Raw genomic sequence first — 132,608 nt, forward strand, 5'->3', positions numbered from 1 at the left:
GAGCCGAAGGGTGCCTTGCGTTTTTCTCGTCAAGATGATTGAAAGTGGCGGAACTGGCCTTCATGCAGACGGGCTGTACTCCAAAAAATTTCACACTCGGGTGAACCACAAATTGTTTACTCGTGTTGCACAAAATATAGTCCGTCAAGGAGCAGGCCACTTCATTTTGATGAAGAACTAAACATTTCGTTGTTCTCGAAAATCCGCACTCCTCCAATGACCGCAAGGGGTTTTTTCATGGCATACAATTTTAGACCACATCTGTCATCTTGTCCGAGTGTTCGGGACACTAGCTTTGAGGCTCATGTTCCTTTCAGAAACGTTTGATTTGGTATACAGAAGAAAATATTCTCCCATACATCTTGTGGACTGATGAATCCAAGTTCACTACAAATTCTCAATCGGTGGGCACAGGAAAAATCCCGAATCGAGTATCCATGTTTGTTGTTCTGTCTTAGATATAAAATGATGAAGAGACTATTTGACAATAGATCTAGATTGACATTACGTAACAAAAACCTATACACTACACAATCGCTCCAATTTGGATTTGAACTTTGCCAAGCGTTCCAATCTTAAAACCCTCCAATCCAAAATGTATACATACCCGATAGTTGCTCCTTTCTACGTTACCAATCATACTATCCTCTACGATCTCAACATATCCTATGTCCTCTGGTCCTCTCCGGCTAAAATTCACTCTAAACTATCCTATCAGAAACCCATTAATTCGCACACTTTCTAGCTCAACCCTAAAACCATGTGTAACTGAAATGTACATAATGCTTTGTTAGCATCCCTTTTAGTTTATCGACGAGTCCTTTATGCCATATCTTGTCAAAAACCTATTTGACATCAAGGAAAATAGAAAAGTTTTTCTTCGATTGACTTTTCTATTATGTCTTACCTCGGTTAATTTGGGTTATTGTTGAATGCCTTGTTCGAAATCAAAATTAATGATTAGGGATGATTTTCTATTTTCTTCAATGGGTTTTATTCGTTTTAGTAATAAATTTTCGCAAAGCTGTTAATGATTTGACAATGTTCGGCGGTTGCCCAGGTTTTTGTATCATGATTTCTGCGATTTTCCAGATGCTAGAAAAATATTTTAGTCTGATTGCAGCATTAAATATGTGTTTGTTTACTATGCCTCTTTTTTTGCAATGTTTTTACATTTCTCCAGTCATATGCTGGAGTCTTTTTGAAAGGTGAATTTTTAATTTAGTGTGCTATTTCTTTAGGTGTAACTAGCTTTATATTTTCTTCTTGTGTAGTGGTGTTCCATCAAGTAAGCTGTCACTGATATTTTCATTTTGTTTGAAAATTTTCCCGCGTTTATGATACCTTATTTTAAATGCACTTTTTTACTTCCTTTTTTAAAATATTTCTCACTTCTATTTAATGTATGTCATACTTCACAAGAATTCTTCATTTTTTCACTAACAAATCTTTTTTTCTCTCTTCTTTCTGCACAAAATCCGTGAGTTCGATTACAACTAACCGGCAGTAGAGTGTTGAGTGTAGATTGTAGAGTGTCAGCGTATCATTTTCCCGCGTTTGCGATACCGTATTTTAAATGAAAACATGCACTTTTTACTTCACTCTTAAAATCTTTTACGCTTATATATAAAAGTTTGTCCATACTCACAAGAATTCTTCGCCAATAAAACTCTTTTTAAAGTTATGTTTCTCTTCTTTCTGCACAAAATAAGTCACGAATCCATGAGTTTGATAACAGCCAGCAGGCGGTGCCTGTAGAGCGTTGAGTGTAGACTGTAGAGTAGAGCGTCAGAGGATCATTTTCCCGCGTTTGTGATACCCGTATCACTATTGAAAACAGAAAACATTAACAGACGATTCATTAGTGCAGACTGCAGGCTGAAATTTGGATCTTAATTTACATAAATTTCTTTTATGATGACAATTGGACATTTCGAACCCGCCTACTTTCTTAGATGTCATTCAAAAAACAAAGACAGCGCAGATGTTCAGACTCAGGTTCGTTAAATAAAACTATCCACAACCTCTTTTACGATGTAAATATCTATGAAATACATAATATTAAAAATAAAATAAAGAAATTATCGCTTATACTCAAACAAGAGCCGCCTTTAAACAAAACTGAGATAATTTTAGATGTGGTTCAGGGATGTGGTTTATTCTGCCTGGTTTAATGTGGTTTTAACAAGAATTAACTACTGATCGATAAATATATCTTTACTAAAATTAAAATACGCCTAATGCTTTTTTTCGTATTTTAAAATAGTGCATATATTTATTTATCTTAATGGTGCAAACTGGCTTTAAGCACCTTTACATATACATATCTTAAAAATAAATTTACTTTTGTAAACCTATTAAAATAATAATAATATAATAATAATAATCCTACCATAGTTTAGTCGTGGTTTGCAGATATGGCGCTCCGATAAATATATTTCCTGTTTAATCGGTGTCTTGAAAAGGACGCAAGGATCTTTTAAGACAGCACCTAGCACAAAGGCCATATCGATCATCCCTGTGCAAACTGTTGTTAACAAAACATATTGTTTCACAAGAAAGGAGACAACTCGCTTCCGCCTACGATGTGGCATTCAATACCGTAGATTTTCAGAGCCTTTAAACAGGTTTCTTCCCACTTGGCTCCTACAGGGCTGAGTTGGCATACTGCCCAACCAGCATCGTGGTCAAAGCTTCTCACATTGGCAGTTCTATCGAAACCCCAAGTGAAGGCGCATCTCTAGTAGGTACTTCTGACTGGCAGGTCGACCTCGGTTGTTTTATTTAAGTTGCATACTACCACCACCTAGGGAGTAAACTCTCAAGACTACCCTCCAGGAGTCTCATCACATACCACTACAAATCCATACCCAATATCAAGGTATAGGCCTGGAACCTGCTCTTCCCTTTACTAACATGCTGCCGTCCACGAAGTGTGACTGATCGCACACCCAACAGTTAAAGATATGGTACAGGGGGATGAGTAAAAAGATTAGCAATAATAATAAAACCTAGGGATAAAAGAAGTTGCCACAAGGCCTTCTTCACCGCAACCTGAGTAGATCTATTGTGCTCCTCTAATTTTATAAATCACTAGCAAGCTTCAGTTATTAATCAACCTCCATAGTCTGGTAGTCTCCTCTTCTTCCTGGCAGTATCTGCACAGTGCTTCTTCTGTCTGTAGTAATATCTGGCCCATGTGTCTTTTTGTGCGGCAGTGCCCTGTCAGGAGTCCTACCAGAATCCTTGTTCATTGCAGTTACCCTCCAGTAATTATTTTATAAGTCTTGCAGAAGGCCCTTCTATTTCTTTGCGTGATTTATGCTTGAGGGTATTATTCCATCAGAAACTTTTTTGTGACAAGATGCTAGACCACAGTAGGGTTCAGGGCCTGGAGAATTCATATATTGGTTTCTTTTTTGTCCAATATGTCCACTTTCTCATTGTCTCGATGTCCTGAATTTCCAGGGACCCATGCCAGAGTCAGATCATTGGTGTCACTGACTTCTGCCAGGGCATCCGTACAATTCCATTCATTTTCAGATGGGAAAACAGTAGCGTATTTACCTAAGTTTAAAATCTGTTCTTTCTTCCCAACTCCAACTATTGTTATGCCAGTAGGACATAATAAAATATACAAAACAATGGAAATAATATATTCTTTAATTTTAATTATTTATAATTAAATGATGAAACCACATTAAGCAAGAAAAACAGAAAGAGAAAGAAGATAAAAGGAATGAGGAAGAGTGGTACCACCGCAAGGCTTTAACAATCTTGAAGGGTGCTTATGTACTGATCTATTGTTCCATCTATAATTTTCAATTTCCCTACATTTAATTATTTACTAATTTCCGTAGAAGATGTTCTGCTTTGTGATTAAATATGTTTAGTTAAAATGAAGTTAAAGTGTCTCTAAGTGATCCATCCATAACCATCACTCTGATGGTGGCCATTTAAATAGTTTGACGCTAACGATATTTATTTATGATTAAAAAAATTGTAGGTGTGGCACTGTTCGTTTGAGCCTTCAGTTGACTCCATCTCTTCTCGAGTCGCAACCTGTGGCGGCAACAGTGTCTGTGTGATCGACTGCAATTCTGGATCTGTTCTATCAAAATTCTATACCAAGACAGAGTAATAGAATTATTATTTCAAGTACTTCACTGTTTTAACTTTTTATTTTTTGTTATAGAAATATACTATTTGCGCTAGCATGGGGCACAATCTGCATCAACAGGAGGCCTTCGAATGTGATAATGTGTGGAGGAGCTAAGGCAACAATTTACACACTTGACCCAACATCAAACAAATGCCTGCTTGTACACTCATTTGTACAAAATAGAAATAAAATATCTTTGAATTCACTCGTGTTTCACCCAAGGGAAAAAAGTATTTTTTTCTGTAAGTCAATAAAAGATGAAAGCGTAGAATTTTTAATTTAAACTGACTGAAGAATCCAAAAAAATAAAAACATTCAATTTTGATATTATTTTAATGAAAATGCTCGTTTGTAACAAACAAAAAAAATTAAGTTTTTAGCAATTAAAGGTTAATTTTACATAGTGATAACTGACTGAGAAATTAAGTACGTGCTTTCAGCTCATTACTATGGACAAGTTTTCTGTAAGAGCACTATCTGTCAGTATTTACAAAACCAAGGAAATCATACTTAAATTTTATGCAATAAGTTTACAAACTTAAAAGTTCATATTCTAAAAAATGATTATTCGGAAATCTTGAGATGTGGTCTGGTGTGATATACAGAAAAACATTTTCTTTATCGTGCCAACGTTTCAATCTTTACTGAGATCAACTTCAGGGCCTGGGATTTACAAATATTGTTTAACTTTAACAAATACATGTAGGATGTGGAAAAAAGTGAATTTATACAATGCAAAAAAATATTTTTTATATTCAATCAAAGTATTTCTACTCACTCAAAGTGTTTGTTTTCTGCGTAATTGTGCTATTCTTGTATGTCGTGTTGAGAGTGCCAGTCACACCAGACTGCATCTCACGATTTCCGAATAATCATAGACTAATGGTCACTAATCACCACACATTCTAAATAATCTTGTATTTTGTCTGTTTAAGGGTACAATTTAAAAATAATAATAATAAACTCATAGGATTTTTAATGGTTCGGTCCATTGATCCATTCTGTCCATGGTTCTGTCAATTTACAGTGGGATTAATATTTTTCAGATACAGGGTTTATGGAAAAAGTTGTGAAAGATTGATATAACATGAAAAGTAAAACATCTCAAACACAATGATTTTACTGATTTATACAAGCTCAACTCTGCACACACATGTACAAAGTTGAGCATATCACTCACAGTAAACTGAAAACTCCAGCTTTTTTGTAATTTACAATAAATTGCCAACAGCCCCTAGTGCAATCGGTTCTTAAAACCAAACCGAATAGAATTGGGAATCAGACATTGGACAAGAGGGACTTTCAAGTTGTCATAACCTCTTAACTAATGATGTTTGTTCGCAGGACACCCTTTATAATCCTGTTTTTATCAAATCTGATCAAAGAGGGTCCTGCTATAAATTATTATAAAAATTTATTTTTATAGGTGCATTGAGTGATGGTGAAATTAAATGCTGTGAAGTGCTTGAAGATGAAAATAGACAATTTTTTCTAACGGTATATAACGAGTTGTCAACCAGTAGTGAAATTTTTGACCTCTCTTTTTGTATAGAAACACAGTCTCTCTTTGCTTCATTTGATCAGGGTCTCCACCTTTTTCATTTTAAAGATGGGATTTCTTTTAAATGCAAGAACAGGTTTGTTTGAGTGTCTTTAAAATTAAATTGATCCTCCCTATTCATAGATTTTTTTTCCAGGCCTGAGCACAAAATTCTCAATTTGCCCAAAAACCCCAACAGTGTTCACTCTCAAACTGACACTAAACTTGTTGATTCCGTTGAATCATTAAATGATGGTTTTTTTGCATGCAAATGTGCCCTTCATGGTAAAATTTACATTTGCGATACAAAACCGATTATAAAAACTAATTCAAACATAGTGGACATCACTCCTGTTAAAATTTTAAACTGGAGCCTTACAGATAATTACTTCATGTACATGGGTGTTAGTCCTGGTAAATGTTTCAATCATTTGTATTATCTACCATATAACATAATAAACAGTACATCTAATTCAATATTCAAAATTTCCAGATAAAACAATCCTAGGCTGTGGCGACGACAAGGGTGCTCTGTGGCTGTATGATTTATGCAACGAAACATCTATTAAAGATGCTGATATTATTATTCCCTGGCCTAGCCTCATAGACCACTATAACGATAAGAAAAGAAAACTTGCTCTTCAAACGTACGATATTGTAGTTGACAAAATTGCAATTTCATTTGATAAAAAATATATTGTTGCTGTCACAAACAATAATTTTGTATGTATTTGGAAAAATACAGAACTATAGCATTTATAATAAACGTTTTTATCTCAATCAAGACCTTACATAAAAAGACTAATTAATTGAAAGAAGTAACGGTCAGTTGACCACTAAAACATAAATGGATTAATATTTAATAAGTAAAAGAAGTATCACTTCACTAACAGCTCCCCGTGGCCACTTCATAAATCACTGAGAATCAAATCCTGATTACACGACATTTGAAAATGGCAAAAATAGGGAAAATTTGAACAGTTGTAGGTTGAGATGGAGAGTTGGGGTCCGAGAGGATCGAAGTCATGATAGCGCAAGTGGTAGAGCAGTGGCATATTTAACCGAAGGTCATGGGTTCGAATCCCACTCATGATACTGACTTTTTCATCTCAACCAAGACCTTATATAAAAAGAATAATTAATTGAAAGAAGTAACTTGGTTAATTGACCACTAAAACATAAATGGATTAATATTTATAATAAAAGTAAAACTTAAAAATTCCCTCTAGAATTCTCCTTAAAATACATGAATGTACAACATACAATTGCATACTTTATAAGAGAGGCCTAATTTTGTCTGATTTTATTCATGTTTGGTATAGTTTGTGAATTATACAACCTACTTTTTTATATAAAAGATAATTTTCTCAATTTCAGTACAAAAGCACATCAAAGTGAACATTGTATCATAATTGTTTTCTCACTGTGCTGTAACAAATTTACAAAATTTAGCATTGAGTGAATGAATTAATGCTACTAAAATGAAAATATTGTATGTAATTTCATGAACTATTTGATAAAGTAAAAATTTTATGGTTTTATTAACAATGTTTTTTTTTTTTTTTTGGACTTACAAATAGTTTACATTGCATACATAATCTGCCAATAATGAAATTATAATAAATAATATTAATAAAAATTTGAGATAAAGGAATGTACATACTAAAATAATATAGAAGTGAAAATTTATTTTTGGGGACTGCGGTAGCCAAGTGAAGTGCTTGAAAGATTCTCATCTTGTAGACCTCGTGGATTCAATTCATCGCCTCTGGCCTTTTTTTCACGTTACCCTCCCCCCAATACACATACACATAATAATCGTCTCCTTGGTTAATCCATCATAAGGCCATTAAAAAAAATATATTTTTGAAGTTTTTGATAAAACAATAGTACAGGAATCTTCTATAAATCACAGCCATACCTTGAAAGTTTTACGTTTTTTACTTGATTTTTATTTATTTATTTCATTTTATTTTTGTATTTATTTTATTTATTTATTTATTTTTTTTAGGTTGGGGGTTGAATAAGGATTTTAAAAATCCTTTCCTCCTTAGGAGTGACTTATACAGATCTATAGGAATCCCCTATAAATTGTAGATATACCTTGAAAATTTTACCTTTTTTACTTTATTTTTATTTTAATTAATTTATTTTTTTGTTTTACCTTACCAAAGTGGAAGTACCATAATGGGGTAATGCTACACATTCACTAAACCGATGTCTCTGGTTCCTCCTGAAGAGTCAGCATTTTCCGTTGCCCATCTTCTTTAGGTGATAGTTAAGAGGGCAGTGGCCAGCATACAGAACCATTTGAGAGCCTTCTAAATCTCTTAGCCTCTTTCGTTTTTCTTTCTTTACCCATTTTTCCACTTTTGACTTTAGCATACTCTCTGATGCCCCTAGTTGTTCTGATCCCATGGGTGAGAGGGCTGCTCCTTCTTTTGGCTATTTGGTCAGCCAATCCATTTCCTTCTGTGCATTCATGTCCAGGGCCTACTTTAAGGTAATGTTTTGTTTTCTTAGAGCCGTTAGGCAATTTAGGCGCTCCCAGACAAGTTTGGAGTTGAAAGCATATGCGTAGTGTCTTCACAGTTGCCTGGCTGTTTTACAGTATGTAGATCTGTGCACCTTTCATAATTTTCTTTATTAATTCCTGTACACAGAGTTGTATTCCTATAGTACAGTTCTGGTATTCGGACCATGGGAGTGTTATTACAAAGAACTGTCATAAAAAAGAAACCATTTGTTAACATTTGTATAAACTGTACATATGATGGTTACTTAGAATATAGAATTCTAGACATTTGTGTTTGCATCCCTTTTTTTATTGATTTATAGCACACTTCTTAGATCCTGACTCATCTATAAATTTTATTACTTTTGACAGTTGTTTAGGTCTCATAACATCCTTTAAATCTACAGGCGGACAGTATAAGTTTCACGTTGTATCAACATTTTGATGTTTCCTTAATATTATTTTTCCTGAAATTACAGTTTTTCCAACATCATCAATTGCTATATTAATTCCATCCGCAAGCTTAGCAATGTCTAGTTATAAAACATTGTCCTGCTGTTATGAAAATTTGTTGAAACTGTCACCGTAAGCAGGATGATTCAATTCAAAAATGATATGTACATAAGTAATAAACTCTTCCAGCCAACTCACTACATAATATTACAATTTCTGTCGATTAAATCATATGTAATAATTAAACAAATAAATATTTATTATAATGTATTTGTTAAAATGGTTAAACAAACTGGGAAAAGGAAAGCTTATTCAGCTGGATTACACCTTTTATCAACTTTGAATACATTTTGATTATTTTGTTTTTATTGGTACATTTTATTAATATGGCACTGAAATTAATTCAAAACATTTAATATGAGCTACAAACACATGATTCAATTGATATCCTTTTAAAAATAAGTCACCCACTACTGTGGAACTTTACACCAAAATTTGCACATACAAAATTTAAATGTTGTGACATTTTTTATTTAAAATATTTAAAAAAAATTTAAAAATATAAAGGGAAATCAACAAATCTAGCAACATGGCAATTCAATTTCTCAGGCCCAGAAATTTTGTTAGATTATTCCAGCAAAGACGTTCGCTTAACTGCTTAGGAGACTCAACAGAGTTAACAGGGGTTGTGCTAGGTGTAAGTATATCTGTATTTCAATTTTTAAAGTTTTATGATTTTTTTTAAGTCTCGTTTTAAACGTATGTACACATATATCAATAATGTTTTCTTAAATATACAAGTTGTATTTTAGATTGTATAAGGATTAATATTTAAAGAATAGACGTACAAGTCTTTTTAACCTTCAGAATTGGTCATCAGTTCAGATTTATATGAAATAAAAATTGTCAAATATGGCATATAACATGTACTAAAAAAAACCCTCAAATATGCTAAATTATATGCTGCTTTTGGTTTTTGTTTCTCTTTCCACAATTTGAGACAAACAAAAACAACTATTTGACTTCACTCCACATCATCAAATACTTCAAAGATGTACCAACTGCATCAAAAAACCTTTAAATAAGCCATATAATTTGCACTAAAAATATTTAAATATGCAAGAATGTCAGAGACATCACCCGACTATTGCTTAACTTTTTTGTTTCATATAGATTTTTTTTGGTCTAGTTCAACCTATTCATTTTGAAAGGAAGTAGAACAAAAAAAAATTCATTCATTGCACAAAAAATCATATAATTTAAAATATTTTACAGTATTAAGGTTAAGTTCATGAGCTGACTTAAAATTGGCAGTTATATACCTTTCAATGTCAGTTTCTGTAAAACTCAGTGTATATCGCCCAAAAAATACTTGTATCTCGAAAAAAAATTTACAATGTCAACAGAGGTGATGGGGGCATACATGTAGGAACTTAAAATAATTGGATCAGCAATTTTCTGTACAACTTAATTGATTCCATTTAAAATTTCATTAATCTACCCAAATTCAATCATCTTTTTTTTTTGTCAAGAATGTTTGTTAATTTGTTTTGTAATGTATTATTAGGGATTTTCCCTTTGCTTTGAAAGGAAAACTCCAGCCTTCTAGTTCCCACTTTTGAATTTGTTTTTAGGTTTTCTAAGCAGGAAATACGAATGAGGACTTACTATTTTAGTGTTTAAAATGAGGCCGCTATTTCTTTCCACAACCCAACTACTTCAGAAAAATTAATTTTTTTGGAGAGGCAAAATCTACACACAAAATTTTTGTAAATGGGAGCTTCAAATAAGATGCAGATTATTTCTAGAGAATTTTTGTCTTTCTTTCTGTAAAATTAACTGAAATCCAAATAAAATTTTAGGTTTTTCTCCTTTTCACGTTCTTAGTTGTTTAGTTTATTTTTATTTATCTACATAATCAAAAATGCTTCAAATTTTTGATATTCTTCAAAGATGCTGAATAAAATTTGAACCTGTACCATGGAGATATGATTCATATCTGATCACCATGACTGTAACGGTTCACAATAAGAATATGGATTTGCAGATCCGAGCTCAACTCATAAATATTAAAAATGCTTCAGAAATCAGTTTTAAAGGAGATTCACTGGGATATAAAATTATGAATCATTAATAAACTTTTTTAAATATGTAATAAGTTAAATGCACCATCACTTGAGATTATTTCTTCCTTTAGACTTATCGTGAAAAAGAGGATATGCTGGGACAACAAAGGACATATACCCCTACGACTAGGAGGTTCGATGACGCATTAGAAGGAAGACTTACTGAACTGATTCAAATATCCGGTGGTTTGCCTCACATGGGTGAAGTGAGGATATTTTATGGCCTGAATAACAAATTTGCCGCAACAGCAGTCACAGGGCTAGGACCAGAGTGCAATGGATATAATGAAATGGAAGAGGTCGATGAAGGTAAAGAGAGCATTCGAATGGCAGCCGGCTTTGGTGTGCAGGCGCTGCAAGCTCAAAGAATGAGAACACTATTCGTTGATTCTATGACCCATGCAGAATCAGCAGCAGAAGGTAAAACAATAAGTTATTTTTTAATATAAATAGAAAGGGTTATTATTTTAATACTGGATCAGGTGCTGCAATGGGTATCTGGCTCTATCAGGAACTGAAAAACAGTGGTGAACAAAAACTCATTCCAAGGGTCGAACTGTTCGACGATTGTGATTATACTGGTTGGCAGATTGGGCTCCAAAAAGCTGCTGCACAAAACTTAGCTAGGCAGCTTGCAGAAACCCCTGGAAATTTGTTAACACCAATCGCTTTCGCTCTGGCGGCAGTGGAAGTTCTATGCAGAGCAGGAGTCAGCGTTGAAGTCAAGGTTATTTTATAATCGATTTATACCATATGAAGTACAATTAGCAATAAGATCAAAAATCAAATTTGCGATCAGACTAGTTCAAATTACAGCTTTGACAAAGTAAAATCCTACATAGAAACTTATCTATATTTGTTAGTCCCATTTTAGTGAGTATATACTATTTTTATATTGTTTAGGTGAGGAATTGGTCAAAAATAATGAAGATGGAAGCCTTCCTAATGTCTGCAAGGGGATCATGTGAACCTCCAATATTTCTTGAGACAAGTTACTACGGGTGTGAACCAGATGTAGCCCCGGTAGTATTAGTCGGGAAAGGCATCACTTTCGACAGTGGTGGCCTCTGTTTAAAAACGTGCCCTGATATGAAGCACATGAGAGGAGAAATGTCAGGAGCTGCAGTTGTAGTGGCCGTCTGTCGAGCAGCTGCTGCGCTTCAGCTGCCTATAAATATAAGAGGTCTTATACCCTTGTATGAAAATCTACCGGGTAATTGTGCCTTGAAACCTGGAGATATCATAAGATCGATGAACGGGAAGACAATCGTAGTAGAGCATACAGATTTTGACGGAAGACTTGCACTAGCCGATGCTCTCAGCTACTCAGGGAATTATAATCCCAGATTTATACTTGATGTTGGTTCATTGAGCAATGAAGTCGTTCAACTGCTTGGGACAGGTGCAACTGCAGTGTTCTCAAACAATGACCAGCTGTTTGAAAACATGAGAATAGCAGGAATACACACAGGAGATCGAATATGGCGTTTGCCCTTGTGGGACCACTACACCGAGAAAGTTACAGCAATCCCATTTGGAGATGTTTTTGACAAGTACAGAATGACAGGCAACACCCCAGCAACAGCAGCTTTTCTGAACCAGTTTACTCCAAGAGTCGATTGGATCCACTTGGACACATACGGTGTGACAAGAACAAGTGGTGAAAGTTGGTCGTATTTGAGAGAAGGCATGAGCGGAAGGCCAACGAGAACACTCATAGAATTCTTGGCTCAGTTGGCATGCGAGGTCAGTGAGCATTCTTTAGGGAATCAAGAACCAGTTAAAGGAACAGCATGTGTGGGTATAGAATAACGCCCCACCACATGAGTTTCAATGTTTGTCCCTTGTTTGCAATTGACACTGCCTTATCTGTCTCTACAATACACATATAAAATTTAAAAGAATGGGTTTTTATTAATAATTAAGAATATTATGTTAAATGTAGTACATGGAAAACATACTTTTTAAGGATTAATCATAATTTATGCACCATCCAATATAAACCAATGAACAAATTATAATTTAGAACGTTTACATTTTGATTTCACCTCCATGACTAAGTTCAATGTTGTCTGTGATTATCACAGAAAAACAACTGTTTGTTAATATTGAAAATTCAACAGTAAAATTTTTTTGAAAATTTCTGTTATAATTTAGTCTTAGTGTTGACCCGTTACGACTGCTTCCAATTGTATAATTTAAAACAAAATGACTTGTGCATTTAATTTGAATTAAATGCAATTGTTGTAAGTCCATATTCAAAGGAAAAAAATATTTTAAATTATACTGCTCCACAAAAAAAGTGATATAAAACTGAAATGTTATTTTTTAATTTGACATATTTTTTGTTTTATTACTTTAAAAATGATTTAATGTCTAATTTTTTTGTTATTATTGACATTATTAATGATTTAATAATTTGTTTTTGTCACCGATTGTGAGGCAAAGCCACTTAATGGGAATTATATATACAATAATTTGATTTAAAATCTCCACAATGTAAATCGTCAAATGCCCATTATCATCGAGCAAGTTCCCTATGACATTGGACTCATTTAAGCTGGAAAAAAGCGTTATGCTGCAATTGTTTTTGATTTGCCAAATACAATGGTTGTTAAGCATTCAGCAGTTCCAGCAGACTGCAATGATCGGAGACGAGGATAAGGATGCCTAAGAGCCAGAGGACCAGCTGATTGCACACTCTGAGACATCGCTTTTCCACTGCTTATGAAACATTTCGCAGACTTTAAACTGTACCTAACCCTAATCCTTAAGCAACTGTGCGGAACATGTCCATTAGCGCTGACATAAATGATCTACACCTAAAAGGTCAGCAACGAGTCCAGGCTTACCAGAGACCATCACCACTTGAGTTTGAAAGGTTCACTGACAACGGACAGAAACTGTAATGAAGGAATGTTATGTTTTCAGACAAGTCCCAGTTTTCTCTCTATACACCAGTTGGGCATCTTCAAGTTTATTGAGTAACTGTAGAGCTCTGCATTGCCGGAAGAGGTTCGGTTATGGTGTGGAGTAGCATTTATTTTGAGGCAAAAATAGATTTACGCATTTTTAATAGGTCGTAATGAAGAAATCTTGAGGAATATGTGGTGTCATTTGCTTCTGTTAATGGTGAGCAATTTTTGTTTATGCAATATATTGCAAAACCAACTGTCACTGTGTTATGCAGTATCTGCGCAATGTCAATATTTGCACTCTAAGGTCAGCCCATATCCATGATTTGAACCCCACTGAGTTTTGTGACGAGCTCAGATGTTGGGTAAAACGAAGAAATAACCCTCCCACAACCTTAGCTGGACTGAAAGTTACGTTGAGATTTGGGATTAATTTTCGCAAGAATTGGTTAAAGGCTTAATTATGAGCATGCTGAGAAGATTAGTGTGTAATAAGAGCAAGGGGTGTTAAATACACCCTATTAAAAAAAAGAGAGAATTTTTATTTCCACACGAACCAAATTTTTTAATAAATACCATTTACAAAAAATATCGGTGTTATATTACTAAAAGAGCAAGTATGTGAAAAAATAATGAAGTTTCCAAGTGCGCCACTTTTTTTGTGGAGCAGTGTAGTTACAATGTAAGTCAAAAAGGAGAAAGAAATATAACAAAACTATATCAAAAATAAATTATTTTTTAAATGAAAAAAAAATTTTTTTTGGATACACAGGCTGACTTTTAATTATTTTATTTAGCCTACATATTTCAAGTCTTGGACATATCATCTGGCCCTTCTAAAAACTGAGCATAAACGTCTCGCCAACATTCTCCCTTTGAGTTGTACATGAATTTGTAGTAGCTTCCATCAGCGCATATCACTGAAATATAAATGCACATGAAAACATTTAATTAAATCAAAGCCTTGAAAACTTTTCTTACCTATTATGGAATTATTTTCAGCACCAAAAGCACATATACATCGGGGGCCGTCAGGCACTTGAAATTTACAAAAACTCCACCTTGAGCTGAAGTATTTCGGAAGGAAAGTGGCTGATGCTAAACTACAATTACAAAAAAAAAATCAAACCTTTGTAAAAAATAATCTAATGGTAAATATTCAGTGAAAGATTTAAACCTTAAGAAAAGTGTTATTGCCCATAACAGAAAAATAGTAAAGGGAAAATCCACTCACAAAAAATGGTGTGGTGTAGTTTTCACACATCAGAAATGCTTCCAAACTATTGTAAGCCATATTTAAATAAATTATTACCTAGATTGTTTATTTAATTTTTGATCTTCAACTGAAAATATGTGCACTGTGCCATGATCGCTTGCTATACACAACCAGGTCGAATCTTGGTTGAAATTCATACTGTAATAAAAATCATTATTTATTAAAGAATTATCAAAGCACAAGTTAGTAAAAACAATAACAAAAAAAAGACCTACCAATAAATTTCTGCTGTGTGGGCTCCTCGACGAAGTTCCATTAATTTTTCTCCACTCGAGGTATCAAAAATCCTTATAAGCGTTCCCTGTAAGTTTTAATTTATTTGATTAATTTCATCTACGTTAAATTGATTCTCCAAAGCACATACCATACTAATATCATTGTTCAAAATGTGTGTTAATATCTAAATATTAAATAAATATAAAGATATGCTGTTTTTCCTACCAAATAGGATTCTAAGCTCTGATTACATTATCATGTTTTATTTTATTTTATTTTTTTTTAATTTTAAAAGTTTAAGAGTTCGAAATGAATTAATGAAATGAGTACAGGAAAGACGCTGTCAAACCAGATATTCGGAGTATTATGAGAATTATGCCGACTCCTGTTCTGGAGATTTTATTAAACCTTCTACCTCTACACATTTTCCTCCAGGGTGAAGTCAGATCGGTGCAGAATTATGCAAAGAAGGCTCCTAATCCTATAAGCCTCCTTCATGATACAAAACAATTAAAACTAAGATAGGAACTTCAAAAATAATGGGTATCTGTAGATGCCATTATTGAAATATTTTTATAAAAGAAAAGCATGCGAGAAAAGACTACCAGTCTCTATTTGGTGAACGGATGGCTCAAAAACCAAATGGTAATCAGGAATAAGTAAAAATACCACTTTCCCTTGGAAAACTTACCATGGTTTGTAAGGTAGAATCTGTGGCAATACACAAGAAATAAAAAGGCTGGGAATAGAAGGCAAGAAATATATTGCTACCTATTCTGACAATCAAACTTGCTTAAGGCATTAGCTTCAGTAGAACCCTTCTATAAATAAAAACATTGCTAATTGGTTCATGTTAAAAACTCATACCTGATGGAACATCCCTGGACAGCAACAGACAAAAGACTTTGTTAAAAAAAAGTCTAGCCTAAACTTACAATTCTGCTGAACAGGTTCCTTCCAGTTTTCTAATTGGACATTACCAACTCAATAGGTATAATTTTAAAATATTGGGAGTTGCAGAAAACAGACAGTGTCTGCCAAGAAGAAGAGAAAACATACATATTATATGCTACAATGAATACCTGACAAAGAAAAGGTTTGTACTCATGGGAAAAGTAATGCAAATTACAGAAAATATAACTGAAGAGACACTTGAGACTGTAGAGGCTAATAAAAAATAAAAAAAATATGGACACAGTGCAGACTTCATACAGACTTACCTGCTTACCTGATTTAACTATATTTAACTATATTATTAGTTTCTCATGTTTAACCTTATAACAAAACAGAGGTGATATAACAAGATAACAATTCGAGTTGCTCTTACCACCAAAGTTATGATTCACTAATTATGTAATGTACAAATTAAATATAAGCTATAAATAGTTCGCTTTTGAATAAGCAAATATATAAAATTTCAACAATATGCTTTATTATTTATTTAAAATAATAATTTTAAATAGGACAGTAGTTGCTTCAAAGGAGTCCGGTCGTTAAATATAATTCAATTCATTCAGAAAAAGGCTCATCCACACAATGACAATCACTTAGTGGATGTTGATGGGATGACTGAGTTTTCCCACAGCAGTAGATTTCTGCGACCTTTCAATTGCCCCCATCATCAACACCAGTGTGTAGCTAAACTTAAATGATCCTAAATAGCCTAGGGTCTGGATGATTATCACTATGATGGGCCATTGTGAAGAGGGGCCATTAACCATATTTATTAATATAAATATTTTTAAATGGTTGATATTTTATGACAAATATTTTTATTAATTGCACACATGCTTTTGCTTGTAGTAGTGAGTTCTACTAAAAATTAGTTTAAAATCAATATTAAATACATTCCTTATGATGACATGAATTTAAAACAACAAATCATATGTAACTTTTAAAAAATTATTTTTCTTTTTAAATTACTGAGCGGTGCATGCAATGATATCAAGTGAACATTTATATGTACTTTATTAGATGCGGTTGCTAGCCTTGTCCCTTGAAGGTTCAAAGCTATGCAAGCAAGGCCAGTTTCGTGGGCTGCAACTTCTAGGTGTCTCCGTTCGGTATCGGCCAAGTCTACAAGGTGCACCTCCCCAGTCCTCCTCCCAGGATAGGCCAATACAGAGTTTGTACTATTCGGGCACAACACACACAGGCCTGAGAAAATAAATTTTTCATGTTCAAAATCTGTTAGTTCGATAGACGCTTTCTACTTATACCTTTTTCATTTGCGTTTGTTTCAAAAACATGCAGCTGCTGAGGTGCTTGTGTAAACGTAAACACTTTGATAACCCCTTCTAAAACTACAACTATTCTATCCCTTCTCAGTCTGACACCTTTAACTGGGGCAGAAAATTCTAAAGAAATTGCTTCCTGCTTTCTCATATCATCCCAAATCATAACTGGATGTAAAAAATACTACATTGAAACAATCTGCCTACAGAAAGCAAGGGATGATAATTTGTTTTGTGTTCACCTTTGTTCCTTTTATATTTAGGATTGTTCCCACCACCAACAAGGGCTAAGTAGTTACATCTAAATAACATTTCGACATGGGCAAGTCCTCCCTCACTAAAATCTTGTCTTTCCTTCTCCTTTAGGGGGTCACAGTTGTACACCCGGAATCCATCATCCATACCACAGGCAAAGCAACCTTTAAAAAATCATTGTGATATGATAATTAATATTATTGTATAGTAGTTTCCAAATTTTTACTTGACATTACTCCAGTTGAACTTTCTGAGAGAAAAAATGTGAATGAAATGTTTCTCTTATATACTAAAAAAAAGTCAAAAAACCAACCAGTCATACTTTGTTTTTATTTCAACCAATATGTATTTTTATTATTACATTAATTACTACACACTTATTTTAATGTAAACCAAATTAAACAAGATCAGACATTCATGAGTTTCATTATGATGGTTCAAAAGAAAACTTGCCAAAACACTGAAAAATTATTTAGTGAATTAAAATTTACTAACAAATTTATTACCTGGTTTTACTTTTAATAACGCATATACCTCCTCTGACCTCACAGAGGGACTTAATTATCCTAGGCACCTTGTAAATAAGATTGGATTTTGTCTTGTGAAACAGAATTTGATTCTTTAACAAGAACAATTTGCAGCTATTCAACACTTGTTGGAGGAGGCAAACGATGTCTAACTCGTCTCCTTATCAAGCCCCACAGGTGTAGTATGAGATTTATGACAGGAGAACATGCTGGCCAATTCATTGTAACTTTAAAAAGGCTGTGACGCATGTAACATGCAGCAAAGCGTTCTCTATATCTTCCACAGACACAATCCTCGTCATTTGATTGCAACAAACCAAACCGGACTCATCTGTGAAGGGAACAGCCCCCTGTTTAAGTGTCCAAGCGAGATGCTGATTTGTGAATAGTTGCATTTCTATTCAATGCCTGTCCAGTAATAGACAATCTGTAATAGATGTCTAAGGACTAGGCTATTCTCATGATGCTTTCTGATGACTGTTTGAGAGCTCACCCTTACATTATGTAAGGAATCGACTATCAAGGAAATTAAATGACGATTCCATATTGCAGTAAAGCAATAAATGATCGTCTCTAGCCATCATACTTAGCTGAAATACATATTTAATTGAGACTTCCATGGCCTTAATTTTCTGTAGACCATCATACATTACTGCACACCCAAGACTTATGCTGTATCCGCGTTGGCCAAAGCATCTGCCCAGGCAAGACTCGCCTCAAAACCATGCTTTTAAGAAAAAAAAATTAATGTTTTATTCAAATTTATTGTTTCATTCAACAATTTAACAAACCCCTCACTCGAAAAGTTGGCTCTGGAAAGGATGAAAATGAACTAATTTTTGTTATTTTTAATCTAAAGAGTGTAAAAAGGATTAGTAACTCTATATAGTTATTGATGTTGAGTTTACGTTTTAAGTCAACTAATAATTCCGATTAACGATAGCTCAACTATAGCGGCGTATCAAGCCGAAGGTCGTGGGTTCGAACCCCGCTCGTGATGCTGACTTTTCTATCTCGACTAAAAACGTTAATTAATTGAATCAACTAATAATCTTTATATCAAGAAAATTTTTTTGGGGGGTCATGTCCCTGATCCCTCTCCATAGCTCACTAGCTAAATGGAACTCCTGGAACGGGGGACCAGGTACGTTGCCCAAAATTAATTAATTAAACTATATGGCATAACAATAAAAGTTATGTTTAGTTGAAAAAAAAAAATTAATAATAAACAACGTTCTAGATTTAAAATATTTTTACCACCAAATCAAAGTAAAATTAATAAAAATATGTTAAAAAAATAACATTTGACTAATCTTTATGCCTACTTATTATGAAAAATAAACAAATCCCGGCACCTTTTACAACATGATGTACTGAAACTGTATGAAGATTTTTTTTACTAACTGTATCAATTTAAATGTTGAATTTAACTAATTCTATACAAAAGATTAATTAACCAATTAGACAGAGGGCTCATTTGTTCGGCAAATTTCTTAATTGTATCAAGAAATGATTTATAATGTGGTGATTAGTGACCGTTAATCGATAATTATTTTATTTGATAATGCCGATGATATTGAACATTTTGTGCTCCAAATCCAGCTCGCTGCGAAAAACCAGTTTGTGAGTCAACTATCGAGCACTATATTTTTTACAACGCTTGGAAATATTATAGTTTTGGTATATTTCATGGAAAAGGTCAAAACAACTAATAAAAAAATAATAAACTGTATGCAGACTTTTTTCCTAAGTATATACCAATGATGTTGAGTATTGAATGCTCAAAATCTGGATCACTGGGAAAAACCAGTTTGTGAGTCAAACCATCTTGTTCAACTATCAAGCACTATATTTTTTACAACGCTTGATGTTATAGTTTTGGTATATCAAAGAAAAGGTCAAAATAACTTATAAAAAATAACAAAAACTATATGCAGATTTTTTTCACTAAATGTACACCAATGATGTTGAGCATTGAATGCACAAAATCTGGATCACTTGGAAAAACCAGTTTGTGATTCGAACCATCATACTGAACTATTGAGCAGTATATTTATCAATTCATTTGAAAATGTTAGTTTTTTAACTAGTCATTAGTATATTTCAAGGAAAATGTCCAAAACAACTGATAAAAGCTAACAAATAAGAAATAGATAGAATCAATGATAAAGGCTGAAACAAATCACCTTGGTCTTGGTTGAAAGCGGCGAATAAAAGTCCATTTCCATATGGATTGACACCTTCGAGATTCATTTTCCAATCAGGGATTTACTCTAATTTTACGGGCAACATCGAAATTTCCCGAGATGTCTCGTCTAGTGTCATCAATAGATGAATTTCCGTTTTATTTACAAGAGAAATGTAACTGCGTGATAACTGAGTGACTAGACGTTTTCGTACTGAGTCACTTGCGGCCTTTTTTCAAATGTACTCTCGTTCATTTTAAACGATAATAATTACTCTTTTAATTAATCGCTGTGAAAAACCAGTTGATAAAGATCAATAGGACACTCAAATTTACTTCTATCAAATTTCTAGCCGTCAAGTTATACACGCCAACAACAACTAACAAGATGTTTAACGTACACCACCACAACAACAGCTGGCAGAGTGCAGACTGAACAGTGTACCACTACTCAGATCACCTCTGACGATTTTTCTTGAAAATGGTTAATTTATTTCAATTTACGAACAAAATATAAATATAAAAAGAATAATAAACAGATATACATCAGAAGTGAACTAATTGACACGTTTGGATATTAGAAATTAATTGCGACAATTTAAAACAATAATCAGTACAAATTAGTTGATCAGCTTATGGGTTTAAAAGTTAATTTGAGCTCTAAAAATAATAAAATATGTTAATGATATAACAAGGATTATAAACATAAACAGACTAATTACTGATTTATATAAACTCAAATCTGCATGTGTACATATGTGTCCCAGAGATAGTGCAAAAAATTGTTATAGTAGTAGTAGTAGTACACCCTGTTTGCAACTACTCCCAATTAGTTAAAGTTTGGTTTTTAAGAAACTGTATAATTATGTATGCTCTTATGTTTAATCATAGAGGTTGTTAAACTTCAGGAAAAATTCATTATTTGATAAGCTTCCAAACAGTACAAGAATATCCATAACCCCTCCTGACTTTAGTGCACTTACTGCATATCACTTGTTGAAAAACTTACTTGAGATCAACGATCATGGCTCAGGTGTTATATATAATAAAACTGTTTAGTTTTCATGTTTTATAATTTTATCCACAATAAATTATTGAAGGTTTTACAAAAGCAGTAGACACTGCAAATTGTTTTTTAAAATGATGACCACGCTGTCTGATGCATAACTTTGTAGTATGTTTCAAATTCGAACGTTTATTAAGGTTCTTAATTGAAAATTATTTCAGTTGCAAACAGTATAAGTTTAATGCCACCACCAAAACTGTGGCAGCCCTGATGAGTTTTTCTCAAGTAAGGCATTTCTATTGAAAAATTAGCAAAAAATCATAACTTGTAGGGACTATATGTTGGAAGTAGTTGAAAATAGGGTGTATTATCACCCAATTTTTTTTTTTTTTGTACTATCTCTGTGCGACCCCGTATGCAGGCGTGTATAGAGTTGAGCCTATCACTTCTCATAATCCACCAGCTCCATCTTTTGTATAATTTTCAATAAATTACTGGCAGGTGTCAAGAATCCCCGGGGGTTGTAGTACAGGGTCAGACCTTGGACTTATCCGTCTAGCCGCAGAGGTTAGGCTCCAGGAGCCTATACTAGATCATTTCACCCCTCAACTCCAAAACCATTCTCATTCACTTTAAATTCCTTCTTTCTTATAAACATATTCAACTCAGAGTAGTAGAGTATCGATATTTCTCCATCACTCTTTACACATTAATTATAACAAACCTAATTGAGGGTCGATGAGGTACTCAATATTCCACTATCAGGTGGCATTCCTACATGCTCTCTATATGGAGCCAAGGAATTGCATCCATCAATTAGGTAAGACACATCTAGCAACCTTTCTCTACACGCCGTACAGTGTCTGTGTGCCATACTTCACATGGCATATTCTTAACTGGGTTAACATACAGCTTGTATTGTGTTAATTGTATTCTAATGGCTTTAGTAACGTTTATTCTTAATTTTGACATTATACGTATCAACATGATGGTGATCAATGAATTCAATAATTTTTAGAGTGATATATTTGATTTTAAAAATACTGTATTATCAAAATTTTTCATCCTCTGTTTTCTGTGACACACAGCTTCACCTTTAGTAACATTTCTTTTAAATCCCTTTTTAAATGTGGTCCTGCAAATTGATATTTGTGCTTGTGAATGATTACAACTTATAAGATCATGTAAATATATATTTAGTATAAAATATGTACTGTTTAAAAGAAAATGTGAAAAGTGAAATGAAAAATTGTGAAATGTATGTGCAAGTTGATGAACCATGTTGAAAATGACAAAATTGCTGAAATGCATATTGATGAACCAAAGCAGCAACTTTAAGCAGACTTGTCTGATAGAAATTGATAATGTTATAACTTGAACTAAGCTCAGGCTGAGCTGGCATTGGGTCACTTGTTGGGTCCATTTCACTTGCAGGTTAGTTAAAATACTAAAACATATTTTCGCAGTGAATCCTCACAGATTTACAATGCCAATTCGCAATGCAACCCAATGCCAGCTCAGCATGAGATCACTGACTTGCAGACCATCACTACATCAACTCTAAATTGTTCATATTTTTTGCACACATATTTAAACACAACCATATCCTTACCTTTATTTAACTGTCACTTGGTCAGATTTTATAAAACACAATTTAGGTGACTTTGGTCAGCACATGAGGTTTGGTTAACTTGACACAATTATCGCTAAACCAAAAACAAAGAATAAAAAAAAGATCATTGTATAAAATAAAATTTCTAATTTTCTCCCGTACCCTGCCATTCTTCTTTCTCTTCTCAAGACACTTCTTCATTATCTTTAATCTTGATTCAGCAGAAATATAAGTGTGGCATGGTTTGTGAACTGTAGTTAAACAAAATTAAAACATCAAAATTTTAAGTACTAAGTTTTTTTTAAATTATCTAGTTTTTACTTATATTTTTGTACAACTACTTTATTTAATGCAACAGCCCAAACTGCACTACTTTATAATTCGGAGATGTAGGATCTATATACTATAACCAGCTTGAGTCAGCAAAGATTCTCAAGGAGTCGCCTAGAAAAGCAGATGTCCATATGACCAGGATCATCAATGCAGCCTTCAGACTTAATTGTACCAAAAACTTGGAAGATCGCTGAGGTCATCATGACACTGAGGTTGCAACATAAGTTCACATCATACTGGCTTTCTTTACTACCAGTGTTTTCCAAATTATGTTATGATTTTACTGTATCAACAGGTCCTCAAGCCTATGTGGACATAGAGCATCTATGAGGCTGTGCCAGCATTACGAATCATCAAATCATACAGATTTCAGAATACAGTTATGCTTATGATATGCATAGTCAATGCACCCTGGTACATCAGAAATAAAGACCTCTACCATGACCTCACATAAAGCAACTAGCTCTATAAAGCAACTTTAGCCCACCAAGGCTTAAAGGACATAGAAGAAGCAGTCCACCTGTAGACACCTAGTCAGACGACTCAAATACAACCAAGCCACGCCCACAATTTATTGCTGGTGCAGTGATGTAGTGAAACAGCAATTTAAGAACTTTCGAAGATAACTTACTAGCTATTATATTTCGTGGTCTACTGACCAATACTTCTTTCAATTAATTAATCATTTCATGTAAGGTTTTGGTTGAAATAAAAACCTGTTAGCTATGTTAATAGCTAGATTGTGGTATTAATAAAGACTCTTCACCTCTGAGGATTGGAGGGACAAAATAAGGGCAGGGGGTGGCTGCAACGGTTAGAACAATGATGTGGCCACTTGCAGGTTCAATTTTAGGACTATGAAATAGTACTTAGTCCCCCCCCCCAAAAAAAAAAACACAAACCCCCTCATAATCTACTATTTTGAACCCTTGTACAAAAAGAAAATGTAAATAAGTATTTCAAAAATATTGCAGCATTTGTCCACCAAATGTTTAAAAATAAAGGGAAGGGCCTTTATCAAATTATTATAAATCAACATACTTTTATTTATTCCTTAATATATATACATTATTTATAATTGCAGGCTTTTGACATACATAAATTACCTTTTTCCTTCTTTCAATTCTAAAATCTTACAAAACTAGATTTAACATTATCTATTATTCAATATCATTTCATTTAGGTTAAAAGTTCAACAATTTCTAATTTTAAAAATTGCATTAAAGTTTTTTTCTTAACAAATACCTAATTTATTTACAGTGATTTTCCTAAAGAAACAAATAAATGTAATATTGAATATTTAAAAATTTTAAAAATAAACTGATAAATAATAAATTTATCTTTTATGCAAAAGTTACGGGGATTTACTTAGCAAGCTCCTTCATCCTGTTAAGGGCACTACCAGCTTGAAACCATTCAATTTGCTGTCCATTTAGTGAGTGATTAAGCATCAATTCATCAGTAGAACCATCCGCATGTTTAAGAATACATTTCACTTGCTGTAAAAAATTAAGAATTATAACCATCAGCAAATCATTCAGATAGATAAAACTTGTTACATTTAAACAGTTATTATTTATAAAGATAATTAAATTTTTGTTTAAAATGATACAGTGTTTTCTATTCTATCAAGTAAATTAAGGCTTTGTTTAAATGCTTAAGTGACTTGTAATAGGTAGACAAGTTGTCAGCAATATACGTGGCTCGTAGAGAAATTTCAATGTAGACATGGGTTCACAAGGATGGTGCAGGACTATCACAACCAGGTAGAGTTTAAGAGGATAAAATATATCATCAGGATTGAAAATATTTCCTTAAACGGAATGGCCTCTTGGATAGACTGATAGAAATATAATTGAATAAAATAATGTTACATTTTCCAAGTTTTGTTGAGTAAGAATGTAGCTGCACATGAATTGTCTATACACGTAAGAGGTAAAAAAGTATAACAAAAAAAAAATAAATAAATAAAAAAATATATATACAAAGTCTCAAAAAAATGGTAGTAGTAGTAGTTGTTTGGGTACGCCGATACATCGGCCTGGAGGGCAATGGACATGCGGATGCCCTCCAGACTTTATTATTGTGGATAAAAAAAACAAGCAATAAAGAAAAGGTGTAAGTAGACACAGTCGTCCAAGTCGTTCTTGCACATAGATCGTACTAAGCCGACTCTGAATTAGCCATACATGGTGGACACATGGAAGTTTTGGGGTCAGAGCCTATATGTGTCATACTCAGTGAAGAAAAAGGATGCTCAATGCGTCCCACCTAACTGAAGGTGTCATCTTGAAGCCATACAGAAAGCAAGTAAGAATGCTACCCGATATGAAAATTGTACTTGAGTACGGCAGTGATTCTTTTGGTCTTCTGTATTTTTTTTTTTTTTTTTTTTTTGACTAGTAAAAGTTTGGTAGATAGACATATTTGTATTAACTATTTCATAAGAATATAAGCATGAATGTGTAAAGAAAAAAAAATACAACTGTGTAATTAAAAATTTACCTTCCCAGGAGAAAGATCATTGAGGTTAACAAGTGAGACTTTATCTTCAGGCTTAACTTTGTCATAGTCAGCAGGGTTGGAGAAGGTGAGTGGAAGGAGACCCTGCTTTTTCAAGTTTGTTTCGTGGATTCGCGCAAACGACTTCACAATGATAGCCCTACCGCCAAGATGTCTTGGCTCAAGAGCGGCATGTTCTCGTGAGCTGCCCTCACCATAATTCTCATCACCAAAAGCAACCCATTTGACACCTTTAGCCTTGTAAGCGCGAGCAACATCTGGCACAGTACCCCACTCTCCTGTCAGCCTGTTCTTCACCTTATTCATCTCTCCATTCTCAGCATTTGTTGCTCTAAAAAATTGCCAGGTTTCACCACGGTCTTGGTTTTTAATCAATAATGTACTCACGTAAGGAAAAGATTGTTGGAAATGTTGTCAAGATGGCCTCTGTATTTCAACCACGGTCCAGCTGCAGAGATATGATCAGTTGTACACTTTCCTTTTACCTGAAAATAATATATATTTAATTGTATTTGCGTAGTTTGAATGAATCAATTTTTTTAACCTTAATGAGTATAGTCATATTTTCTAAATCCTGCCCATCCCATTTGTCAAATGGTTCAAGGAGTTGAAGACGATTACTTTTTGGATCAACACTGACAGTGACAGTACTGCCATCGGATGGAGGTGCTTGATAAGTGTCAACACCAGGGTCGAAACCTTTGGCAGGAAGTTCTGGTCCAAACGGGTCGGACAGTTTGAATTCCTTGCCTTAATTTAAAATATAATTAATCCATTAATCTAAAAAATATATAAAAAATAAAAATATGAAAATCACGTTACCATCTTTTCCTGTCAGAGTTTCAGTCATTGGATCGAAGTCCAAAGTTCCTTTGAGTGAAAGTGCTGTGACAAGTTCAGGAGATGTGACAAATGCATGGGTTGCCGGATTGGCATCATTACGACCAGTGAAATTCCTGTTGTAAGAGTTGACAATGGTATTCTTTTCACCCTTCTTGACATCCTTCCTGTCCCATTGACCTATGCACGGCCCACAGGCATTTGCAAGTACAGTACCACCAAAATCGCGAAAAACTTGTGCCTGAAATTAAGAATTAAACTGAGAAATGACCAGTCCAGATTATATATGAAAGTACCTACAATGCCATCCCTCTCAATAGTAGCCCTGACTTGCTCTGAACCAGGAGTCACGTTGAATGGTATTTTTGATTTGATGCCATGTGCCAATGCTTCTTTGGCGATAGAAGCACACCTAGCCATATCTTCATAACTTGAGTTTGTGCATGAGCCAATCAAACCTAACAATTTCAAAATAAAGTAAGCAATAAATATTATTTCTACTAAAAACAAAATATGTATTGTTACATACCTACTCTAATATCCAAAGGCCAGCCTGCTTTTTTAGCATTTTCACCTAATTTTGAAATGGGATGGGCCAAATCAGGAGTGAATGGACCATTTACATGTGGTTGCAATGTAGAAAGATCAAGTTCAATTAACTACCATAAAGAAAACTTTTTATAAACATATTTCACAATAGACCTAATTTTGATAATATTTTCGAACTTACTTGATCATAAGGAGCATCATCATCAGGTGTAAGTAAGCTTGTGTGTTTCTTAGCTTGATCGGCAATTTCTTTTCTCCCAGTGGCTTCTAAGTAGCTGACCATCCTATCGTTGAATGGGAAAAGAGAAGTAGTTGCTCCAATTTCAGCACCCATGTTGCAAATTGTACCCATTCCTAAGGCAGATATACCAATATTCTTATTAAAAACTTGAATGTAACCAATAATCAAAAATTATTTTGAATTTAATGCAGGGAAAAGCAAAACATGAATTTTTATTGAGATTTGTTGAAAAACTTCTCTTATCTCAGGTCAATAAACCAATAAGATAATATCTAAAGAAGTTTATTACTGTCTAATCTGATTTTTTTTTAAATTGCAGAATAAATTTATCAATTGGTCAAGCAGACCACGAAAACTAGTGAAAGTAGAAATTAAATTTTTTGTACCTGTACAAGAAATATTATCAACTCCAGGTCCATGGTACTCAATGATAGCACCAGTGCCACCTTTGACGGTGAGAATACCCGCCACTTTAAGGATAACATCTTTAGGCGAGGTCCATCCTTTCAAACAACCAGTGAGTTTTACACCAATAACTTTTGGACATTTCAGTTCCCAAGGAATGTCAGCCATTACATCCACAGCATCAGCACCACCAACACCAATGCAAAGGCCACCCAGCCCACCGCCATTGGGCGTGTGAGAATCAGTTCCAATCATGAGGAGTCCAGGAAAACAGTAATTTTCTAGGAGTATCTAAAAACAAAAATGACAATGAACATAATAGCATAAATGCAACTGGTTATTTGTGTTGTTACCTGATGGATGATGCCTGAACCAGGATGCCAGAAGCCAACTCCATATTTGGCACCGGCAGTCTTGAGGAATGTATAAACTTCCTCATTTTGGTCTTTGGCCCTTTTTAAGTCCTCCTCTCCTCCCACTTGCGCCTCAATCAAATGATCACAATGGATTGTTGAAGGTACAGCAACTTTAGGAAGTCCAGAAGAAATGAACTGCAACATTGCCATTTGGGCCGTGGCATCTTGCATAGCCACCCTATCGGGCCTAAGTCGCAAGTAAGATTCACCTATATAACATACATTCACTTTACAATTCTGAATGGTTGCACAAAAGGAACAACCTCTTATTATTATTAAATACAATTTAATTTTTTTTTTTTTGCAAATTTAAAGATAGTTAATCTAGTGATACATTATCTATTGGGTTAAATTAAAAAAATAAAATATTTCAAGTTAAAAAAAACCTCTCTTAATCTCCTGATTTTTCGGATCATCGAGATGAGAGTACAAAACCTTTTCTGATAGGGTTAAAGGTCGATTCAACCTAAAAAGAATAATAAACGTTATATTATGTGAAAAAAAAATTAACAGATTGTAATATGCGTGTAAACCTTTTTCGTACAACATCCAGTTTTTGTTCCAGTTTGTTATAAGGAAGCTCTGCTACATCGAACTTGCTCATTGCAGCAGTGTTGACTACGAGCGTTTGGTGTATGCATCTTGTCTGAATGCCTACAACTAACGGGCCCTAGAAAGAAATCAAATGCAAATGATAATAGGCAACGGATCTTTCGTCATTAATAATAATAATAATAATAATCATACAATTAATTAAGGTTTTAAGTTGAGATAAAACCGTAATAATTGGTCAAGCGGACCACGAAAAATAGTGAAAATAATAACAATAATAAAGAAATTATTTGTGCATGCAAGAGTGTTTTTGTATATTTCTCAAAACAGAAATTTTGGTTAGTTATAAATTATGCAAAAATTCAATTTAGATAAAATGTGAATACATAGAAATCAAATAATCCCAAGCAATTATTTGTGTATGTAAATTGTATGTTATATTTAATATGTTATATTTAACTGAAATAAATATTGCCTATCACTAAAAAAACTATTTTTCATGAATAATTTATATTGTTTGTTGACACTCTATTTACTATAAACAGTGATATTAAAACTGAGGAGATTATGACCCCAGATTTTCATTTATACGCTTCCCAATTTCAATTAGGTGGACGAAGTAATTTTTTTCAAGGAGTTTTCTTATATAAGGCATTTTACATAACTCACATGATAAACACATATGAATGACAGAATTTTTATTAATTTCAACATAAAAGGTTGTTCTAACACTGTTAAAACAGAATCACACATTTCGTAATATTATCTCTACTTCTACATTTATTTCTGATACTAATAAGTCAAAATATACTATCAAATTGTTTCTGGCATATGGTTTTTACTATGCTCTAAAATATTTGCCTTGAATAATTTTGTTGTTATTAAATAATCAATATTATTACGAAAAAGGGCCAGGGGTAATGTGGGAATCGAACCCATGACCATCACACTAACCACTACTGCGGCAGTTCTCCCATCTATACTTTGCACTACCAGTGAATTGGCTTTTCTCACATAAACAATTATAACAAATTGTGCGTGATGCAGCAATCTGATTAGCTTATATAATTTCTTTTTAAACAGTAATAACACAAAACAAGTAAAACGATCTCGTTTCTTCTTGAGAATTTGTCACGTTTTTGAGCCACCACACATTGGTTATTAGACAATTTCCAAACAAAACTGCCATTAATTTCATCCCAGATTCCGAAGGCAATTGTGTGAAATGATTAAGCCAACAATCTAAGGGATTTCTACATTTATATTTAGGTCAACCCGGTCCTGGCTTTTTAGCATGAAGTCCTGTTTTTCTGAAGCGCCAAAGTAATTTTAATAACAGTCTCCCGGTGACATCGCGCTGGCTGTACCTTTCCTCAAATAATGTTATGACCCTGACACTGACATATTCATTCAAATGCCTGTCTGGAACCATTGAAAAAAATTTAAGAATAACATCCAATGAAATAAACAAAGGAAAAAGATTAACTGAACGTGATCTTTAGGCATAGCAGAATGGAATCAGGGCAAAAGTAAATAAAGCATTATTTACTGTTTATTTTGACTACAATAGCTCTTAATAAGCTGTAGCTAATGTAGAAAGATAATTGATTTAATTTTAAATAAATAAATTGAGTAGTGCAATAAATTATCCATAAGTGTATATTTAATGGTTTTATGTTGGTGGGATCGGGCCTATTATCGGGTCTACCTTCACTTGTGGGTTTGTTTAGACTACTCATGCGTGTTTCAGCATAGAGCTATCTTCAGCGAGGAACTGTTGAATGTGTCCTAATGCTGGTTCATCATGAGTTCACTTACTCGCCGACCAACAACCGTTATCAACTTCATGTTTGTGTTTGTTCTTTTTAAAGGGTCACACGTTTTCTCATTAGTTTAGAGGTTGAGATCCACCCAAAAACATACTTTTCCAAATAGTCACTGGTTCATTTTAATTCTGAATTTGTGAAGTGTGTGTTTACTACACTTTCAGATTTCATATAGTAACGATAACTCAAGTGGTTAGAACAGCGACGTATTGAGCCGAAGGTCATGGGTTCGAATCCCACTCGTGACACTAACTTTTTCATCTCAACCAAGATTTTAGATAAAATGTATAATTATTTGCACCCTTGTTATATTTTAGAAGAGATTAGGGATCCCCTCCCAGCGCACTCACCTCTGTCTACTGGCATCTCTGGCATATCTAAACAAGGTATCGTTTGTAAAAAAATTTAATGTAGATAAAGTTATCATTTTTACTATATTATCTGACAATCATTCCGAACAAATGATAATCTGTTATTGTTTGATTGGGAATGCCCAATGATTTACAAAAACTCACTTGTTTTGTCACTTGGAAGAAAAAGGTGACAAGGTAAAGTTAAAATTATATTTTGGCTAATTTTGTTAGTACTAGTACATATTTCTCATCGCTGGAACTTGTTGAAAAACGTGTCAATTATAACCTTGGCTTGTTATCAAAATGAGAAAATAAACCCCTTTTATGTAATTGGACAGGAATAGCATAATTATATAGGTCGGATTTATAAATTATATTGTCTTCAATTTATATCAATCATTAATAAGGTGATAAAATTGCCGGCTGGTTAAACACCCAAATAGCTCAAATATCAGATTTAATATTTCAAAATTGTAAGCCGTGTATAAAAAATAATTGTTAAGGTCAATCGTGTGGTATTTTTGACCAAGTGGAATTAAAAAGTAAGAAAAAAAGAGGAACAAATAGAGCTAAAAAAAGAAGCGGGGATCCTTAATCTTTAAGGGCAATTTTATATAGAGGGATGAATTGTTAAAAAATATATAATAAATAAATAAAATTATTTAAAAAATATGGAATTTTACGTACTTTTCTTTGAATCAGCTTGAGACAGCTGGCCATTTCGTACTGCGGACTTTACACGATTCAATTTTCAGGGAAAACCGGCCCAAAAGAACTGGCAGACTGAACGAGGTACGAACTGGATCCTGATCAACCAGATCTTGCCCACTTGCACTGCGAACTGGTGGAATAAACCGCTACCTGGTACCGGCAAATACAAATAAAACTAAATCTCCCACTGGATTTTCAAACGGAATTAAATAATTTAGTCATATGCTTTTTTACCCTAGATTTATTACAAAATTGAACTGGCTGAAAAAAAGCTAATGACTGGAATGTAGTTGAAGAAACAGAAAATATCATTACTGTGATCTTTGTTCAATTGTAAAAACTACAAATCAGTTTCAACATTAAAAACACTCATATCTTGCATTGATTCAATTTTATTAAAACATACAAAACTTTTTACTTTATACATATAATTATTTGGATATCGTGTGTGCAGTCTGGTTCAGAAAAATGTATTCTTTATCGTACCAACGTTTCGATCTTTAATGAGAACATCTTCAGGGCCTGGGGTTTATAAACATTGTTTAAATTATACAAATACATGTATGATGTGAAAAAAATGAATTTATGCAATGATAGAAATTTTAGACTAAATCAAAGTATCTGTACTCACTCAGTGTTTGTTTTCTGTGTAGATGTGTCACAAAACACAGTAATGACACATCTACACAAAAAACATACTTTGAGTGAATAAAAATACTTTGAGTCTAAAATTTCTATCATTGTATAAATTCATTACTAACATACTTTAAATGAATACATGTATGATGTGAAAAAATGAAATTATGCAATGATAGAAATTTTAGACTAAATCAAAGTATCTGCACTCACTCAAAGTGTTTGTTTTCTGTGTAGATGTGCCACGAAACACAGTAATGACACATCTACACAAAAAACATAATTTGAGTGAATAAAATACTTTGAGTCTAAAATTTCCATCATTGTATAAATTCATTTTTTTTGTATCATACATGTATTTGTATAATTTAAACAATGTTTATAAATCCCAGGTTTTGAAGATCAAATAAAGATAAAGAAAATGTTTTTCTGAAGTCACACCAGACCCCATCACATGATCTCCAAAAAATCATTAATTAACAGTCACTAAACACCACACATTTATACATATAGTCCAGAATAGAACAGAATTTTATTTACAAATATAAACATTATATACAATGGTAAAGGTGGAGTTTCTGTCTAGCAACACTTACCTCCAGCTAGTTACAATATAACAAAATTTTTATTATTTTACCTATCAAGGGAAAAATATTATTAAATTAAAAATATATTATTACATATAGTCCATTACAATAATAGACATTATTTATTATTTCATGTCCATATGATATGACACATGTTAATTTCTTATTGAGGTCATTTGTATGGTTCCTTTTAATCTAATTCTAAAATCCCTAACCATCCCTAAAATCTAAGCATACAATTTTAATTATATTAATAACATATTCAAATTACAATTAAAAAATCCTTATAAAGTAAATGTTATACCTATATTATATAAAATATCATAAATAAGTAATTAAGAGAGATGAATAAGAGAGAGAGTGACTGGCAGAAAAAGGGTGTGAGATTGAGAATGAGAAAAAGAGCGATATAAAAAAAAACAGAGAGAGATTGAGAGAGGGAGAAAGAAAGAGAGAGGGAGCTGTCCTTTGTATGTTTATTTGTATTTATTTATTTTTTTTATATATTTTTTTTAATTTTATTTTTTTAACGAAAGACCGCAACAGCAGAGGTTATATCCACCCTCGAGGTGCTGGTGTTTTTGAAAAAAAGTCCATTTGTAAGTATGTCAGGTTGGAAAGCAGGGCAGCTGGATTCGAATCCGGGACCGTTGCCTTACAGGGATGAGCGCCGTGTCAACACCTAAACCATTGTGGCCATATCTGTTGTATATTTATTGTTTTTGTATATTATACATATCATAATAATGTTAGTTTAACATGATTGCAGGCTACATATACAGATTTAGTAATAACAAATAATTAACATGCTTATAAATAAATCAACCAGCAACAAACTATACTTTATATAAAGAGAGAAGGTGTGACAATAAGAATTGAGAAAGACAGGGATAGAGGGCTGGATGGAAAAAGAGAGAGAGTGGGTGAGTGTCAGAGAGAAGATGTGACAGTAAGAAGTTAGAAAGAGAGAGGTAGAAACGAAAAGAGAGAATGAGTGACTGGCAGAGAGAGGGTTTTTTTAAATTAAATAAAGTACCTTCTTCCAAACATGATTGTGAGCTACAAATACATGAATAGATTTAGCAATAACAAATAATTGACATGCTTATAAATAAGTCAACCAGCAACAAATGTATAAAGAGAGAGGGTGTGACAGTAAGAATTGAGAAGGACAGGGATAGAGGAATAGAGAGAATAGGAAAGAGAGGGGGTGAGTAGCAGAGAATGTGTGACAGTAAGAAGCTAGAAAGAGAAGAATAGAAAAAAAAGAGAGAGCTGTTCTTTGTATGTTCATTGTTGTACATTGTACATTAATATCGTAATACCATTAGTTTAACATGATTAATCCAGTGGCATTTCTGAAAACCAGAGCTTTACATATAATTAAAAAGGAAAGTTTGCAGTATTGTATTAACTATCTGGCTGTTAGTAAAAATATGCAAATTTTTTAATTTTGGACAAATGGCCCCAAAATGATACATGTCCTCCTTCCTCTGTATCAACTGTATTAATGATACTTATTGATGTTTTATGACATTTTGAAGCAATTTAAAACGTGTTAATGTAACATATTTTTTATATTTTGTGGTAAATTCATATTTTACAATGTACATGTTTTACATATTTTCTTCATTTTACACATTTTTCTCAGAAATTTCACTTTATTACAGAATTTTTACCATTGATTTAACATTTAACATTATAATTGGTGATTTGAATAAAAGTAAGGTATTAATATAAAAAAGTTTAAAAAAAACCAGTTTTTAATTTTTACTTTAAAAACAGCCAATCTAAGTTTCTAGAAATTCAGCTACAAACACTGTTAAAAGTAAAAAGCAGTAAAATAAATATTAAAAAAAAGAAGTACCAAAGCTGTGCAAAAATCCTTAAAGAAACCTATCCAAATTTGTGTGTCTTCCTCCTCAGCTTGATGTTAAGAGATAGTATACGTAATCAGAGGCAGCGGAATATTACTGTGAGAATTTCTACAAAATAAAGGATGTATCAAAACTTGATGTGGTTTCTCTTACATCAATGTAAAAGGAAAAAATCTAAAGGAAAAAAATACACTCACCCATAATTTTGCATTCTTTCAGTTTTTAATATCATGTGTATTGCACATGCTACAAAAAATGAAACCCAAAACTGTCTTTATTGAGATTAGTTGAATCAACTATAAAAAAAATAGAAGCAGCTGGAGAAGAATTCTGTAATAAAATAAAAAAATGTGGAAGATGGGCTGTTTAAAAATCCTGAATTATTTATCTTTAATCTTATTGTAATATTGAGTACTACATTCAATTTAAGCTTCTATACATAGTTCATTTGACATTAACATCCATTAAGATCTGAAAATCCGTCAGTAAAGTTGCAAAGATGACAAAAACCAGACTGTTCTCACCTGAAGTCAAATATCTAATCAGTTGTCAAGAAACAAGTTTCAATTTCGAGGATTTATTTTATTCATTGTATAATTTTTCAAATCAGTGGAGTACTTTTTTTCCTTTTTTGGAAAGGGAGAGCAGTTTATGTAAACCAGTAAAGTCAAAACATTTCAAATATTTATTAACCAAACAGCAATGTGACATATACATTCCAATGTTAATCTTAAATACAATTTTGTATTAATCCTTTTCATATATAAACAATTAGTAAGGCACTAAACAGTTCAAGCATACACTAAATCACTTCAACAATTTAATTAAATACTTAAAAAACCACGATTAACTAGAGCCACTAATTGCATATAATACTTATCTTTGCATTCTATGGGGATTTAATTTTGCATACTGATGAGGTAGAAATGTAACATTAAAAGTTTTTGTAGGAAAAATAAATTTAATTTATTCTTGTTGATATTTTTCTCATACATTTTTCATTTAAATTATAAAATCAACAAAATTTTACAAAATTTATAGAAATAGTTGTACCAATAGAGAGGACTGGAATTTAAAAAATTACCCTTTTTTCGCTCTAAAAAGGTGAGGACAGACAAAAATGATATTTCATAATCGCATATGCATGTTTGAGCAGAATACATACATTTGGTAACTCAATGAATAAATATTAATAAAAAAAAAAGCTTAGCATAGGGTCCTTTACAATTATAGCACCAGAACATCACTCAAGAAACTGTCATTACTTAATTAATAAATATAAAGGAGGAAACTTCACTTCAATACAAAATTAATTAACATGTTTTGTTATTAAAAACATGATTGGAGCATTTGTCAGGGTGACGGCCAGAGAATGTACAACTCAGCAGTTCATGATTTGCAGACATTTTTCATTTTCGCAATTTCCATATCCTAAATGTTTTGCCTGATGAAGGACTAAGTCCAAAACGGTGCCAAAAATTAAAAAAGTCACGAATTGATGAGTTGTTCATTCTCTGGCTGCCACACTGACAAATTCTACAATCATGTATCTGACATCCAGCCGACAAGAAACACCAACTATAGTTACTAAAAACATTGGCAAAATCTATCAGTCTCCTGGCAAAGCACCTTTGACAATAATTTAAAAATAAGTGTTAAAGGTATCGACAATTTAAACCTTCATAAATATAAAGTCATTAGCGAGCCAGTCATGATGTGTGACCTCAGAGTGGACGATATAACCCTGAGAGAACATAAAATCTGATATAGCGTCCTTACCACCAGGAACATGGATAAATTCGACAGAAAGTGTCTGAAAAGTTAAAAGTGATTATTTTATTCTGATGGGCTAAAAAAATTAATTTAATTTTAAATTACTTTTTGTTTATAATAAAGTGAATACATATCGTTCATACATGAGTTGAAAAAAAAGAGTAAATATTAAGAACAATATATCTAAGTTTATATTTTGTAAAGAGAATAAGTAACTCTGCATCCATCCATCTTTGTATAAAATTTACCATTATGACTTGTCATAGCAGCCACAATAATTATTATTAATATGATTATTTCAGTGTTTGGCAGTATGGGGACAGACATCAATTTCGTCTGTCCAGCTGTGAAAGTTAATCTCCGAGGGCTTTGAACAAGGTCATTTCAGCCCCCAACTCATCCAATATTTAAACCAAGACCGGCTACACACTCACTCATTCTTAAATACATTATTTCATCCAACCATACCTATCATCCAACCCACCACTCTCAAATTTTATTATTTGGAGATCGTGATATGTGGTCTTGCGTGAAGTAGGTTTAGAAAAACATTTTCTTTATTGTGCCAATGTTTCGATCTTTATTTAGATCATCTTCAGGGCCTGGGTTTTACATTGTTTCGATTATAATGTTTGGAAATCCCAGGCCCTGAAGATGATCTAAATAAAGTTCACTAAACAGCTACTGGCCTGGGGATTCTGCCCAGGTTGCAAGTGGGTAAAGTAACTAGGGTGTATATTATTGGTGTCAGTGAGAGAATTTTGTGTGCTATGCATGTTTTACTTAGAAAAAAGAAAAAAACTATAATAGCCTTCAAAAACTAAAACTATTCGCAATATCTACAATTAAAGATCCCACACCAGTAACAAATAAGTTTAACGTAATTTAAATATTCTAAAATCATTTTATTTTTTCATCAATTAATAATCTAAATTAAAGCTCATTAAATACTACACACTTTTATGTTCTGTTACAACCTAATCTAAAATAAAAATACTTATTTTAAAAAAATCAAATTTAATTCATTTTGATAAAGAAAAGTAAAATAAAAAAAATAATAAATATATTTTCGTTTTGACTTATTTTAAAGTAAAATTACACTTTTATCAAAACTGTTAAATCAAGTTTTTTTTTAAATAAAAATATGTCTTTAGTTGCAACCTTTTTTAAAATTAACATATTTTTATTTTGAGGTCAAAATTTAACTGACTCACTTCATTTGTGTGCACACCTATTATTTTATTTTACAAAACAGCTCCTCACCCAATGGAGGACAGAAAGGGAATTGCCCTTTTCTAGTCCCTACTCCTTTGGTCATAGCAACATGCGTGTCGAAGGGCAGGCAGTACATTTAAATCCAAACATGACATATGTATTGGGACAATTATAATTTTATTTAACTGTATTTTGATCTAACCTGAATGTCAAGTGCCTGGAAAGGAATAGTTTTGAGAACGGCAAGCTCTGCACCTTCAACATCAAGGCTGAAGTAATCAATTCGGGTCCTGTTGAGAGCTAAAAGGTACGAATACAAGGGAAAACATTGAACATCGACAGTACTTGTGCTCTCTTTTTTGTCATTATTAACCCCTGTTCCTACAATTTTGCCCATATTTTTGTTTTGTTCGAATTGAACCTGGAAGTCCAAACATTATAAATCAATAAAACAAATTGATTTTTTATGTATAAAAAATGAAAAAGGAAGTGAAAACGTTTACTGACAATTTCTGGGTATGGATTAATGCTCACACAGCAGGGTGAGAGCCAAGCTCTTCTGTTTTTCCGTAACATTTCAGCAAAATTAAGCGGATCGGGTTCAATCAAAAGGCCTGTCCAATTTAGGTATCGTTCGAAATAAAGAGTATTAGATCTTGTTTCTCCATCAAGAGCTCCAACTTCGATGAAAAACCCATTTGTCTAAAATAATCATCAAAATTGTTTGTGATATCATTTGGACATTTCAATAAAAAAACCAACTTTGTTGTCCAGTATGCTCTTGACTTTATCGCTCTGGCCCATTGATGGATCTTTGACATTTGCATGACTCAGGCTGTAAGGATGGTTAGCTGGGTCTACTGGTGGTATTAAAAAGTGTTTTGTGATCTTATTTAATAGCTGCGGGTTGTCCATGGCGACCGCTGGCCCATTCAATGAATCTACAAGAATAAAAAATAAGACTAATTTTCCAGAAATAAATAATGTGTCAATCAATTACCTGGTGTATAATTGTACCATCTTGCTAAAACTTCATCTGCAACAGAATTGAAAATATAAAAATAAATAAATGTAATATATAAATATAATACATTTCTTTATTTAATGCAAATAATTCATATCTTTTTATAAAAATGTAATATGTAAATAATTGTGAAAATAATGTGAATAATACAAAAATGCAGCTTTAATTAATAATACATGATCATAATTCATAACCACAAAAACCAACAATAAATGCATTTTTACACTATCTTTAACAAATAATTAAATATGCTATTGTTGAGCGATTTTTAAGGAAAACCTCATAAATTCACAATCGAACTATGTACATTTCTTTTTAGTGTATAACACAATAAATTTAATCTAACAAAATAATTTTTAAAAAATATATTTTTTTAAATATATGTATTGAAGTTTTTAAACGAACTAAATTAATATATATTATATGCATATACACAGGGTGAGTTTAACTTCTGTTCCCCTATTTTTTTGGGATGTTTTTCCAACACATTAAACTTCATTTTTTGTCTGCTTTCCCAAGAACACTATTTCTAACTATATAGGATAGCGGGATACAAACAGCATACTATTTCAAACAGCAAGATATTGATCAATTAATCTTTTTATGTAAGGTTTTGGTTGATGTGAAAAAGCTAGTGTCAGGAGCGGGATTCGAACCCAACCTTCGGCTTGAACCAGGGTTCAAATCCTGCCCGTGACGCTAGCTTTTTCATTTCAGCCAAAACCTTATGCAAAAAGATTAATTAATTGAAAGAAGTAATTTGGTCAATAGATTACTAAATATAATGGATACTCATCAATGTACATTGTTTGAACTTTTTTTTTTGCACTGAGTGCAACATTGCAAACATATTTAATTTGGAGCAACTTTTTAAAGGAATAAATTATTTAATTAATTAATTTAATTTATTGTTACATACAACTTTTGGCCAGTTTTGGTCAGGCACCAACAAATTCTTTCTCGGTACTGTCGTACTCTTGAAAGGATATCTGGAGAAATTTCATGGCAGGTAGCTATTATTCTGTATTAGTCTGTTCATTCTTGTATGTCCTGAGGTAGGAACCCAATTGCCATTTCTGTTTCTTTTATTATATTAGGTTCTGTAGTTTATATGTTATGTTTCGGTCCTTTTTGTAAGTTTTGTTTCGGTGATGTTGAATTTTGTTTGTGTAAATTTAAGAATATATTGTCCTTCTCATTCTCTCTCCTTGTCATTATCTAGGCCCTGAATCCTATTGTAGCCAAGGATCTTGCCATAAAAAAAAGATTCATCCAAAAATGGATCCTTAATGTGTGCAAAACCTGGTGGAATACGCAGGCATGAGAATGCAAAGAGTTCATAGAAGAGCCATCCACAATATTTACAAAGGAATGGAAAATAACCATAACCGAACCAGAATCGAGGCTCTGCCATACAAGAAGTCACATGGAATGAATAGGAGACCTGACTGAAGAAACATGTGAAGATATTACCAGGAATAAGGCAGAGACCGCAGAACACATTTTATGTTTTTGTGAGGGTCTGTGCACATGCAGATTCTTGCAACTAGGAGAGGAAAAGCGGCAAGCAAGATTCTCCACTAAGGAGCGACTGGCAAGGCTATGGAGGTATATTAACATTCTGAAGCTAGCTAGTGAGTAGTAAAATTAGAAGAGCACAATAGATCTACTCAGGTCGAGGTGCAGAAGATCTTGTGGCCACCTCTTTTATCCCTGCCCCTATCCCTATGTGTATGATACATATTTGTTTTTACAAGTGTTTTTGGCTTTATAATGGCAGTCATTGTGGTGAATGGCTTTTAGTTTAAGTTTAGCATAAGCCTGGGTTAAAATTGTTAATAAGGCATTGTTTGTTAAACGAAATGTTAGCAACAGTCCATTATATTTAGTGGTCTGATTGATCAAATTACTTTGTTCAATTAATTAATCTTTTTATGTAAGGTCTTGGTTGAAATGAAAAAGGTAGTGTCTCTTGGAAGCAGGATTCAAACTCACAACCTTGGGCTTTTGGACCTTGGGTTCGAATCCCGCTCGTGACACTAACTTTTTCATTTCAACCAAGACCTTACATAAAAAGATTAATTAATTGAAAGTTAGCAATAGTGTTGTATAGTAGTTTTATACACATATCTTCTAAGTAACAGCCTGACTGGCTGCTTTAAAAGTCGATGTTGGGTGTTGGTCTGACAGTACATTCAGCATGAGTTAACAGATTTGCAGGCCAATGCCCAACATCAAAACTATAAGCTAAAACTACTTTTAGTACACAAATGTTTTGTTTCGAAAAGTTACTTAATTTTTACAGTGTAAGGTTTTAAAACTATACAGTACCAAGTAGTGATTTAACAGCAATAAATGACATTTTAAATTGCATTGCAAGCCTGAAAAGGCAAATTTCTTTTCGTTAAGACACCGCCCATTTTTTTTTTTTTTTTTTTCAGGAAAAGAAATAAGCAAGTAATAATTACTTGAATCTATATTGGAAAAGTCCGATCTGGAATAATAGTAGTACAGAAGTTCGATGGTGATAAATGCGGTCGCGATGTATAGAAATATTTTCGTCCTCTTCTTGCATCTGAACATTTTGGGTGAGAATCAGAGTGAAGTGTGTACATGAGCAACGGCGGGAACCTGGTCGGACTTAATCGAACACTTTAAAGTAGAAAATACATAGTGCAAACTTAGTTTGCCAGTGCCGATAACACGGATGAATACGAAGTTAAGAAGGAACAAAGTGCCGATAACAGTATAACACACTCTGCTACCTTCGTTCGAGAGGCGACCCGGCCTCTGACTCTGTGGCACCTGAACGGGCAAGGCCGAAGGCAGTTTCGTTACCTGCACCGTTAGTAGTTTTGGACGGATAATTTACTCTTCCCAAGTATCTATTTACTTAAAAAAAGTATTCCACTGTATCTTTAACATTAATGTTTCTTTTTGATATATCTCTAAATTTTTGTTCTATAAAGAAAAATGGTCCTTCTGATATAGGTTAGGATTAGCTTAGGTGTAGGGTAGGGGGAAGTCGGGTTCAGGTTAGAGTTAGGTTAGGATCGGTTAGAGTCTTAAAATGTCTCTACAAATGTGATGCGTTTAAACATGAATTTAGTTCATCAGATGGTGTCGAACATAGAATAACAGGTATCTGTTGAAAATCACATGCCAATTATAACCAAATGGCCATTCGCTTCCACATAAATCTTGCAATGTTCGATCCAATGCTTCCAATGATTTTTTTTATGCGCCGTTGTGCATTCATCCAGTATAATTATCTTACATTGCGGGAGTACTTCACTTATTTCTGGTGATTTTGAAATGTTGCAAGCTGGCGTTTCACGGTTTTGTATATTCAATGGCAATTTAAGTGCGATTCGGCATTATTCAAAAGATATTTTGTGAACGTATACCACAATAAAAGTTTTTTTTCTCGTTGTGTCGTAGTTTGTATTATTTTTGTGACTCTTTGTCACTGGTGTAGTTTTTTTCGAACTATGACCATCTTTTTTTTCCTGAATTGGATTTGGATTTATATAAGCCCGATCTGCATACATATATAACATGTGCACAGTTGAGTTGAGTGATAGCACTTCTCACAGCCCAACGGCAATTCTAGCTTTTGTCATTTACAATAAGTTACCGGCAGGCTTACCTTTCACTCAATTAGGGTAGTAGACTACACCTATTATACAACTAACCTAATTAAGTGTTAATGAGGTACTCAATATTCCCCCATCTTACACCACTTCACGCTAATAAATACATTCACTCTCAATACACGTTAGGTACACAAAACTATCAGCACTATATATAATCAAACAACCCTGTCCCGGAGCAATCGGAGCAGGGGACCCAAAGATTCGTTGCCGTTCTCAAGCACGTTTTCAAATCGGGTGACAATCGTACACGCTTTCTATATAGAGCCAATGAGTTGACCCTTCAATTAGATGGAACACATCGAGCAACCTTTCTCTACATGCCGAATACATCCTTTACTGGAATTAATGGGTATAGGTTTGTTATGTACTTATGTTAAACGAAATTAGTTTAGTAGTAGTTTTATCCGCATGTCTTTTATTTAGTTAATCAGGCCCGTTGAGTTATTTTAAAGAATATATGTGAAATGCCGACGTCTGATTGACAAGTCATCGAGGATAGGCATACCAAGTTGGTAGGTAATTATCAAACTATATGAAAGTATGCTGAACCGTTTTCAATCTTAGGTTTGTTGAACTATTCAAACGCGTTCTGCATTTTGCCATCTTCAGTGAGCACCTGTCTGTCATTTTGTCTTGGTAGAGCTGTATGACAGTATGTAGTTTGATGTTTCCTTTAATTAATTCTTTCTAAACCTCTGATGTACTTTACATGATTCCGTTTTATGATTTTATGTATATATTCAGTGAGACGTTTTGTATATTTCAATTGTACACACGTTTTTACTAACTAATTTAACTATTATCAGTTCAAAGTAGTTTTCTTCTATCAATTAAGAGTATTGGTCATTATTTATTGTGTACTGTTCTATTGAGCAATGACGACGTTTTTTTTTTTTATTTTGCTTCTGAAAATATTCTGATTTGAATAAATACGTAAACTTGGAGAAAGAAGTACATATAAAGACTGTAAATTAATAATAAAAATAGTAAATTGCTTCTTTACAACTTTAATGTAAGGAATTCACCATTTTCGAGCTTAGAGACATATGTAGACGTGATTTGGCACTATAAAAATTGGTAATTGATCCACAGATGTTTTCAAAAAATTTCAGTTTCAAACATTTTTTCGGCGGAATTTCAATATTTTTTTAGAATCTTTTTTTTTAGTTGATTATTTTAACCTTTCAGTTCGGTTTGCCGTCTAATTTGAAATCAGTTTTAAGAAAATTATACAAAATGCCAGCGTGGAAAAAGCGGTAAGTGTAATTTTTTAAAACCACTTCCTGTTAAAAAACAATAAATGAGGTCTAGAAAGAGGAAAGTGTCTTCTGATATGGACAGAAATTGAATGCAAGTTTTGTCCTTATGCTAACTAACTTTGATTTGTTTAATATATTTAACACTACAAAAAGAATAATTGTTCCTGTAGGTCTAGCATACATTAAAATATTGTTGACAGATAGTTTCATTGGTTGACAATTTTATACAATACCCTTAAGAAAGTTGGATAGGATTTATTTTAAATTTTGAAATTATATCATATTAAAGATTTTTTTCGAGGTTCGTTGTACTTTTTTGGTGGAACTCCAACATCAAAGGTCGAATATCGATGAAGCCTTTAGTTCCAACTTTTATTAATTTATTTGGGATGCTTTTCACTTACATTGTACGCATCTTCAGCCTTATCCTATACAAAAGTAATTCTAATTAATAAATATAGTGACAAATATATACATTTTGCAAGGTGCCGTGCCTATTCGCTCCATGTAAGGAGCCAAGGCGTGACACTCCTCGACCAACTGCGACACACCGAGCAACTTTACACAAGTGGTTAATACACATGACTATCATACCAAATAAACCATATCCATGGGCGTGGTCAAATTTCTACAATAAGGTACATGATTGTTCTCTTTTCATTTTGTATTGGATAGACTTACAAAACCAAAAAAATAACTATTTGACTATATTCCACATCATCAAATATTTCAAAGGGGTACTCAATATAGGTGAGAAATGGATCAAAAATGTACCACAGAAAAACAAAAAAAAAACAGTTGGAACTAAAGAACTAACTTCACAAACTCACTAAACTAGCTTCATTGATATTCAACCTTTAATAATACAGTCCTCTAAAAAAGTACAACGAATCTCGAAACATCGTAAACCTTGCTTAGCTGAGCAAATAAGATACCTGGCACATTAAACAGATTCAAAGAGTTGACTCAAATCTTTGGCTAAACTACGAATGCCAAATACAGATGGGAAACACCCCCTTTCTCTTAAAAATCGAACAGGGTACCCGACAAGTCTCGTGACCAAGGATTGGATGCCGTGCCTATTCGCTCCCTGTAAAGGGCCAAGGCGTGCACACTTCGACCAACTGTGACACACCGATCAACCTTATACAAGCGTGTGTTTTTTATTAACCGGTTGTTTAATAATTTCTTGTATTCTTGGACCCCTTCTCACGAATCCAACACATTATACAAGTGGGTCATACATATTACTATTATATTATCAAATAAGGAATATACTGTGAGTGGTAAAATTTCTGTAAGGCACATGATATAGTTGTTTTTTGATTTTGCACTGGATAGACTTACAAAACCATAAAAATTACTGACTATATTCCACAGCATCAAATATTTCAAAGAGGTACCTAATAGGTGAGAATTTGAACAAAAATGTACCACCCAAAAAATCAGTTGAAACTGGCTTCATTCAACCTTTGATGATGTAGTTCCTTTAAAAAAAAAATACAAGGAATCTCGAAAAAAATCGTTGGGTTGTTTTGTTAATCCTACATTTTTAAAAACTAACGCCCGCTCTTATATTTAATAAATGTCATTTTGTGTTAAATATCCTTAAGCGTTGATGCTAATTGTTTTTATTATTTTTTTGTATATGAATGGCTGATATAAAGGAAATTGATGCAATGACGATTCTTTCAGATTTCGTCAATGATGAATAAAGAAAGAGGGGCGAGTGTTGGCAAGCTTGTTGTCCGGATCATCTCTCTCTCTCCGACTCTAATCTGAATCGTGCCGTCTCGCTCTGACCGTCGTCTCTTGCCGTCTCGCTCGCGTCAGTGCCCGTGTTAAGATTCTCATGGGTATTTCAACGAGAAGTTAACTTTTTACGATTGGGATCCAGGCGGATTATAAAAGGGGGCAGGCATCAAGATGGCGTCCGAACACCAGTATTTTTACGAGGACGAGGTCTATCGAATCAATAAAAAGGGCAACATTGAATTCGGTATGGTGTTGGAAAATTCCGAGCTGGTGAGCAGCGACGACAATTCAGATAACGAGGAATGCGCTAAAATAAAAAAAGGACACATCAGAGTCACCTGGCATCCGACCGGGGCGGAAGAAGTCGTCTCGGAAAGAAAGGTTTCAAAATATTCCTTCTTTCTTTTACTCCACTTTCCTTTTTTGTTTTACACTTATTTTTTTTATACATATAATTGCTTTCACTCTTTGACAATATTATTGGAGCAGAGTGATTTTTAACCGGGGTCTGTTTCCTCGGCCGATTTAATTTACCATTGACTGAAATAGAAAAAAACAAAAAAAAACAGACGAAATAAAAGATGATCCTTTTTCCTTTGAAGTACATGCATCAACACGTCTTTTCCTCGTGTACCAACTCTTTCTGGTTTTATGGTTTGCCCAAACAATACTGTCGAAAAACGAACACAGATCTTCAACGTTCGGAACTGATTGATATAATCAGTTGATAATTAATATTACATAATTTTGCAAAAAAAAAAAAAAGAAAAAGCCAACAATCTTCCCTCCATTATCTTCCTCCGTTTATTTTTTATCCTAATGACTTTGGAAAAGTATTTCTCCTTTATATATACAGTTAGTAAAAACGTCTGCATACATTTTTTACTATTTTTTATCAGTTGTTTTGGCCTTTTTAGGTGAAATATACCAAACATACTAACATTTTCAATTAAAAAAATATTCTGTTCAACAGTTGAATAGCATTGAATTCATATAATCATAGGTATACAGTAAACAAAAGTTTGAATACAGATTTTACCAGTTGTTTTGTCCTTTTCTGGTGAAATATGGCCATGAACGACTAAAAAACTATAAAGTTTCCAATTTTCGTGAAAAATACTGCTCACTAGGTGAATATGATGGTTCAACACACTGTTTTTTCCGCAGTGATGTGGATTTCGAGCATTGAATGCTCATCATCATTAGCAGCATTTAGTAAAAAAAAAGTTATTAATTTTTTATCAGTTTTTTGGCCTTTTAATGTGAAATATACTGACACTAGAACATTTTCAATTGTAAAAAAATATACTGCTCAATAGTTGAATATGATGGTTGGACTCACTGGTTTTTCCACAGTGATGTAGATTTCGAGCATTGAATGCTCATCATTGGCAGAAATTAATGAAAAAAAGTCTGTATGCAGTTTTTATTAAGTTTTTATCAGTCGTTTTGGCCTTTTACAGTGAAATATGCCGAAACTATAAAATTTTCTGTTGTAAAAAATATACTACTCAATAGTTGAATATGATGGTTTGACTCACAAACTGCTTTTTCCCAGGGATCTGGATTTCGAGCATAGAATGCTCATTTTAATTGGTGTACAGTTAGTGAAAAAAGACTGCATTCAGTATTTATTAATTTTTTATCAATTGTTTTGGCCTTTACCGTGAAATATACTGATACTATAACATTTTCATTTGTAAAAAATATACTGCTCATTAGTTGAATATGATGGTTCGACTCACACTGGTTTTTCACAGTGATCCGGATTTCAATTTTGTTGAAAAATATATTGTTCAGTAGTTAATGCAATGATTCTATTCACAAGATGGTTTTTCCCGGTGTTCTGGTTTTTGAGTATTGAATGATAATTAAATTTGTAGTTATAAAAAATATACTGCTCAATAGTTGAATGGTGGTTGGACTCACTGGTTTTTGAAGTGAACTGGATTTCAGGCATTGACATTAGTAAAAAAAAGTCTGCTTACAGATTCTATCAATTTTTTTTGCCTATTTCCATAAAATTTAGCAATAAACAACCAAAAACTATAACTTTTTCAATTATTGTAAAAAATATACTGCTCCATAGTTGAAAATGATGGTTCGACTCACATACTGTTTTTTTACTGTGCTCCAGATTTTGAGCACTTAAAGTTCATCATTGGCAGTTAGTTGTATACTGATTTTATCAATTTTTTATCAGTTGTTTTGGCCTTTTTCTGTGTAGTATAACAATGACTAACTAAAACAGTATAACTTTTTTAATTATTGTAAAAAATATAGTCATTGTTGAATATAAAAGTTCAGCTCACAAGATGGTTTTCCCGGTGATCCAGATTTTGAGCATTGAATGCTCCACATTGTTGTCATACAGTTAGTAAAAAAGTCTGCATACAGATTTATTAATTTTTTTTTATCACTTGTTTTGGCCCTTCTCTGTGAAATATACCAATGTCCAATTAAAATCTATAACATTTTCAATTGCGTTGAAAAATATATAATTCGATAGTTCAGTACGATGATGCAACTCACAGACTGGTTTTTCTCAGTGATCTGTATTTTGAGCATTACAGTTAGTAAAAAAATCTGCAATCTTTCTTATATTTTGGGTCATTTTCTTGTTGGCAAACAAAATTCTCACGAAGTCCACTTTTCTGGACATTGGGCTTTACATTTTCTCTAAAAATGTCTATATAAACATATTGGTTATAGACCTTACGAAGATACTCCAAGTATAACATTTTTTTCCTTTTAAAAAGAAATGAATAATTTATATTATTTTATTTTTTGGGGCTTATGCAAACTTCTTTTACTAATTGTATGTAACAATGCCTCGACTTGTACGGAGCTATTTTCTGTTAATGTTTTCCAATCCAAGTGCAAATTTAACTTGTGAAATATATTTTTAGACTGACATTTGATGAGACATTTTTAGTTACAACAAAGTTGTTTAATCATAGAGTTTGGACAAAATCAAATGATATTAACCTCAATAAAAACATTTTATATTGATTATCAGTCATTATCTGAATTTTAATTTAATTAAGTCTTGATGTAGAGAATTTTTTTATGTGCTTGATTCTATACAAATTATAATCCTTTATATTTAGTGGTCTGATTGACCCCAATTACTTCTTTCAATTAATTAATCTTTTTATGTAAGGTCTTTGTTGAAATGAAAAAGTTAATGTCATGAGTAGAATTCGAACCTGCAACCTTCGGCTCTATACGCCGCTGCTCTGACCACTTGTCACGATAAGTCAAGCCGAAGGTCGTGGGTTCGAATCTCGCTCGTGACACTAACTTAGAAATAAATTGTAATAATTATTTTTAACCAGGATGGTAATATTGCTAAATAAAATTACTAATAGCATTTCTTTGGAAATTATCTATTGTATTTGCAGTATCAACCTATTAAACAATATTGATTTATAGGTTGGATTAGCTGATCGATCTCTGATGCCTGGTGATGTTGTACGGAGGATGATAAAAGGCAAGGATACGCAGAGAGGCTATTGTCGGCACATAGAGGTTATGGCTTCAATCCAGATAGTTGGAACAAGGCACATTATCAATAAAATCAACAGTAAAGATCTCAATCCAATTGAGGTTGATCATTGTTTCATCAAGGAATAATGTTACATCAATTTCCATTTCATAAATTTCCATTGTTCCCAGATTCTTTCAAGAGATCAGGCAGTGTGCTTGGATTCGTGGGTTGGAGGTATAAAAGTAGTGCATACAAAAATCCATCTGAGGCTTCCTGATATGTCCAAGTGTGTCGTTACAGATCCAGACACAGTAGGATTTGATATATTTGATGAAAAGAAAGATCCAGTAAGTAGAAGGAATTGGTTTCCTTTAAAATAATGTTGAAAAATTGTCAAGGTTGATTTTATATGATTAGGATGTAGATTTCCCTCACAGAGGCGATTATTACCCTGGGCAAGTCTTATGGGGTCCTTTAAGCTTTCTGGATGAAATTGCTGAACGGGAAGATCCTACACACACTAGAGAGCAGATAAAGTTAAGATCCAAGAACAATAAAATCATTAAGGTAACTATCCAATTCAGTTGGCATACCCGCATTTTTACTATTAACTAGTTAACGTTTCTTGAATATTCACCAGGTTGTCATTGAGGATGTAGAAATCGAATCAGTAGCTGTCCACTGGCAGTGTAGGGCCTACTCGAAAGATGGCGCTGGTTCTGAGAAAGAACAGCCACGACTCCTTATCCAAGGCGATGACATCAAGAGGCTTAAACTGCTGAGTGTCTTTGAGCCTTGCACCCTCCAAGTCGGTGACAGGCATACGTATACTATCAAACCGACAGATCAGATATCGACGAAGGATCAGTGGAGGAAAGAACAGAAAAGGCTCATACTCAAACATGATTCAAACAAATTCAAAGACACGCCTAATATACAGAAAAACTTGCACAAAGATTCTCCGAGTAAAACAAAAAAATGTAGGTTTTTGTTAATTTGATCATATGTTTTTTTTTTCTTTTTAACTTATTACCTTTTCTGTTATAATTAATTTTGCTTTCAGTAACAAATAATATTAACAAATCTGAGAATGACTGCAATAAATCAAAGTTACAAACAGAAAATGGCCATCTTGAAGTTGGAATTAATGAATCTGTTACCATCACTGAGGCTGGTGAAAATATATCAACAGAAACTAGTAAGTTTATTCTGATATATACACAAAAAGAGAGCTTGCTTTGTGTTTGCATTACTCAGTTATTTTTCATAAATTAACAAATTTACACAATTATAAACAAATAAGTTGAAGTGATATATGTTTACTTATTATTAAAATGTTTGTGGCATTTTGTTGTTTCAGATTCTACTGATTGGAATACAGAAAGCTCTGAGGAAGAATCAGAATCTGCCAGCAATACAAGTAGCATTGGAAGCATAATCAGCAATGGTGGTAAAAAGCATCCGTCCCTTCCAGTTAGAACTCTTACAAAGGTGTGTTTCACATATTATCTCTATTTATCACAGAATTTCAATTTTTTTATGGATAATAGGTTTTACATAAAAAAAAGCTTCGAAGGACAGCCCAGAAGAAAACCATGCCTAATGTGAACATTGAACCTGGTAACAAAGTGATTGTTGAGACTATCAGCACCTCGTCAACTGCAGATGTTGTATGGCAAGTGAGTGATCCATAAAATATTTTAAGTACTTTACAATTAATTTACCACATTTTTATATTTATTTTAAAGGATGGTTCAGTTGAAGTCGGAATTCCATCAACTGAACTTTATCCAATACATCATCTTGATGATCAGGAGTTTTTCCCTGGGGATTTCGTCATTGAGAATAGGGAAGAGGCTTGCATGAGAGTTTACGGAGTTGTGCAAACAGTGGACCACGCTGGAAGAACGGCTTCAGTTAAATGGTTTAAGACCTACACCTCAACTGACAGTCCACAGTAAGTTGCCTTGTATATGTAATTTCATTATAAATTTTAATTATGCCCTTGCACACAGGCCAACTCTCTTGATGGAAAATGAAGTTAGCGTTTACGACTTGAAAGACCATCCGGACTTCCAATACCGCCCGGGAACAGTCGTGATACGAGTAGCCAACTTCCAAGGCGAGGATGAAGTTTGTACAGCCGGGCAGGTCCTTGACAATTATCCTGAGGGTAGAGTCAGGGTTTGGTGGGTCGAAGGTCACATATCTATGTGCTGGCCTCAGGACTTGTATAAAGTTGGTGAATACGACTCGGATGGAGGTGAACACTGGGATGACGGCCCTAGCGATGATAATTCCTGGCAGACAGAGAGTGAAGCTTCCAATGAGGAAAAGTAAATATATTTATAATTGTGTTAAAAACTGAGAATTTATAAGCTAAAAATCACTTGAGACTGATAAGTACCACATGTTTAATACAGTCATATCTCACTTAGTGCGAAAATACTCCTGAAGGTAAATTCAAAATTAGTAATCATTATATTTATGATGAATCATATATATACACATTATTTCTTGTATGTATGTTTTATACATAATTGTCAATATAATTAATCTTTTCTTTCCAAAAAAAAAATGTTAAAGCAAATTGTACATTTAGTAGGGTCATGCAAAATGACAGAGTATCTCTGTAATTATTTATCCTTACCACCTACTGCCTTGTCCAAAATGTTTGAGTAATTTTTAGCTTTTAAACATGTCACAATTTAATTAAAGTTGGTTACGCTGAATAAAATAAAACGGAATATGTTTTTAAATATAATTTTAAATTTAAACATTTTAAAAAGGAAACAGATAAAAAGAAGACAAAATAAGACAGATAGCTGTTTAATTTCTTTTCAGCACGGACGATACACATAATGAAAGCCTAAAGCCAAAACTAGCAGCAAACATTGAGAAAGCTCGTATTGCCATGTCCCGTCTTGAAGAAATTTTCACGCAAAACCCCTCATTGCAAACAACAGAAGTGATGAGAAAGCTTCTTGAAGTTTATAAAGATTGCAGGTAATGACACAATATATTTTAAATTATTGATTCTTTGATGGTTATGAAGTTAAAATTACTATTTTATATGACTACTTTATGTTGTCTGTCTACTTTTCCCTGGGAGGTTAGTTTTATTTCTTCATTATTTTTAGACCAGTTTATTTTTTATTGCATTGTGGATGGCAAGATGCCGAAATATCACAGAAAAATTAACTTATAAATTATTATTATTTTTTATGACGGTGTTTCGTAGACGCCGGTGGGAGAAAGTATTGGATATCTACCCTCCAAGTCCGGCGCTACCAGGGATAGCCTGCCGGCTGTTGCATAAAGGATTTAGTGACAATAAAAGTTAAATAATTCGTTTGATAAATAAATTTATTAATTCACAATTTATGATATAAATACAGAAACTAAAATCTGGCCAGAAACAACTTAAACAAAGGTAGCAAGAAAGAAAGATATAGATATAGAGAGAGCTAAGTTGATACACAGAATGGCAATGTTGAGAAGAAAAGAATAAGGATGTTCGTTCGTCTTGATGCTGACTCACGACTGAAGATCAGACGATAATTTCGGGTTTATCCTGATTGGAGTCAGGGAGCCACTCGCCAGACGAAGTCAAAGATGCGTTCGTACCAGGGAGCGACTGGCTGAAGACAGCTGTTGTACGTTCGTACGTACAGGTAGAAAACCAGGCAGTGACTCACTGTTTTTATGGCGTATTGCTGAAAATGTCCTGTTTCTCCCTCCAGCGCCTTGATTTTTACAAATTTTCTGTTTTTCATAATTTTTTAAAATGATAAATTTAAGATAATGAATTGTAAGATTTCTTATTGACTATTCATACGTAAAAATGTTTACATTGGCGTAAACATACGGTTTGTAATAATAATTTTTGAAAACATCATTTGTATAAGTATATCAGCAGGGTCATTTTGCATTCAAACCTGGGGCCTTTACCTTATAGAGATGAGCACTGTGTCACCGCCTGAATCATTGCAGCCATCGATGCCCCCAAGTAAAATTAACTATTTTAAACTTGTTAGTATTGTTAATTATGATTATTCGAAAATCGTGAGATGCGATATGGTGTGACGTACGTTTCAGAAAAAACATTTTCTTTATCGTGCCAACATTTCGATCTTTATTGAGATCATCCATCTTCAGGGCTGTTTGTTTTCTGCATAATTGTGTCTTTCTTGTGTGTCGTGTTGAGAGTGCCCACGATAAAGAAAATGTTTTTCTGAAACCTACTTCACACCAGAACGCATCTCACAATTTCTGAATAATCATCGACTAACGCTCACTAATCACCACACATTGTTAATTATTTTATATCCTTCAAAAATAAATTGGTCTAAAAATAATAAAATAACTTTAAATAATTATAATTTATATATAGATGTGTCAATTAAATGAGCCTATTCTAATGGGTATGATTAACTTATCTGCAGGTATCTCGATAAATTGATGGGCACTATGTTTTTCCATGAAAGCCATTTTGAAGGGCTCCTCGAGAGGGTGAGAGAGAAAGGTCGGACAAACCCAGCTCAAAGAGTGGCTGACCAAGTGAGCAGACTATTTTCACATAACGAAATTTCTGGTAAGTACCATAGTCCAGTTATTTTTTTTTCTACTTAGTCAACTTAACCCCCTAAGCCTAAATGCATGAAATTGTTTTGGATTTTAAAATAATGGACGTGTGACCAGGTGGGGAAGATGTAATCCTGACTGTAGAAGAAGTGAGAAAGTCTAAGTCAAAAGAAGATTTTACCGTTGAAAATAAAGGTAGCCTGATTGTAAGAATTAGTTGCTTAGGTTGTTTCCTTTCTTCCTTTTCTTCCCCTTACCATTTAATTTAGTAACACTGCTGTGGGGTGTTGGTTAAGCTTTTGTTTTGTACAATTAGGGTTATCAATTGAAAAATTAGTTGGTTTTTTATTTTATATAAAGTTCAGAGAATTTCAAGTTTTACCAACTGAGCATGAATATACAAATTTGCAGAATGAAAGTTTAATTGAAAACCAAATTGATCAGGCTGATTGGAATGTTTTCAAATGCAAAGTTTTTTTATATCTCTTCAAGAAGATTTGACAAGATCATTTTGAATAAACTGCTACAAATGATATGTTTTTCATCGAGTTCATTAAAATTTCATTTATGTAGAGCTTTTGATTGAAATTGCTTTTGGTAAAATTTGTGGTTATTTGAAAAGTGGATAAAGTCAAAAATTGAAAACTCAGTAATTGCATGTAAATGTTTAAATTAGGGGGTATCAGTGGCCACAACGGTTATGGCATTGACACAGCGCTCATTACTGTAAGGTAAAGGTCCCGGTTTTGAATCCAGCAGCCCTGCGTTTGAATTTTTTTCTAAAAACACCGTCACTCTGATGGTTCGTATAACCTCGTCGTTGAAATATCCTCATAAAAAATATTCAAATTTTTTCCCTAAATGACTGGCGTATAATAATTTTACCATATTTGCTTTTCTTATACTCTCAACATTACCATAGCTTCCTGAAGTAGTTTTGTTATTTTTTCATTCTCATTTTTTCATTTTCATAATTTTTGATTTAAACCATTTTTCACTCCCGCTGGAGGAATACATATTATTTAATTAACCTCACTTTAAAATATCACTTAATAAAAAAATGTTTGAAATAATTTCTTATTATTTTCCAAGGTGATGAGAAGATTGTAGAGGATGTACCTGAGGAAAAGAGTAGACGGGATTCTTCTGGTGAATTTCTCACAGGTAGTCTAGCGTCTCTTGAAGCTAGGATATCTGCTTCTAGATTAGTGTCTGGACCACCTGTGAGCAACGACACCAATAACCATCCTGTTTCAAACCAAAACGTTGCTGCTAATGTTAATGTCCAGAATCAACCTGTCTGTTCTGTGAATGTGTGCGTTAGGCTTTGTTCTTTGATATTGGCACAGCTTGTGAAAGCACATGCCGAAGTTATAAGAAGGTATTGTGATTATTATTGATTTTATTGTTTGAGTTTATATATTATGTGTGTTAAAGGTTTGGAGGGAATACAGGGTCAATGTCCGAAGCCAACAGTGTTTCTCCCAGTGGACCGCTTACGGAAAAAACTGAAACATCTCCTGGTATAATTATGATTTTATTTTAAAATTTAATTAAATGATTAACATGAATGGATTTAAAAATGTTTTCACATTACCAGTTGTATATGTTACAAGTTTTATATTCTCACAATTTTAAATTGTATGCTTTTCTAAAGGAGCAAATGGATTTCCTGAGCTTAAAGAAAATGGGGATATTGATACTAAGGATGGTTCTAATCTTGTAATTCCCAATTCTCTTGCTGAGCTCAACAGTACGATTGAAGTTAATTCGAACGAGTGTATTATCAAGCCCAATGAAAAAGGGGGTAAGTTTCAATGAAAATAAGTCGACAGCACAAAGAATAAAAGACATACTTTAAATGTTTCAGTGTTTACAATATTAGACACAGCACCAAATAGCCACAAATTCAAATTGACCATGTTTCAACCCACGGATACAAAATCGTTCTTCAGGCGGGTTCGAGGAGAAATCAAACTCCTTAGAACATCTCTTCCTTCAGGAATTTGGATAACCGGGTTTGAAGATCGTATGGTAATTTTACCTTATTTTCTCCTTTGTATTAAGAAATCTAACTTGTGAAAAACCAATAGGATTTGTTCTCTGTGATGATTCGAGGGCCAGAACGGACTCCATATGAGGATGGCTTATTTTTCTTTGATTTCCAACTTTCAGCAGATTATCCAAAAACACCACCCCATTGCCATTATATATCTTACTGCTCAGACAGGCTGAACCCGAACCTTTACGAGGACGGTAAAGTTTGTGTAAGTCTCCTTGGTACTTGGTCTGGTAAAGGGACCGAAGTATGGACCTTGACCAGCAATTTGCTTCAAATTATAGTTTCAATTCAAGGTTAGTTTTCACAATGTGGATTTTATTTGCATGATGCTAAGCGATTTTCTTTCAAAAGGCTTAATTTTGGTGAGTGAACCTTACTTTAACGAGGCTGGCTATGAAAAGCAGAAAGGATCACAACAGGGCAAAGAAAATTCAAGGATGTACAACGAGATGGTTGTTCTTAAACTTGTCCAAGCCATGACGAAACTGATAGTAAATCCTCCCCCAGTCTTCAGAGAAGAGATCAATGCTCATTTCAATCAGCATGCTGAAAAGTAAAGTCCTTTTTTCAATATCGGGCTTGTCAAATTGTCAAAAAACACAACTAAAGCTATGAATATCTTTGTAGATTGTGCCAGAGGTTGGATTCCTGGCTAGACATTTCTGAAAAATATAACAATTCTCATCCTTTATCACCTACAACTCCAACATCATATAAGGATCTTTTAGCTGAAGGTATATAAACAATTTTCTAGGATTTAAAAATAAATCATAGGTTTTTTAAACTTTAATCATTCCTCTTTTCCTTCCCCCCCCCACAACTACCACCTCTTTCTTTTAATCATTCTTTTAATTATTTATTTAAATTATTTTCAATTAATTAATCTTTAATTAAGGTTTTGGTTGAGATAAAAAAGGTGTCATGAGTGGGATTCAAACCCACGACCTTCGACACCAACTTCCATCTCAACCCCACCTTTTGAATTTTCCCTCCTTTTTGCCATTTTTCAAACTTGACTTTTTTATCTCAACCAAACCTTAATTAAAGATTAATTAATTGAAAATAATTTATTTTATCAATCGGATCATGAAACCTAATTGATATTTATTTAAATTTTTTTTTAAGTCATTTTCTGTTGTTGAATAAATTTTATTAGTTGAAAATGATGGTTCTACAAACTTTTTTTTCCCCAGTTACAGTCATGCTCCCGATTAAATCACGTGCTGTTTCTCAGCACATAAAGTGAAAATTGTGCTGCGCCCCCCCCCCCTTAACACAGAATATTGTTTTAGTTTTTATTGGTAAAATTCACTGTTTCTTGAAGAATATCCAGTTCTTCTTTATCCACTTCTTGCGATATTTATTTTTGGTTCAAGAACTTCATTTATCAAAAGGCTGCATGTCGGATTCAGTTAATTCGATGATGTAGCCTTGGATCCTTCAGTTAGTCTCTCTTCCTGTATTGGTTAGCTGTGTGTTATTCACTTACCTGGAAAACGAAATTGAAATGATCCTTAATTTCTCTCTATGAAAGTTCAATATTTTCAGTGGCTCTCAATGTTAAACAATTTCCAATGTTCTTTCATTGACTGCCAGTCTGAATCTGTATCAAGATTTAATTGATTGAATGTACTTTATTTGCTAAATTTAAAATACAATCATTACATTTACGATTACATTAATACACTATCAATTGTATGTATTTAGACATAATTTTGTTAATATAATTAATATTTTCATTACAAAAAAAAGTAAAAACAAGTGGATCCGTTCTATGTGGGGTCATGCAAAACAGGACATAACTATTCTGATTTTAGACCCTGAAATGTTCATTGTCAGATTTAAAAATTTACAAATACGTTTGCCAACAAAATTGGAGAATGTGACTTATAATTTACATTTTAAACTATTTTAATATTTTTTTTTTTTAACAAAGACGTTTCAACTCTGGCATTATATGAATCCTCGGGGAGACAATTTAAAAAAAATCCCATTTGTTGTAAGTACGGCAGGCTCGAATGCAGGGCTGCTGGTTTTGAACCCGCGACCTTTACTTTACAGTGATGAGCTCTGTGTAAACGCCTAAACCGTCTTTTTATTCATTCTGATGGTGAGCATTTGGGGGTTCAAAATTTAGATAACGGTGAAAAGCCTTTTGTGAGTAGACCCATTGTTTTCAACTAATGAATCAATATTTCCACCTTAACTATTTTTATTAGTTTTTAATAAATGATATGAAATGCAATGAATAAAACAGATATAAGAGGCTAGTAGATTAATTATTAAGTGTACTGTAATTGTTTCCCTCTTCTTTAATTTTGAATTGTAATTTTTGTATTTAATTTGATAAGTATATTAATAATTAATGCATATCCTTAACAGTTGGAGAAGTGGCGGATGGTATCGCCTTGCCCGAGTTTCCATTGATTCCGGCTTCAAAGGGCTTTTGCTTAACACTACGAAAAACATTGGTCACATTCAGACAAGCTTTGGCGGACAAACGCAATATGAACAACGGTCTGCCTAGTTAGTACAAGCCAATGCCCTGTGGGGTGAAATTTGTAAGTAGAACCCCGAATGTGTCATCGCCGTTCCACAAACAATATTATATAAGGAAAAATTTAGCGCTTTTGTACTTTTATGTACAAACTTTAAAGACGAGATAGCTTTAAAAAAATATATATATATACATATATACATATAAAATAATAATGTACAAATAAAGGAGCAGCGGTACTTTGTTCATAGTTTGTAGTTTCGCATAACACCAGACTTGTATATATATTATATATATATTCCTACATAGGAATGTTGATATTTAATAGTTTGATAAGTCGTTATTAAATTTTCATTTTTTTAAACTGTATTTAGAAAATATCTACCTCGAAGTATATTGCACATTACATTCCCTTTATATATATGTAATATATTAAAAATATATATTACATAGTTATTTATTTATTTATTTAAAAAAATCACAATACATTCAGTTTTGCTTTGAATTAAACAATAGTATTGCCGAACAGACAATTGAAAGAAAAACAATATGATAATTAAAATTAAATATGAAAGAATTGTTATGACTTCATGAGATAAAAACGATAAAATGATTGAATTCGCATAAATGTATATAGAAGTTGTTGAAAGTAAGTTTGTAGAATTAATTTAACATAAAATAAAAATCTCTAGCAGCAATTTGTATTTCACATTATTTATACACATGTACAGTAATTATTTGTTTATAAATGATTAAATTTATATTTAAATGCCAAATAATTGGTGTTAGGGCACAGATTTTCTAATTGTTTTATTTTGTACTGTGCATTGTACCACTAGTTTTGTAGCTAAAAAATCTTATATTTCTTCAGTAACGATAATAAATTAATATTTATGGGTTTTTTAAAAGTAATTAGAATAAAAGAGATTAAATGGATTATGGGAATTGTTAATATATTTATTTTTTCCTAAATAATATAAAAATTATTTTACTTCGTATTATTGTTAATTTAAAAAATAAATAAGGAAAACTCCTATTGTGTTAACTAAATTATCAATTATAAGTTTTTCAACATTTTCTCTTCAATTATTATTATTGATATTATTGTTTTGTTTTAAAAAGCCATGCATTTGAAGAACTATGTATGAATGAGAAAATGAAAATTGTAATTGAAAAGTCTATTCTGTTTTGCAGTAAACGCACAATAAAGTTCTTTGTTGGATGCTATTATATTGTTTTTCTTGAATCTACCTATCTTCTATTGTTCTAAGAAGGTGGTGACTTTGTTTTTCTTTTTGTTTTTGACTTACAGCTTTTGTTCGGGTTTCGGCCCAACCAGGAGGTCGTGGAAAACGGAAAATCCTTCAAAGGACACGGGCTGAAGTGCAGCTTCTCCCTCGACTTCCGCTGTCATAATAAATTTTCCGTCTTATTTATTTTGTCATTTTATTTCATGTTAGTATTAATTAATGATAATCAAAACATTTCATCTTATATTTTTAAAAATTGGCACTTCATTCAAACTTATAAAATTAAATAATATTTGAATACTTCTACAATGTTGTGTCACTTTCAATCAATATCAAATTATTTATTTTCCAGCTTTTTCCAAAACTGTATCTTTTATTATATGATAGTTTATAGTTTTAAAGTATAATTAATTCTCAGTGCTGCCTTTGGAATTATTTTACTGGAAATTGAGCAAATACTGTAATTAGTCTAAGATGATAATATAAACCAAATCATTAATCATTGAAAACCACACAAATGGTTCACACAACAGCCAATGAGAAGTGAAAGGCAATCAACAAGAAATTGTGACATTATCACGTATAAATGTAAACCATTTGAGTCAGAAACTATGATGATTTAATTAAAAGAACTACAATTAAGTCTATTGGCTGTGCTATGAAAAAATCTATTTTAACTCGTACCAGCTGTAGTGGGTATTTTTAGACCTAATATTTTTTTTCAACTGAATAACTACAATGTGTTCTTATGTTTTATGTTTATTAATTTACTATGTGCAAAGCTAACTTATGAATAATGAATAAAAATTTTCTTGCTTACATTATATAATATTGTATTTTGTTAAAATTTTAGATTCGTGTGGAGCGGTCAAGAATGAGTAGCTTAGAAAAACATCATTTTCATTGTTTTTGCCAATGTTTCGACCTTTATTCGAGTTATTTTCAAGGCATAAAGTGTGGTGAACACTATGACACTACAAGCATAGCACCACACTTTTTTCCCTGCAAATGATCCAAATAAAGGTTAAAAAAAAGGTGTTTTTCTGTGCTACCTCATTCTTGACTGCTACTCATGAATCTAACAAATTATTAAACAACTGGTCACTAAAAAAAATCACATTTTATTAACATTATTTTATTTTACATCATTACCTATTACGTTTTGAATCAAAACAACTTGCAACTCTTTTAAAATATAATCCTCACAAGTAAAATCAGAGATAGCAACTGTTTTGATCACTTAAGCACAAAAATTGAAAAATAAGAGCTTCGGGGTAAACAGAAAAACCAGGATGACAGACGAAGGGTAAGGAGCTAGGGTGTGATTAGCAGGGCTAACTCTTTTTTCTTACCTGAGTGATTAAAGTGGCTTATATTAACGTAGTGCTTGGAAAAAATATGAAAAAAACATGACCTGGATCTCGATCCTAAATAGACCTAGGCATCTATTTATCAACAAAATGAGCAATAACAATTACTTTTTAATTAAGGTTTTGGTTGGGATAAAAAAGTCTGTGACACGAGCGGCATTCGAACCCACGACCATTCAGAATCAAATAGATGTAATAATTACATTTTTGTTCAAAATTTTAAAAATTACTTTATGTTAAGGAAAGACCTAATAGAGGAATACATTGAAGGGTGATTAAAAAAATAAATAAATAAAGAATAGACATACAAGTGGGAAAAAACAAAAACATTCTCTAAGTCTTTCAAGACCCTCAATGGTGGTGTGAGTGTTAATGGAACAGTATGGCTTCTTAATTAATAATTAAGAAACAAAAGATTAACATAAATATAAGAGAATTTTAATATTAAACAACATAGGAAAATGTTGAGAAATATTCCGTTTACCGCCTGCTTATGATGTTTTGTGTTATATTATTATTTTACTGTTTTTATGGCTTTCAATTTAAATATGACTGACATGTATTTTCGATGTAATCCACATTCTGAAACAGATACACACTTTAAAAAAAGAAGGAATTAAAGGTGATTTTTAAAATAAATTAATGTAGGAATACATGTACATTTATTATATCCAATGGAAGGCATTTATAGTGTTTACATAAAGTAATACCATATTAATTTTTGTATTTCTATTGGCATTTCTTTTTGTACTATCCATAAGAGCTCTGTCATACGTTAACAACGCTTTCACAGCCTCTTCTTAAGTAATAATAACTGAATACATTAAATCATGTCAGTTTGCAATCTCACCTTAGAGTGTGGATAACTATAAATACAATATATCAATAAGTATTGTAACATTAAGAAAAAATACATTGATTACATTTTTTTTTTAATCTACACTCGTCGGCTTTCGGTTGATTACTATCGCCTAATTTAATTTTCACCATGACTATTTGGTAATTTGTTTAATTCTTCTTCCAAATTAATTCATTCACTATAAGTGTCAGTGACATTTGGAATGGATTAAGGTGTATATTTTGGATGGATTATTTATGGGTTATCCATAGACCAGATCATTCACAAAGCTTTAATGTGCAATGACAACATGACAGTTCTACGAGAAATCAGCCTTTGATTTTTATATTGATTTAGGTTTAAATTTCTCAAATGGAGGCTAAACATCTTGAGCAAGAGGGTAATTTTACATGGTTATTAGTCATCTTATACGTGTTCATATAAATATTTAAAATTGGCATTTGGCTTTCCTGATACAGAACAGGAATCAATCACAAATATACTACATCATTAAATCTGTATTGTAATAAAAGCCTTAATTATTAATAAAATGTTAACATTTAAACATATATTTATTTACACATGCATTTATAAGCTGCTGTTAACATAAATATACAATTTGACTTTAACTTTCTTTGGAAATGCTGTACATGTCACACAATTAGAATACTTTGCCTTTGGCTTAATAGGTTAATAAACATCCAACATATTTCGTGCTTTTAACAATATATAAAATAAATATATAAAGACAAATTTAACATATATTACAGTTTTAGATTTTCATTATTATTTATCAAAATATAAAAGAATGTGTAATTTAATAATGACTTTACAAAAGTTTTAACCATTATTAGATTAGATTAAATTGAAGTAGAGATTGGGGCTTATGTTTGAAAGTCAATAATGACCTAATATCAGAGTTAAAAGGGAAAAATTGAAAAAAAAAAGTATGTCTTGTTGTAAGACTTCAGACTGTCATAAATACTTTGTTGTCACGTTTTAAATTATTTAAGCTTTTAATTTTTTAAACAGAAATGTAAACATTTAGCAAATGCATACAATAAATTTCCATATAAATGTGTACTCTAAAAAGTTAAAGTAATTCCTGTTATACAGGAGGGCTTAATGTCCATCTACCCGTTGGGTGTTGCAGATGATGGGCCACACCGCTTTACAATACTTATTTCCAACAATGTTTAATTAAAAAGCCATAGGCTCTGCTGGGACTCAAACCCAGGACCTCTGCTAGCACATGGCAAATACGAGTCGGACGCCCTAACCACTCGGCCATCAATGGTCCCCAATATGAGCTATAATAAACATGTTTATATGTAAATTAAATTGAATACAGAGAATTTTTTTAACTTTTCAAAACGATTTTGAACAATTTAAGTTTGTTTTTCTTTCAGTGAGTTAATTAAAGACACTTAATTTTCTAGATGACAATTCTATTCTTTTCTTTTGGTTAAAACCAAAACCAATATTTTATTTTTGCTTAAATGCATTTACAACTATATGTACATATTTCTAAAACAGGTTTCAAGCTCACAAATCAATGTTTAATTAAGTTGCACACAAAACTGCAGACAGTTTCAGCAGCATGAAAAAAAGTATATGTATTCTTAATTTTTTTATTATGTTCTCTAAATATATTAAATTAAAAAGAAAAATGTAAAAATTGAAAAGGTAAGAAACAAATATACTGTAACTGACTGACCACTTAATGGGTGCTAGCCTTGTTTATATTTTAATCTTTCATTTTCTCAAAATTTGTTCTAATAGTTTTTTTTTTGTATATATTATAAAATGTAAATTTTTAAAACTAATTTGACTTTTTTTAAATTTTTTGATTTTTGTTTAAAAAAATAACATGTGGTCGGTTTAAAAAAGAAAAAAAGTAAATTCAAATTAAGTAAAAACAGTTACAAATAAATAATTCAAATTAAGTAAAGTAAATTAAGAGAATAAAATACAAAAATAAAAAATAGAAAGATGGTGATGATGGGTGTAAATTCCCAAAATGTCCAAATAAATGTTAAAATAAATAATGTATTTAATTTAAAAAAATTGATTTTTTTAAACAAAAACCAAAAAATTTGTTTAAACAAAGATCAATGGAAAGTTACAATTTACTTATTTCCATTCAGTTTAATTTACAGTTAAATGCTGGTGGCAAGTTCCATTAAATTTATGTATAAACAACCTTTTTTCTTGGCAATAAAAACTTTTCTTCTTCTTTTCTTCATTATTTATTTATTTTGTACGAGGGTTCGCAACAGTAGAGGTCATATCAACCCTCAGGGTGCCGGTGTTTTAAAAAAAAGCCCATTTGTAAGTATGTCGGGTTTGAACGCAGGGCCACTGGATTTGAACCCAGGACTTTTACTTACAGTGATGAGCGCTGTGTCAACGCCTAAACCATTGTGGCTACCGACCCCCCTTTTTCTTTGTTATTGTTGTATTTCTTTTTCTTTTTATAGATGAAAAATATTTCTTTTAGGCCTTTTTGAAGGCGTTTTTAAAATAAAAAATGATCGAAATACATATGGTAACCACCTTGACATAAAGGCCTACAAAAATAAATTTTTCAATTATAAAAGCAAAACGTCTACTTTTTTCTACTTTTTCAACTATATATATAAGAAGAAAAGAGTATTTATACTTTTTATAAATTAGGCTTGAAAATAGTACATTTTTTGTAAATATAGTCCAATTAAATGAAACATAGGAAGAATAAATGCATGAGCCATGTTTAATATAACGCAAAAAAAATTCAAAAGCTTTGTGAAGATTAATTTTGTTTTAAAACATTTTATCTGAAAATATACACTTTACGGCAATGTAGCAAACCCTGTTTGGAGCAGTCAATACAGGAATAATTTAAATTGTTTCACGAATAATTCCCGATGGCTGTCTGAATTGAAAAAGAACACATTGAAATTTACTAGTTGAAAATAAATTTGTCACCTAGGTACATGTATTAATTCTAAACACTTATGACCAATGGTTATTGACGCAGACATAAAGTGGGCGGTAAAGGATCACTGGCTCTGTTCTTACTAAGGAACCGTCGTAGACTTGGCCAAGAAGAAACTCCGGCCCAACGTACATTCCGCCTTCAACATGTTCACTTGCAACACCTGAAAATTATTACCAAGTGAAATATCATTTTCTGAATGAAAATTTTCTTTTATATTGTTGAAGGTGTGTTTTTAATGAAAAAATTGGTTTTTCAACGTTTTGACTTGCTTTTTTAAGAAATATTTTATTTATGTAATTTTAAATAAATAAAGTAATTTATGTAAAATGTTTTTACAGAAATAAAATATTTTATTGAAAACAGCACTAGTTGATAAAATGTTGAAAAGCTACTTTTCATTGAAAACCACCTTCAACAACACAACCAAAAGCATAAAAGATAATTTTTCATTTATAAAAAGAAAAACATGGACAACAACAATGAAGAAAGAATAATAAAAATGTCATTTTAATATAAAAGTATCAATTACAAAATATGTTAATATTTTGTTATTCATACCATAATGTACAACAGATTGCTCCTTGGAATTAGGGATTCGGAATGGTACAGTTGCTACAGTTAAAGGGAAGTGCATTGTCAGATCGTCTCCTGTCTTTTCAAATTCCAAACCAACCTAAAAACAAAAAATTACAAAGCGAATAAAATCTATGATAAATGTATACTCAAAAATTTGGCATAGCTTTTCTTCTTTTCATTATACTTTAGTAATAATAGTCAACCTACCTTGAGCACATAATATATTTGTAAAAGTCGGCATAGACCCACAAGTGACGGAGGCGTCACTGGAAGAACCAGATTATGGTCTGAGTCCCATTTGGTCACGGTATTGGGCTTAATCAAATCCCCTTTATATTCTAGTACTAAATGCTCTGTTTCTTTGGTTACTCCAAGCACACCTCTTTCTATGAAATACTCTACATACTAGTGACAAAATTATTAATTATATAAATGTCTTTTTATAGAGCTTGATTTAGAACTAACTTACTTGCATTAGTTTGACTACTAGCCTAACTTCCTGTTCTCCTTGGTTGTCAATATCTGCACGGAGACGGATAGATTCTCCTGATACATAAGCTGATCTCTCAAGCTCAGATCTGCAGAAAATGGGTGATAATTACGTATAAATTATAAATCATGTCATAAGAGATTTTACAAAAGTACCTGAGAACTACTGGCCCGCGTTGACAACAAAAACAACATGTTGTCTTCTTATCTTCTCCAACTATAGGTTTCTAAAAAAATACATTCTTAATTTCCATTTGTATCTTTTTATAGAGAGTCTATTTTTACAAAATATTTAACATAATATTATCCCATAAAATTTACTATGTAATATTTTGTGATGATGTTTTTCTTGAGAAATAGGAACATCACATTCATTCATGGGGCCTTTATTATTTGAGAAATTACAATAGAAATCGTCTTGATAATTTACAGTAATAATGATAAAGACAACAACATGGTCCAGTGGACCGTCTATGGAGTCTACTATTCATTTTTAACTTTTACAATTATAATCTCTCTTTACTAAATTACTAATTGAATTATAATTCTCTTTCTCTACTATACATATACTAACTAGTTTCAAGGATCGATGTGATACTCAGTATTACCTTATACATATTCTTGTACTACACATTCACACGTATAAATATGTTCATCACCAACCTTTTTATATATACAATATTAAAATTAACTGCAAAAAAATATATACAAAAAATTACCTGTTTCCTCCCAAAATCAAAAAAGATTTGTTTATTAAATGAAATCATGAATAAAGAGTTTATTTCACATTCTTATGAAGCTCAGTTTAGCTTAATTTTTTTTAATGTTAGAATATTTTAGATGACTTATGTGAATAATTTTTCTTGATATATGTGCAGTATTGTCGTTTATGTTGTACACATCAACCCTATTTACTTCTTGGGAAAAGATTAAAGTCTATTTTATACGGGTCTGTAAAAAATAATAAAATCATATTTACCAAATATTGTTCGTCCATACAGTCAATATGAGGTCCAATTATGGTGAAATACTTCATCCCCTGTGGCGGAGAACAGTACGGGATGTCAACTGTGACCTGTAAAAATTTTATTTAGTGGCTTGAGAATTAAATAGTGGACTTTTCATATACTGACCTTAATGTAATATCTTATATAGCCTGGCTTGCTTTCAAAAGAACAAGGAAGTGCACTTTCAGGAAGGTGAAATTTGAATGGAAAATGATGTTGTCCTCTAGGTAGGATGGCTATATTTCCTTCTATTTTGTCTATAAAATAAATTTTCCCTCTATGGTTACAATTTTCCAAATTTATACTTCAGTTGTAAGATGTAAGGTTTGTATCTTACATCTTATACTTCAATTATAAACAAAGAAAAATATTTTTATAACACAATAATTATAGTATAATTCAAATTTGTAGAAATAATTTTAAAGTTTTATTACTAATATGGTGGGAAGGTTAATGTGTCCCAATGTATTCCTCTAGATGTAAAAACCGTTCAAAATAAAAAGAAAAAAGAGCTAATTGGTAAAAGATAAAGCTCTTTTATGGTACATGGTCAAAATATGGGAAATGGTACATCTATGGGCATAAAAAGGGGGAATAACTTTGAACACCATATGCTAAAAAAGGAGCTTTAGAATTTCTGTAGCATAAAGTACAGTCACTTTAAAGAAGAACTTAAAACTTAGGTGACTAAAAACAACAATGGGAGAAAGAGGAAAAAATATTGTAGAAACAATAAATACTGAGAAATAGCATAAATTGTACTACTCTCCTATGTTATCATAGTAAGTCCTATCAATACACCCATGAAAGGCCTCAGCCACTTACAGTCAAGGCAGTGTCATTTGACAGCAACGGTAAAGAGTAATGGCAACAGGAATTCCAGTGCATTAACAAAGAATTTTTGGCTAATGGAATTAACACTAACAGCAAACACCTTAAAACTAAGGCATAAGACAAGGCAGTGGTTAGGGCTGAATGGCTGCAGTTACAGGTGCCATCTCCTTGTACATGCAGAGCTCTGTGGTTCCTTTAGATCCATAGCTTCTTGTAGAAACAAATGACTACACCAGAAGGAAAAAATCAAGTTGTTGACATCTAGGGCAGGCAATAGTGCCTTAGTGAAGGCAAAAGGACCTAATCTGCTAGATTTACAAGCCTGGTTACTGCAATTGGCAGCCAAAGGTAATAGGTAAAATACTCAGGCAAGATACCTGCAGAAGTAATTCTTGTTGAGTAGATGTGAATGATGTCTTACAAATTTTATTATTGGCTTCGAAAGAAGCACCAGGCGCCTGCTGACAAAATACTTAACTGTTAAAGGAATAGCAACAGGCAATTCAACAAGCAGTATGGGCCATCCACCATAGTTCTTGAGTGATTATGGAACCAAGTAGGTCCAAAAACTTGAACTAATTATTGGATATGACACAATATGCAGTATGGAGTAGCACAAACATCAACACTAGAGATGTGTTGCTTTTAGATTTTATTACTAGAGAGAATTTGGATTTAACCAATAGAGGCATAGATCCTACTTTTGTCATCTGTTGTCAGCATGGAGGTGGTTATACAACACCCTAAGAAATTCATATGGTGTAGACTATATGACAAAGTGGCATAGAACACAGGATCCATCATGCTCTGACCATAAATGCATACTATTAAATTTTCTTCCACCCTCCAATACAAGATTTCTCATTGTTTATGCATAAGATCCATCACTAACTATTCTACATGGAGCAAACTGGGAGGTGTTTCTTCTAGTTGATTTAAATAAAATATATATACATGAATAAAAATGATTTTCAATTATTATTAAGTACCGTGACCCCAAATGACTGCTCTGTCATCAATAATGTACTGATCATCTCTCAACGTACGCCTATCACCACTAATAACCACTTTCCACTCTGCATGCGCCTTCCCTCTCAGCATCACACGAACCGCTGTAACAAAGTTTATTATTTCCAATTAGTAAGCAGTTACAATATTGTTTCTTATTTTGTGTGAGACAAGTCTTAAACTCTTAGACGTTTTTGATTTTCCGAATGTTTCCTTTTTTTACATTTCGAAAAACACTCGTACTGTTTTCTTCTTCACTTACACCTAAATCATTTTCCATTATTTTACTTCCTTGAACACATTTCTTCTTTGTCTTACCCTTAACTGGAATTATGGGTTTATACTGTTTAAACCTGCAAATGCATAAAATACATTTGCTTATATTACGACTGAAGATTTTACAGTAAAATCCTTCAAAACTAAAGAAATTTTATTCATTTTGGGAGTTTCACAACGATCTCTTTTAGAACCAATTCTTTTAAATATTTGTATTAATGATCTCAAACTCTCTCTCATACACACTAAAGTTTCTTTCCTATTCCCAAAAATTTATCAATCCATAGCTTTTGATATATTCCTTCTTCAAGAAACTCTTCATACCATAAATGAGCCTGGCAGTCCCTTTCTCATTTCCATATTTAATAATCAAAACTCTTTCCCTCTTTGTAGACATCTTGGAGTTATGTTTGATGAAAACATGACATAAAATACATTTAAAAACAATAGGATTCTTTAACTGAAATAACCATGGCTTCACCAATCCAACAACCACATCAGTTTCAAAAGGTCTTTAGTTGTACGTATAGTAGAGACTAGAGCATGCTTCTATCATCCGGAATCAACTCTACTTCAACCACACATAATCTCTGTTGAATCTGTTCAAAGAAAATTTGAAACTGTTAGCATTTAGAGGATGTTGGCAGTCCGAGGTCAGACATAGGTCTTATTGGCCAGTCACCCTGGTGTTTGACCCTTTATAAAATGAGTCAAGTATCAGAATAAACACCTGCTTATTAATGATTTATATAAGACAACGTATGTAAATACACACACTTTTTTAAAAATAAATTACCAGCAGACCTCTAACCTCAACCACCTGATAGCAGTCCGGGGTCAGATCTAGGTCTTATCCATCCAGCTGCCAGGGTCGGGCTCCAGAGGCTACCAACAACTAGGTCATTTCAGCCCCCAATGCATGCAGTTCCTAAAACCAAAACAATTCACTCTCACTCACTCTTAATCCCTCCCTTATTTACTATATCTGTCATACTCATTTTGGCATTTTGCAATCTTTCAAGACCACCGCACGCCATTTCAAGCCACTGAACATGTCTAACAAACATAAACAGAAAGTACTAGAAAATAGACCAGTATGGTTGAAAAGGATTAAACTACAGGCTCATCACCCCTACAGACTTCATAGAGAAATCTCACCTGAAATTTCCCTGATGACTGTTCAATGATCACCAGCCATCCAACACTATCATTGGTGTACCGACTACAAAGACATAAACAAGGCCCAACAAAGATCTTACTTATTCAGTCCTAAATGTTTGACCCTTTATAAAATGAGTCAAGTGTCAGAATAAACACCAAAAAAGGCATTTGGCAATCATTCAAGCCCACCTCATGCCATTTCAAGCCACCTGAAACATATCTAACTAACCTAAACAGTTCTAAAACCAACCAATTTACATTCATTCACTCTTAATTGCTCCATTATTTACATACCATTCACTCAGAGTGGTGGGGTATTCGATATTTGTCCATCACCCTACCTATTATATTAACCTAATTGAGGGTTGATTGGATACTCGATATTCCATTAGCCCTCTTACACTACACATTCTCGCCAATAAATACATTCACTCTCAGAGAGAAGAATTTGCATATACTTTGTAAATAACTTTTGTTATTATCTTGTATGTACAATGTACCTTTCTCTCTCTCACTCTCTCTCTCTCTTCCTAATCATTCAATTATGTACTGTTTTTGTAACTTTTTTTCCATTAAAAAAATTGTCTAAAAAAATACATTTTATTCTTTGACAATGTTACACATCACCTCACAATGTATATTCTAAAAGGATTATTTTCTCAATTGATAGGTTGAAAAATTCCAAGTATTCCATAGTTGAAAACCTTTATTCAATTTATATGGACGTAGAGGGCTCCTAGCCCATCATCAGTAACTAAAGCATAGAAAAATCTCATGGTATAATTCCCAATATGAAGACACACCCAACAGTAATTTCCATTTTTTTTTTTAAATAAAAGTATTTATACCTGGACTATTCGGATGATACATATATATTATTTTTCCACCCCCTTTATATGGTTTTCCACTTTCCCTTTCCACCACATGACCAATGCAGTTGGACAGGCGTGTGAAGGTGGTTGTTGTTTTTCCTTTGGCCTCCTTTGTTTGACAGGGAAATCCAATTAAAACTAATTATCACCATCTAAAATAGGTGGGACCCACTTGGAGAAGGGCGGATAGCGACTGAACATATAAGTTATATATAAGTTAAATTATTATCCATAATTTATATGTATATCTCATTACCATGTGGTATACCAATAAGGGACTAAAATAAAATATATGTTTCAATTAGTTTTAAAACCATGTGGAACATTCCCCTAACAAATAAAGGGGGTAGAAAAATAATATATATGTATCATTCTCAGGTATAAATACTTTTAATTTGAAAAAATTAGAAATTACTGATGGGTGTGCCTTCAGATTGGGAATTATACCATGAGAGTTCTCTATGTTTAGTTACTGATGATGGGCCAGGAGCCCGAAATGTTGAAATTTACTAAGTTGAATAAAGGTTTTCAACCACGGAGAACTTGGAATTTTTCAACCTATCAATAGAGAAGATATGAACCGTGTTGTTGGTAATATATAAAATAAGAAAAAGATTATTGATCCTTATGCAAAATAAAATACCTCTAACAATTACATTTGTATTATCTGTACTAATATATGAAAACGTCACATTGTGACTTTCCCGTTTCTCATTCACATATTCCTTGATTAGAAATGTGAATTATATTACGATAATTTTAAAATAAATAATTACATTGTACAATATAAATAAAATACGTTATATAACGTTTAATCTTGTAAATTATATTTGCTTTTGTGCGGGTCGGGTGCGTGGGAGTATCCTGTCAACACGCGCGTTCTGTCAACACGCGCGCTTTATTCCAAAAAAAATTCTGGAATTATTTAATTATTAATTCAAAACGGAAGCAAGAACATTAGATTTATTAAAAATATTTATAATATTTAAAATTAGTCTAATTTAGGTATTAAATCGGTACCCCCGATTTATATGATATTACATTAAATGTTTAAAGGCTTTAAAATTATATAAATGAAAAAAAAACTTTTATTCAAAAATGTTTATACAGTTTAGGAAAAACATTACTTTTTTGTTGTTGAACGAAAGTTTTAATAGTTTAGCTTACATTTTAATTTGAAGTTTTCCACCGTATTGAGAAGAACATGGCCAGAAAGTGTTTCTCCAGCGTAGTACATCTCCCTTTCGAGCCTAATGTCAAATTCCCTTATGTAGTCCATATTGGGGGCGTTTATCCTCCCTTCGGTCAAAACGTGTCAGAGGACGTCTAAATCTATTACACTCATCTGAAGTTCAATATCCCGTACTCAGAGCTTTATATATATTTGATAAAAACCGTCGACAAAAAAGAAAAAAAGACTAAGAGATAGCACCAGTGGCTATAAACAAGTCAATCTTGCTAATTGACCAACATCTCGGAAAGTGCGAAGCATCCACCGCGAATGCGCATTCGACTACTTCTGCTCACCCTTGGGTGGACAAAATCGGTAAACGCCTTTCATCGTTTTTCCCACGTGAAAAACAGCCACCATCAATTTAAAAAAATGACAAATGTGAAAATATATATATTTTTTTAAGCCCGTTACAATCGAGAGTGCATACTATAAATATTATAATTAAAAGTAATTTTGCATATTTAAGACTGCCTCCCAAATAAATGAAGTGATTTTAAAGTATTTGTTGTTTTTTAAAATGAAATTTAGATAATTTTAAAATTTGTCCGTGTCAGTAATTTATGTATGACTTCAAATGCAAGGTGAGTTACTGCCGTTCCTTCCAATAATTTTTTAGGAAGTTGATGGAAAAATACTACGAATATAATATAGAGTTACATCAACTCTTTGTGGACTTCCGGCAAGTCTATGATCTATTAAGAAACGTCGCTTTACATACATATAAATGGACAAGCATACAAGAAATGCAAGAAAAGTGAACCGCCTAGTGCGAATTTCCAACATATGAAGTGGCGAGTAAAAGTGGAAAATGGCCTTTCGAGAGACCCCGGAGTCAGGGACTCAGACAAGGGTACGCGCTGTCCACCACCCTATTCACTCTCGAGACGGGTGGATCAGAACAACCCAGGAGGGATTTTGATGAACCGAACCACTCAAAATTTGGCATATGCAGATGATATCGCTTGGTTGCTAGAAATTTTAGAGGGCTCGAGGAGGGTTTGAAAAGTTTGAAACAGGAAGCAGGAAGATTTGGTTTGTCCATTGCTAAAAATTTTGGTAACAAGACAACGAATGATTTTCACAAGAAGTCAAGGGGAAGTCAATTTCGCTTCCATTGCACTGAACCGAATAAACATATTATTTTTCACTTGATTTTTAAAAAAACCAAATTAACCCTTTTTCTACCAAATTAAGCCATTAATTTTGAAATGAAATGTATATTAGGTCATCATATGTCTATAATGGCGTCGATCAAAGCGGCCATAAAACAGGAAAAATGTAAGTATGGAAAATATATATAACAAAAAATATATTTCTGGTTTAAGCACCATTTAGTTCGTTAAGCATATAACATTTCACACTAAAGAAAAACTAAAAAAAAAAAACTATAGTTTACAAAATATAGCAAGGTCAATATAGTTCTTTATCGAATAGTTCACCTTCTCTAGTTCGTTCATGAACTACACATCCCTGTTCGATTTGCCGCCAATGTCAACCGCCAACTGCCAGAGTGCCAAGAGGGCAAGTTTGGGTTTTATTTCAGGTCGCGTACCAAACACTCCGTTTCGTTGGTACTTTGGTTGATACTAAATAGTAAATGGGGTTTCCTTTGAACACATTTTTACCATTTTTGTGTTGTGCATGTTTTTATGTTGTACCAAGTTGAGTTTTGATTGAAACAACTATGGATCCGTTTGAATACCAAGCTCCCAAATTCGTCGAAAGATTGCAAGAAAAAGCCGAGAACCTTGAAAACGATGGAGCAGACGAGTTCTTTGGTAAATATTACTTATGCCAATTCATCCACTACTAACTACAGATATGCTTTGGCACATCTGCAGCATATTCCTTGGATCAAGGTGTTTATCCTAGCTTCTGTAAACTTGTTATTCCTTTGTTAAAAAGGAGAAGTAAAACAAAAATATAGCTAGGAACTGTTTCTATTATTTCTCACAGTCCTAAGCTTTTTGAAAAAAAAAATCGTTATATGTATTTTCAAACAATCCTTCATTCTTGCTTCAACATAGGTCCATTTTAACAAAACTTTTAGGTGCCAGTTTTCTATGGAGATAACTTGAACATGGTAATCAGGTAGATGTCATTTACACAGATTTTTCTAAGTCTATTACAATCTGTTATTCTTAAAATTTAAATCTGTTGGAATTTCTGTATAATTTTTGTACTGGATTTCTATTAAACCGAGGCAGCTACCAGTCTGAAATAATAAAGGTTTTTTCTGGTGTTCTCTGAGGTGCTCATCCCTCTTCACTTTTATTTCATATTTCCTTCAACGACCTTTCCTCTGTTCTCACTCCTCTTTGCTGACGACTCTAGGTTCTGTTGGTCCCATCTTCCTATCACTCAACTTATTTTTGACCTTTTTTTATCACATTTTCTTTCTCTTTGTGCAAGTCCCTGTGTGGGGAGTTCGAATGTTGCCTTTTGAAGACTGCAGGGTTGCTTGTGTTTTCTCTTATTAAATCACTACTTTCATGGTCCGCTTGACCAATTAATACATGCAATTAATTAAGGTTTTTAGTTGAGACGAAAAAAAGTTAATGGCACGAGAGGGATTCGAACCCACGACCTTCGGCTAGATACGCCGTTGCTCTACCACCTGAGCAATCGTGACCTCTTATTAAAAGTGTATCATAGCATATTTGAAAATTTCCTTGTATGACCTGCTAGTACAATCAAAATAAAGGTTGTTCTTGTCAAAAACCCAATTACATTTTTAGTAAATGGATTAAATATGGAATTAAGTACTGACCAGTTCAAAGAAAATAATCGTAATTCCTTAGAGAAGGCATTAACATGCTTTATCTCTATGCTTCAAAAATGGTTTATGTTTGTGATTAATAGTAAAATAGTTTTTCAGTTAAAATTAAAAAAAAAATATATATATATATATATATTTAATATATAGAATATCATAAGCAATCAGGAGAAACATAATGACTTCTGACTTCTTTTTTTAAATACTGCTCTCTTTTGTAGAATGTGAATGATTTTGAAATTTCTTCTTGCATTGTTCTCTTAAGAGAAAGTACTGCCAAATTGAAAAAAAAAAAAAAAATATTTGAAAAACAAAAGTTTTGTTTAGAAAGAGTCATTTAAAAAAAGAATAATGGGTCATATAGTTTAAAATAAAATAATAATGTCGTAATATTAAAAAATAATGTGGTTGGAGCATATAACTGGCTACCCTGTATGTTGAAACTAACCAGTAAGTCTTGTATTCATAACCAAAATCAGGTCTCCTTGGTGCCGCCAAAAGACTAAATTACAAGGCTGATATTACTTGTGTCAAATGAGAGTGAAATACTTGTAACAATATCATGGACGTCGATGAGTCAAGCGTGTCAGTTGTCAATGTCAAGCAGTTCAAAGGCACAAGACAGTTTTTTTATATTGAGTTCACATGCAAGGCAATATATTATTATTATGCTTGTTTGAAATTCGAAGAGAATTAACAGTGATACGTTTTAAAATAAATAACTATTGTAATTATTTCTAGATCGTCCTGGTATAGCATTTTCATATTTTTTCTTCTTACCTCATATATCAAGAGGTTGGTAGGGCCCTTGGAGGATTTAACTCAGAAGAATGTTGCCTGGAGCCCAACCTTGGTGGCTGTGATAAGAGCAAGGTCTGACTTTGAAATGCCAACACTCGAGCAATGACAGGATCAACTCTATACTAGCATCTATATAGAAATGATGAATGGTGGAGTGAGTGCGGTGTTCAGTCCTTTTTAAAAAGATAGTTCCTACTCACAGTAAGTCAAAAAATGTGTAGTCAATTTACTGTGAGTAGGAACTATCTTTTTAAAAAGGATTAGCATGTATGTACATGTGCTGGTTTGAACTTGTAATCAGCAATTCTTGCCAATAAGACTTATAATCTCATCCCTTTGGAGAGGAATCAGGATTTTTGGGTTTGTAATAACAATGACTTGTGTTTAGTTAGTCGGTTAAGCGTGCTGTTTAGTGACTGTTAGCCAATGATTATCTGGCAATCGTGAGGTGCGGTCTGGTGTGACGTAGGTTTTAGAAAAACATTTTCTTTATCATACTAACGTTTTCATCTTTATTGAGATCATCTTCAGGGTCTGGGATTTATAAACATTGTTTAAGTTTTACAAATACATGTAGGCGGTGAAAAAAAGGAATTTATACAATGATAGAAAATTTAGATTCAAAGTATTTGTACTCACTCAAATTGTTTGTTTTCCTTGTAGATGTGTCATTCACGCAATATCTCACTGACACTCTCAACACGACACACAAGAATGACACATCTACATGGAAAACAAACACTTTGAGCGAGTACAAATACTTTGATTGAATCTAAAATTTTATAGCATTGTATAAATTCATTCTTTTTTTAAATCTAAAATTTTCTAGCATTGTATAAATTCATTTTTTTTCACATCCCACATATATTTGTAAAATTTAAACAATGTTTATAAAACCCAGGCCCTGAAGATGATCTTAATAAAGATCGAAAAGTTGGCACGATAAAGAAAATGTTTTTCTAAAACCTACATCACACCAGACCGCACCTCACGATCTCCAAATAATCATTACTTTATTTAGAAATTTCTACTGATAAAATACAAACGATTATGTGATTTTTCTTGTGCAATACATTTTTTGTCATAGCATATTGCTTCCAGTTTAGTGTGTTGGACTTGGTTTGTTTTAGATATCCCAGAATTAAACAGCTTTACCGATACAAAGGAGAATCCTGTATTTTTGACGCCTAAACAAAAACAAGAATTAAAAGAGCAATTTTTCACACCATTACCTCTTGTAAAAGGTTCACCTGTAAAGGTTTTATCTAATAAAACTAATGAGCAAGCTCCTACTCATAAAACACCCGGCAAACATCCAAAAGGACCAAGACCTATTATAAAAGCCAAAAGACGAGTCTCAAATGTCAACAAAAAAGCCGAAAGCAATACAGAAGGATTAAAGTAATAAAAAATTCAAATAAAGTACACTTTTATAATTTACCTTTAATAAATAGAAACTTGACTTTCAGAAAGGAGAAAATTAAATTAGATTCAGTTCCACCTGAAAAACAGCACTCCATGATAACTAGACATGATGTTTTCAAGAGTCTTAGAAAGGGAGTGATAAATAAAGAAGCAGTGAAAAGAAAGGGTTCTCCGATAAACTATGGGGGAAAACATATGACATTGGCAGAACACTTGTTTCATTTTCAAAATGACACACCGCCAAGGTTTAAGTCAAAATCTATAAGATCATCCGGTATGTATAACATTATTAAAAACATTATTCCAAATTAAAGTTTGTTTTGTATTCTAGCTATTCCACTAGAGAGGACAAGATTGACTTTAACAATGGCTCACTCTCCTCAACTGGCGACAAAGCATAGAACACGTGCACATCCTGTACCTTCTCGAGTAGATAAGTGAGTTTAACACAATAAATATAATACGGGTCAAAGGTGGTGTTTAACTTGTAACTTTCAGCAGCAACCTTGTGAAGGCACATCCTGTAAATAAAAACATATTTAAACCTCCAGTGATGAACAGACCACCTCCTAGGCCATCTACTATGCCTGTACCATTTAAATTAACCGAGGTTAAGACAAAGGTGAGTCGGTTTGTTTATAGTATCTAAGTATGCAAACTGATTTTAATAATTTTAGGCATCGCATAAAACAATGCCTGAACCCTTTCACTTTAAGGCCAGGCCAGCTCCCAAGCCCAGTAAAAATAATGTAAGAATTAACTTTTTTTAAAAATTATATTTAAAAAATTATAATCATTTTAGTTAATAAATTTAGAACTATCAAAAACTTTTGTTATTATGTGTAGGAGAATAATGAAATATTTGAAAGTAATTTATTCAAAGGCCTTAAGTTGGTTACTGGTGGTAAGAAGGTGACTGAAGTCAAGCCTTTTAGCTTCGATGAAAGAAATAAGAAAAAACAATTAGAGAAGGAGGAAAAGATTAAAAAGGTAAGTAAACAAATTAAAAAAATATATATTTAACTTACAGTTATGGTTTTTTAGATTATTGATGAAGAATCCAAAATACCAAAATTCCACGCTAAACCACCACCTTCCACACAAATGAGGCGTGCTTAAACATGGTAGAATCACCTAGAGGCCCAGTGGCTCTGTGTAATATGTCTTGTTTATAAATGTGTTTTTGTTTGCTTGCTTTTATGTTCTTTTAAATGATTTTATCGAAAATTTTGTTGATAGGCTCAAAATGCCACTTATTTACGTACATTTTCTTATATAGCAGAATGGTACCCAGGTGGTGAAAATGATTTAAATTTATAGAAATGATGAAGGTGAGGTATAGATTCACTTCTGGTTTTTGTAGTGTGAAAAAGCATAATATGATTTAATCTGTTAAACATAACCATTATATATTTTTTATTGTATGTATATTTTAATAATGGCTTCTTTATCAGAAAAATTATTGTATACTTTTCTTATTGCAATGATACATAGCATTGATTTTACAAATGTCAATTTTTTCTTTCCCTTTTTCTCATTTAGTCTACTAATTTTTTTTCTGATTTATTGTTTTTGTCAGTTAATCTACTCATGGCAGTTTTTAACATTTAAACCAATTGAACCCTCACGCCGTGGTCCCTTGGACTGCCTGAACGAGCTGTGGTTGGGATGTCATTCTGGCCATAATACTGCTTTTCCCATGCATTCAACTTGTGTTCCGTACTGCTCTGGCCTGGAACAAAACTTTAGAATTTAAAAACCAGCCCCTCATACCATAGCAGTCCTATGGAACGCTAAAATTTTTATATACGTTTACATTTTACAAACGCTAGAATTTATTAATCCTTAAAAAAAAAGGAGTGAGTATTTCAATTCAGTAGTTGAAAAGAAAAATTATCCTTTTCAACCGTAATATTATGTAAACATTAAGAGTGAGTATCATTAGTAGTATTTTTAATAATAATATGTAGATGAAAAAAAAAAATTCCTGAACTATTTTTATTGTTCTTTTAGATCAGGAGGATAAATATTAGGGCATATAAACCAACTTCCACGAGCCTTTGATTCCCAATACTCATTGTTATATTTATATAGAGTTTCTTTTGTATCTTCCTTTTCCAGTTTTATAAACCAAGTGGGAAAGAATGGTAGACCTGTAAAAGACATGGAAAAATTGAATTGCCAATAATAAATAATATTATGTGTAGCTATTATTAGCCGATTTGACCTTCAGGAGTGCATTCTGAATCTTTGGGACCGTGAGTTCGAAGTTGTTTTCTTCTAAGGCCTTCAATTTTCATTTGAAAAAAAGCAGCTTGCTGTAGGTCACCCAGCTCAAATGCCCTTATATCTATACGTCTTCTGGAATCCGTTGGCGCAACCTTTTCTTCATACATGTTCAATTGCCTTGCAAAATTGGGCATGTGATACATTCCTGGATCTTCATCTCTATGAAGGAATGAGTGTAATTTATTGCATCTTAAGGGATATACCGTAAATGTTGCATACGGGAGAGGATCACATTTCCAAATTGTTTTAAATAAGCCTCTTTGATATGACACTATTCCATCATCATCTATTACAGTTTGAACACGTGCAATTCTAACACCTTTGTCCCATTTTCCATCTAATGTCCATCGAGTTTCTCCTGACTTATCTAGAATACAACCCAATACCTAAAAAAGTAAAATATAATAAAATTTAGCAGGTTGTATGTAATTTTTATAGAATTGTATACAATAGAAAATTATGCCATCATAAGGTAAAAACGAAAAAGTTTTCCCTTAGTTAATTTCACCTATCTCTGTTACTTTATACTCATTCAACTAGCAAGGTGAAGGTAATATTAGACACGTGTCTGAATGTTTTAAATGAAATTAAATAAAAACTAAGAAAGAAAAAGCTCACATAAATAAAATAAAACATCAAATTGCTATATTTGTGTCCGACCTTGATTTAAACTTGAAAAAAAAATCTTAAGTTGTGGTTAATTAAAACTTTAAAAATGAAAATGCTATTATATCTTTCTTCTTACCTTCCTCTGATAATTTTTATTGAGAACATCATACGGGAAAAAGCTCAGGTTGCAAATTTCATCTGTGGTTTCATTAATTATTTCCATAAATCCCTCATTATCAATAAATGGATTGCCATGTATGATATCATGTAATACAGTTTTTACTTTACCCCAGCGATATTTATTACCTTCAAAAAATTGTTGATTAAAATTCTTATTGAAAATCTTTTTTTTAAAGTTATTTATTTTGTATGCTTATTATAAAACATTAATATTTTTATTTGGTAGTACTTAATTCGATATTAAATTACATACAAGTAATAACTAATATATGAATATTAATTTAATATTTAATTGTAATGCACAGAACATTTATTTCAAATTTGATAGTTTTCCATTGTTTTGGTCTATCCTTACTGATTTGCTCTGTCAAACATGATTCAGCATTTTGCCATCATCAGAGTCTTAGTGATTTCTATTATATAATTTCAACTTATAAAAAACTTAAAACTACATGGAAATAGTAAGTAGAATAGGCAGACCAAAATGATTGAAAATTATCAAATGACAGGTTCATCACCCTGAAGACCTCATTAAGAAATCAAACAAATTGAACATTTACTGTTGTTGCAAGAATGATTGATTAATTATTATTCATTTATTGTAATACTTTTTTCATTTGTATTATTTGCAAATAGAAAAAATGTTAAATAGGGATTATCGTACCTGATTCAAATTCTAAGTGGATTGACGTAATAGGAGAAAATTCCATTTTGTTTCCAGGAAATGTTGAATGCATTGAGAACAACTGTGATAATTTCCATTTCCGTCCTTCGACAAAAAAGGCTGTTGTCGGAGGACGATTGCTCACTTGTTCTGCAAGGGAACGCCACCCGCCTTTTTCCAAGTTGTCAAATTCAAAAGTTTCCCCTAGAATAGGGTTGAATGGTTTCGCCAATCTTTCTGCTGTCGATGAGTATGCTGATATGGCAAACGCAGCGACATAAGCACACTGCTCGAGGGAGTCAGCTATTTGAGCGGCTTTGTTTAACAAATGAGCATATTCAAAGTCTTCTGTGAGCCTTTGTAAAAAAGACAATGGCTCGGTATAATCCAGCTACAAGAACTAGTTTAATTTGTTATAACTACATATGTATCTAACAAAACGAATTCACTTACTGGCACTATAATTTTGTATAGTTCATACCATTGAAAGTCTCTTATGGCTGGCCATAAAGGAATTTTCGGTAGAGGTCTTAGATGATATTCATCATATTTTTTTCTTTTGTATGCATATTTTAGCTTACTTTTAGCAAAATCTGTATTACTGTTCCTTTCAAACATTACAATTTAATTATTAAAATCTAAATAAAATCCTATTACAAGATGGTTAAAGAACAATTTTCAGTTGAGCTCAACAGCTGGAGCAAACAAAAATTATTTATACGCTACTTTATTAATCCATTTGGAAAATTTAAGTATTGCTTCCTGAAATATTAATAATTTATAAATTGACTAATGTAAACTTAAGTAGATATTCTAAAATATTTGATCTCTAATATCATTTAGTCATTACAGAACTATTACAACTAACAAATCAACAATTAAATTGCATTATTTTAAAGAAGTTATATTTCATGAAAAAAAAAATCTTTTTTGTATGATGTGTATATATAGAAAAAAATAAAACAAATCATAAAATGAATAAGTAAATCACAAAATAAACTTACTCGACACTTAGTGCATTACTTTCAACCATAACATGTAAATATATTAGAAGACATTCAATTTTTCATTGAAATGTACAGTTAATAAATTTAATCATTTTCATAGTATTGAGCCTGAGCTAAATCTATGGTTGAAAATAATTGTTGCTAAAGAATTATATATGAATTCATTTTCTCGTTAACACCTAGTTAATTTATATATTACAATTAATTAAGGTTTTTAGTTGAGATAAAAAAGTCAATGGCAGTCAATAGCTCAAGTGGTAGAGCAGCAGCGTATCAAGCCGAAGATCGTGGGTTTAAATCCCGCTTGTGCCATTGACTTTTTTATCTCAACTAAAAACCTTAATTAATTGTAATATATTAATTGGTCAAGCGGACCACGAAATTAGTGAATTTAATTTACATAATTATCAAGAGCAGTTTGTTTAAATATCATCTTTAAAGTACAAAAAGAAATGATTTATAAATGTACAGTACTAGTGTTTTAACATCAAAATTGATGGATTTAACAGCAATGTACTGAAAAAATAAAATAGTGCTTTTAATAAAAAATAAACTAAATTAATTTAAACATCAATATGTATATGAAAAAGCACATCCGATGGTGTAGTTTGGTCATTTGCATAATGATTGGTGTGTCACATGGATTTTGACCTGACCCATCTTCAATGAAACAGACCACCAAAATTGAAAAAGTATGTAGGACAACTCTACACTACCCATTGTGAAATAATTGATCTAAATTATAAAAACTACTGCCTTTAAAAAAATTGGTTTTTTGGCTAGTTTAACCATTTAATTTTCGGTATGGTTAGGGACCAAACATGTTGACTTTGTTTTGTTCTAATTTATTTTATTTGTCCTTTACAAAAATAAAAATGCAACAGAAAAAGACACGACTCATCACTGTTAGGGTCCCTGGTTCGACTCTGTGACCCTGAGTTCAAACTTAAAACCCAACATACTTACAAAAGGGCTTTCCAAAGAGCAAAGCATGTAAATGAAAACACAAAGAAAGTTCCACTTTGCGGCAGGAGCAGAGGAAAAGGCCATTATGTTTATAATGAGATTGAGCCATTCGAATTTTGGACCGGACCTGATGTAGTAGAAGGTTGTAGGTTCCATTATCTTCCAGAAGACCAGTGTGCCTAAAGCGTCTTACAGCAGCTTCCCCATCTTCTCCTCTGTTTGTGGATCTCATTTTCTTGCACGAGCAGTACTAACTTGGGGGACTGACTCCCCACTGAAGATGGAGAGAAGCGAATTTGTCCGACAGATTTTTTTTTGGCTTTGCCGTAAGGTATCCACCACTCCACTTTGGTTGAATTTATTTTTCTTATACTTAATTAATTATTTATTTTATTTTTTAAATTCATTTTAAGTTTGTTCATTTATTATTTATGTTATATCAGGATGTCATTTAGACAAGCCATCTTCACGATCCCATCCATTAGATGTAGGTTGGTCGTTTTGCCGAGTATAATGGACATTTTTGTAGGTAATGGCTCCCCTTGAGCGGTCACTAGTTCGTATAAGTCTTATTCCTCGTGAGGTTGGAGGACACGATAAGATAAGGTCAGCATCGGCTACAGACCTGTTGTCGCATGGACATGTCCTCGGTCTATCAACCCAATTTTGTATAGGTGGTATAGGAGCCTGTTTTGACTAAAGTGTAGACTGCATATAGCGATAAAGAAAACCCGGGGACGGTTAATCCGGGCAAACCATGGTTTGTGTCTGACAGATCAAAACGAGTATAGGCAGACCAAGTCAAACCATTTCGAAAGATCGAAATGACCAACTTAAAAAAATTACTTTATACATCATTTGGTTAAAAAATATATATTATGTAATAAAAAATAAGTTTATTATTTAAACATAGGTTTATTTTATGGATGTTCATATATAAAAATAGAGAAGGTTATCCATTTAAAAATTACATGAATAACAAATAAACAAACATTCCAACTATAAAAAATTACTTAAACATCAACATTCTTCATTTCGGTTAATAAATAAAAAAAATATAATAATAAATGTTGTCATTTAATAATAGGTTTATTTTACGGATGTACATATATAAAATGGTAGGTTATCCATTTAAAAATTACGTAAATAACAATATTTAAAACTTTATCATATTTACACAACACATTTATAAAAACAAAATAACTAATATATCATACACATATCCCACTTAATAATTGCCATTACAACTCTATTGCTAAAGTTTTTCCCAGCTCCACCAAAGCCATGTGAGGACTCTTGAAGACATTATTGTCTTTTCTGTAGCCACAATCGGCCTTGAGTGACGGGAGGACACAAGTCTTTCCTTGGTTGTTGGCAATTTTACTGTAATAAAACTTTATTGTTTTCTTCGCTTCAGTTGTAGCAAGTAATTCCTAAAATCACAATAATTTATAACGTGAAGTCCAATTGGTATTGTTAAAAAAATTACCTCTGCTCTATTCTTATCCTGGCAAAGAACCCAAAACAAAGTGATGACCTTGCAGAAGAGAGGTATGTTACTCTTATAGAACTTTCCTATTAAGTTCAGGAGAATGTTTTGCCCAGAATGTTCACTCATGTTCTTAAACAAAAGCAAAATGGTAACAAAAATTTCAATTAAAGAGACAATTTTCAACATACTTGCCACAAAGAATCTACCGATCTTGGGCAAAGAGAAATATTAAGAAGAATGTTCAGAATCAGATGATAAATGTCCTGGTAAGATTGAGATCTGCATGTAGTGCTTAAAATGGTATAAAATTTGTAATGAATCACTTTCACTGATGTTAAACTGTAGCACAAAACAGGGGCATGTTGAATCAAAAAGTCTGACAAAAAACACACAACAACAAATTAAAAAAGAATATAATAATGTTATGGAAATTTTAATTTAAAAAAGACATACCTAAATTTTTCATTATCTTACAAAGAACATTCATTGAGGTTGTACTTTGCATTAACTCAATGTTAGATGTGAACCTATCTTTTAGCAACACGTCTTTTTCTTCTGGGCATGACCAATTTCGGGTAACCTTAGGAACAAACCTGTTCGTTTTCCTTAATTTAAAACCCCTCCAGAATGCCTGTAGAAATAATGAAATAATACTGAGTCCTTACCTTATAACAATAAAAAAATTATTTACCTGAATAGTACATGCAGCATTGTACTGTTTTCTAACAATATCGTGTTCTAATTCCTCCCTCAAAGACATTCTATTTCTGTACCAGTGTTGAATTATAGCTACTTGTATAATTTTGTTTTGCTTGCATTGTATTATACTATCCATATTCTTTCTTGTTAAACAACCTCTCTGCCATGATTGAATTTGTATAGCAGCATCAGCCCTTATCTGTTTGTGTTCTATTAAACTTTCTCTTATATCATCCATCATCATTCTGGTATGAATTCCTCTCCACCATGACTGAATGTGAACTGCAGCCTCAGCTCTTATTTGCTTGTGTTTCATTAAACTTTCTCTTATATCGCCCATCAACATTCTGGTAAGAATCCCTCTCCACCATGATTGAATGTGAATTGCAGCATCAGCCCTTATTTGTTTGTATTTCATTAAATTTTGACTTATACTATCCATATTCTTTCTTGTTAAACAACCTCTCCACCATGATTGAATGTGAACTGCAGCATCAGCCCTTATTTGTTTGTGTTTTATTAAACTTTCTCTTATATCATCCATCATCATTCTGGTATGAATCCCTCTCCACCATGACTGAATGTGAACTGCAGCCTCAGCTCTTATTTGTTTGTGTTTCATTAAACTTTCTCTTATATCATTCATCATCATTCTGGTGTATATCCCTCTCCACCATGACTGTATACGAACAACTGCATCAAATATATATCGTTGTCTTCTGGCTGTGATCCTTTTATTTATTTTATGCCTTAAATTCACCTTCCTCCACCAGGACTGTATATTCTTAGCTGCTGATTCATAACGTGGAGCCAAGAATTTGTGGAGTATTTGCCACAAAAGGGACATTATTTTTTCTTTATGCGCATTAACGATATCAACAGCACTGACATCATCTATTTCAAATCCTTCTTTCATCAGTGCATCTAAAGCCACCTTTACATTATGAATTTTCTGAAGCCTTGAAACTGCTGGTGTCCTCAGTCTTTTACAAAGAGTGTTGTCTTTCAAAATTATTTCCATTGTCCTTGTTAAACAGACACCATCTCTTAGGTCAACATGTGATTTGACTGCAAAGTCAAATTCATCCATATAAGTCTGCTTATGGACAAGAACATAACCTAAATGCTTCAGTTTTTTTTTCATATGCCCAACACATTTTATAAACTCCTTGATAAACTCATTTAACATACTCTCACTGTCCTAAAATTTAATAAAAAAAACTATATTTATTAATCCATATATGTTTAGCGGTCATAATTGGCCATATTAATAATTTCAATTAATTATTTTGTGGTTGAGATTAAAAATGTAGTGTCACCAGCTGGATTTGAACCAAGACTTTCAGCTCAAAATGCCGCTGCTCTTATCACTTAAGCTATTTATGTTTATATTCCTATATATTTATGTTTAAACATAAAACTTATTAATGTTAATGTTATAACTGGATATACTGACCTTGACTGTTGCTGTCTTACGAAACAGGCAAGGATCATAAGGGATCATTCGTTTCGTTTTTGCCTGATCTAAGAAAAACACAAGTGCCAGAAATTTGAACACAATGAAGTTATTCATTTCTTTCTGTAAATAGTATAAAATGTTCAAAACAAATTTTTTTCTTGTAAACAATAAAACAACTTACCTTAAAAGCTAACATTTTGTAATTGCTCTTCTTTGAATATGCATTTTTTTCTATAATGTCTTTATCAGAAAGAAAATAGTTTTTTAAGAAAAATATTAGACTTCCAATCAAGCTGTTATTAGAAACTGTTTCAACAGGCCGACCACATATGGCCTCAAGTCCAAGTCTTAGCCACAGTGGATTGTAGTACATAATAAGCTCTACCAACTTATACCTTGCACCTGGAAAAAGAGAGGAAAAAATGAACACTGTCGTATTTCTTTCAAGTCAGCACACTTATACCTTGGTCACAATAGAGATCCAAGTCATCCTTGACAGAGAGATAGCCATTTTGGACATTTGAGTTAATTTTGTAAAGGACAGAGCAAATTTGCTCTGACCTAAATAATTTTACAGCAGCCTTTTGAAGAGACAGAAAATGGATCTTATTTTTACAATAATGAGTCGACACTGACTCTTTGCTAGGAGCTAGTTGCACTACATCTGAAGCTACAGCCTTCTTCCACAACTGTGCCAAATCAACAGTCATTTCTTCATTTCCAAATTCTTCAGGTGGTGTAAGAATTGAATTGAGCCATTTAATAAGCTCAAGGGCTTGTTTATCAAGCCACTTTTCTGGGTGGAGGGCATTTCTAAACAGTGAGATAAAAAATATGTTACATTCGCTCAAAAAAGTTTCTTACTTGTATAAAAAAAAAGTTATGTTTGTAAACTTCATTTTACCTGGCAAAAGGGTTTTTAAATGTTGTTAACCCATATTTGTCTAAATTATATGAAGGAAGCTGAAAAATTTCCTTTTGACTTGCTTTAAATTCTTCATCCGTGAGGTTAAGAAACTCTGCCCCTTAAATTACAGTGTAGAAATTATATTAACAACACCAAAACAATACTAAAAAATAAATAATTTATAAGCTTATTACTTAAAGATTTTGTCAGCTGCGACTTCAGTTTGAATTTAGTAGATGGAGACCTTTTAAATTTAAATGTGTTTTGTTTTACTAAGGAAGGCTTAACAAACTCTTGTGGTTTGCCACTTTGAGGGGGGCTTATGAACATTGCTACCATTGGCTTATCCATTCTCACCGGAGTTGAATGGAAAGGAAGTACATTTTCAAACCTTTCATTCTCTGCAGGGTGCAATTCAGGTTTTGGAGGAATTTCATCTGTGCAATGAATACAATTCTTTAACAACTTGGTTTCTTCATCCACTTCCAGGTTTGTTTTCACATCCTCTTTCATGAAAGAATGGTTGATACAGACAGAGCTCAAATGGAGGTCTACGATTTCATCTGTTAAGTTTGTTCTACTTTTTATAGTCTGTTTATCTATTTTTATTGAAGATGATTCATAATTATGCACATTTTCACTACCCTCACTCCTTTCAGAATAAATTTCATTGATTAAATTTTGTTTTTTTGTATGATGAATTATATTCTCAATGTTCTTAAGATATCTTGTTTCTTCATTAACCTCATGAGTTGTTAAAGAATGGGGCAATTTTGTACAAATAGTGCTCAAGTTGAGATTTTCAATTTCATCGGTCAAGTTTACACTACTTTTCACATTCCATACTTCATCTGTGGTCTCATTCGTTTTTGTAAAAGACAAGGAAAATGAATTGCTATCGCATTTTAATCTGAGATTTGTCAACTTTTCTTTTGGAGATTGTGAATGGGTCTTTGATGAACTGACATCATTATCCGTAATAACAAGGGAAACAGCGTTAGATACTGAAAATGTCTTGCAGTTAACTGACTTGGAAAGTTCTGGGATTTCTATTGGCATATGTTGTGTAGGAGAACCATTCCAAGCACAAGTTACTTTAGATTGATCCAGATTGTAGGTCTCTCTCCTAATTTCCCTTTTAATCTCTTCAGTAAAACTCTTACTGGGAACTGTGGCTGGTTTATATGTAGAAGGTCTCAGTCGACTCCCTCTTAATGGAATTTTCTAAAATTTGTAAAAAATTTAATAATACAATTAAAAAATAAAAATTTGTTACTTGTAAATATTTACAGTGATTATATGATAATTGATGTTAATTATTAGAAATTACAGTAACATAACAAAACTAAAATATTGAATGTTATATTCTTATCGATACATATGCTTACAAATATTCTATATAAATATAAAAACTTCAATAAACACATATAAATGAAATATCTAGAAAAGTACCTGTTTAACAGATATTGCCTTGGATGTGATCACAATATGGCCAAACTGTTTTGTGCCTTCGAACTGCTTGACATTGACAAGGTCATGCCAATCTCCAGCGCATATTGGCGTCCAAGAAATTGTTACAGGTATTTCACCCCCTATTGGCACAAGTAATATCGGCGTGTCAATGAGGTAGCCTCGTAATTCAAAGTCTTTTGGCGGCACCAAGGAAACCTGAAAATCTATGGGTTATGAATACAAGACTTACTGATTAGTTTTGACATACAGGGTATTTTTTAAAGGACACTCTCAAAATAAAACTTAATTTTTTCAATTTTGTAGTACTTCCTCTTTTGAGAACGCAAAAAGGAATTTCAAAATCATTCACATTGAACAAAAGAGAGCAGAATTAAAAAAAGAAATTATTATTTTTTTCCTGAATGCTTACATTAATTACATACATGCATATTTTGTTTATTTTAACTGAAAAACTATTTTACTATTAATCAGATCCATAAAACATTTTTGAAGCATAAAAATAAAAATATGTTTATACCTTCTCTAAGGAATTATAATTATTTTTGTTTTAAGCTGGTAAGTACTTAATTCCATATCGGGTTTTTTGACAAGTACAGCTTTTATCTTGATTGTATGAAGCATGTCTTACAAGGAAATTTTCAAATCTGCGCTATGATACACTTTTTATAAGAGAAAACACAAGCAACCCTGATTTTCAACAGACCACATTCGATCGCGCCACATAGAGACTTCCACAAAAAGAAAGAAAATGTGATTTAAAAAGTCAAAAATAAGTTCAGCGATATGAAGATGGGCCCAACAGCACCTAGAGGAAACATCACACCTAGTCTTCAGAAAGATTTACGAGATTGATTTAAGATAAGTATTTAAACGGAAATCAAATTTTAAAATCCAATTAGATTAGGGAATTTTTAAAAAGAGAAATTAGTTACTTTGCACATATTACTACGCCTAATGGTATGAAACCAAATCCCGAAAAAACAACAGAAATTCAAAATTATCCAATACCAAAAACAACAAAACAAATAAAATAATTTTTAAAGATGTTCAGATTAGCAGGACACCACTGTAATCAAGCTTACACTAACTCTAAAAATGTATACATGGTGTCCCACAGAAGATGTTAACTTCCTTAATTTTGGCCCATTTTTGATAAAGCTTTTTTTTCTGCTATAAAGAGAAGTTTGATTGGGTCCTGAAATAACTTTTTGGTTCTTTTTTTATATACATAAAATAACCCCTCCATAACTTTTTTAAATAAGACCTTCCCCATTTTTTATTTGGATTTTACAACTAGATCATTTTTAATAAATTTTCACATTGGTCTGGGTCCGATACCTTATTTTTTTTATAGAATTTATCAATATGAGTTTTATTAGGTATTCACACTTTCAAGCTGACAAGTTACATTAAACACATGCCAGGAAACTTGAGTTACTTATTTAGTGAAGAATGACAATTTTCTGGAAAACAAAAATCATGGATGTGGAAGAAAGCGTAGAAAAAACAGAAGCACGTGTGCATTGAAACATCAGGTTGAAGTTTTGAAAAAGCTGGACTAGAGTGAAACTGGATGACTGAATTGTATTCAGATTAGAAATACTTTCAGATTAGCCGAACACCACTGGAACTTGTTTTAAGGTGAGAAAGACATGTGGGATACGCCAAATGCCGAACAAAGGCTCGCTGAATCCCGACAGGGGGAGGGTACTCAGTTATTGGCCGGGCAACAATATTTGGTGCTCGCCATGCTCAGTTAATTGTCGGTTCTGTCCCTTCAAAGTGTACAAATACTCATGAAGAAATCAAACTCAAAGCATCCACACATTCGGGAATCAACTGTATTATACAGATATCAACTGTAATCATCAATCAACACTATTTACTTTTAATAATAAATGAGTGCTAACTAATATGTAGATGTATTAGAACATCATAGCTTAATTTGAAGATCGTGAGTTGTGGTCTGGTGTGACGCAGGTTTAGACAATTTTTTCTTTATTGTGCCAAAGTTTTGATCTTTATTGAGATCATCTTCAAGGTCTGGGATTTACAAACTTTATTTAAATTAAACAAATACAGATAAATTATACAAATAGATGTATTTGTATAATTTAAACAATGATTGTAAATCCCTGGCCCTCTCAAAAAAGATCAAAACGTTGACACGATAAAGAAAATGTTTTTCAAAACCCACAATGCACCAGACCGGATCTCACGATCTCCAAATAATCATTAATTAACGGTCACTAAACACCACACACACAAACATCATAGCATTGTTTCTGTCTGTAAGAAATGGAATTGGGCAACATTCGAGTTCCTCGATTTGTACCTAGCTGAACCAATAATTTGGAACGCTTCACTTCCGAATCACAAAAATCTGATTTTTGACTGAGCTTGTAGCCACTGTACAAAACAGTAAGCGCAGCTGTAGCAATGATAGTTTCACTGTGCCCATCACAAATGGTAGGCAATAAGTTGAGGACTCACACAGCATTAGGCAAATATGTATTCACAAAGGCTGTTTGGTAGGAATGGTGAATGATGGAGTGAGTGCGATGTTCAAACCTTTTTTAAAAAAGATAGTTCTTAATCACATTAAGATGTGATGATTATGATGATCACTTAATGTGAGTAAGAACTATCTTTCTTTAAAAAAGGATTACGCTATTTGGCGAATGCCAAGACGAGCATCTCGAGACTTGGCAAACATTCGGCAGCTGGCATTCAGTGAATACCATATGCCTGGAGCCACCTTAACATAATGCTTACACTAGCTCTAAAAATGTTTACATTGCATCATAACAATGCAATATTAGAAAAAAAATAGGAAGCAAAAAGATACATGCACAAACCTGTATGCCATTTTTAGTAGGGTTCTTTATGAAAACCGTCCTTCTTACTGTCGATCCGATCTTGATTGAATTGAAGTCCAGTTTAGGTATTGGAGAGAATGGAGCCAAAACCAATTGGCATTTTGTCTCCATCTGAGGTTCAGCTTGTCTTACAGTTGGACTTATCTGAAATAAAAAGTCCCCCACGGCATATTTCAAAAAACAATTATAAAAGTTTAAATATTATGTGTAATATTATAAGTATAAAAGTTCATCAAAATTTTTTCATGAATATCGGACTCACGTTGAAATGTTGCGAGATGCCGTTCATATTTTAGGTCTTCGAACTTGTTTCTGGGGCAGGATGTAACACATTAGCTCGATAATTGTACGATATTTTTTAAAAAGCTTCTGAAGTTCTGACTTTTGCTCTATTAATCCTCGAAAGGGTTTAAAAGTACTGAGTAACGGTTTTTAAACGGACAGTTCAAACGATTGTATTTACAAGTTGCTAACCACGTGCTGCCCCGGTGTATAACTACTACAAACTGTTCCCTCCCAATTTCAAAACAATGTACACTTTTATTTCATTTTTTTATTTATTTAACGGGCAGACACATTTTTTAATGTATACAATGCGAAAAAAGTAACAGTTTTCAATGTAAACTGATATTTAAAATAAAATAATATAATACAGAATTTACAGTACAATGGACAGAAAAGTACATTTATAAAATTTCGATCTAGACCTAATTACATAAAAATATAACATAATATAATTAAAATATAATAACAGATAGATAATAAGTTATCATTATTAATTAGTTAATAGATAAAGTAACAATCAGATAATCGGGATCAAGGATCTTGATGAAAAAGTAAATTTGGTTGTTACTGCCAAGCTTTTGACCTATTTTAAAGTCATCATCAGGGTATAACAACCTTAAATATGTCTATCTCTAAATTAGGTTTTTAATAGACAATTTCAAATTTCTTTGAAGAATGACTTAGTCCCAACATTGTCAAAGATTGTAAAGGTACGTTTCTGACACTTATGTCCACAAATATATGTCGAGTGTCTGACAGTAAATCGCTTTGACTGTTTACATACTGATAGAAATTGATAAAAATATTTATCATGGATATGTATATGGCAGTTCTCAAAATGCAAAACTTTGAATAAATGTATGGCTCGTTTACATACAAGACAGATTTTTGTGTACACTTGTACCCTATGTATCTCTTTCATTCTGCTCACAGTTGATTTTATTCTAACATAGAAACGCAAAATTGCGGCCTGTGTAATTATTTTAAAAATAAAAAAGAAGAAAAAACGTTCTAAATATCTGAGCTCACTATTGAGGGTCCAGTTCAATTTCAAATTTTTGAAGAACGAAACTTGCAGATTTTGAAAAGCTTGTTTGTATAGTATACCAAAGCAAGGTACCAAATTCAGAAAAACTATTGTTATAACAGAACAACTTGCTGTAACTTTGCGATTTTTAGCAACTGGTAAGTTTAAATTTTAACCTCTCTTTTTTGTCACTCAACGCATCACTTATTCCAATGGCAGAAAAGTAAACGAATGGCCAACTTGTTGAACAAAGTTGAACTTGCAACTGACCAGTGTTACATTTGTTGGTATAGAAGTGTCAAAACAAATAGCTAATGGTTGAAATATATACCTTTGTCATAAATTCTTCACTGTTAACATTAGCCATGATTTCTGTCTGTCATAAATATCATGCAATAACTGTCAGTCAACTAAACGTACTTTTACAGTATTTTATGTACCTTCTTGCCACCTCCGTAAACAGAAAATATTTTTATTGGATATAAAGGAACAAATTTTCCACTACACTCCCCAATGATAGAATGTTGTTACATATGCAATACTTATTTGGAGATCGTGAGATGCGGTCTGGTGTGACATAGGTTCAGAAAAACATTTTCTTTATCATGCCGCCTTTTTGATCTTTATTCAGGACCTGGGATTTATAAACATTGTTTAAATATACCAATATTATACAAATACATAAATGATGTGAAAAAAATGAATTTATACAACGATAGAAAATTTAGACTCAAAGCATTTGTACTCTCCAAATAATCATTTAATTAATGGTCACTAAACACCACACATATGCAATGCTGTTGATTTATTTAATACTTCTGTTTCCTCATTAAAATGTCAGTTACTTAAAGCATAATAATTGTATTTAATTAAAAAAAGGTAAAAATTTACTATGCATGTAGTTATAATACTTTATTATATTATTTCGATATATATATTGTTTTTATGAAGGGTGTTTAATTAAGACAGGGTGTTTAATTAAATATTTATGTTGTTTATTTATAAAGATTTTATTGTTTTTGTCTTTGATGAATAGTATAGTGTTTTATTCTTTATTAATGTTTGGTGTTTAGTGACTGTTAGTTAATGATTATTTGAAGATTGTGAGATGCGGTCTGGTATGATGTAGGTTTTAGAAAAACATTTTCTTTATCGTGCCATTTTTTCTATCTTTATTGAGATCATCTTCAGGGCCTGGGATTTAGAAACATGGTTTAAATTTTACAACTACATGTAGGATGTGAAAAAAAAATGCTTTATATAAATTTATACAATGATAGAAAATTTTAGATTAAAAAAAATGAATTTATACAATGCTAGAAAATTTTAGATAAAAAAATGAATTTATACAATGCTAGAAAATTTTAGATTTTTTTTCACATCCTACATGTATTTGTAAAATTTAAACAATGTTTATAAATCCCAGGCCCTGAAAATGATCTCAATAAAGATAGAAATATTGACACGATAAAGAAAATGTTTTTCTAAAACCTACGTCACACCAGACCGCATCTCACGTTCTTCAAATAATCATTCTTTACTAATGTTGAGTTAGTTATAATCATTGTAGTCCATATTTTTCTCCTTATTTTTTTTCATTTTTAAGAAATGAGTTTTTGACCTGTAAAAAATTAAATAAATAGCCTGGAGTCCAAACCGAGTGGCTGGACGGTAAGACCTAGGTCTGAATCCGGACTGTCAACACCCTGGGTGGGTGAATCTCGAGACCTGTCGGTAATTTAATGTAAATTACAAAATCTTGAATTGCTGATGTGCTGTTAGAAGTGATCGGATCAACTTTGTACATGCATGTTTAGATTTGAACTGATATAAATCAGTAATGTGTGAGAAGTAATGGAATGCACTTCGAGAGCAGAAATTGTTGCAATAGAGGCCTTCTGCTTTAGTGAATATTTTTTATTTTGCTTACAAAAAAGAAAAAAGTCAATTTTAGTTTTGATCTGTAATATTCACTTTTTCGTGTAATAAAAAATCTTCCTCGTGATGAATTAAACTCCATCGTTTTAAACCTTGAAGATAGAAGCATGAAACAGTTTTTGTGAAATTTGCTAATCCCTAGGTTTCATCATAAAATAACGAATTTTTTAAAATTCTTAACAGATCTTTCAATGTTTCAATGTTTAAATTTAATAGGTTTGTGACAACGAAATGGTAATCAGTTGGATTGAAAGGGTCCAGCGATGACACAGAACTCACATAAATCCCATTATTGCTGCATTCTATTCCATTTAAAATTTACTATCGCTCAACTGTTGGAACAAATGATTGATTTAAGATATAATAGATATCATTTAACTTTTATTAGTCATTTGTTCTAATAATTTTCCCACAGCCAGACTATTCAAATTTTTGCAACCACAAAACCAGTGGGGGAATTGGTTACATATTGAAACCTCTCACCGACTCACTGGGCTTAAAGCTCAATACTTACGAGCTTTGTTTCTACTTTCTGTTCAATTTGAATTTAATTCCATTCAATTGTTTGTTTATTTACTGACCAAAAGGGACACTTCTCCTGGGAGTAGATTGCATTTCAGCTTTTCTTGATAACACATCTACAGAAGGTATGTTTTTGTATATATATGATATGACCATACTTCCTCTACTACCTCTTAAGTTATTCTTAAGTAGTATAGTATTATTTATTAAATAATATAAAAAATCCAGGTAACCAGTCATTCCAGGCAAACTACATTCCCCAAAATCTACATTAACCAAGCAGTTTGGTAAACATTTAGTAGGAGGCAGATTTTGACAGTAACAAAGTGTAGGTAGAGAAAAAACCGTTTAAAAATTGCATATTACCGTGCTTGGAGATGTAAAATCTATCATATTTTTCTTTAAAAAATCACTGCTTTTACTGCTGAAGAACACCAGGTTTGATGTCTTTGTTAATGGTATAGGATTTATCTTGTAAAACTTTTTGGAAGGAGCGGAATAGATTGTTTGAAAGTGTGATGTCTGGTGAATAAGGTGGATACAGTAAAATCTTTCAACCAAAGATCCGTAATTGCGGCCGAGTCCGTAAAGAAACTTGGGACTGAGCGTTGTCATGATGGAATATCATGCTTTTCCAGTTAGCAAATTCTGAACATTTTAGCCTACTCAGCTTTATTAAGATGGTCAAAAATATTCGATTTGCAATATCTAGCCTTTCAGCAATCTCTGGAACATTCTATCCCTTTGTGGGGTTCTAGGTTTTCCACTTTCACAACCAAATATCGAATGTCCTATACACAACTATACTCTGCTACCATTCGTTGCTCTACTCTTGAGTCAGCAAGTTCAATTCAGGATCATTGCTTTTTCAGAAACTTCATGCCCCGTTATGCGCAAGGCTGTTTTACTCTACCCACAGAAAATTTTAGATAAATATATTAGACATGACTGTGGTATTAATACCTTGATACATCCTAATCAGCATGCCTATTTACCAGGAAGATCAGTGGAAACTGCTCTGCATACACTTGTAGGAAGGATTGAAAAATCATTATACAATAATGAGTACACCTTAGGATGCTTCTTTGATATCCAAGGAGCGTTTGATAATGCAGATACCTCATGCATTATAGCAGCACTAAATAAATATAACATTCACCAACACCTCATAGGATGGGTGAAAACATACCTAGAGGGTCGGATGGTAAATATGTGCTTAGGTAACAGTACTCTGAGAATCAGGGTCACTGGAGGCTGTCCACAAGGAGGATGTTTATCTCCTCTATTGTGGTTAATCACAGTAAACAGCTTATTAGAGCTTCTGAATAACTCAGGCTTTTATAGCCAATTATATTCAGACGATGGTACCATAGTGATCACGGGTAAGGACCCTCTGACNACACTACCTCGCAGAATGCGATAGGTATGCTAGGGAAAGATTTAATACTTTCGAAGGAGAGGACATAACCAAAACACTCCCCAGGATAAAATGGTCCACAATCCTGGGGTTTGTGAATAGGTCCAATAGGTTTATACAGGACTCGTGAGCCGACCAGGTCCCGGACCTTCTAGGGATGGGGTACGGGCCTACTCAGGCTTTTAACCCCTCGGGTCCTGGTCGCCCGCCCTGTGTAATATATATATACTCTACCCACTACATTGAATCCCGATCCTTGATCCCCCAAATTTCACAAGAGCAAGCAATTTTTGGACGACACTTAAGCAGATAGACTATTGGTTGATGTGAGTGATGGCCCGGTCTCGCCCAATAGAGACGTACTGTCCAGTGCATTCAGTACCTACTAGGGTTATATATTTTAGACAGAGTTCTTAAATTTATGTGTTGTCTCCTCCTCACCACTCGCAAGAGGATTGTACCCAAAATAAATTTTGCGGGCTGTTTTTAGATCATAGAGCAGCTGTCCTCTAGGGACAGGAACCACTGTGATCACTATGGAAACAATTCCCCTTTGAAAGTCAAAGTAAATCCTAAATCCATCAAGGATGTCTAATAATATATTGTAAGGTTTCTAACAATTATTTGTGACCACTTTTGTTTGGCATTAGCATTTATTGTCCATACAGATGCAGGAATTAAGTGTCATTTGTATATTTGTGTTACTTAAGGAAAATCTAACATCTAACTAAAAAGTTTCTGATAGTCTTTAGTTAGTTAACATGTTTTTAAAATGATTATAGGTATGGCACACTACAAAGGTGCAGCCAGCGAGGCTGGCCGAGCGATGCAGCTCTTGAAAAAGAGGGAACAAGCGCAGATGGAGATAGAATTCAGGAAGAAGAAGATAGAAGAAGATCTCAAGATATCAAATATTGAGAATAAATTTGCAGCTCATTATGATGCCGTTGAGCAACAGCTAAAAACATCAACTATCGGACTTGTCACCCTTGATGAGATGAAGGCGAAACAGGAGAATATCGTAAAGGAAAGAGAGAGAAAACTTGCTCAAAAACAGGCTGAAAAGGAACAGGAACAACTAAGGCAGTTACAGGAAAAACAAGCAGAAAAGAATCGTCAGAAGAAACAGGTTCTTTTTAATTTTTCAGTATATAATTTCATTTTTTTAAAAAGTTTTTAACATTATTATTTTAAAGTTATTTATTATCAATTACAACTATATGTTTTTAGTATATTATTTTTATAAAAATAAATAATAAAATTAAATGAGCAGGGAAGAAAGTAAGATGAAAAACATTGTATGTTGCCAACAGCATGCATCATCCTTGGTCACTGATGTTATTTATCATCAGGCAAATAATTTTTTTGAAATTATTATTTAAAAAAAATCTGAATCAATATAAACATCATGATCCTCTTAAACTATCCATAAACAAAGAGAGAAAATAAGGGCATCAAAACTAAAAAAAAAAAGTATATTTACAATATCTGAATAAATGTTAACAATGAAAAAAATGAATAAAATATATTGAAAATTAGTAATTTTCATTGTATTTATTGATTTAAATAGTAAGTAACAATAACAGTAATAATGACGTATTATTCATTAAATAAAATAATAAAAAAGAACAATCAACAAACCCTCATGTGAGGGTAATGTTTCTACTGATATACATAAAGCATTAAGGGCATTAAAATCATGGTTAGATATAATTTTAATTTTGCCATTTTGTAAAATTTAGTACCTTTTTATGTATTTGTAGTTATTCTGTTCAGATCCTTGCACTTTCGTTCTCATTGGATGAAGATGCCAATGAAGATGAAGAAGAGGAAGAAAAGCCTGTAATCAAGAAAGAAAAATCAGACATCACCGATGAAATTCCATCTAAAAGGATACGAAAGAACCCAGATGTAGACACGAGCTTTCTTCCAGATAGAGAGCGAGAGGAACAAGAGACTAGATTGAGGGAAGAACTAAGACAGGTAGGTCAGCATTTAAGATACGATTTTAAAATTTATTAAGCAGCTTAATAAAAAAATGTTAGGAATGGGCAGCAAAACAGAGTTCATTGAAAGAAGAGGACATTGAAATAACTTTCAGCTATTGGGATGGCTCAGGGCACAGAAGAACTGTTAGAATGAAGAAAGGTATCTATTATTCATTTACAAATGTTCTGTTTATAATAATTTAACATATTTCTCTAGGAAATTCAATATACCAGTTTCTTCAGAGGTGCTTAGAATCTCTGAGGAGAGAGTTTTCTGAATTGAAGGGAGTTACAGCTGATCAGCTTATGTATGTCAAAGAAGATCTTATTCTGCCACAACACTATACTTTTTACGATTTTATTGTCACAAAGGTGAATGTTTGATTTTAAATCATTTTTACAGATCACAATAGATTATTAGATTAATAGAGAATAGTTTGTTTTTTAAGGCCAGGGGGAAAAGTGGTCCGTTGTTTATGTTTGATGCTCATGATGATATTAGGATGGTGAGCGATGCCAGTGTTGAAAAAGAAGATTCACATGCTGGAAAAGTTCTGCTAAGGTAAAAAAATAGAGTTTATTCTTATTATATACTTTAAATAAATATATTTTCTTTTTTTTTGTTCTTTGCTCAATAGATCTTGGTATGAACGGAACAAACATATATTTCCTGCCAGTCGCTGGGAACCATTTGATCCGACAAAATCTTATGATAAATATACAATAAAAGATAAAAAGAAATAAAATAAGCTGTAATATTGTATTATAGGAAGGTTATATTTTGTATAATTGTACATTAGTTGTTCATAAACAACCAAATATTTGAAAATCTTGGTAAAATTATGTTTCGTCTCATGTAAAGCCTGTCTAATATATCTTACGAACTATGACCTCATCCATTTTTAACCTCACTTGGTTGTCCTTGTTTGCACTTATGTAATTTAATTATATTAAATTAAATTTTTTTAAATATGTTTATAGTATAGTTTTTAAGAAGGAATACTAATTATTACACACAACCATAAAATACAAAATTGATCGCTCAATTTTGAACACGTGAAAAATGCAACTTACAACACATTTAAATATTATCCCAGTACATACTATTAGAAAAAGATTTTAAAACTAGTTATTATTTTGTATGTTGAATATTATTAAAGTAGTTGTGTAAAATTGGGGGTAAATTTAAATCTATTTTATTATTTATGCATTTATATTCTTGTTTAATTTTATATTTTTTTATTTCAAATTTTTTAAACCAATCCCTTTGTTGAAACTGTGTAAAACTTTTTTTCTGATGGCTATCAACCCTAACGGTTATTTAAGCCCTTTAAGTACTGCGTAACACTGTTATATTTAAATTTAAATTGTGCTTTGTTTTATTTAGATGGTCCTTAAAATTCTGAAAATTTGTTCGATTTAGGTGTGTTTTTTAACTCATGTTTTAATTTCTCTGCCGCTTTGTTCTATATATTATTTAATATTATTTGTCTTTAGGTTCTGAATAAACTTAGCATTTAAGAATTTTACCTGCTTTTTCTGATAGTTTCCCAATGGTTGGCAAACAACGAAAACCTAATGATTCATTTATGGTGGGGTGGCTGAGTCCGATTGTTGTTTCTTTAAACAATTTTTTTTTTAAATTATTTTTTATTAAAACCTATCAATAAATAATTCTTGATATCCATTGCTTTTACCTATAGCTGTAATTGTTTGTAGTCCTTTCTTTTTTATTTATTGCCTTTGTGAAGTTTATACTACGGTGTAAAGAATTAATTGAAGGAATTCTTTTAGATCTCAGGTTCTTGACCATATACATAAAATATCGTCTATACAGCATTTCCAAATGAGCACAGATCTAATGAATTCGTGATTCGAATAGAATTTTTTCAAAGTGATATATGAATATTTCGGCACAAATTGGGGATAATGGAGACCCCATTGGAAACACTTTCATTTCATAAAATTTATTATTAAATTTACAACATTGGATTCTAGGCATATGTTTAAGAAGTTTATTATATTGTCACAAATTTGTTAATGGAGTTTTCTATAAGTTTTTAATCTTTTTAATAACATTAAATGACACTAAAACACAATTGTTAGGTATATTTATGTTATTTAGTTATTGCAAATTTGTGGCTTATTATAAACGGACGCTTCTGGTCTTGTAGGTTTATTTATTTTTATTTTTTATTTATTTTTTGTGTATGGATTTTAACTGTATCATATACCATGGGGTTTCTTCTAGTTCATTGGAGATTTTTTTGTTGGTCCGTAAACCTCCCATATCATATAATGCTTAAGTCAATATTATCCACTTTATCAAGTGGAAAGTACTCAATTTCAGTCAATTGAAATAAAGTAGAATGGCATTCATTCAATTCTTTCTTTTTTTTTGAATCTCCTATTTTTAATCAAACACATTCTAAGAATAAAGGCAAAATATACCCATAAATTGTAAAAGTAGATTTTCTAAATTATAAATAAATATGAAAATATTGTAGTCATAATGTACATTTATTTGTTATACACGTGATAGTTTACACAATTTTTTAGATTATATATTTATATCATTTGGCAATGAATTAAACTTCTTCAGGGCTATCACCAGATTAATTTTTGTTACGTAAAGGAATGACTAGGTAATCACAGTAGGTTGTATTCAGATTTATCACTTCACTTCTTTTCTTAAAATCATGTACATTCTCTATTATAAACTTTAAATTAAAAAATATATATAAGGCAGGTATATTCATTACATTCAGTTTCATAAAGAGTTGTCTACAGTGGTATTTATATTTAGCATTACACATAATTTTTACCGCTTTCTTTTGCATTTTTAACACTTTTAAATTGTATGTCTCACCACCCCAGAAATGCACCCCATAATTTCAGAATCCTTGGAATAATGCCATGTATAAAATTTTTATCACCTAAATAGATTCAGATTGTATAGTAGGTGCCATATAGATGCCAATTGTTTGGTCCAGAAATTATTATTATGAAAATTATTATAAAAACAATATTTCACATGTTTTAGTGATTGACATTGCCTTCAATAGGACATGTACAACTTCTGACAAAAGATTTTACACTCAACCTTGAAGAAAGATACCAAATTTGACTTAAAACAACAACAGTGGTCTGAATTGTTGATAAATAATTAAGTCCAATATTTTTAAGGCTAATTTGAAGCCAATTGCTGAACCGACCACAGGCAGTATTAAATTACTGATATTTTCATATTTCCGTCTTCAATTAAATGAACTCTGAATAAGAATTTCTTTAAAAAATATTTTAAATTTAAAATGACACCATATACAGAACAAAATAATAAAGAAACACACACAAAAACAGACACTACCTACGTAGTACCAAAATCCGACAAATTTGGAATTAAAACCACTGTACACCACAAATTTGACCAGAAAACTACTGAAATATTGACAAAACCAATCCACTTGACAAAAATGAAAATGTAATGGAAAATCAATCATCATCATTGAATGACCATCTGCAAGCATAAATGAATTCCCAAATTCATTTATGCTTGCAGATGGTCATTCAATGATGATGATTGATTTTCCCCAGATGGGTAAGAAGTGCTTTGGTTGCACCAAAGTGCATTTTGCATGTTTTCTGGTATACTTGGATTTTTATTCATTAAAATTTGTTGGTGATTAGATTATTTTTATCTTTGGCTTTTTAAGGCCAACGTTATATTAATAACAATTGAAAATTGAGATGAAACGATTTTATCACTTAGGCACACACTTCACTCCCACATAACAAGTGTATCAGAACAGTTCATTTTTGTTTTATTTGATTTAAAGCAATCACAATTTGTGTACTTAAGACAATTATTGTTATGATTAAATTAAAACTAATACTCCAAGGCAAAACCTTGAAAAATACAAAAATAAATTATTGCCATTAAAAACTAGGCCTGTATACTGACAGTATCTGTTTATGACAGGATTTTCCGGTTCTTGTTGAAAAAAAAAGGCTGGTTGAGAATGGAGTATGTTGAGTCGGCAGTTTTATTAATACGATAATAACGCATTGCACTGCATTTTAATGGATTTATTTTTAGGTTGTTATTTCGGCACTAGGAATTAAATTGATTTATATTCTGCTGTAAAGCGATCATATCAGGCATACTATCAATAATTTTGGTAAGTCATCAGTATGATGAAGAAATTCGACATCGTTAAATATGTATCTGACAACATTATTATATAATATAAATAAAGGAGGTCCTAAACTTGAACCCTGAAGAATGACATACTTTTCTGTAAAGTAGGAGGATTCTGAAAAATTAAGTTTGACACAATACGATATATTCCTTATAAAGCTTGAGAGCCAAGTTATTTAAAAGTGTTTAACAGGTATTTAGTTCTGAAATAGAAACAGATCTGTGGATTTCCCACTTAAAAAACCAGTATCAGGAAGTGTAACATTATTACACAAAGAAGCAATAAAATTATAAACTTATTTGTCAAATAACTGACTGAATTAACACAGATCGATAATTCATTATGTCTGAGGAAGCCCAGAATTGAAAAATGTTTAATGAAATTGTATTTCCAGATATAGAAACAACGCTTGATTAAGATCTGTTAAATGACATGAACAAGGGATTTGCAAGTTGAGGACAGGTTTTTAATATGCATTTTCAATTTCACGAGTGTCTTTTAATACCAAAGTTAGTAAATAAAGGAAATATGGTGATTTTGTATAAATCCGGTGCGCATGTGACACTTAACATGCAGAGGTGGTTTGGAGGACAATTTGTTTTCAATAACATTTGAAAAGACCTAACACTAAAAAGAAAGAAGGGATAAAAACGTTATATATATATTGTTTGTTTTTTTTAAATCAAGGAGGTCCAGAATACACTAAAAGTTATGATACCCATTTATTGCAAACTGGAAAGTGAATTGGCAGTGTCTGGGGAAATATCGAACACAGATGTCAACAGTTTTGTAGGTCTTGGTGTTATATTGAATTTCATTTGCAGGAGATGTCTTTCGTATTTATTAATTAAACAATTTTTGCAATTATTGATATTGGTTTTGCATCAATTTCCTTTGGTTTGGCCAATAATAGAGAGTTTTAATTCTTTTGAGTACCTCATCTATAACTCTGAGGTTCATTTTTCCTAAATGATAGTTTGGTGTTATCTCCTTAATGCCTTCCTTGGTTTCTATGTCTATTAATCTTTATCTTTTTTTTTATAAGGATACTAGGAAGTGGGGTTTGTATGCCCCAGGCACTGCAGCCTTCTGGCTTATTGTACCTTCCTAGTTCCTTAGTTCAGTGCAATAGACTCTATCCTTCTCCTTAGAAGTATCAGGTCATTGACTGTCGCTACTAAAATTTCATTCCCTATGTTTTTTTCGTGTGTTAGGTTGAATCTCCATTGAGCTGTTGCTTTGCATTTGAAGATGATATGGGTAGCTGTTTCCTCCTCCTCATTAAATAATCTGCAGATGGCATTATAGTTCTATATGCCCATGATGTTTTCTCAGATGCCAGTGACCGGTTAGTAGTCCTATCACTCCTCTGAGTTTAGCCCTCCAGTTGCAGCAGTGATTTTGTCAGTCTTGATGAGGGTTGTGTCATCATGTTTACTGTGTCTAGCACCGCTAGAGTTTATCCACTTCTCCTTTTGTTTTGTTTGGATCCATTCTGCACAGAAGGATTCTACATTCGTTTTTGTTATCCCAAGTTCAGGGCCTGTGTATGATCTTGCAGATCCTCCTCTGGCCAGTCTGTCTGCTTTTTCGTTACCCAAAATTCCTTTGTGCCCTGGCATAAGATATCAGGTTGTTGTATTTCCCCAGGTTTTGGAGATTTTGGATACATTCACTGACTAATTTTGATGTAATTCTTTTACATGCTAGTGCTTTAACAGCTGCTTGGCTATCAGATCTTATGAGGATTTTTTATTTATTTATTATATATTATGTATTTCTGCTTGAAAGACCGAAATGTACTTCCCTAATGAGTTTGATTGCTCATGTTTTGGGCTTGTACAGTAAATGCCCGATCTATTCCTACGTTTGTTTTGGAGCCATCGGTATACCATATCATTGTATCTGATGCTCTCTTTATTTTTATCTAGGAAGATTCTGTACATTTAAAATATTTAGAAAGTGTGGAACAAAATTTTTCATAATTGTCCTTTTCGAAGTATAAGCTGTATTTTAATCTTTGGGACAACGCACGTTTTTATAAATTGTATTAGGTCTTGGTGAAAGTGATTTCGCGAGAGTTGCACCAGGATTCGTGTCTTTGTATCATTGAATTACTTAATTAGTTTCGATTTAGCTGGTACGAATTCTTCTTCGTTTATTATAATTTGATTAATACTTTTATTAACAGGTTCATCTATTATGGGTACTGTGATCACAATATTGCCGTCAATGTTTGAGTGGACAGTAACGTCGTCTCCATCAGTGCTTTGTCTGGATCAACGTTGACTATCACGGATTTATCTACTATTCGTCGACTGGTTGTTCCAAATCGGCGTCAGTTAGTTCGAATTCGCTTAGATTTTTTTCTTTCAGCTCGGGAAATAAATCATAAAAGTCCTGCAACAATTCTACTCTAGAAAGTTGAATTCTCCCTGTTTCAACTGCCAATTTTCTAATTTGGTTCTCTCATCGAATATAACCATTGCAACGGGCGGGCGGTGGTCAGTTAAAATTTGAAATTTTCTGCAAAACTGGTAGGGCCGAAAATATTTGTCCAAAATATCGCTAGCAATTCCCTTTCAATGGTGACTAGTCTAGTTTCAGATTTACATAGTTATGAGGTTCGTTGATCGACCTGCAGATAATCTATGTAGGGTTCCAAGCTTCCTAGAGGTCATTACACGGTGAAAAAAGGAGTAAATGCTGGGTTCACCGAGCTTTCGGCACTTTATAATGCCATCATCAGGGCTTTCCCAAGGATGAAGGAAACGATTAATATGAAAAACTATTGTAGTGTTTTGGGTTTAAGGCTATTTAGAACATGGCCAGCATAATCCATTTTGACGGTGAAACAGACATCTTGCTAAAAATCCATATGACTAAAGGTCTAACTATTTTTTTTCTGACTAGCAATCTCTTTTAGATACTTTTGTGATCACAGAGAATATTTACAAAAATTGCTTTTTTTATGTATATTTAAAACTAAATTACAGCTATTTACAGAAACTATGTACAAAGGTGCTGTCGGGTGTGATGTAGGTTTCAGAAAAACATTTTCTTTATCGTGCCAAGGTTTCGATCTTTTATTGAGATCATCTTCAGGGTTCAAAGTGTTTGTCTTCTGTGTAATTGTGCCATCCTTGTGTGTCGTGTTGAGAGTGCCCACACAAGGATGGCACAATTACACAGAAGACAAACACTTTGAGCCCTGAAGATGATCTCAATAAAAGATCGAAACGTTGGCACGATAAAGAAAATGTTTTTCTGAAACCTACATCACACCCGACCGCATCTCACGATATCTGAATAACTATCGATTAACGGTCACTAATCTCTACACATATGTACAAAGGATTAAAAATTAATGAAAGAGAGCGACGAACCCCCGTCGCCTCTGGTTGGACTGCTAGGATTAGTGACTAATAACTATAAAAAAAAGCAATTTCATGACCTCTACGAAGATTGGAACCCTACATAGATTAAATAGTATCCGGCTGGTTATATACGATCGAAAGTCCTTACCGTCAAAATTTTGGCTCCCAAAAAAAAGTTACTAGCGTCCGTATACAACTTTTACATATCCTTATTCTAATTGTTTAATGCATTTAATACAACAATCTTTACACAATTAATAATTAACTTGTTACTAATTAGCTATACAAAAAATAATCCTCTGATTTCATACACAGGGTGTATCAACTTCCATAGGCCACCCATTTAATTCGAAAAATATTAATTTTAGCAAAAAATGGTCTTATACAATCCCCAAGTTAATTTTGGCTAGGAATCGCGTTGCGGTAACAGATTTAATATAACTTTCTCATCTAGAAATGTGTGGTGATTAGTAACCGTTAATCGATAATTCAGAAATTGTGAGATGCGGTCTGGTGTGATGTAGGTGCCAGTTGGGCACTCTCATCACGACACGCAAGAATGGCACAATTACACAGAAGACAAACCCTTTGAGCCCTGAAGATGATCTCAATAAAGATCGAAACGTTGGCACGATAAAGAAAACGTTTTTCTGAAACCTACATCACACCAGACCACATCTCACGATTTCTGAATAATTTTCTCATCTAGTTGGGAAATGACACTAACTTTGTTATTTTAAATGAGATCCCATATTTTTATTGTTCAATTCGATTCTAGAGCTTATTTTATGCCACTTTTACTGAAAGGAAAATTTTGATAGTATCGACCATTTCTGAGTTATGCCCGACAGAAGACGCGTGTGGGTGGTATGCTTTATGTGACAAGGTGGCTCCCTATTTCGAAAACGATTAACTTTAGCAAAAAATGGTATTATACAAATCCCCAAGTTAATTTTGGCTAGGAATCGCGTGGTGGTAAAAGATTTAATAAAACTTTCTCATCTAGCTGGGAAATGACACTAACTTTGTTATTTTAAATAAGAATTCCATATTTTTATTGTACAATTCGATTTTAGGGCTTATTTTAGGCCACTGTTACTGAAAGGAAAATCTTGATAGGATCGATCGTTTCTGAGTTATGCCCGACGGAAGACGCGTGAGGGGTGTATTCTTTTAGTAACAACAAAATGGACCGCTCCGTTTATTTCGTTGTCCATGGAGAAGGTTTGTCGTTTGTTCCTAAACGTTCATAAGTGGGTATTTAGTTTTACGTTGGAGTATTTTAGCCTGGCCAGAATCCTATCCGCCGTCAGTCTCCATGTTTTTGGGTCTGGTATGTAGGTTGTGCAGGCAATCGGTCTGGGTGTGTCGTCCATTGCAAGAATCTCGAGGACTGTGTCCTTCCATGGCTTTAGCGTTGGGACGGTCTCCATTAGCCAGTCAGCACTGATCTGATCCTCTCAGGTTATGACCATATAGCCTGAGATGTGCGTGCACTTGTCGAATTTGAGCTCCAACGTCTGTGCTTCTCAGCCGATGGAGTCCTCGAGGGTGTCCAGCCTTTCGGAGGTCATCTGGTTTTGCTGGGTAGCCTTTTTCTACCACGGCTACCCAACTTGTGTCAAGACCCCCTTGTAGGATATCTCCTTCTTGGTGGGTCTTGACTTTTTCGGCACCTGCTTTTATTGGATGCCGTGTTCCGACTTCGGCCTCTTCTTTTCGGATTTTGAAAAGCTTTTGTCACATATGCTGACTTTTTATCCTGCGTCTTTTCCTTTGCCGGCTTCAGGGTCGCCTTTATGAAGTTGTCCCGGACTATCGTCCTTCGCCTATATTGTACCCCATCCTTCAATAGGGTTGCTAGAGTATCTCTGGAGGCTTCCGACTGGCGGTCCTTAATAATCTCATTTGCCGAGAATTGTTCGATCTCCTCCAGGTTTTTGCTCTGAAGGGGACATATTTTGGTATGGCACTGCTGCCTGGTTGGGTTGCCTCTGGGCCTGTCCCGGGTGTTTGGATTTTTTGTTTGGTAAGTTCCATATAGTTGTAGGGATATAAGTATAATAGGATATTCTGAAAATAATTAGGAAATACTTAAACTTATTAAAAAAAATATATTATTGAAACTTTTTTTAAACTTAGGGATACATGCTTTTATAATTATCAGTTCTTGCTTTGAGTTTCACCCAAATCCCACCAACAGGCCTTATGGTGACAGCTAGAGTCCGGTCGAATTTGAAAGGTAGCTGGTTTTTTCTGCTAGCCAGAATATCGTAATCAAGAACCATCCGGGAGATCAAATGTTTCAGTTCGCCCTCCGCAAACCTCATACCTAAAACAACATTTGAGATTAACCAAACCATGGCATTAATCAAATGGCATACCGATGCAAATCCTCGGTCCTTTCCCGAAAGGCATAAAAACCTCGGGCGTCTTCCCTTCGGCGAACCTCTCCGGCCTGAAGGAATGCGGATCCTCGAAGTACCGCGGGTCGTAGTGTAATGACCGGACCGGGAGAATGACGTCCATCCCAACGGGCACACGGAAATCGCCGATAGTATATGGCTTGGTGCAGACTCTCTTTATGACTCCCAGGACGGGATACATCCTGGTCACTTCTACAATATTTTGTCAGTACGGAGGAGATCTGCTATTAAAAGTTAAATTACCTTGAATGACATAGGTCATATAAGGAATAGCGCTAAGGGTTTCGTAGCTAAGGCCATCCTTAGTTTTTTCAATTGCCTTTTTTATTTCGCTCCTGAGTCTTTCCTGCACATCTGGGTTCCTTGAGAGTTCGAAGACCGCCAAGGCTCCCGTCAGTGCCGTTGTGTCGTGTCCGGCGAAAAAGAAGGCAAACGTGTGGCCAATCATTTCACCCATAGAAATATCTGGAAAAGGCAATAGTCTCTAATATAAAAATACAAAAGCTAACCCAATTTAAATGATGCACCACAGTGTTTATAGATTTTGTAGAACTTTTTTCTCTGTTTACCTTCATAATTTTTTATCTCCCCATTTTGACATTTGATTAGAAAATCGAATAAATCGTTGGAAACTATGTTCTGCTCTTTTCTCAGTTTGACAACCCTTTTGACGAGTTCAGAAAATAACTCGTATATACCCTTGTTGAGAGTAGTGAGCCCGAGAGCTTTGTGAATCCCCGGATGAAGGGTGAAAAGGAACGATTTGAGCAAGCTCGGCACATCCGGATACGCGAGCATGTGGGACGCCTTCAGGAAAGCAGACTGGTCCTTCACGTCGATCCCGATGAATGTCTTCGTGATCACGTTCATCGTCAATTCAGTCAGAGTCGGGTCCATATCGATGTCCAGATCATCCTTCGCGAATCGGTCCAAATTGAGCAAGAAGCTGTCCACAATCGGCTCCGACATGGTATGCATGTATTTGAGACGTTTGGGAGTGAAAAGATGCGTCATCACAGATCTCCGTTTCTTCCATTCCTCAGACTTCATGAAAAAGAGAGAATGTAACACTGTGTCCGTGTCCTTTGTAGTATCGAGAAAGATCGAATGGTCGGTAAAATGTTCGAAATCTTTAACAGTTATGTTTTTGATTAATTCGGCGTCTTTAACCATGAGAAGGGGCTTCCAGAGGAAGTAATAACCGCCGAATTTGACATCGCCCAATTTCTTGTAGCATTCGTCTGCGACGTCCCCTTCGTTCGCCTTCATTGCAATCACTCCGCCGAAATTTCCGAAAACCGAATTCGACGCCCATTCTTTTACTCCGTGTCGACGCCAATAAGAAAATTTACGTTTATACCAAAAGCATCCGATCGAGAATAATACAATGAACAACGTTACGATTGCTAACATATTTAGATGTTCCTCAATGAAGATGGCGCGATGCCGAAACGCGTTTGAGTAATTCAACAAACCCGCTAGTGAAGACGGACTATAAAGTGACGCTGGTTCAATATGATATTCAAAGGAACTCTAATCTACTGTTGATGTGCCCTTGAGCGCATTTATATAAAGGATTCCAGCACGATCCCCACTATGTTAAAAACCTGTACGCAATTTCAAATCGCTTCCATCATGTATTAGGCCATAAAATATTAGACACTTCTGGTTTTCTGGCCAATGTGCCCTAAGAACCGAGAAAAAAAAGTAATTTTCTAAAATAGGTTTTTCTTTCTTTGTTGTGCATGTATTTCATGTCATAAATTAGTCAATTAAAAAAAATTATATGGGTAAGAATATATGGTAGCAGGATAATGTTAAATGAGAACATATAAAGGTCTTGGTTGAAATGAAAAAGCTAGTGCCACGAGCGGGATTCGATCCCACGACCTTTGGTTACCTTAGCTAACCATAGCTTTTTCATTTCAACTAAGACCTTACATAAAAAGAATAATTAATTGAAAGTAGTAATTTGGTCAATCAGACCACTAAACATAATGCATGTACAATTGATAAAACCAAAGACGCTTCCAGTAAAGTTGACCAAAAACATTTTTATTAAAAAAATCAGATTTATTTTAAGCAATCTTTAAAACCTTTTTTAAAATATTAAGTTTGAAAGAAACCAGGTATTCTGGTGGTAGTTTAATTTATTTAAAGATGGCGTTTCGGGCTATAAAACCCGTCTTCAGAATTTATTTATTTATATTTGAAGGCTGGTAAACTAAAACGTAAGTGCCTCAAAACAATTTTTATCGAGGCAGCAAAAAATTTATAAATAATAAAGAAACAACTTTTTTATAAACTTGTATTTGCACAAAACTGAAAGGTCTCTGGGTTAGAAAAAGTAGTTGTATAAGCGATTAAAAAAAAAAAAAAGTAAGAACGCAATTTTTTAAAAACAAAATGGTAAAATATTTATTTTATTTACACAATCCCCCTCTCCCCGGGCTACCAATAGTGAAGCTATTCAGCTTATAGTAATTGTTAAATTTTAATAGATGTTACTGAGGAGGAGAATATTTTGAAATACATTTATTAAAACAAAAAGCATGATAATAACAATGAAAAGCTCATCGTATCTCTCAAAACACGTGCAAGTCTAATTAAGGTTAAATGAAAGTTGTTTTATACTTTCAATTAATTAGGGTTTTTAGTTGAGATAAAAATGTCAGTGTCACGAGCAGGATTCGAACTCACGACCTTCGGCTAGATACGCCGCTGCTCTACCACTTGAGCTATCGTGACTTCCATCCACTCGGACACTAACTTCTCATCTCAACCCCATCTTTTGAATTTTCCCTCCTTTTTGCCATTTTTTTTTTTATACAATTTAATAGCATGAAAGTGAAAATAGCACACTTCCGTGCTTCCAATATTCAATGGAAATCGTTATGTTCGATATGGCTGATAGATCATTCATTGAAATCATTTTGTTTTGAAAAATATAACACACAAATTACGTTTTGATAGGAATACAAAGTATAATGGCATTGCTAATGCCATCTGCCAATATAATGCACACAAAACTAAGAAAATTCTGATTGTTATATAAATATTTTCTTTTTTAAAGCTTTGTACATACTCGTCCTACTTTCTAGACATATCGACGATTTTGTCTATGAACAATTACAACTTGACCGTTTGAATTTTTCATTTTTCTGGCTGCTAGGCAATGCCTAAGTTCATGGGGAAAAAATTAAACAAAAATGTATTTCTTCTTTTCTTTGCTACTGTTGTACTTCTTTTTCTTTTTATAGATTTTTTTTTTGGTAGGCCCTACTTTGAAACCGACATGCAGAGAAAGCTTGCTCGATGGGTCGCGCCTAATTGAAGGGTACAATTCCTTGGCTCCGTATAGACAACGGGTAGGGATGCAATCGAGAATCGTGCTTGAAGCTCGGCAGCGATAACTTTGATAACTTTGTGGACCTAGCGTGTGTTGATAGTGAATGAATTTATTAGCGTGAATGTGTAGTGGGAGAAGGGTGATACGGAATATTGAGTACCAATCGTCCCTCAATTAGATTAGTTATACAATAGGTGTAAAGGAAAGTAGGTGATTAGGGAATATCGAGCTAGTCATATCTATCCTCGCTCCTGTTAGTTGCAGAATGAATTGCCGCGACTCTTTGTGACCAATAACATAGGTGGCGCTATCTCTGTTAAGTCATGGTAACTACAGGTAACTAATACTATCTGCGTTCATTTTCTTATTTATTTATATATATTTAATTAGTAATATATTTATTTTCATTTGATAATAGATTTGGGCTAATAAAATACAAACTGTTTCAACCAATTTTTTTTTTGATGCTGATGCATGTGGTGTCTTCTTTCTTGAGGGCTTGTTGGACTAGTAACAAACTACCATTACGTGAAATATATATATATATATATTTTTTTTTTTTCAACTTCACAATTTTTGCACAGACACTTAACTATTGGTGACTTTTGCAACTTTTTTGGATATCTGGAAATACGCATTGAACCAATTCTTCTTGTGAGTGAATGCTACTGTAAATAAAATAAATACCACACATTGCTACTGTAAAAATTATTTGGTAATTTAATGCAACCTGTGGTTTTTCCAATTGTTTTCCCATTTGCAAAATATACTTATATTGCAAAATGTTCTGCAGAAGGATCATTTTGTAATTTAACTTGTTTGTTTGTCAGCAATGAAAATTTCTTAATATGTCTCCCCAAATTCAATGCTTTTAAACATGCATTTAGTTCATCATCTGGTGTTGAACGAACAGGTTCCTATGCAAGTTTCAATGTTCCTAAATACAAAACTTGTAATTTATCATTATTCCATGAACCTCACTACTCAATTAACTAACTACCAGTTCCAGTCACCCATTAATATAATTCAGCAAACACAAATATATCCTAATATATTATAGAATAGAATAGAAAAAATATGTATTTTTTGTAAAACTAAATATGTAATTATACAGGCAGACTGGAATTGCTGGTACAAAATATTAGTAATTATTTTAATAACAGTTAAAGAAAAGAAAAACACTTTTTAACACCATCATATCATTTTAACAAAAATCATAACTGAAATAAAGTTTAAAAATAAACACTTAATAGTAACTTACACATTAAACAATTGAGTTCTGAGATTACAAGAGATTATAAAGTAACAGGGGATTATCAATTTTTTAAATTTTTTTTTTAATTCGTTTACAACAGCACATATCATCAATTACTATAAGCATATATCGTCAATTGTTTCCTATTATGTTCGTTAACACTGATAAGAGTTTTTCATTTATGCTTGATGACAATGTATTTGAAATGAATGAATGCTGTTTAATTTCTTATAGATTGGACAAACAAAAAAGTATTGCTCTAAACTTTCAAAGGCTTTAAGGTTACATATAATGCATAGGATGTTACATCTTATTAGCTGAGTATTACCATCCACATACAGCTAATTTCATTTTTATTGGCAAATCTCAGTTGCAAAATAATCCTGTTTTTTGTGATTATTTTTTGTAGAAACAATTAATTAAATAAAACTCTTTCCCCTCATATAATCAAATCTGCTGAAAATTCGAACTATATTCTATTTTAAGCTCTATAAGCATCGCATTATACTATTTAATTCCTTAAAACATTTGGATTGTTTAATAAAAAAAAAAAAAAAATCATAATCTACAATTATTAAAATATTATTCAATTGACAGAACCAATTTTTGGAGTTTTTATTACCAAGTACTTTGTCGATATTCTTTCAGTTATATTTGAATGATCTTCTTGCTAGTTCATCACTCGGTAGCACTAAAATTTTTTCCCACCACTTATTAATCCTCTGTAAAGCATAACTTTGACAGCCTTCCAGCCAAAATGAGCCATGATATGGTAAGGAATATTTACAGGGTAAAAAAAATATTTTATATACACTTTAATTCAATTTTCCAAATTTCTTATAAATGTGAAATCCAAATTTAGGATGCAAACAAGATAGTGGCAGCAGCTATGGTTTCGAATAACAAATTTAGTTTCTGTTGAGTTTGATTTGCCTTTTATAAGAATATCTTTCACCTTCCACATTATGGAAAGGTTTACATTTGATTTGCAAAAGTTACACTCGACTTGAGAAAGGTTGAAATAAACTTGGAAATGCTATAGTTTATTTCAATAAATTATACTTTTTATCTAAAGTCATGGTTGAGATGAAATGAGAGCAAGATTTGAACCCACTAACTTTGGCTCAATATGCCACTGCTCTAACCATTTGAGCTATTATGACTTATCATCAACTTGGACACCAACTTCTCATCTCAACCTACAACGCTTCTAATTTTCATCTCAACCAAGAATTTAGATAAAAACTATAACTAATTGAAATAATTAAATAGGTCAATTATGACGGCTAAACATATAAGGATTGGTATAGTTTATCATTCCAATATTTTAATTATATTATGTATAATTTTGTTACATATTTTATAATTTTATATTTTATATATGTGTTATGTATTTTAGTACAATAAGGTATCCAGCCTGTATATACAAATAAATAAATGTTTTAGTGAATTATACTTTTTGTGTAAGGTCTCTTGGTTGAGTTGAAAAAGCTAGTGTCATGAGCGGAATGCGAACTCAGCTTCTCTTCGTGATACTAGCTTTTTCATCTCAAACAGATGAAGTTAGATAAAAAGTATAATTAATTAAAACAATTAATACGGTCAATTACAGCCGTATTATATGAATTAATAAATAAATAAGACCTAATAAATAAAAAGAGGGAAAATTCGAAAGGTTGTAGTTGAGATTAGGAGTTCGTGTCTGAGTGGATCAAAGTCATGATAGCTCAAGTGGTTAGAGCTGCACTGTTGAGCTAAAGGTTGTGGGTACAAATCCCATTCATAACACTAGCTTTTTCATCTCAGACAATAAGTTAGATAGAAAGTATAATAAATTAAAATAATTAATACCATCAATTATGACTACTATATTATATAGATTAATAAATAAATAAGACCTAATAAATAAAAAGAGGGACAATTCGAAAGGTCGTAGTTTGAGATTAGGAGTTCATGTCTGAGTGGATCAAAGTCACGATAGCTCAAATGGTTAGAGCTGCACTGTTGAGCTAAAGGTTGTGGGTTCAAATCCGCTCATAACACTAGCTCTTTCATCTCAGACAAGAAGTTAGATAGAAAGTATAATTAATTAAAATAATTAACACCATCAATTATGACTACTATATTATATAGATTAATAAATAAATAATACCTAATAAATAAAAATAAGGAAAATTCAAAGAGGAGTTAGTCCGAGGGGATCAAAGTCACGATAGCTCAAGTGGCTAGAACTGCGCCGTATTGAGTTGAAGATCATGGGTTCGAATCCCGCTCATAACACTAATTTATCATCTCAACCAAGAACTCAGATAAAAAGAATAATGAATTGAAATAAATAAGGTTCACCGTGAAATTTTGGTGGAAACATTTTAAATATTATTTTCTTAATGTATTGAGAGCCATTTTGTTTATTTATTATGTTAATTTTTAATTATGTTAATTATTGTTAATTTCTGATTACTTTCGAAGACTGTTTCAGCTAACACATTATATAGTTCTCTCTTAAAGCTTATTTTAGTATAAAGGTCAAATCTAGATTCAAAAAAGCCCGGGTCATGGAACGGATCAAAAGATAAAATATAGTTTTTATCATATTTGTAAACATGTCGATTAGAGTTAAATAATAAAATAATTCGAAGAAGTAAAACTGACTCATACGTAAAACCGAGGAGAAAAGGAAATATACATAGTCGAAGGGCTTAAAGCAGTAAGGACGATCAAGTTCTCTCTAGGGTACCTGGAAGAGAGGTAAAACTGTAAAGGGAGTCAAGGGACGAGATCACGAGACGGGTCGGCGATACGAGTGATAGAGTTTCTGTGAAGGGCCGGTCGAAGGGCGAGTCCTTCAATCTGTTCTGCTCTACTCGAGAATCCTTCTTCGTCTGGTATACAGAGGCGAAAGGGATGGCCGATGGGCAGAACAATACCTCTTACCCGCTTCACGAATCCGTTTTTAATGGCTACGTCAAAAAGCTCTCTGGGCTTCTGAGGACCAACAATGTCGAGAAAAAGGACAAACACGGTAAGCTCGTTTCGCTTTTTAGACATTTCGATAAAAAAAAAATTGAATCTAGTCGAAACACTGCTGCAAAGAGAAGGACATAATAAGGTCCAAACTCTTCGACCCTTCGAGCCCTTTCCTGATCTATCCTGACCCTAAGATGCAACCTTTAACTTTTTTTTACAATTAAATTATTTTCAATGATGAAATAGTTGTTAATGTTATGAAATATAACAGACAATTGTAGGTCTTATGTCTCAGTCTTTCATATACTAACTAAAGAAATTTAATCTTCCTGATGCTATACTTGTCAATACTCTTAGAAAAGATTAAAACTGTAAAAGACTTAATAATGTTCGTAATTTTACTTCAAGATCACATATAATCTAGTTTCTTAGTGAAAAAAAAGTTATCAATAAATGACTTTTTGGGTCATAGCAGCTTTTTTTTCCTGTATAAGTAAATTATAAAATACTAAACTGCTCAAAAATGAATAGGGATATATGTAGTTTATTCTTATATATTAATTTTAAACAAATTAACCGATATATTCTTGTTATTTGGATAAAAACAAATGTTAATCCTGATTTTTAATAACGGATTTACTTAAAAATAGTAAATATGAAGATTACTCGTTTTGTAAACAAACATCTTTTCTCGTATTTTCTCCGTTTTAATCCAGTTGCATTCTCTTTAATCATGGAACGACATCATCTGGAACCAGAAGTGTGCAATATTATTGTGAGAATGAGTCATTGAGGTCACTGGCAAATGGTTATTGCAGAGGCAGTTGAAATTTCTCAGAGGTCTACCGGGCTTTAGCTCAATTCCGAGAGATTGGAAGTGCCAATAGGAGGCCTGGTAGTGGATCTCAGCATGTTATGATACTAAGGGAAGACATAAATGTTGTCATTTGCTGCAAGACAGAACTCTTTCCACAGTTCCGCCAGATCTTAAATGAAGTACAAGTTGTTTTGGCACGGCCTTTATCAACACAAATATGTAATCATTTGTGGGAATTTGGCCTCACATCGTATGCCCCTTTGAGATGACCTGCACCAATACCTGCCACCAGCAACTCAGGAGAATATGGTGCAGCAAGCGCCTAGAAAAGAACACCAATTGGAATATTATGTATACTGATGAGTCGTGTTTCTGCCTTTATAGTGAGTCGAAGAGTACCGAGAACAAGGGTGCATACAATGCCCCAGTTCTGCTCCCTTTAGGGCAGTTTGGAGGAGGCGGTGTAATGGTCTGGGCTGGGATTTACACTAAGGGAACCTCACGGCAGTCTGTTATGTCCAAGAAATTATCTAGGGATCTCATTAGCTGGGATTTTTGGTTTTTGGATGACAATGCCAGACCTTATAGAGGCAGAGTTGTTCATCAATGTTTAGAAAGCATGGGAATTTCTCATCTGGCCCTTCTCTCAATCCTTTTGTGCACATGTGGGATGTGTTGTAGAGAAAGCTTTTCGATCTCCATCCTTAGCCAGTTGACATACAACAACTAAGTGCAGCGTTTCAACATCTATGGAGTGAAATTCCTTATGAAATTAGTGACATCCTTATTAACAGTATGCCTAATAGGGTGCACAGAGGTTTTAGCTAACAGGGGACATATACACGGTATTACTTATTTAAAAAGATTATTGTATCCAATAAACAAAATTATGGAATTAAAACCTTTTATTTTGTTATTTTTTAAAATCCTCTAAATTACATTTTCTTCAGTAAAAAACTTAATAATTTGTAATAAATGTTAATGCAATTTGTAATAAAAATGCTAGGGAAAGTAAATATTACTCAATTGGCAATATCCCTATTCATTTTTGAGAAGTTTATATAAATTATCCATGGAGTATTTGTCAGCCCAAAAAACACACTTGCAGAAGCTCAAGAGACTTTACTAATCAGGGCTTTCGAACAGTCTCTGGTGCTTTTGGAACCAGCACTTTCACCAGACTGCTGTGAGTTGGGAGTACTGCCGCTCGAACAGCTTATCTTCAACTATGTGGTGGCGTTTGCCGTTAAACCAACTCATTCACTTTTGGATGTGATACTTAAATGTCATTACAGCAATATGTAAGACTGACTTCAGACATAACCCTTAAGAGTACCCTTTGGCGTAGCCTTAGGGAGGGCAGGGATGATACTGGGGGGAAGGTACTTGGTAGGGCAACCAGCCAACTCCACCCTGGGTTCTTCTGGCTGTGCTCGTATTGGATTATCTCACCATGTCATTTACTCTGCTTTATTTTATATTTATCATAATTGGGTTATGGAAGTTTTGATCATTTGTTTCTTAAACTAATAAATGTTGAATTGATCAAGCATTATTCAGTTCATGTTTCACAGACACAGAGCAACAACCCTTCCAATATAATCTATAAAATTGGCTGTTATTTAACTTGCAAATTAACAATTAGAAAATAGCGTGAATTTAATTTCTGTGTGAGTACTTTTTAGCCTGTTTTTATTCCTAGAATTGGTACATTTTTACTTATTGTCACTACAATAAATAAAATGCAGAAATTAATATAATAATGATTTTTTTTTACTTTCATAAAAATCAGTGTTTTATTTTATTTTAAACAGTAGACAATGTTTTGAAGATTGAATTTATTACACCAATTATTAATTTAGTTTTAGTTGTCATATGTAATTAGCATAGTACAAAAAAGTAACAATGTGAAGAAGTAAATCAAATAAACACTCCTGTTGAATAAGACATAATTTGTTTTGTGATTCATGTTATCTCTTATTTAAATGTACACATTATGTAAATTATATATATTCAATCTATTTATTAATTTTAAAGGAAATACTGCTCTTCATTTGGCTGTGATGCTTGGACGTAAAGGTAATTTTATTAATGCCTACTTATTTATATACTCTATTAAACATGATTTTTAAATGGTTGTAGAATGTGTTCAACTTTTGCTTGCTCACAATGCTCCGGTCCGTGTTAAAAATCTAGCTGGATGGAGTCCTTTGGCAGAAGCGATCAGCTATGGTGACAGACAAACAAGTAATTATCTCTTTCATTTTAATATTTCCAAGAATTGTTTATAAAATGTTTTCATGTTTCGTTTTTAGTTGTGTCATTAGTTAGAAAATTGAAATCACAAAGACGGGAACATATAGAAAAGAGACGACCTAGCTTAGTGGAAGCTTTAAAACAGATGGGTGATTTTTATATGGAACTCAAATGGGATTTTACTAGTTGGGGTAAGAACATTTTTTATCCTTTTTGTAAATTTCCTGCAGGTTTATGTTTTATTTTTGCTTGTATTTTAGTGCCATTAGTGTCCAGAGTTCTTCCTTCTGACATATGCAAAATTCACAAAAAAGGGTCTTGCATACGCCTGGATTCAACCTTGGTCGATTTTAACGATATGAGATGGGAAAGAGGTGATGTCAGCTTTCTATTCATCGGCCATGTGAAACCATCAGAAGCTCTTACCATTTTAGATAATAAGGAAGGACTATATCAAAGAGTACGGTATGAGGTATGGATGCTAAATTCAGATAGTATGCTATCAAAACATGGTTAATTTTTTTAAATTCTAACAATTTTACAGGAAACAGAGACGGAGATTGAGGATGAAGTAGATATTTTAATGAGCAGTGATATAATGGCTGCTCAGATGTCAACAAAATCAATTACTTTTACGAAAGCACAATCTGGTTGGTTCTTCCGTGAAGATAGAAAGGTACTTAAAAATTAGAGTACAGTATAATCTCAGTAATATGAACCTGCATTAATTCAAATTCAGGCAAATCCAAACTGAATTTCAAATAATTTTTTTACCTACTTTTTAAAAATAATAATAATTTTTTAGAAACCTAATTATTGTCACATTATCACATCCGTTTAATAAAAACTAAATTGCTTAACTAACTGCTTTTATGTACATAAAATAAAAAATTTACTGGGGTTTTTGAATCTGATTTTTCTTTTCTTAAAATATTTATTATATATGTTTTTATATTAATTGTTATTAATATATAATATTTTTATTTATTATCTAAATGTGTTTTTCAAATTATTTTTTATTATGTTAATGTGTACTGCATAATATATATTCCTGCAAATCTAAATTTCTGCTTATCCGAACTAGTATGGGTTATTGAGACAACATTCACTGATTATATTGTTTAATTTTAATTTATATACTATTTTGAGAAAAACAAATAGTGATTTAATAATTAACATTTTTACACATTAGTAAGTTGTTTCTAATTTAACCACATTTGAAGGTGTTTTTATTTTTTATTTCTTGTGATGTTTCAGCCACATTTGTACCATATTCATGCAAACATGTTTTATTTTTCCAATTGAATGCTGACATTTTTTCAAATGAGCTGAATTGAGTTGATTGCAATATGCTCACATTCGATTAATTTATTGATATATACAGTCACTGGATCATATTTTACTAATTTGGTTTGTTCTATGCAGTTAATTTGGCTGTACAATTGTTTGAAGTGTCTTGTTCACACTGTTTACTTAACCAATGCTATTGAAGTAAGTGTGGCCATCTAATTTTGTTGGCATTCTCAATAAAAAACTAGTTTGTTTCTCTAGTCATCTCAACATAGCAAAAACATCCTTACTTTTTGTTTTTCTCTGAGTTCAATAATAGATGGAGTTTGTACTCAAATCTTTTCAGAAGTGAGAGGTCAAAATCAACCATTTTCTTAGTCGAGTTTATACTTTCACTGGTGCTTTAAAATATTGAATACAGATTTGTTAATCTCAAGCGTAAAATTACGATATCCTTATGCAAAGTCTGCGTCCAAACTATACTCTGAAATTCTAAAAGCAAAAAATCATACAATTTATCTTTTAATAATAATAATTAAAGTTAATAAAACACTTAAATAAACATCTTAACTATCCCTAATATATATTTATATGTATTTTAAATTATTACATATGTTAAGGATAGTTCAGATGATTAAATTCCAATGTTAATTATTGACTATATGCATCAAAACAAATCCCCATTGCCAATTTGAATGTATATTATCAAGCAGCTATCAGGTGTAGTGATCAACACCTTGATATTGTAGTGGTAGAGCACCTGATCAATCTGGATATCATGGGTTTGATCGCTCCTGACATCTCAACCTCACTTTCCATCAAGAAATTAAAATACTTAAAATATTTATTTATTTGCGTTAAAGTACAATAAACAATTTGTAGTAATTATAAAAGTAAATAGGTACAGGAATTACAAAATAAGAAGTAAATACTGTCATGTGTTTTTTGAAAACAGACCCAAGATAATTATGGGTACCTGAAGCTTGGTGGGGAAGTTGGCTAGTTAATACAAAATCAAACTAGTTTTATACATATTCTTCTGGGAAAATAATAACTAAGTCTGATCTCCACGACACATTCCCTCTCTGCATCCCGAGAGTCTCTTTTTCCATTCTGTGGTGAACGCTCCCTCGAGGACCTGCGGAATGCTATACAATCAGGAGAAAATCGCCAAACTTAAGGAAACCAGATTTTTTCCCTCACTCGTTTGCAGTGTCTATCCATTATGACCTGTCATGACCGTCCCCTTCAATTCCTCACCGTCCTGGTCCCACTACAGCTTCTTCCCGGGCTCGATTAACCTCGAGCATTATAGTTTTGAATGCAACCCCCATATCCGGCTGAATCCAATCCAAACCCCAGTGCAAAAAAAATCCTCGTATTTTTTACTTGTAATTGTAACAACAGCATAGGATTAACTATCCAAAAATATAACCTCCAGAAAGTCGACTACTACATTTGATATTGTCACTTTCCCAAATAACAAGTTAATTTACATTTACATACAAGTTACATTACTTTTAAAAAACATGCATAATTAATATAGAGATAGTATTGTACAAAAAAACATCATAAATGTTTTTAGAAAAATAATGAATATGGTACAAATGTCGCCAGAAATGAAAAATAAAATATGTAAAAACAACCTTCACCATAATGGTTAAAGAGGAAACAAAAAAAATAACATTTATAATGTACCAATTTTAACAATTTAGCAATATTAACTCAAGCATTAAGCATGTGGTCTCATTTTTAGTAATTGCTCCAATTTTATTGTTAATAATTAAAGTAAAAATTTCGATAGACGATCTGCAATTGTAATCCATGAATCTACAATTGCCAAAGTTAAAAGTTAAAAAAATCCAATTGTCTTTTTCAGTAGAATGTTTCTTTGCAGGAAACAGTTGGAACTTTTGAAGCAGATGTGTATGATGTGAATGGAATGGTGCTTGAATCCCGCAAAAGGAGGGAACATCTGTCTGAAGAGGATCTTCAAAAAAACAAAGCGATTATGGAAAAACTGACTAAAGGCAACACCCCAATTATCGACTGCAATGGGGAAGTCTTAGGGCGTAGAAGTTCTCTAACACCTCCTGCCAACCCCAGGGTAAGTTGGGAGGAGTATATCAACAGTGAACCAGGTGAATATCCAACACTCGGAAGGAAACTTGTTCACAAAGAGACCACCAAAGCCTTTAGAGCTACAGTAGCAATGGTATTTATTTATTTTTTAAATAAAATGTCCATAGCAGAAATTTATTGATATTATATGTTTCAGAGTCCTAACTTTCCATTGTCGGTGAGCATGCTGTTAGATGTATTGGAAGTAATAGGGCCTTTTAAACATTTTAACAAATTAAGGGAGTTCATCCAGATCAAACTGCCACCTGGTTTTCCAGTGAAAATAGGTACCTTTTTTTTAGAATTGTGTTTACATTTAGGCTTTATTTGATGTTTGTGAGGGTCAGGAGTTTTTTAATAAAATATCTTGATCACTTTCAACATACGACTTGGGAAAGAGTATAGATCACGGTTTTTATCATCAACAAGGTCATTATACTCGGTCAGTGGATATTTCCACCGATAATATTGTTCTCATTTAACTTTTGATTATTCAAATGTTAACAAGACTACTATTAATTTTATCTCTAATTAATAAATTGAAAATCATAACTGGTTATGGTACAATTATTATTTTTTTTTTCTACTTTGGAGGCTGATATGACCCATGGTGTTGCCCACTAAAAAATAAAATATTGATAGTAATATTTACTAAAATTTATATTTTAGGATTTTGTTTATGACAATTTTATTTCAAATGTATAATAATTAAATATTACCTTCATAAATATCATAGTCATATTTATAAGTATTTAATGTTACTTGTCTTTAGCAAGCATCATTATATGAATTTGGGTCTGACGATGAAGTTGATCTTTTCAGGTCTACAGATTTGTTGTTCTAAATGTGACTATTTCATAAATATGTATTTAAAAAATAAATAAAATTGAAGTCATAAAAGCATAGGCCACAAATAAATGAATCAGGAAATTTTTATTAAAAACAAAATCATTTGATCCTTTATTTAAATTTTCTGCTCCTGACCATATTCACTATGGATCTAATTTTTATTCAAAGAAAATAATTTATCTGTATAATTCTTATCTAAATAATACATCTTGGAATTTTATTTACAGAAATACCTATATTACCCACTGTCACTGCAAAAATAACATTCCAAGATTTTGAATTTAAGGATGAAATCGACTCTAAGATATTTGAGATCCCTCCGTATTATGTAGAAGATCAAAACAGGTAACAACTGCAATTATCTGAAAAGTCTTTTTCCTTTAAAAGTTTTATACAATTTTAGCTTTAATGATAATGAGGACTATGAAAATTAAAGAAAGCTCAGAAAATTAAGCATCTTTGAATTATCAGAACATTGAAAGAAAACTAACTATATATTTGAAGCTTGCATGCAGGTTTTCAGTCCAGTCAACAGTATGAAAAAAAATCAACAATGAGGAGACACTTAAATACTGTTGATTTAATAGATTTAATATCCAAGGCTTATAAATATATTTCCCTTAGTCCTGATGTTTTAGTATTCTTAGAGTTAAGCAGTTTTGGCTAATACTCTCCTTGTTTTGACACTACTGAAATACAAAAATGTTTATTAAAGAAAATTGCTTCATTACTCCAACAGGTTTCCAGACATATGACCTGCACAGAGCGTCTGGTTAACAGAATCAGGGATCGAGTTTGAACTTTCTCCAATGTACACCTGCCTTATAGTTATACAAGAATGAGTGTTTATTATTATCGGAAATGTACTTTTTATTTTTTATGGAGGAAACAGTCTCAAATTTGCCCCCATCCTTCCATTCGAAAACCGGTGTGACAAAAAATATATAGAAATCAAATTGTGGACTTTTTAAATAGGCGTTTAAACAAGTTGAATTTCTAACAATATGTGTTTGTGTGTGGGCTTTGTGTAAATTTATGTACAGGGTACGAATAATTTCATAAGATCTTGTAAATCACATCTGGTATGAACATTAATCTTCAAACTTACTTTCAGATTCTCGCTGAACTAAGTAGGAAACATTAATGTTACCCAATACACTTATCAAAGGAGGATAAAAATACTTGAAGAAATGAAATAATATTCATAAAAGTAGGTGTTAATTTTGGGATTATTTATATTTTCTTCTTCTTTTATTTATTATTAGTTTTTAAAAGCACTTGTGATTTTATTGTCCAATAATAAAAAATAAATGATGTCGAGTCTCTTGATAGAAAGCATTCAGCAAAATTTTCTTTAAAAGAATAATTTTTGTATTAAATTATTTGAAAATGTAATACCTTTATGTGTTTGTTTTTAACAATAAAAAAAAAGCAAAATGATACTGGAAATGTTAGTTGTCTTGTGATGTTGAAAATGGTCTTGTATTAAGATTTATTTCAAAAAGTTAAATTAATACATAATTATACAAAAATATATATCAAACATTGCAATCAAATCATTATTACATATGTAATTAGATTATTCGTGAATGTTCCCCAGTTATATCGTCAAAATATAAGGCAGAGTTTTTATTAGTAAAAGGGCAGTTAGCCGACTAGCTCAAGATTAATCCCGCCCTTTTTTTGTCTAGTCATGTCAAAACTACATTTTTGATCAATATTAATCTATTATTTTTAGTACTGGGTGCATTGTGGTCAATTTTTTATTGTACTGGGATATTGCAAATTGTCAAAAATAAAAGTGGCATTTCTTCGAAAGTTGAAAACTTAAGATGCTGAGTTGTGGAAATTAATTATCGGTGTTTTTTCATTTAGATGTCCTTGTCCATTTGAATGATCTCATGAAAGCAATAATTTTCACTAGTTGGGTGTTTTGGTGTTCCATGGATTGTAGATAAAGCGGTGTGTTGGATTAAAAGCCGCTAATTTAATTTCTAATAACCATGAATGACAAATATTTATTATCTATAAATTGTGAAATATTTAGACCTTATATTCTAGTGTTAATTGTTCCATTTTTTAAAGCGTTTAAGTGTTCAGTTTAATTGTCAAAAAATAACACTGGGGAAAATAGTGGGTGTTCACTTTGTTCCAATTTTGTGTCCTGTAGATCTGAAACTACAACCAGGTCTTGATGGTGGTATTTATAATTTATAAGAAATTTATATAACATTTGAAAACTAAAATGAAGATACCAAAGAAAAATTAATAAATCCCTCCACAAGCTGTGAAAACCTAGTCCAGTTAAAATGTATTTAAAAAAAAGAATAAAATCTGAATTAAAATTAAATTTGTACAGAACTCACCATATCAAATTGTTATTCTATTTTGAGTTTCCTTAATAAAAAACAATAAAAATACACACTATAAAATTCTTATAAACTATGGTTGATGCAAATTGTTATTCTGAGTTTCCAAAAGTATTAAAAATAAAATAAAAAATACACTATATAAAATTCTTATGCACTATGGTTGATGCAAACTTCGATAAATTTTTGTGCGCAATTCCTTTCTGCACTTTGAGAGCTATTTCAGTGAACCTTATTTATTCTGCACTTATAATGCTCAATCATTTATTATCTATTAACTAATTTATGTTTTTGGAAATAATATACTTTTTTTAAAAATTGGTGTTAAGTAATGTTGTTAAAGACAATCCAAGTATGTGTTATTGACTAAGATATGGTAAATAACTTGTTGAAAATATGTTTCTAACTTCTTTGAAAGGTATGTTTTAAATTTAATCTTAACAATTCTTTGATTTGACAATTTAATTACTGCTCTCCAGTATAAAAAATGTATTGAAAAAAAAAATTGTAAATATAATTATTTTTCTAGAGTGATCTCTTATATATTATATATGTATAGTAAGTATAAAACATTTTGTATAAATAAAAATATGTATATAGCTATATGTGTCAATTTGGTTTTTTTGATGAATTTTAATTTACCAAGTATTTTTCTTTTCATCTTGTATATCAATCATTAATTTTATTTCCTGAAAGCGCAATAAAATTAAAACAGTCACATTGAAATATGTGTAATGCTTTTATCTTTTTACTCTTTTGATAGCACATTACTTTCAGATTTTCTATTGTTTTGGGTTAGCCTGTACTATTTTAATTTATAATTAATTCATTTAGATTCAAGGTGTGAATGTTCTATTACAAAAATATTGAGCCATGTGAATATATTTCAGAAAACCTATGTTAGTGTCATCGTCTAATTATTGCAAACTGTGATATATTTTTTTTTTAGTTATGTAGTTTCAACATTATTTTGAATTGTTGAAGAAAACCCAAATTAGTTGGATTTTTTATCTTATTCTTAAATAAATCCCAATTATATTGACTAATGGATTTTGAGAGCATTACACAGTATTTCTCTAAAATATAAAATTTATGCGGTTTAATGATTTACATCTTGATTTAACCTTTATAACAAGTTTTGCACTCCATTTTGTTTGGGTTCTACTAGCCTGTTTATTCATTTTTGTGTTCCTTGTAATTTTGTACCTTGCTTGAAAGTATGTAAACAAAATATTATGATGTAATTAATCTAAAAAAAAATCTTGAGCACTGTATTATTTCAACCGGTTTACCTCATTAGACTACTCATCAGTACCATGTACTGTAAATGTTAGAAAATTATAAAAATTCAAGAGTGGACAGTATCCCACTTGTCAGATAATTTTCAGCGATGTTCCTTCTCAAAATTGTAAATTGTTTATACTTATTTAACTGTGTATTGTTTGTATAAGTACCATTGAATATATTTATGCGCTTTAATTCGATTATCTCAAATTTGAGTCTTTAATAAAAAAATTGTATTTTAATGCTAACTTTGTCACCAATGTTTTCTATATATGCAATCTAAAATAGGCTACTTCATTTTTTTCATTGAACTTATTTAATTTTAAATCTCTGATTCCTAATGATGAATTTATATTTGAAATACATAAGACAAAATTTAATTATATTAAAGAAAATATTAAAATTGTAAATTTTCACCAATTTTCATTAGAAAATATTATGTTTTAAAATTGAATTGGAAAAATGTCTTATAAATACTGAAAAAGGCAAGCTGACACATATTGTGTTTCTTTTCATACAAAATAAATATAATTCATTTACATATCATAGATTTTCTTTTATCATAATCCTAACAATGATTACATAGATTCAATTATTTTATCATCATGTACTATTTTAAAATAGAATAAAATTTTATTCATTTAGAGAAAAATTCAAATCAGAAACCAGGGGGGTGGTCAAAAAGTAATTCAGGTCTTCCCAATTTAAAGCGTATTAACTGGTCAAAATCAACAAAGGAGTTGTCTAAGCGAAGCTAGATACACCTTGTCCAAATGGGGCTTAGTTCATAAAAAGAAACAAAGGTTTAGCCCACTCGACTTCATTTTTGCAACCAAGTGGCATATTCAAAATCCAACTTCAACTCACCATTGTGTAGTGAGTGACTAACTTTAAACTGTAACTGACTCGTGACCAGTGCCAATTGACTTCTGACTACTCTGAACTCGTATCACCCATTGACTCCCTTTAGCACCCACCTTTTACAACTCTCCGAAAAAGGCTTCTTCCTAGTGCTTTCACCATTTAGCGTTTTTTGAGCTTTTCTCTGGAGATGATTCTCAGGCATCCAAAAAAGACGTAAAATGTGTTGCTTCGATTTCTACATATCCTCATTCTAATGTTCAGTAGAGTTAATACAATAATCTTTACACAATTAATTATTAATTAGTTACACAATTTCTCATGATGTTTTTCAATAACCAAACAAATATTGAATCCTCTGTGGATTTACTGAAAGTTCTAAATATAAAACAAAGTTATGATTGCAATAAAAAGTAATACAATTAAATCAAATTTTTCTGATTAATAAAACTTAAAACATTCTTCCTGAAAAGTTTTTTCTCCTTAAAAAAATTAAATAAAAGTCTTCTCCTGACATATGTGTCCTAGATGGGGAAAGAGTGGATTATCGAAGAGCAAAATGGGAAATTGATCAGTTATAAGGATTTGCCTTTTTTCCATATCTGTCCTTGTGGTGATAAAAATGTAATCCAGATCTTCACATTTCAAAAAAATTAAATATAAACATAAAAAATAAAAGGGGGGGTGTTGGTGGCCGCAATTGTTTAGGCGTTGACACGGCACTCATCACTGTAAGGTAAAGGTCCCAGGTTCGAATCCAGCGGCCATGCATCTAACATACTTACAAATGAGCTTTTTTTTTCAAAAATTTTGGCACTGAGGGTTGGTATGACCTCTACTGTTATGAACTCTCATTAAAAAATTAAATAAACTAAATTAATACGGTCAATTATTACCACTAACTAAATTGATTAATATTTCAAAAAATGTTTATTAATTACTTAAAATATACAAAGGAGTAAAAGGGGCACAAAGGGCTCTACATGGAGCTTTCTTCCCCTTGGCAACTACTACCCTCAGGCTTCACATTTCGCATTTTGAGCTTCCCTTTGGAGGGGATTCTCAAGTGTCCAGAAATGTGTTGCTTCAACTTTTATATATTTATATTCTAATTGATCAGTACAGATAATACAATAATTTTTACACAATTAATTATTAATTAGTTACTTTTTACTTATTAAGTTTCATGTTAACGTTTTTTCAGAATCCTTTGCTATTTCTGCTTTTATTAAAGGTATTCAACAAATTTTAAACAAATATTTGTTTTTGAGCTCACAGGGAGCCTTAGACTTTTTAATTTGTTGATGTAGCCTTCTCTGTCACCGACAGAAATTTTCTTTTTAAACTTTTGCGTGCTTTAAATTAAATCTTGCATGCAATCATGCATTCCCTATTAAACCACCTTTATTTCTTTTTGAATTGACTTATGGATGAAGGACAAGGGTTGAGGCTTTCTTAAGTAAACCATATAGAACATTAATTTTGCCTTTGTAATTATTGTTGTTTATGGAGCTTGTATTTAGCTATAGCTTGAATTTATATTCTTCTGTGTTTTTATCTGACCAATGCACCCCAGTAATATGGGTAAAATATGATATGGTACTTATTTAATACTAGGAAAAACAGTTTCAATTGGTATATGATCAAAAATAGCAGATTGGCAACTCTAAAATAACTTAGATGTGGTTAAATTTTTTCATGTTTACAATAATCAATGACCGATGAACCATTCCCCAATTACAAACTTTATGTTACTCTATTTATTTCCATTTTTTTATTTTTAATGGGTGAGCAGAGGCTATATTAACCCCCCCGGGGCGATGGCGTTTTTGAAAAAAGCACATTTAAGTAGTAACTAACCAGTAAGTAACTTTTCTTTTACATTTAGTTGAACTTGTTGCCTTGAAGAGACTTTTATACAAAATAAAAATTGAATTTACTATTCGGTTTTTCGATCATTGTGGATATTTCCATAACAAGAGAGTGGAAAAATGTGTACAAATAAAAAAATTAAAAAAAACATCTAATCTCCTAATCCTTTAGTTTTTCTCGCCTTTAATTAGGCAGTTAACCCATGAATACTGATAAAAAAATATGAAAATTGTTGAACTGTCTGTATGAAGTTAATGTTTTCAGTTGGTACTAGTTCATCAATTTAGTTATAACAAAATTTGTTATTATTTACATGATGCATAATAAGAAAATGACAATACTTTTAACCCATTAACTTAACAGCTTTAATTATTATCTGTTAAATAATTGAATTTTGTTACTGCAAATTAATTCCGCAAACTCAGTGTCAAGGCCAAGAACCTTTCGTTATCTTAAGATTGATGACCTAGGAGTGAGATTCAGAGTTATCAATTTGATCTCCACATAATAATAAACCTTATAATAAAAACAGCGTTTTTTCATGTCTTCTTTTGTTAGTGGTATTTTTAACAATTCGATTAAATTTTGGGAACAGTGTCATTGGCCACTATCTATATGTGACCCATTTCCTTCTGATATTATCCAGTTTCAATTTTGTTAGATCATTTTGTCTATGGCATTAGCATTTTTAGACATCACCTACTGATTGTGGTGTTTTAAAACCAATAGAGAACGGTGTGGCCTACTCTCAGATGAATGGGAAAACTTTTTGAATATCTGAGAGTGCATATACCCTAATTTAACATCTTCATATATTTCACATCTTATAATTACAGATGTATTTATGAGAATGTTAAATGAGTTGAATGAAAACATGCCACAAGATGGAGTATCGAAATAGCTCAACGGCTTGTTACCTAAGTTTTAGCTATTGGTATTTGGTATGAATGAGGAAAGTCTATTGTTGGAATATTGAGTACCCCAATGGCCACCTGTATGCTTTCATTGTAAATAGTTTAGTATGTATATATTAATGTGAAAGATTGACGAATAACTGTACTCATCTGCGAGAATGGGTTTGCATGGAATTTTAGGCTATATGTTTTCGAGTGAATGATGATCAGTTGCCCTTGGAATGTAGCCATGGTAACCCGTCTTGCTATGCTTGTTTTTTGTTTGAATATTGATGCAAAAATTATATATGAATGTTAAAGGTAGGGAAGCTAGAAGTTAAAACATCCAGAGGATAATGCAGAAGAAATACAAAGTGGAAAACATGACTGAAGCCGACTATAGCTAATATTTAATTACATTATATATTTAATTTTAAGTTTGTTTATAAAATCGGAAGTTATCAGATTTGTTTTCTTTTCCTCGGTGATCGCAATTTATTGAATCGGCCATTTTATACACAGATTAGGCTGTGCATGAAAGAATTTCCGTTTCTTTGGATTAAGGATACTTATTAGTGTGAGTCGTCACTTGGCAGAAGTAGAATAGCTCGTTTTTGTATGGACTTTTCCACCCGATTCTTCATTTCCCTTCTCGTCGCCAACATCATCGAATCATCAGGAATACACCATTAAAGCCATCGCAGCCCGGCAAAGGGAATCATCTATCTCGACTTCACCGTATTTAAGGGAAGCGGTACTTAATTTCCCTCTATTTTATTCAACATATGGTTAGTCTCTCTGAATCTCAGGGCCTTGTCAATTGTGCTTAAAATAATATAAACACATACACAAAAACATACTGATCTGTTTAGGATTCACACTACCCCAGAGTACTCGATATTCCTCAAGGTAATTGTGGCTAAGCCTCCACATTCGCGCTAATAAATTATATCTACACACCAGACCCCGTTCATACTACCCCAGAGTATTCGATATTCCTCCAGGTAATAGGGGATAATCCCTTCCATTCACGCTAATAAGTTACATTCCCACACAACATTCATAAACACTACCCCAGAATACTCGATATTCCTCGGGGTAATTGCGAATAATCTCCTCCATTCACGCTAATAAGTTACATTCCCACACAACATTCATAAACACTACCCCAGAATACTCGATATTCCTCGGGGTAATTGCGAATAATCTCCTCCATTCACGCTAATAAGTTACATTCCCACATAAAATTCATTCACACTACCCCAGAGTATCCGATATTTCTCGGGGTAATTGAGAATAAGCTTCCACATTCGTGCTAATAAATTACATTGACACACCAGACTTCGTTTGTTCCACCCCAGAGTATTCGATATTCCTAGGGGTAATAGGAGATAATCCCTTCCATTCACGCTAATAAGTTACATTCCTACACTAAATTCATTCACACTATCCCGAGTACTTGATATTCCTCGGGGAAATTGGGGACGTGCCCCTCCATTCCCGTTAATAAGTTACATTCCTACTCAAAAATCATTCACT

At 32.5% G+C, this 132,608-nt stretch overlaps 13 protein-coding genes and 1 long non-coding RNA gene across 31 annotated transcripts; 7 read left to right on the forward strand and 7 right to left on the reverse strand.

The window, feature by feature from the left end:
• Positions 1–1,752: 1,752 nt before the first annotated feature.
• LOC106673858 (leucine-rich repeat and WD repeat-containing protein 1-like) lies at positions 1,753–6,483 on the forward strand. The gene is made up of 6 exons (XM_014406206.2): positions 1,753–1,998; positions 4,007–4,137; positions 4,196–4,404; positions 5,589–5,799; positions 5,860–6,116; positions 6,196–6,483. The coding sequence occupies exons 1-6, from the start codon at positions 1,915–1,917 to the stop codon at positions 6,453–6,455; spliced, it is 1,152 nt and encodes a 383-aa protein (XP_014261692.1). The 5' UTR covers positions 1,753–1,914; the 3' UTR covers positions 6,456–6,483.
• Positions 6,484–9,069: 2,586 nt separating this feature from the next.
• On the forward strand, positions 9,070–12,697 carry LOC106673857 (cytosol aminopeptidase-like). The gene is made up of 4 exons (XM_014406205.1): positions 9,070–9,367; positions 10,868–11,216; positions 11,279–11,523; positions 11,700–12,697. The coding sequence occupies exons 1-4, from the start codon at positions 9,260–9,262 to the stop codon at positions 12,606–12,608; spliced, it is 1,611 nt and encodes a 536-aa protein (XP_014261691.1). The 5' UTR covers positions 9,070–9,259; the 3' UTR covers positions 12,609–12,697.
• A 1,535-nt stretch (positions 12,698–14,232) lies between these two features.
• Positions 14,233–20,829, reverse strand: LOC106673782 (WD repeat domain phosphoinositide-interacting protein 3). Its single transcript, XM_014406040.1, has 8 exons — positions 20,406–20,829; positions 17,680–17,856; positions 17,423–17,605; positions 17,170–17,360; positions 15,203–15,288; positions 15,024–15,125; positions 14,693–14,814; positions 14,233–14,631 (listed from the first exon to the last, which is right to left on the reverse strand). Exons 1-8 carry the CDS (start codon positions 20,470–20,472, stop codon positions 14,519–14,521), a joined length of 1,041 nt encoding a protein of 346 aa, XP_014261526.1. The 5' UTR covers positions 20,473–20,829; the 3' UTR covers positions 14,233–14,518.
• Positions 20,830–22,413: 1,584 nt separating this feature from the next.
• On the reverse strand, positions 22,414–34,979 carry LOC106673780 (probable aconitate hydratase, mitochondrial). Of its 3 annotated transcripts, XM_024225499.1 has the most exons (17): positions 34,862–34,979; positions 31,748–31,921; positions 28,863–28,999; positions 28,716–28,795; positions 28,267–28,538; positions 27,895–28,204; positions 27,449–27,621; positions 27,248–27,377; positions 27,019–27,176; positions 26,701–26,959; positions 26,423–26,628; positions 26,266–26,363; positions 25,861–26,209; positions 24,724–24,854; positions 23,185–23,273; positions 23,023–23,116; positions 22,414–22,545 (listed from the first exon to the last, which is right to left on the reverse strand). In XM_024225499.1, exons 2-15 carry the CDS (start codon positions 31,778–31,780, stop codon positions 23,240–23,242), a joined length of 2,370 nt encoding a protein of 789 aa, XP_024081267.1. In that variant the 5' UTR covers positions 31,781–31,921; positions 34,862–34,979; the 3' UTR covers positions 22,414–22,545; positions 23,023–23,116; positions 23,185–23,239. The 3 variants fall into 3 exon arrangements, with proteins under 3 accessions (XP_024081267.1, XP_024081268.1, XP_024081269.1); XM_024225500.1 differs by lacking the exon at positions 34,862–34,979 and having other exon boundaries at positions 31,748–31,972; XM_024225501.1 differs by lacking the exons at positions 22,414–22,545; positions 23,023–23,116; positions 23,185–23,273 and having other exon boundaries at positions 24,672–24,854.
• LOC112126443 lies at positions 23,309–24,238 on the forward strand. Its single transcript, XR_002909976.1, has 2 exons — positions 23,309–23,567; positions 23,651–24,238. It is a non-coding gene; the product is annotated as an uncharacterized LOC112126443 (long non-coding RNA).
• Positions 34,980–35,537: 558 nt separating the features above from the next.
• On the reverse strand, positions 35,538–41,683 carry LOC106673783 (protein Star-like). The gene is made up of 6 exons (XM_014406041.2): positions 41,352–41,683; positions 38,860–38,895; positions 38,622–38,800; positions 38,367–38,561; positions 38,062–38,280; positions 35,538–36,684 (listed from the first exon to the last, which is right to left on the reverse strand). Exons 1-6 carry the CDS (start codon positions 41,464–41,466, stop codon positions 36,544–36,546), a joined length of 885 nt encoding a protein of 294 aa, XP_014261527.1. The 5' UTR covers positions 41,467–41,683; the 3' UTR covers positions 35,538–36,543.
• A 1,925-nt stretch (positions 41,684–43,608) lies between these two features.
• LOC106673859 ((E3-independent) E2 ubiquitin-conjugating enzyme UBE2O) lies at positions 43,609–59,622 on the forward strand. 3 transcript variants are annotated; one of them, XM_014406208.2, is made up of 23 exons: positions 43,609–43,795; positions 45,494–45,934; positions 48,989–49,162; positions 49,232–49,390; positions 49,461–49,610; positions 49,684–50,023; positions 50,107–50,241; positions 50,404–50,534; positions 50,594–50,722; positions 50,792–51,000; positions 51,059–51,379; positions 51,888–52,049; positions 53,489–53,637; positions 53,745–53,822; positions 54,720–55,008; positions 55,065–55,150; positions 55,285–55,434; positions 55,498–55,661; positions 55,721–55,982; positions 56,041–56,242; positions 56,317–56,423; positions 58,072–58,250; positions 59,499–59,622. In XM_014406208.2, exons 2-22 carry the CDS (start codon positions 45,725–45,727, stop codon positions 58,218–58,220), a joined length of 3,756 nt encoding a protein of 1,251 aa, XP_014261694.1. In that variant the 5' UTR covers positions 43,609–43,795; positions 45,494–45,724; the 3' UTR covers positions 58,221–58,250; positions 59,499–59,622. The 3 variants fall into 3 exon arrangements, with proteins under 3 accessions (XP_014261694.1, XP_014261695.1, XP_014261696.1); XM_014406209.2 differs by having other exon boundaries at positions 55,065–55,146; positions 55,284–55,434; XM_014406210.2 differs by lacking the exon at positions 53,745–53,822.
• A 4,756-nt stretch (positions 59,623–64,378) lies between these two features.
• LOC106673520 (arrestin domain-containing protein 3-like) lies at positions 64,379–77,002 on the reverse strand. Of its 7 annotated transcripts, none has more exons than XM_024225494.1 (11): positions 76,909–77,002; positions 76,732–76,845; positions 75,638–75,787; positions 68,520–68,642; positions 66,823–66,953; positions 66,669–66,764; positions 65,846–65,916; positions 65,670–65,778; positions 65,408–65,605; positions 65,183–65,297; positions 64,379–64,784 (listed from the first exon to the last, which is right to left on the reverse strand). In XM_024225494.1, exons 4-11 carry the CDS (start codon positions 68,629–68,631, stop codon positions 64,639–64,641), a joined length of 978 nt encoding a protein of 325 aa, XP_024081262.1. In that variant the 5' UTR covers positions 68,632–68,642; positions 75,638–75,787; positions 76,732–76,845; positions 76,909–77,002; the 3' UTR covers positions 64,379–64,638. The 7 variants fall into 7 exon arrangements, with proteins under 7 accessions (XP_024081262.1, XP_024081260.1, XP_024081263.1 ...); XM_024225492.1 differs by having other exon boundaries at positions 76,705–76,845; XM_024225495.1 differs by lacking the exon at positions 75,638–75,787.
• Positions 73,532–78,588, forward strand: LOC106673900 (targeting protein for Xklp2-like). Of its 4 annotated transcripts, none has more exons than XM_014406280.2 (8): positions 73,532–73,859; positions 76,789–77,059; positions 77,113–77,357; positions 77,415–77,520; positions 77,582–77,705; positions 77,761–77,832; positions 77,930–78,073; positions 78,128–78,588. In XM_014406280.2, the coding sequence occupies exons 1-8, from the start codon at positions 73,766–73,768 to the stop codon at positions 78,200–78,202; spliced, it is 1,131 nt and encodes a 376-aa protein (XP_014261766.1). In that variant the 5' UTR covers positions 73,532–73,765; the 3' UTR covers positions 78,203–78,588. The 4 variants fall into 4 exon arrangements, with proteins under 4 accessions (XP_014261766.1, XP_014261767.1, XP_014261768.1 ...); XM_014406281.2 differs by having other exon boundaries at positions 77,585–77,705; XM_014406282.2 differs by having other exon boundaries at positions 77,128–77,357.
• Positions 78,589–79,067: 479 nt separating this feature from the next.
• Positions 79,068–81,517, reverse strand: LOC106673962 (oxysterol-binding protein 1-like). The gene is made up of 6 exons (XM_014406371.2): positions 81,279–81,517; positions 80,826–81,216; positions 80,118–80,287; positions 79,592–79,758; positions 79,311–79,531; positions 79,068–79,236 (listed from the first exon to the last, which is right to left on the reverse strand). Exons 1-6 carry the CDS (start codon positions 81,441–81,443, stop codon positions 79,082–79,084), a joined length of 1,269 nt encoding a protein of 422 aa, XP_014261857.1. The 5' UTR covers positions 81,444–81,517; the 3' UTR covers positions 79,068–79,081.
• Positions 81,518–83,856: 2,339 nt separating this feature from the next.
• LOC106673868 (protein abnormal spindle) lies at positions 83,857–92,168 on the reverse strand. Of its 2 annotated transcripts, XM_024225498.1 has the most exons (14): positions 91,970–92,168; positions 91,687–91,851; positions 88,808–89,023; positions 87,550–88,579; positions 87,353–87,473; positions 86,912–87,261; positions 86,630–86,850; positions 86,446–86,568; positions 85,350–86,190; positions 84,982–85,145; positions 84,744–84,921; positions 84,479–84,666; positions 84,288–84,419; positions 83,857–84,231 (listed from the first exon to the last, which is right to left on the reverse strand). In XM_024225498.1, the coding sequence occupies exons 1-14, from the start codon at positions 91,994–91,996 to the stop codon at positions 84,040–84,042; spliced, it is 3,948 nt and encodes a 1,315-aa protein (XP_024081266.1). In that variant the 5' UTR covers positions 91,997–92,168; the 3' UTR covers positions 83,857–84,039. The 2 variants fall into 2 exon arrangements, with proteins under 2 accessions (XP_024081266.1, XP_024081265.1); XM_024225497.1 differs by having other exon boundaries at positions 84,982–86,190.
• Positions 92,169–95,272: 3,104 nt separating this feature from the next.
• On the forward strand, positions 95,273–99,774 carry LOC106673870 (protein FAM50 homolog). The gene is made up of 7 exons (XM_014406231.2): positions 95,273–95,604; positions 97,679–98,025; positions 98,673–98,879; positions 98,942–99,044; positions 99,102–99,256; positions 99,334–99,446; positions 99,523–99,774. Exons 2-7 carry the CDS (start codon positions 97,681–97,683, stop codon positions 99,626–99,628), a joined length of 1,029 nt encoding a protein of 342 aa, XP_014261717.1. The 5' UTR covers positions 95,273–95,604; positions 97,679–97,680; the 3' UTR covers positions 99,629–99,774.
• An 8,780-nt stretch (positions 99,775–108,554) lies between these two features.
• Positions 108,555–110,413, reverse strand: LOC106673525 (probable cytochrome P450 6a18). The gene is made up of 4 exons (XM_014405676.2): positions 109,456–110,413; positions 109,130–109,351; positions 108,845–109,078; positions 108,555–108,792 (listed from the first exon to the last, which is right to left on the reverse strand). Exons 1-4 carry the CDS (start codon positions 110,297–110,299, stop codon positions 108,599–108,601), a joined length of 1,494 nt encoding a protein of 497 aa, XP_014261162.1. The 5' UTR covers positions 110,300–110,413; the 3' UTR covers positions 108,555–108,598.
• Positions 110,414–116,124: 5,711 nt separating this feature from the next.
• Positions 116,125–125,687, forward strand: LOC106673885 (ankyrin repeat domain-containing protein 13C). Of its 4 annotated transcripts, XR_001341438.2 has the most exons (11): positions 116,125–116,512; positions 119,312–119,353; positions 119,417–119,521; positions 119,590–119,721; positions 119,791–120,002; positions 120,075–120,206; positions 122,718–123,035; positions 123,099–123,228; positions 124,018–124,135; positions 124,530–124,834; positions 124,905–125,687. XR_001341438.2 is itself a non-coding variant. In XM_014406261.2 (10 exons), the coding sequence occupies exons 1-10, from the start codon at positions 116,395–116,397 to the stop codon at positions 124,543–124,545; spliced, it is 1,323 nt and encodes a 440-aa protein (XP_014261747.1). In that variant the 5' UTR covers positions 116,125–116,394; the 3' UTR covers positions 124,546–125,687. The 4 variants fall into 4 exon arrangements, 3 of the variants coding, with proteins under 3 accessions (XP_014261747.1, XP_014261748.1, XP_014261746.1); XM_014406261.2 differs by having other exon boundaries at positions 124,530–125,687; XM_014406262.2 differs by lacking the exon at positions 124,530–124,834.
• Positions 125,688–132,608: the final 6,921 nt, after the last annotated feature.

This window comes from Cimex lectularius, unplaced genomic scaffold (genome assembly GCF_000648675.2).
Source record: "Cimex lectularius strain Harlan isolate CLEC.00 unplaced genomic scaffold, Clec_2.1 scaffold6, whole genome shotgun sequence".
In the NCBI taxonomy this organism is placed as follows: Eukaryota; Metazoa; Arthropoda; class Insecta; order Hemiptera; family Cimicidae; genus Cimex; species Cimex lectularius.

What these genes read in the sequence shown, in the direction of transcription:
- LOC106673962 (XM_014406371.2), bottom strand. Translation starts at nt 81,443, where the DNA reads ATGTTTGAAAGGAACAGTAATACAGATTTTGCTAAAAGTAAGCTAAAA. An exon ending in TGGAAATGTGATCCTCTCCC is followed by an intron (nt 79,532 to 79,591) that starts GTATGCAACATT and finishes ATTCCTTCATAG; the next exon opens with AGATGAAGATCCAGGAATGT. An exon ending in TTCAGAATGCACTCCTGAAG is followed by an intron (nt 79,237 to 79,310) that starts GTCAAATCGGCT and finishes TGTCTTTTACAG; the next exon opens with GTCTACCATTCTTTCCCACT.
- LOC106673858 (XM_014406206.2), top strand. Translation starts at nt 1,915, where the DNA reads ATGATGACAATTGGACATTTCGAACCCGCCTACTTTCTTAGATGTCAT. An exon ending in AAATTCTATACCAAGACAGA is followed by an intron (nt 4,138 to 4,195) that starts GTAATAGAATTA and finishes TTTTTGTTATAG; the next exon opens with AAATATACTATTTGCGCTAG. An exon ending in TCTTTTAAATGCAAGAACAG is followed by an intron (nt 5,800 to 5,859) that starts GTTTGTTTGAGT and finishes TTTTTTTTCCAG; the next exon opens with GCCTGAGCACAAAATTCTCA.
- LOC106673782 (XM_014406040.1), bottom strand. Translation starts at nt 20,472, where the DNA reads ATGAATCTCGAAGGTGTCAATCCATATGGAAATGGACTTTTATTCGCC. An exon ending in CGCTTTCAACCAAGACCAAG is followed by an intron (nt 17,857 to 20,405) that starts GTGATTTGTTTC and finishes GATTTTTTAAAG; the next exon opens with GTTGCTTTGCCTGTGGTATG. An exon ending in CACACAGCAGAAATTTATTG is followed by an intron (nt 15,126 to 15,202) that starts GTAGGTCTTTTT and finishes TTTTTATTACAG; the next exon opens with TATGAATTTCAACCAAGATT.
- LOC106673520 (XM_024225490.1), bottom strand. Translation starts at nt 72,126, where the DNA reads ATGGACTACATAAGGGAATTTGACATTAGGCTCGAAAGGGAGATGTAC. An exon ending in GTATGGACGAACAATATTTG is followed by an intron (nt 65,917 to 66,668) that starts GTAAATATGATT and finishes GTATTTTTTTAG; the next exon opens with AAACCTATAGTTGGAGAAGA. An exon ending in TAGTAGTCAAACTAATGCAA is followed by an intron (nt 65,606 to 65,669) that starts GTAAGTTAGTTC and finishes TTTTGTCACTAG; the next exon opens with TATGTAGAGTATTTCATAGA.
- LOC106673857 (XM_014406205.1), top strand. Translation starts at nt 9,260, where the DNA reads ATGGCAATTCAATTTCTCAGGCCCAGAAATTTTGTTAGATTATTCCAG. An exon ending in TAACAGGGGTTGTGCTAGGT is followed by an intron (nt 9,368 to 10,867) that starts GTAAGTATATCT and finishes TTCTTCCTTTAG; the next exon opens with ACTTATCGTGAAAAAGAGGA. An exon ending in TGCAGAATCAGCAGCAGAAG is followed by an intron (nt 11,217 to 11,278) that starts GTAAAACAATAA and finishes ATACTGGATCAG; the next exon opens with GTGCTGCAATGGGTATCTGG.
- LOC106673525 (XM_014405676.2), bottom strand. Translation starts at nt 110,299, where the DNA reads ATGTTAGCAATCGTAACGTTGTTCATTGTATTATTCTCGATCGGATGC. An exon ending in GGAGATAAAAAATTATGAAG is followed by an intron (nt 109,352 to 109,455) that starts GTAAACAGAGAA and finishes TGCCTTTTCCAG; the next exon opens with ATATTTCTATGGGTGAAATG. An exon ending in AGGACCGAGGATTTGCATCG is followed by an intron (nt 108,793 to 108,844) that starts GTATGCCATTTG and finishes ATGTTGTTTTAG; the next exon opens with GTATGAGGTTTGCGGAGGGC.
- LOC106673859 (XM_014406208.2), top strand. Translation starts at nt 45,725, where the DNA reads ATGGCGTCCGAACACCAGTATTTTTACGAGGACGAGGTCTATCGAATC. An exon ending in TTTTACCGTTGAAAATAAAG is followed by an intron (nt 53,823 to 54,719) that starts GTAGCCTGATTG and finishes TTATTTTCCAAG; the next exon opens with GTGATGAGAAGATTGTAGAG. An exon ending in AATTATAGTTTCAATTCAAG is followed by an intron (nt 55,983 to 56,040) that starts GTTAGTTTTCAC and finishes TTCTTTCAAAAG; the next exon opens with GCTTAATTTTGGTGAGTGAA.
- LOC106673783 (XM_014406041.2), bottom strand. Translation starts at nt 41,466, where the DNA reads ATGTTCAGATGCAAGAAGAGGACGAAAATATTTCTATACATCGCGACC. An exon ending in TTAATCCATACCCAGAAATT is followed by an intron (nt 38,281 to 38,366) that starts GTCAGTAAACGT and finishes TTGGACTTCCAG; the next exon opens with GTTCAATTCGAACAAAACAA. An exon ending in TCCAGGCACTTGACATTCAG is followed by an intron (nt 36,685 to 38,061) that starts GTTAGATCAAAA and finishes TTAACTTTTCAG; the next exon opens with ACACTTTCTGTCGAATTTAT.
- LOC106673885 (XM_014406260.2), top strand. Translation starts at nt 116,395, where the DNA reads ATGGCCGATGGGCAGAACAATACCTCTTACCCGCTTCACGAATCCGTT. An exon ending in ATGGGATTTTACTAGTTGGG is followed by an intron (nt 119,722 to 119,790) that starts GTAAGAACATTT and finishes CTTGTATTTTAG; the next exon opens with TGCCATTAGTGTCCAGAGTT. An exon ending in TTAGAGCTACAGTAGCAATG is followed by an intron (nt 123,036 to 123,098) that starts GTATTTATTTAT and finishes TATATGTTTCAG; the next exon opens with AGTCCTAACTTTCCATTGTC.
- LOC106673870 (XM_014406231.2), top strand. Translation starts at nt 97,681, where the DNA reads ATGGCACACTACAAAGGTGCAGCCAGCGAGGCTGGCCGAGCGATGCAG. An exon ending in AACTGTTAGAATGAAGAAAG is followed by an intron (nt 99,045 to 99,101) that starts GTATCTATTATT and finishes ATATTTCTCTAG; the next exon opens with GAAATTCAATATACCAGTTT. An exon ending in GCTGGAAAAGTTCTGCTAAG is followed by an intron (nt 99,447 to 99,522) that starts GTAAAAAAATAG and finishes TTTGCTCAATAG; the next exon opens with ATCTTGGTATGAACGGAACA.
- LOC106673868 (XM_024225497.1), bottom strand. Translation starts at nt 91,996, where the DNA reads ATGAACGGCATCTCGCAACATTTCAAC. An exon ending in GCATCTCGCAACATTTCAAC is followed by an intron (nt 91,852 to 91,969) that starts GTGAGTCCGATA and finishes TTTTTATTTCAG; the next exon opens with ATAAGTCCAACTGTAAGACA. An exon ending in GGATCTCTATTGTGACCAAG is followed by an intron (nt 86,851 to 86,911) that starts GTATAAGTGTGC and finishes CTCTTTTTCCAG; the next exon opens with GTGCAAGGTATAAGTTGGTA.
- LOC106673900 (XM_014406280.2), top strand. Translation starts at nt 73,766, where the DNA reads ATGGATCCGTTTGAATACCAAGCTCCCAAATTCGTCGAAAGATTGCAA. An exon ending in AGCAATACAGAAGGATTAAA is followed by an intron (nt 77,060 to 77,112) that starts GTAATAAAAAAT and finishes TTTAATAAATAG; the next exon opens with AAACTTGACTTTCAGAAAGG. An exon ending in TAACCGAGGTTAAGACAAAG is followed by an intron (nt 77,706 to 77,760) that starts GTGAGTCGGTTT and finishes TAATAATTTTAG; the next exon opens with GCATCGCATAAAACAATGCC.
- LOC106673780 (XM_024225499.1), bottom strand. Translation starts at nt 31,780, where the DNA reads ATGGCCAGCTGTCTCAAGCTGATTCAAAGAAAA. An exon ending in TCCAACAATCTTTTCCTTAC is followed by an intron (nt 26,210 to 26,265) that starts GTGAGTACATTA and finishes GCAATTTTTTAG; the next exon opens with AGCAACAAATGCTGAGAATG. An exon ending in AGGATGAAGGAGCTTGCTAA is followed by an intron (nt 23,274 to 24,723) that starts GTAAATCCCCGT and finishes GTTTAACTACAG; the next exon opens with TTCACAAACCATGCCACACT.